The following is a 144,179-nucleotide window of genomic DNA, read 5'->3' as shown; positions in this document are numbered from 1 at the left end:
GAGCATTTCCAGTGGCGTTGGAAAGCTAAGAGGACCTAGTAATTTGAAGCTCTTCCTTTGCTCGCCTAGCTATATTACTTCTTTGCACATCTCAAAATAGTAGTCTTCAGGCTCCGACTCAAATCATCTCGTAAATGCATGCATAGGGACATGTTTTAAGCTTGATTTTGCTCCTTTCTGGTTCATACCTGCAAATAATACAAGACAAACCAAAGTAGCCTATTCAGGGGACATTTGTAGCTAAACACTACACAAAATGCATAGAGATGCGTGTAAATATTATTCAAAAAGCGTATCTAAAATGCACGCATCAAATCTCCCCAAACCAAACTTTTGCTTGTCCCCAATAAAACTATATGCAAAACTAATGGAACAGAAAAGAAAACTCAGAGCTAGCTACAAATTGTCTACTTAAACCGATTTAATGCAAGCACTAATACTTATAGCAAAACAGTCAAGTGTAAACGAGTTATGAGATGTCTATAATAAAGCTGAACCGTCGACCTTGCAAGACCATTAAAATTGGACTCTCACCGGTCACTCTTCTCTCATGAAGCAAAGGGTGAAAGTATATGTGTAAGAGAAGAAGGGGAAACAGTCACTCACCTAAACTGCGACCCACATAAACATGCATGCAGTTAATATGATAGACAATTCTAACTATCGTACATACATTCCAACCAATCAAGGTCTGTCACATCCGAGGGCTTACAAAAGTATGGTAAAGTGAGGCAATGAATAAGAAAAGGCAAAACATTTTTGTAAATGTGAGGGTATAGGCGGCCAAGCTAGTACCTAAACAGAGCCAAACTGACAACATCCATTTCTCATCCATCGAAATTAGGCACAATGCTCTTGATTTGGCATTCAAACTCACCAAACCGAACCGAACATACTCCTCAATAGATATGAATAAAGCATAGGAGTGAAACCGTCAACAACCAAACATCTTTTTTTTTCTTCTCGTTTTTTTTTTTGCTTTTGATTCACGTTTTTTTTTTTTTTCATTTTTGAGTTCTTTTTTTTTTCTCATCCTCCTTCTTTCTTTCGTAAATCACCAACTCTAAGTAATGCAATACAAACCAAACTTGGCACAATAAATTATGTAACACAAAACATACACTAATTAGCTTGACGAGGCAGGCTAAATCTGGATGTAGTTAAGGGTCAAAAGGCAAATTTGGCTAATGTGGAGTTAAATGGGTAAAAATGAGACAAAGGGAATATGTTAGCGCCTCCGTGCATGTGACACCAACCACTAACCCGAATGTATGCAGGCAAAAAGCAATTGAATTTCATATTTGTGCAAATTAATGATACATGTTATGCAAGGAGTATACTACTTACAATCCTACATGAAACCGGTCATAAATGACACCAGTTTATAAGCCTCTAATCCTTAGAACTTTACGTAGGTTGCCAAAATTTCAGGTCAAGTCTATTCGTTCAGCTAAATTTCAACATTAACTCGTAGATATGCAGAAGACAAAGCTAAAGATAATTAGTTTATACAAGGATTAAGCAAAAGGACAAATTATAGAGCAATTTCATCATTGAAATCCACCGTTTTGACTCAACCTAAATGCAAAGAATAAACATGAAATTTTCGAAATTTTCATAATTTTCAATTTTTATGAGTTTTTTTTTATTTTTATAAAAATAAACAGCAATGCATACAGAAATTAAACGTGATAAAAAAAAATGCAGTAAAGACAACATGCAGACATAGATATGGATGTATAAACTCCCCAAACCAAACCGTACAATGCCCTCATTGTACCCAAAAATAGGGAAAGGAAATGCAAACTAGAAATAAGGGAGCGAAGCTGCGGAAAACTTACAAGATAATGCGAAGTAGTGTGGACGTCGGCCCACCTGCAAGCCTAGTCGATCTGTGGACATACAACGGTCTTTTGAAAGCCACGCTCAGCGGCGTAAAAATGCTTTCGACCGGATCATTTTAGATCGGTCGGTTTCGTCTCGGTAAGGATCTCGAAACGATTAGAGATGTTCGGAGTCGCCACCAAGCATTTGTGGGATGCTTGGAACCCGTTCGAATCCACTTTATACCTCGGTCAAACGAAGCACAAAGCAGGGTTTGACATAGGTACTAAAGATAAGGAATCATTCCTCTTTAGCATCCTATCTCTAGAATGACTCTCGTACGCCCTGGATAAGGTCGTCCACTATCCAAAGTTTCTGAGTAAGAGGTGAAGGTACTTATTGGAAAGCCCTTTAATCATACACCCAATCCCGCCCGCGGTAGCGGCCTCTACTGATCGATCTTGGTTGGTTGAATGCAAAAGTTGATAAAACGGTTTAAATGCATGAATGCGCATCCAATAATTTAAACCTAACATGTGAGAGCTTTCTAAGTCGATTGATTTAATCCAAGTATCAAGTATAAGATGTCGGTTTGGATTTATGATTCATTCGCATGCAAGACGAAAATTAAACATCCATTTACCGTATTAGGTTTATGGTGCATAACGTGACCCATTTGCCTTAGTAAAGTATTTTGAAAATATGATTTTTAAATGAGCAAATTAGTCATCTGACCCGTCCTATATCCGGGTTAGCCGGAGTCGGGATCGTCCTAGACTAATGCTGGAAAGGTGACAGACCCTCCACCAGGCGGCCACATGAGGCGCGAGCCTGTTAGCGGTGCAAGGGGGGCCTCCCCTGGTTTGAAAATAAGAAAGGAGAGGCCTGTTTAGGCGCGGGTCAGTCATTGGTTATATGACGTATTCTGACCATTTGAAAAACGTTTATAAAACGTGCTGAAAAAATGGGTATTTGAACCCGATTTGGTCTGAAAGGGTCGTTTAGACCATATTTGTTGATTTGAGGAACGAGACTTGAATAATCATCATTATTTTGATGATACTCGATGTCGGGTTCGACTTGAAATAAATAGTTTTGAGAATGATCATGAACTAATTGTTTTAAGTTCATTTGAATATGATTAGTCGGTACTCGTCATCGTACCCGGGTTAAAATCCGGCATGGTATGTAGAACCAAGGATGACTTTGTGTTGGTGACTGGTATGTTGGTTTTGAAAATGTAAAGAAATGAAATAAAAGGTTTTAAAATACCTTTTAAATGTTATTAACCAAATATTATCACCGAAACACGGATTAAACCGTCATGGTATTAAGAACCAAGGGTGAAAAATGCTTTATGGTTAAAACTTGTAAAATGAAAGATAAAAAAAGGTTTGAAAATATTTGAAATGGTAAAAACCGATTAAAAAATATGAAAATAGGTTAAAGGGGAAAGACGAGAACAAACACGGTTGAGTTCTGACCTGGACACCCCATTGAGGCGCGAGCCTATGTGCAGAATAAGGGGCTTCTGTCTCAGGCCAAAACTCAGTTTTGGCTCGTTTATCCCATGTTTTGGATCGTGTTATGCATGATTTAGCATGTTATAGTCATGAAATAAGTAAAGACATGATAAAAGAAGGATTTTTACACCCTCATACTTACATGTTTGGTTATGGCGAGAAACCGACGTAAGTGTAACAACTTGTTTGGTCAGAAAAAGACTCGGTTTAAAACCGTTTTGGTAAGTAAAAAGAGTGTTTTATTAAGTTTAGTGACGGTGTAGTGGTCGAAGTGGTCGGTCAAGTGATTTAATGCACGATGACGGTACCAAACAATGTGTAAGGCTTGTATTTACGATCGGTAGGTCGTAAATATGCGTCGGATTGTGACTTAGGAAGTCGAGTCGAGAATTTTAAGGGAGAAAAGAGGGGGTGGACACTCGTGTAAGTTCTCAGATGGGGGCATTTGAGGGGTATTTATAGGAAAATGAGTGGTTGTGTGAGTTTTGAGCGATGTGGCCACCTGGGCTGATCAAAGAGGCGCGAGCCACGTCGCGGTTCTTCGAGTTGTCCTGTCACTTTCACACAAGTGCAATCATGATTTGTTCTATCCTAGGATTTGTAGTCACATGTTTGGTACTTGACCATTCATGAATCCGGGAAATCTTAGTATAGAAGGCTTTGAATGTTTTGTTTTTGGTGGTTAACTCGGTTTGACTCGTTGTTGGAGTCGGGATTTGAATTTTTGAGTCGGTTTTTGGTCTAGTGTCGGTTTTGACTCTAGTTAGTGTCATTGCGACCCCGTCGTTATGCATTAAACACTCCAGGTACTTTTAAAACGTTTTGAAATGTTTTATTTTCGAAATCTTTTTAAGTTTTCCGACGTAAAGTTGTACACAAACTGTCGATCAAACGCCGCGATTCCAAAGCATGTTATAGTCCGATAATCATCGGGTGTTTGTTGGAGTCTCAAAGGATCTGGGTATCTGAGCCCCCACATTGACTGAGGCTTGGTCAGGGCGAAAGTCAAAGTAGAGCCCCCAGGTCAATCGAAGATTACAACCTGGAGACCCAAGCGACGTCGAGGCGGCTCGAAAGGATTCGGGCCAAGGACTTGCCGTCGAGAAGGGTGACGCCAAGGCGACTCGAGGGTACGAGCCAAGGTCCTGTCGTCGGGAACAGTTTAGAGTCTGTCGACTATCCGTGCGGGTCGTTTAAAGTCCGTTAGACTACGTACAAAGGCTCGCCAGCCATAAGAAGGAGTCATACTTGAGGCATCTTCGGATATGTCCTTGCACGTTTGCGGATAAAGGCTCGCCAGCTGTGGTGCGTACATGAGGAGGGCTCGCCAGCCGCGATGCGTAGTAAGGCTCGCCAGCCATGGTGCGTACCTGAGGAGGGCTCGCCAGCCGCGATGCGTAGTAAGGCTCGCCAGCTATGGTGCGTATATGAGGAGGGCTCGCCAGCCGCGATGCGTAGTAAGGCTCGCCAGCCATGGTGCGTACCTGAGGAGGGCTCGCCAGCCGAGATGCGTAGTAAGGCTCTCCAGCCATGGGGCGGTCGGTTAATTGACCGTGAGAATAGTGTAGGAAATCATATTTTACATATCACATATTTTAGTTTAAAGTTTTAGTCATAAAAACTTAAGGATCTTATGTATGTAAAACAAAAAAGAGAAAAAGGAAAACCGGTTCCTTACGTTGGATATTTCGGCTATTAGAGCACTAGTAAGGTCTCCTACCTTACTTAGTTCTTGAGCTTTCCAAATGGATGAACAAGATTCAATTTAGAATCTCTCCTCAAGGATTGTACCAAGAAAATCACTCTTAATACAAATATTAATTTGATTACTAGAATTAATATTTGTTCCCTTAAAAATATTACTAATATTATAAGTATACTACCTCTAGTATTTAGGGAATAATATTAGTGATTTAGTGAGAGTTTTAATTATTTTGTTCAACAACAAAAATAGAGAGAAGAACAAATTCAAGTGAATGAATAATGTTAGAATCAATTAATGTATTGTGAAAATGCACTACTTGAGTGTGAAGGGGAGGAGGCCGCCGGTTTTTGGGTGGGTAGGTGTTGGAGATTGTGTCCTCCACAAATTAGTGTGATAACATTTGTAAATCTTTTACAGGTTCACAAGGGTATACTTCGTATTTTATCAGTTGATTAACGATTACCTAATAACGGTTGGTTTGCTAGAAAGTTTGACGTTATTATCATACAGATGGCGGTGATCAACTGGTTCCTAAAGGTCACACCTATAGGATGTGTTTGAGAGATGTGGTTATGGAAATATAATCACATTGATGCCTTTTATTACTAAACAGTTAGTGAATGTGTTGATGAGACAATTATTTAATGAAAATTAAATAATATTAGTTGAGACGAATTAACTGTCAATTCGTAAATTGAATATAATAAGTTATATTTAATTAATGTATATAATGTTAGCTTGGACGAATTAATATGTTAATTCGTAAGTAAATGTAATCGATTATATTTAATCAACAAGATGAATGTGTCATAGTGGTAATAGTAAGGGTACTCAAACCAAGAGGTTATGGGTTCGATCCTCACTAGATGACAATTTATATTTAATACATTTTATACATTTTGTATACTACCAAAATAAGAAGATTTAATCTCCTTATTTTTGGGTAGGTAAAGAGAGAAAATAACTCTCTTATTTTCGGAATTTTTGGGCCGAGAAAATGGAAAGAATAATCCCTCCTTTTCTTTCTTATTTTCGGCTAATATAAGTAAATAAGGGGATTTATTTCTAACCTAATTTCTTTTTCCCATTCTTGCCTCTCATCTAAAACACAAAAACAAAACCCTAATTAATTTACTGAAATTTGGGGATCGATTCTAGCAACAAGTTAAAGTCATTTCTCATATCGTCTTGGGTGCAACTAATAGGCGAATATCATTGCGATATTGTTCTTTGGCCGAATTTGCTAGGACCGAAGGTTGATTCTTCATCTCTTTACCCTCTTTGTTTATGTAATTTAATTTTATGACTAGTATTCATCATTATAATTCGTTATAATACTTAAAATTAAAGGGATGCATACAGATAAATCCCACAAGTGGTATCAGAGCCAAGGCCACGAATTTATTTTGATGATTTTCATAAAAATTGGATGTAAACAATATTGGGGTTTCGAAAAAAAATTAGGGTTTCGGTTTAAAAAAAAAAAAAAATTGCCGATTTGATTTTTTTTCTGCCGAGATTTTGCTCTTGTTTTTGATGATTATTTCCATTTCGATTTTTCATATTGTTGTTTAATCAGTTAAAATATACATATGATAAATTGGTAGTTTTTGATTTAATGAAGATTAAGTTAAATTGTAAATGGAATCGTCATGTCGATGATATAAAAATTTGTTTTTTGCTATATAGTTTTTGGCATATACGATTAATCATGTTTTATTAATTCATATGCTAATCATGTTCTAATAGCAATTATAAACGATTTTCTTCATTGAATTTTTGTTTTAGGGCATTTTTGTCGTAAAAGAGGCATTAGGGTTCTTGTTTTAATTTGAGCCGTAAAAAAAAAAAAAATTCTCCTGTTTCGGGTACTGTTCACAGTGGCCAGATTATAAAAAAAAATTGTTTTAGTTTTTACAGAAAAACCGTGAAGAAAAAAAAAACCGGGCTGTTTTGTTTTCTTGGTTTTATGCCGAGAGCATTTTTGAAAAAGAAAAAATTTCTGTTTTTTTCCTTTGTTGTTTTTGGCCAATAATTATAATTATACATTTTAATGTATGATTAATTGTAGTGAAAAGGTTCACATATAAGGATACCTAATTATTTTAAAGCAGTTTAAAATATTAAAGGATTAAATTCATATTACAAGTTAAATTAATGTGATTAATTGAGGAATTGTCACTTAATTTGATAATTGATATAGGTGGTTTGGATAAAATTAATCAACATAATTAAAGAATTATGTCTTGCATGTTTAATTTTTTTAGTTGATGTTTTTCTTTTGTTGGATGAATCGTTGAATGAATTTATTTACGTTTTTTTTTTTGCAATCGGTTGTAATTTGTAATACTTAGTGTGGCCTTAGTTAATTATGTTTTTGTAATGAAGGAAACATAATTTTTATGTAATTATGAGATCTCGAATCTCCTTTATTTTTCTTTAGTATTTGGGTTTTGAAAATAGAATGTAATAAATAGGTTTATTATGTAAATTTATTTATTGTAATTTTCAAAGAAGACTAAAGATGGAGACTGGAGCTCACTCTCGCTACATGGATCAAGATGGAACATCGAGACAAGCTTCTCGGGTCCAAGGATGGATTCCAAATTTGTATTTAATGTTCATTTTGATAGGATAGGCCACACTAGGACTTTTTTATTGTTTTTACGTTTTTCATTCCTATTACTTTTCATTCACATGATAGTTTATGCATCATTTTCCGCCTAAAACCAAACCACCTACTACTAAAATGCATGAAAATTGACTCATATAGATTGTATGTTAGTTTTCATGGACATACAGATGTCACATTATTTATTAAGCCATCACTTTAGTTTATTCATTCTCGCATGCTAGATATTAGTTCACTTAAAATGAATTAAAATAAAGTTGATGGGATCTTCCTCTAAAACGGAAATTGAGATTAGTCTTTATAAGGGCAAACAACTATGAATCCCTTCTTCGTCGGTAGGCATAATATGACCCCTTCTACAATGGGTAAGTAGTTTGTGTTGACTTAGTTTATCTCAACATTATAGTCCGAAGAGTTTCTCGTGATTATAATGGACTAAAGATAGAATTTACAGAAATTTATCGACCAAGAATTCTAACAGTAGAATTAGCTAAAAGGTTGGCTTATCAATTTACAGATAATTGAGTCTTGGGATCATTTATATAATTCTTGAGGGAGGTCAATTGTATAAATGTTTTGAGTCTTCGCGTCATGACAGTAGTTCATTAGACTTAAAATTATAAACGATGCACATGCTTATTATTTTTATTCTTCTTCTCGCAGTGTAGAACACGTTTATTTTGATAATACTGTTACAACAAAATGTCTGGAAATAACGCAATCCAAATGCCTAGTGCCACACTTGGACGCGAGTCCTGGCTGAAAATATTCATGGACCAAATGAATCGCCTCACACGTCCGAAAACGACGGTCCAACTTTTGACGGGAGGAGGCAAAGACTACGAATGCCGCCATTGCGACGGTAAGCTCAGGTACTTAACTGAGCCAATACCGGTAAACCCAGGCCCCAATGCAGGAGTCAACGAGTCACTCGCTTATAGTGACTTCGTTATGGAAGCGGGTGCGATAAAGAACGTACTCATCTTTGCAATGGAAACCAATTTGCAGAGACGCTTCATTGCCCAAGGTGCGAACAAGATTTTCAGCACGCTCACTAACGAGTTCTCAAAAGCACTGAGAATCGTTACATATGAGCATACCTGTCACTTCTTTGATGCGAAACTCCAGAAGGGCCAAGCGGTTAGCCCACACATTCTTCACATGATTGAGAATGTCGAGAAGCTGGAGGCACTTGATTGCAAAATCAGTGAGAGCATTGTCATTGACCGAATGCTTCATTCTCTTCATGATGGTTTTGCCCTTTTCAGGGCGAACTACTATATGAATGACTTGAAAAAGAGTCCTCATGAGCTACACTCCCTTCTCGTACAAACCGAGAAGGATATGAAATTGAGTGGGAGCATGAAGCAGGATGTTCTCATGATTTCCAACAAGGGTAAAGGTAAGGGCAAGGCTCATGGCGACCTAGCTGTAGGTAAGCCAAAGTTTAAAAAGGCAGGAAACGGTAAGAGTGGGCCTGGTGAGACTAGTGGCTCACAGGGCAAGGCAAAGAGTAAGGGCAGTGACATAGAGTGCCACCATTATCACAAGACTGGACATTGGAGGAGGAATTGTCCCGTCTACCGTGAGGAAATCAAAGCAGGCCGCGTCGTTCCGGTTGGTATGTCATCTTATATTCATATGATTGAGATTAACCATGCAAGTTTCGGAACTTGGGTACTTGATACTGGTTATGGTTGTCATCTGTGTAATCATTTGCAGGGCCTAAAGACCATCATACCTCTCAAAAAAGGTGATGTGGACCTGCGAGTCGGGAATGGAGCACGAGTTGCTGCTGCTCGAAGGGAACATATGTAATCCAACTCCCTAGTGGTTTTGAGTTATTTCTAAATAATCACATTACTATGTACCCAGTTTGTCTAAGAACATTATTTCTGTTTCCGTACTTGCTAAAGACGGTTTTGCATTTTCAATAAAGGATAATAGCTGTATTTTCTCTTTCAATGAAATGATTTATGGCAAAGCAGTTTCCATGAATGGAATTTACATCTTAGATCAAACCACGGAAGTATTACACATGAATAATAAGAAATTAAAGATTGGTGACAAAGATCAAACCTATCTATGGCATTGTCGAATGGGACACATAAATGAGAAACGCGTAAAGAAACTCGTCGATAATGGGACTATTCCCGCATTCGATTTTTCTACATATGGCACGTGCGAATCATGTCTCATTGGCAAAATGACTCGAATTTCCTTCAAAGGTGTTGGTATGTGCACTAGTGACCTATTAGGACTCATACATACTGATGTTTGTGGACCTATGTCAATTACCGCTAGAGATGGCTATAGATATTTTATCACTTTCACGGATGATTTGAGTAGATACGGATATGTCTTCTTAATGAAGCATAAAAGTGAGTCCTTTGAGAATTTCAAGGAATACCAGAACAGGGTTGAGAACCAACTGGGTAGAAAGGTTAAAGCACTCCGTTCAGATCGGGGTGGCGAATATCTTTCAAATGAGTTTGATCAACACCTTAAAGACCGTGGAATCGTTCTACAGTTAACTCCACCTGGAACACCTCAATTAAATGGTGTGTCCGAACGGAGAAATCGAACCTTACTTGATATGGTTCGATCCATGATGAGTCACACGGTAGTGCATGATTCATTATGGGGTTTTGCTCTTTTGTCAGCTGCTCTTATACTTAACCGAAGTCCGACTAAAGCAGTCGACAAGACTCCATATGAAATGTGGAAGGGAACGGTCCCTAACTTGTCCTTTATTCGGGTTTGGGGCTGCGAGGCTTATGTCAAGTGGAGACACGAGGATAAGCTCGGCCCGCGATCGGTCAAGACATACTTTATAGGTTATCCAAAAGGAACATTTGGTCATTACTTCTATTCGCCTACCGAACATCGAGTTTTTGTTGCGGCTAGTGCGACGTTCTTAGAGAAAGAATTTCTCGAGAACAAGACAAGTAATAGAACCTTCGAGTATCGGAGATTCCAACCAACAACCGAGGAACAGATAGAGGAAGTTGTTCCTCCAACTGATGATACGGTTAATATTCCTGAGGAACCTAGGAGGTCGGGTAGAGTCTCTTATCCTCCGGACAGATACATTGGTATGGTCGAGGAGAATGACGTTTTACTCCTAGAGAGTAATGAACCCGCTACCTATAAAGGTGCCATGACCAGTTCCGACTCAAAGCTATGGCTCGAAGCCATGCAATCCGAGATGGACTCCATGTATGAGAATAACGTATGGGATCTAGTTAATTTACCTAATAAGGTAAAACGTCTATAGTGAAAATGGCTTTACAAGATAAAGCATTCTGTAGACGCGCAACCAGATACCTATAAGGCACGACTAGTGGCAAAAGGTTTCACTCAAGTGCACAGATTGCATTATGATGAAATTTTTGCACCTGTAGTTATGCTACATTCCATTCGGATAATCTTAGCAATTGCCGCATTTCATGACTATAAAATTTGGCAAATGGATGTGAAAACCGCCTTCTTAAACGGTTATTTGGAGGAAGAGTTGTACATGGTGCAACCCGAAGGTTTCATAGATCCTGAACATCCTAAGAAAGTATGCAAGCTTAAGCGTTCCATTTATGGACTTAAGCAAGCTTCTCGAAGTTGGAATCATCGTTTCGACCAAGTGATAAAAGAGTATGGTTTCACTCGATCGGTCGAGGAACCATGCTTATATATCAAGTCGAGTGGGAGCAAAATTGTATTTTTGATATTGTATGTCGATGACATACTCTTGATTGGGAATGACATTCCTCTCCTATCTTCGGTTAAAGGATGGTTGAAGAACCATTTCCAGATGAAAGATCTGGGTGAGGCACAACACATTTTGGGAATCCGTATCTACCGAGATAGATCACGACGGACGTTATCACTTAGTCAGGAGTCTTATTTGGATAAGATTCTTGAGAAATTCAGCATGACCAACTCCAAGAAGGGGAACCTTCCAATGACGATCGGGATGCGATTGAGCAAGTCTCGATCACCTCGGCGCTGAAGGGATTGAGCGCATGAGTCGTGTTCCTTATTCATCTGCAATAGGATCGATCATGTATGCCATGATATGCACACGTCCAGACGTGGCATATGCATTGAGTATGACGAGTCGGTACCAAAAGACTCCGGTGAAACACACGGATAGTCACAAAAAACATCCTCAAGTACCTACGGAGGAATAAGGATTGGGTATTGACTTATGGAGGCGATACTAAGCTATGCGCAATCGGTTACGCATATGCTAGCTTCCAAACGGATCGAGATGACTCAAAATCTCAGTCCGGGTTCGTCTTCACTCTTAATGGTGCTGCGGTCAGCTGGAAGAGTTCCAAACAGAGTGTGGTAGTAGATTCTACTACTGAATCCGAGTACTATGCCGCTTCAGAGGTAGCAAAGGAAGCGATATGGATGCGTCAATTCTTACAAGGACTTACGGTAGTTCCTAGTTTGAATGACCCGATCACCATCTATTGTGACAATAGAGGTGTCATCTTCCAGGCTAAGGAGCCAAAGTCTAGCAACAAATCTAGACATGTACATCGGAAAGCTCACCTGATCCGTGATTATGTGGAGCAAGAGGAGATAGTGATTGACAAGAGTGCGACGGATGATAACATCGCGGATCCTCTCACTAAACCGTTGAATTATGATAAGCATGTAGGGCACGTTATTTCCATGGGAATTAAACGTGTTCCTGAGTTGTAGTAGTTGATTATGGATTTGATACATTATCTTTTTCATATACTATTTATAACTTCATCGTTTTTATATAATATTTTGTTTTTCATGTGGATTGTACTGACAACATTGAACGCCACAAAATGAACTGAATTACATTATATTTGTTTTGGTCCGTAATCGCCTACATGAGCTGATAACTCTGGCTATTATATTGTGTAGTCGATTGATGATGGGTTCAACAAGCCATAAGTCAAATGGTTGACTGATCGATCACAGATGCGAGATTATAACGATACCTCGTAGGACAAATTTTTGTGACAACGTAATGGAGTCCTAAATGTTTAAAAACATTTGGTGCCAGGTCGTGGATAGGACATCCATTGTGTTCCTAGAGTCGATTCTTTTGACCATCGACTGTCTCTTGAGATTAAGGCAGTTTTTGGGTGACTTTGGTTTCTTTCTCACGATGCGTGAATCGGATGCTAAGTAGATTTTTTCTGGGTCATTTCATACTGTGCTTACATCTGCAGGATTTGAGTTGAGGAAAATATCCAACACTTATCAGGTATAGTTATTTCTCAGGGCCACTCGAGGAGTTGTAACTGAAATGCATGGCCATGCTCGAATGATGATTCGTTTATCAGTTAAGTTACTCTCTAGTCGGGGAAACCACTCTTGATGCAGATCACTTGTAAAATACGACCTTTGTGAATACGGAATTTACAAATTGTTTTACATTGAGTGGGAGAAATTTTAGGATATGAGAATCGGTTATTGCACATACACTTGTGAGGACAAGTGGGAGTTTGTTGGAGCTTGTGTCCTCCACAAATTAGTGTGATAACATTTGTAAATCTCTTACGGGTTCACAAGGGTATACTTCGTATTTTATCAGTTGATTAACGATTACCTAATAACGGTTGGCTTGCTAGAAAGTTTGACTTTATTATCATACAGATGGCGGTGATCAACTGGTCCCTAAAGGTCACACCTATAGGATGTGTTTGAGAGATGTGGTTATGGAAATGTAATCACATTGATGCCTTATATGACTAAACAGTTAGTGAATGTGTTGATGAGACAATTATTTAATGAAGATTAAATAATATTAGTTGAGACGAATTAACTGTCAATTCGTAAATTGAATATAATAAGTTTTTTTTTTTTTTTTTGCTAAAATGTAAGAATTCTCATTAATGATCAAATATCCGCATTACAAATTACTCAAGGATCACAAATTTTAGTGCTAATATTACATCAAGTGCACTCTAGACAACCAAAGTTTATCCTTAACAGAGATAAACTGAGGACTTAGAACACGAATTCTAGTATGAATAATACGCCAAATATGCTCAGCTATTAAATCAGGCCTTGAGACCTTATAGAACAGCCTAGCTTCATTGCGTTGATTCCAAATAAGGTACCATGCTGCCAAAAGAATAGCAGTGGTCACCTGTTTCCTCAATCTGCTCCATCTCTTCATCATAATACTCTGCAATTGGTTAGTAGCATCTAGCTTAGCACCCACCTTCACAGCTAGATAACTATAAAGTTCTTGACTGAATCTGCAATCTTGAAACAAATGGGCATGACTTTCAGTAGCAAGGCCACAGATACATCAACTGTCATCAGTAGAAATCTGCAACTTGAATAACTTCTCCTTCAACATTAAGGCCTGACTTGAAATGAGCCAGGCAATGAAGCAATGCTTAGGAGGAGACACAGCATTCCAAACAGATCTATGCCAGTCAACAACTGGTCTTTTATCTCTCAACCAAGAATAGCATGACTTCACAGAATATTCACCAACACCTATACTCCAAATTCCATCAGAAAACCCTTCCTTGATAGTGTCACGAACATGACAAACTTTCCTCCAATGCCAACTGGTATCAGAGGAGGGATTATAGGATTGCCAGGACTGTCCTTTTAAATAAACATGATGCACCCACTGGACCCATAGCTTATCAGGCTTCACTGAAAGCCACCAGACCAGTTTGCCAATGGTAGCTACATTCCAAATTGAACTGACTCTAAGACCAAGCCCCCTTCCTTCTGAGGGACACAAACCTTATGCCAGGCAAGTAAAGGAGCTTTATTATGCTCAGTACTCCCTTCCCATAAAAAATTCCTGCAAATGGCATCAACTCTATTCATAACTCCCTTAGGCAACACAAATAAAGAAGCTCAGTAGTTATACATGGTAGATAGCACTGATTTAACAAGGACAAGTCTCCCTGCAAAAGAAAGCTTATTAGCTCCAAGACACCTGATCCTCTCAACTATTTTATCAATGAGAACCCCACAATCACTCTTTTTTAGTCTACCTGCAGTAATAGGGACACCAAGGTATTTAAAAGGCAAGGAGCCTTCTTTAATACCAGAAACAGACAAGATCTCCTTCTTTAGCCCAGGTGGTACACCATTGAAGTAAGCACAAGACTTCTGTGGGTTCATCTTAAGTCCTGAAGCTCTGGAAAAGGATTCATAAGCCCTCAGCAAGACCATAATAGACTGTGCATCCCCTTTACAGAAAAGCAGCAGATCATCTGCAAACATTAGATGAGTAAGCCTCATAGGTTTGCAAAGGGGATGAAAGTGGAATGGCAGCTTCTCAGTAGAACAGTCAATGATTCTTGTAAAATATTCCATACATAGAGTGAATAGAAAAGGAGACATGGGGTCACCTTACCTCAGTCCTCTCTTGCCAGGAAAGAAACCAAAAGTATCCCCATTCAGACTGAGAGTATAAGTAGCACTACTCACACATTCCATGATAAGCCTTCTAATAGAAACTGGGAAATTAAAAGCTTCCAGGATATCAGCTAAAAAATCCCAGCTAACTGAGTCGTAGGCTTTCATCAAATCCATTTTAAACATACATCTAGCAGAGCAAGACTGTCTGTTGTATAGTCTCACCAGGTCTTGGCACACCATGATGTTTTCTAGTATACTTCTCCCTTTGATAAAACCTCCCTGATTCTTGCTAATCAACTCAGGTAAAACAAGAGATATTCTGTTGCACAAAATTTTTGAAATACACTTGTAGAGAACATTGCAGCAGGCAATGGGCCTGAATTGATGAACATAAGTAGGCATCTTGCATTTAGGTATCAGGGTAACAGTGGTAGCATTCAGCTGCTTGAGAAGCTTACCAGAATTGAAGACATCTTGAACTGCAGCACATACTTCATCACCAATAACAGTCCAAGAGTCCTTAAAAAAAGCACTGGAATAACCATCAAGTCCAGGAGCTTTATGATCAGGGATTGAAAAAATGGCTGTTTTAATCTCCTGATTGGTCACAGGAAGAACAAGAATATCCTGAAGACTAGCATCACACACCTGTCCTCTCTTGATGATCTGAAAATTAACTTTGTCAGTGGAGACAGCAGTCCCCAAGAGCTCCTTGTAGTAAGTTAAGAAAGCATCTTCAATAGCCTGGGGTGCAGAGTGCTCCTGACCCTTAGAATCTTTCACACAAAGGACCTGATTCCTTAGAACACGACTCCTTATGGCTCCATGGAAATACTTAGACTTGAAATCACCATCTTTACTCCATGCTAATTTAGCTTTCTGACCGAAAAGACATACGATCGACTTGCAATTTCTGTACTCCTCCACAAAGATGGGCTTCCATATTCAACATTTGCTGATTACTAGGATCATCAATGAGACTGATCTGGATGTCCTCAAGATTTCTTAAAGCTACAGCAGCTGCATTTTCAATATCAGCAAAATGATCTTTGTTGAACTGTCTTAGGTGAACCTTCAAATTCTTCAATTTCCTAACTACTTGAAACATTTTAGTACCCTGATAATGCACAGTCCACCAGGCAGTTAACTTTGGAATAAAACTCTTATCTTTACCCCACATATTGTAATATTTAAAAGGTCTTTTGAAACTATCAGACTGATCGAACTCTTAATTATACAGGAGTGTGATCAAAGGTTCCTTCAGAAGGAAATGAGCATACATGGAAGGCATCTTCCCGACTCCACTCACTATTGATAAGTACTCTGTCAAGTCTACTGAAAACTCTAAAGCTTGCATCCTGTTTGTTATTCCAGGTATAGTAGGCCCCTTGAGCAGGGCTATCAATAAGACCACAAGCATCCAAACAACTCTGAAACTCATCAATCTCTGCATCAGTGCTAGACCCACCAAGTCTCTCAGAGTGAGATAAAACACAATTAAAATCTCCAAAGAACCATCCAAGGTTCATTAATAATAGATGCAAACTTGATAAGTTGATTCCATAAACTTCTTCTATCCACCAGATCATTAAATGCATAAACCATAGAAACATAAAATTGAGTGGAAGAGGCAACTTCAGTAACTTTCATGTTGATGCATTGAGCAGAAAAATCATAGAAATCAATAATAAAAATAGCTGGATTCCAAAGTACCCAAACTCTACCACCTTTGTGCCAACTATTATTAGTAGCAATACTCCAACCAACAACTATTAATCCATTTATAATATTTAGAGACAAGGCCTTAACCTTTGTCTCAAGGATCCCAAACAAGCCTACTTTGTTCATATGCATGAACCATTTAACTTGCTTCTGTTTGGGAGGACTATTTAGGCCCCTAATATTCCAAAACCCTAGGTTATGCATTCCTCACCACAAGGTGAGGACCACTACCACTTATCCACATGCCTACCTTGGGTGTTGGAGTATTCAAGCTTTCCAAGAAAGTATGTTGCCCAAATCTGTGGACAGTATACCCTCCTTCACTAATATCTTGTCTACTAAGTCTCCCAATTGCAGTAGCCTTGGCAGGAGCAGGAGCAGGCCCCATAGAATATGTCCCAGATGAATGCCAAACTACAGGGGTTTGAAGCTGTGTCTCAGCAGGGGTAGCTGCTGCTACAAGCACTGCAGAGGGAGATTGGACAGGAGTCTTAACAGGCTTAGCTTTCTGAATATTCTCAGTAGCCTTGGTCTTAGGTTTCCAAACTTTGGTAGCAGGTTTCTGATTATTAGGCACCACTGCCCGTGTCTTCTTAGATCTCCTACACTCAGCAGCAGTATGCCCAATACCTTTACAACCAACACACACCACCGGTTTCCATTCAAACTCAACATCAATAATAACAAGGTCACCATGTTCATCTAAAAACTTAACTTTGTCAGGGAGAGGGTCACCAATCATTAACTCAATCATAACTCTCGCATACCCAATCCTGGTTTTATCCTTTGTAGCCAAATCACACTTAATAAACTTCCCAATAAGTCCAGAGATACGAGGAAGCCCTTTACCCCAGAATTTCAGAGGGAGTTTATGTAACTTGACCCATACAGGAACAGATTTAACTTCGTGCTTAACGAGTTCTACATCAGGGGTCCAAGGCTTAACTATGAGGGGTTTATTGTCAAAAAGAAAGTGACCTTGCCTTAAGACAGCATCTTTAGCAGCCTTGGAGAGAAAGCGAACCATGAAAACACCATTAGGCAAAAAGGAAAGTTTATCTACCTTATGGTTAATCCATAATCTCCTGATGTAGCCTTCAACAATATCCCAGGGAGGATTAGCTCCTAGAATAAAACAGTAGACAGAGTTCTTCCAGTAATCAAGCTCCACCTTCACCTCCTCAGCAGTAAATTGAAGGACTCCCGAAGGCTCCTCTTCAATAACTGGTAAAGCCGTGACATTGATACTAGATTCCGCCTCTTCTGTTTCATCCTCTTCCTCCTCTGTAACATCTTCTACCAAGACCTCAAGGTTCAATGGAGGAATTCCAACAACTTCATGAATGGCTTTCTCCTTAAGAACATCCGCACTTGTAGGTCCTTGGTTGGTTTTGGTTAGAGCAGGAAATTCTTCATTACTATTATGAGAAAGAAGATCAAATTTATTACGACAAACAGTTTCTGAATTTTTGTGATTTTTTGAATTTGTTGGTGAAGATTTCGAAGGAGATTTTGCAGCCGTCATTGCTGAAATCTAGGGTTCTATTTTTTGGGATTTTCGCAGCTTTTTCTCTCTCTATCTCTAACCTTTCATTTTTTCTCCGAATATAATAAGTTATATTTAATTAATGTATATAATGTTAGCTTGGACGGATTAATATGTTAATTCGTAATGAAATGTAATCGGTTATATTTAATCAACAAGATGAATGTGTCATAGTGTTAATCAATGTTGTCAGGATCGGGATTCTAGTTTGGATCGATGGAGCAGGTAGAATCGATTCGGTAGAATCGGATCGTAGGAGCGTAAGATTCTACAAATTAACTAAATATAGTTTTTTATTTGGTAAAAACATAAAGTTGAAGATCAAAATACATATTTATTACGGTTTTTTCCCATGGTACCCTCGAACTTTGCCAGATTACACATGGTACCCCTCGTTTTAAGTTTCTACATATGGTACCCCTGTGTTTACCTTTTTCCTTCCCAGAATACCCTTTGCCAAACTTCCGTCATCACTCCGTTACTTATCTGACTAATGACCCTTTTTTTTTGTTATTTAATACACTAATTCCTCATATTATACACTAAACTAACTTTAATATCTAATCCCAAAACCACTCATTATCAGCATCTTCTTCTTAACTGCCGTCACCTGCCCCGCCCTCGTTGACCACCACGCCGGTGCCACCATTCCTACGTCGCCAAACCAGTTCACAATACACCACTGCCGCCTCTCTCCTCTTTCCCACTCATCAATCCGTTAAACAAATAAAATCCGCCACCATTAAAACCACCACCATTTCCACCCTTATCAACCCTAAATCCCCAAATCGATTACAATAATCTACAATAAACATTCATCAATGGTGAAGTACGAGGTATCACCATACCTCATTAATCGACTCCAGATCGCAATTCGCAAAGCCGACATTTCTTCCTTCAATCCCTCTGATCATCTCCCACCATCATCGTCATCGTCGATTCTTTAAGACGCCATTGCTGTCGTCGGATCAAATGCGAAAGATGCACCATGCTGTGAGAGCTGTAATGGCGAGAGGCGGCTTATATCTAGCTCAATCATGGCGTGAAATCGATTATAAAGTTGATGTTTTCAATCAAGAGTAGTCTCATGACATCCTAATGTGTTTTTTGGGGGAGGTGGAGGGATGATTATGATGGAGGGAGAAAGCTAAGATGATGATGGTGGCTCATATGGTGCTGGGCGAAACACGGGGATGCGCGCATGACCTCTGTCGGGGCTCCGGTGTTGGCGACAAGTGGTGGTCGTTGGAGTTTGGTGTTGATGGTGTAGTGGTAGTAGGGGTGAGTGAGATTAAGCTTGAGGGGTGTTTATTTGTTAAATAAAATAAGGATTAGTGTATTTTATAACAAAAAAAAGTGTCCTAAGTAAGAGGTTTGACGGTGTTATGACGGAATTTCGTTAAAAGGGTATTCTGGGAAGGAAAAAGATAAACACGGGGGTACCATATGCAGAAACCTAAAACGAGGGGTACCATGTGTAATCTGCCAAAGTTCGAGGGTACCATGGGAAATTTCCCTATTTATTAATATTTATCCATAAATTATTGTTGATTAATAATTTCGGAAATTTCCCATGGTACCCTCGAATTTTGGCAGATTACACATGGTACCCCTCATTTTAAGTTTCTACATATGGTACCCCTGTATTTCCCTTTTTCTTTCCCAATATACCCTTTCTTAAACTTCCGTCATCACTTCGTTAGCCCTTTTAACTAATGACCCTTTTTTTGTTATTTAATACACTAATGCTCCTCATCTAATACATTAATCCTAATTTTATACAATAAACTAACTTTAATTCTAAATTATTAAACCACCCATTATCATCATCTTCTTCAAAATCACCCCAAAAAATCCTTCTTCCACCCACCACCATACTAACCATCATCATCTTCTTCTTAACTGCCGCTACCTGCCTCGCCCCCTCTAAATCCGCTCCCGATCCCAATACCGAGGTGGCTGGATAGGCTTAATCAGAATCATGGCTATACTCTTCTCGATCCACCACCGTACTCCGCCACCTCTCCTACACTATCTTGCCACCGTCCGTCACCATTTGTCGAAATCATTAGAACCGGTGGCTAAGCAGAAAGAAGCGGTACATAATGTAGTCATCAAGGTGGTTGCAGGTTTGGTTAAGGAGGAGATGGAGGTGGGAGAAATCGATGGTGGGTTTCTCCATGACAGCGTTAATCTCGTAAACGCCGGATGATGATGCAGATTGCGACGGCGGGATCGAGGATTGTTTCAGGTGATTGATTTGCTAAACCATGATGATGGTGGTTCGTATGGTGGTGGGTGGAAAAGGAGGTTTTTTGGATGTGATTTTGAAGAAGATGATGATAATGTGGTTTGGGGATTTAGATTTTAAAGTTAGTTTATTGTATAGAATTAGGATTAGTGTATTAGATATATATGAGGATTAGTGTATTAAATAACAAAAAAAAGGTCGTTAGTCAAAGTATTAACGGAGTTATGACGGAAGTCTACTGAAGGGTATTTTGGGAAAGAAAAAAGTAAACACAGGGGTACCATATGTAGAAACTTAAAATGAGGGGTACCATGTGTAATCTGGCAAAGTTTGAGGGTACCATGGGAAAAAACCGTAATAATTTTTATGTCGTCGTTATGAACACGTTTCTACAACTTATGCAAGATTCGAATTTTACAATGTCATTATATAAAATGTATATTTATTCTTTTATCATATAATCGGATCGTAGGATCGTAAAATCGTAAAATCGTAGGATCATATTGTGATCCTACCTCTAAAATTTTTCAACAGAATAGGATCTTAAGATTCTACAAACATAATAGAATCGTAAGATCTGGGATCGGTCAAGCGTTTTTGGATTGTAAAATCGTAGGATCGTAGGATCGAATCGGGATTCTGACAACAATGGTGGTAATAGTAAGGGTACTCAAACCAAGAGGTTATGGGTTCGATCCTCATTAGATGACAATTTATATTTTATACATTTTATACATTTTGTATACTACCAAAATAAGAAGATTTAATCTCCTTATTTTTGGGTAGGTAGTAAAACCAAAAAAGAGAGAAAATAACTCTCTTATTTTCGGAATTTTTGGGCCGAGAAAATGGAAAGAATAATCCCTCCTTTTCTTTCTTATTTTCGGCTAATATAAGTAAGTAAGGGGATTTATTTCTAACCTAATTTCTTTTTCCCATTCTTGCCTCTCATCTAAAACACAAAAACAAAACCCTAATTAATTTACTGAAATTTGGGGATCGATTCTAGCAACAAGTTAAGGGCATTTCTCATATCGTCTTGGGTGCAACTAATAGGCGAATATCATTGCGATATTGTTCTTAGGCCGAATTTGCTAGGACCGAAGGTTGATTCTTCATCTCTTTGTTTATGTAATTTAATTTTATGACTAGTATTCATCATTATAATTCGTTATAATCCTTAAAATTAAAGGGATGCATACAGATAAATCCCACAGTAGGGTGCCCAATATATTTTCTAGTTGCTCTTCACAAGAGACTAGCCATAATAGTCTATAATTAGTAGGTAATGATTACGTTACCCACTAATTAAAATAATCAAAGCACAAAAACTCCTTCCTTCTTCCATTTACACGGTCCATATGGTTAATATGGATCCATTTTAACTTTGCCAATTTGTTAATTTGTATTGTGTGACATATTGGACATGTTACTAGACATGTGCGTGGTTTAAATAATGCATTTTTAACACATTAAAAATCATTATATAAATAAAATAAATCACATACAAAATTAACTAGTAATTCACAATTACTATTACTTAAATGGGTCACATAATTATAAATCACAACTTCTTGTATTTATAATTAATCAATTAATTTTAATTTCAATTGTTTCATAAACAATAATCTTTAAGTAATAAAACAATTTAATTACTTAGAACGAATCTTATTTAATCGAATTATAATAAGATACGTATTATAACTCACAAAATCATCCGTTCAGTTTTAAGGAATTAATTAACTTGTATGATCATACAATTAATTAATTAATCAATTAAGAATGTTTCCCTAGAGGTATGACCTTAAGGGATCAACTGATCACCACTGTCGCACGACAGTAATGTCAAACTCTAGTCAGCCAATCATTACCGATTAATGTGGATCAGTTGACAATAAAATGTTACATTCCCTTATGTATTCTTAATATGAGATTTAAACATGTGATCGCATTATTGTCGAGGACACATACTCCAACAATCTCCCACTTATCCGCGACAAGTGTGCGTCACCAATTCTCTTGTCCTATTACTATCTCCCACTCAATGCAAGGTGTCTTGCAGGTCGTACTTGCATTTGATCATATCGTGAGTAGTTTTCTCGATCTGGAGAATAACTGTCTGACCGGAATTTATCTACCATAGATACCTTCCGAGCGTGGCCACGCATTTCCAGTTCATTACTCCTCGAGTGGCCTTGAGATATAAGATAACCCTGACGGGGATGGACAATTCCCATTGCACTCTTCCCTTCGATTAGCCACAGCTCATCATGACCCAAAACATGCCTATTAGACCCCAATTACGAAGGCCGCCGAACATAAATCAAAGTCACTCTGAAACTGTGCCATCTTAGGCGAACAGTCATTAGTCAAAGAATCGACTCATAAGAATACCATAGTAGCTCTCGCCACGACCAGGCTATAAAAATTGCCAGAACTCTATAAGCGGTCATAAGCCCGACAGAGTGTCCCATACAGTCTGCCTATGTGATCGACTAGTCATCTCTTATGACTCTATGGCACTTGAACTTGCCATCAATCGCATCACACTCTAGTCACTTCGAGACGTCACCTCATACAAGTGACTATGGGCGAATACTATGTTAATCCCCGTTCACTTTAATGGGGTTCATGATTGTCTCTACAACCCATTGGATATAACAAAGTACAAGATAAGTTAATGATAACTCAAATGATAAATGTGATTATCATATGAGTAGTCAATACCTGATTACTACTTCATATTCTATAATCCAACTTAGATCTTGTATGTAGTTGTTCATCTCAATCCAATTGAAATGACATGACTCATCATGTTAAGCCTATGAATAGGCATTGGTTAGTAGGTTTTAGCAACTCCTTGCACAACCTTGCTACACACTTGTTTTCCTTTCGTAATGCATACACTTGTATTACAAAAACTTACTGAGTACGTGTCTAGATCCAATCTAGACATAGGCTCTCTTGCCTTAGAATGGCTCCCACTGTTATCAAGGTGTGCGGGACTCATCCTTCTTGCACATCTCATGATTGCAAGTGTACTCAATTTCCGTTGTAAATATCTCTCATTGTTCATTATTGCCTAGAACGATTCTAGAAAATCTATTTCTTAAATAACATAGCCACAATGGTTTCTTAACCATCTTTATGTGTTTTGATGTACGGTTTTGTCGAAAACCTTGCGCAATCTCAACAGTCATTAGTGTAAGCCCTTACACAAATTAGTGAATTGTATCAAAAAAAACACTTAACTTTACATCCTTAATGCTTCCTCAAGCACTTAAGGATAATCTATATGGCTACTAGGTAACTATTACTTAAATTCGATTTGAAACAATTCATCATACTAAAGGTATATGAAGTGTCATACATCATTTCCTACTTAATTGATCCGGCAACGAAAGCAAATGGAATCAATCAAAATGTTCAACTCGATTGAACTAACCATGAATCTTATCAACATAAGACTTCTTATTTGGCGCTAATATCATGTGGATTTATCTCCATAAATCCGGATATTAAAGATGTATTATATTACTCCAAAAATCTTAAATCATTCCCAATGATCAATATGTCATCCACATATAAGATAAATCAAAATTTTCGTAACTCCCACTAAACTTCATGTATAAACACAACTTCTCGACTTATCGAAAAAAGTTTTATAACATGATCAAAACATTGATTCCAACTCATTGATGTCCTACTTAAGACCATCTCTTAAGTTGCACATTATCTTAGGATTGTAAGAATCTAAAAAACTCATAACATGTATTAAATACATTTCTTCTAATTGAAGAAGAGGGTTTTAGATTCACTCGCTATATATATATATATATATCATCATAATGAAACACAATCCCTAAGAAGATCCGAATAGTGCAAAACACTTTGCAACTAATCAAGCTTTGATATCTCTCTTTGATATCCAACAATTCCACTTGGAATTTATTTCGGATTTTCATGGCTCTAAGCCTTGTATTGAGTTGTGACTTAAACACTCTCATGTAAGTCATATGTTCATTCCTTTCCAGAAGTAATTTGAATCAAACAATTTCTTTGTAAGTTGCAAGCTCTTTACTTTCTAAAAGTAACACGAATTCATCATCTTCAACAAGTGATGAGTTCAACCTCCTAGGTTTCGAAGAAACAACATCATGTAGCTAAGAAAGACCAGTTTCTCGCGACATACAATTTATGACACAATTCTTTTGTAGCTCTTGAATATTTTCTCCCACTTTGTCTTCTAGAATTAAACTTGTATTCTAGAAAGACAGCTTCACGAGCCATAATCCCGTTGTACTCGTGATTATTGTAAGGAAAAATGAGCATTTGTTTCTTGTGAAAACTTAAAAGCATGATACCCTACCATTTCATATCTCATATGAATCGTTTAGATTTAGTGGAAAAATTATTTTAGACAAAATGATAAAATCCCCAAAAATAAGATCAAGTAACTTGATTAAAGTTCAAACCAATTCGAATAAGTTTTGATATTTTCATTTAACCACACCTTATCCCATAATGCGCGCTAAGAGAGATTAACTTGTGATACTATATAACATTTCCTTTGGCTTATATCAAAGTCTTCACTTAGATAATCCCATCACGACTAAATCGTGATTCCTGGAACTCTTTGAACTTCTTCAAAGATTTCTCCTTTTACCTTATTAAGTGAACACATTAGTGTCAACTTAAATCGTTGGTAAAAGAAAATGATCAACCTATTTTGGATCAATGATTTACGTCCTCGATCTTCTTTTCAACCAAAAAGCACGAGACATCTTGCTTTGAATACAAGATTTGCATATACCATAAGATTAACAATCTAATGGTTCCAAGAGTACTCGCTAACTCTTTGCGTTCATCATTCCAGAATTTAAAGTTTAATCTTGGGTTACCAATTTGAGTCTTACATCATCTACATGATGTATCATTCTAGTTTGGTTGAGAATATAATCACCTTGATAATGGGCTAGCCATACATCAATCGTGGTGTATAGGGTCACAAAAGTTAAACCACTTTTGTATCTTAACAAGATTATATTCTTATCTAGAGTTGATGCACTTAATAGTCATAATTAAGGTACAACTATAAACCCAAAACTAGATTGAGTACACAATGACTCTATCTCTCGACATCATTTGTTGCTAGTCGTCATATTCTAATCATCCTATGTATCAAATACAATGATGAAAACCACCATCGGTTTCTAATAATGACGAAGTAGTACTAGCAAAACTTATGTCAATCAAATAAACATTTAAAGAAGAAAGTCCCATTTAGATGTCCCACAACTAACTTGTTGATTCTTCAATAATTTGGGGTAGTTTCCTTTCAGTGTCTAACACTTCCAAAATGGAAACTTTATCGGTTGGGATTGATAGGTTTAGTATCGTTATTCTCAATAACTTTACTTTTATCATTACCTTGTATCAATTCCATTCTAATTTAACTTCTTTGAACCTCGTCCTTTTCTTAACGGTTAAGAGAATGCTCCCACTCATTTCAATGAGTCTTTGTTAAGAGAAGCAAAATTAAAATTCATGAAGACAACTCTTCAATTTATTCGTTTAGTCTTAAAACTTTTATTGAAGTGGTTGCGGTATTTTGTTTAATTACGATTTCTAACAAATCTAGTCACCAAAATGATTTAACGTTTCAAATTACTTAACTCAATTAAGCACATGCGAAACAATTCATTGTAAGTAGATATGTTAGTCAAAAATCAAAAACCCTTTTGATCGCGAATAACTTTTATCTATACTCTTCACAAGAGATCCTTACAATGGATAATACGAGGTTTTTGGAAGAAAATTCTAATTTGTCTTTAGTTACGTTGTTTTAATTGAGATTTGAACTAAAATCGAAATGATATCGTATATAATTGAGGTAAAGAAAAATGAACAATATGATAACGGAATAATGGAAAAATAAACATTCATCGTTAAAATAATACTTGTAAATATTTTAACAAGTAAAGCATTTACATAGTGACCTCTACCCAACTATGATAAATGATTCCGAGATCCAAATTCATATTAACTCGGGCACGGTGAGCCGATTCATCCCTTATCAATATAACTCGGTGGATTAACTCTTTAATCGTTTCTACTTCTAGAACTCTCGGTCGATAAAATTACTCTAATATTTATCTTTAGCCCGGAACACATGCGACTAGGGTCACAAATACTTCCGTTGAGCTCATTCCAAATTTCGATGTAATAACATTTTACTACCCCACTTCGCCAACGTAACAAGGTTTGTATTACGGTGAAGCCGGCTTAACTCCCTTATGAAATTGGTACTTCATGGGTTCTACTATTTGGTAAGGCTATATCTCAATTATTAATTTAGCGAGAGGTCATGTCAATTTATTATCTATCACGTTTTAAGTGAACTAAAGCGGTGAACTACGATAATTATAATTGACATGGTCGATGACTCGATTAAATAAAATGCATGTTTAGTTATGGCGATTTAGCGATGGATGCAAACATATAAAAAAAATGCTAAGCGTAAAAATAAAGTCCTAGTATGGCCTTCCTAAAATAGAAAATCTAATTAACTATAACAAATTCGGAAACCAACTCCATTGGTCCCTTGAACTTCACTTGGCACGCATTCTAAGGCAACACCGTCTTGTTGGAACGCCTTTCTTAATGGCACCGTCTTCAAGGATCTCCGGAATTACAAGTAATAATTTAAAAATTACATAATTTCCTATTATACATTTGTAATAAAAATTAAATCTATTAAATTACAAAACGGTGATACGAGATCACAATAATTATAATCGAATCGATATTCCCATGCATTTCGGGTAATATCAATTAAAAACTAAGGCCATACTAAGTAAAATTACATAATTCAAAAATTATATAAAATAAAAATATGACAATCATAAATAAAATGCAGCATTATAATATGTATGAACATGCTTAATTTTATGCTAAATCGCCTCATAAGAGCCAATATCGTATATTACATCGGTTTTTCTGGATTTGCGTGATTTAACTTATTAAAATCACAATAAAATTACATAAATTCATATTTATGTTCAAGTTAATTACCCTAACCATCTTAGGACTCAAAACTTAGTCTTCACTAACATTTTGACAATAATTCAACTTGATTTATTAATATTGTTCATGATGGACAAAAAAAAAATACAATATTATACTATAAACTCCAAATTAAATTATAAAAATTTCAAATAATTTCAAAATTTGAAATTCAAACTCATGAATATTCTGGAAAAATACCATGACACTCATAATGTTCAAAACTTAGGTTAAAAATTTTGAAATTTTTTCGAGAAAAACATCGTTGCGGTTTATCGGTAATATCAAATATGACCATTAAAATATGAGAAAATTAATTTTAATCAACTTTTCACTTTTAGATCTGAAAATTTAGGATAAAATGCAACATTGGATGTTTTTCTTAAGTCATGAAATATGTTTAGCATTATAGGCTAATTTAAGTCACTATTTATTGAATTTTTACTCAAAAATTCATAAATCATGCATAAGAAGTACAATACGTCTAATATTTTTACACACACTGAGTAAAAATGCATGTGACAACATATAAAATTTCCATGACCATATTCGAAAGTTAACTCATATTAACCTAACATACCCTTTAAATTCAATTTAAGCTTATAAGATCCATATTTCATGCAAAAAAAAACTTAGTTATTTACGAGATTTAACATGCAACCATTAGATTATATATGTGAAACCATATCCAAAAATCACTGAAAAATTCGAAGTTTAGCTATTTTTCGTCCAAAAATGACATTTTTCTCATAAAAATCACATTTTAATACCAATAATATATAAAATGAACAATAAAAATCCATAAATCGTCCCATATGACCTAAAATCCATTTAGGACCAGAAAATTTGAACATGAAAAATTATTTCATGATTTATCTTCATAAATCCTAAATAACAAGTTTTATTTGTTAACAAATTAACTCGGAAAAACTAACCCGATTTTGCATGCAACAACCGTGTTGCTCTGATACCACTTGTAGGAAATCATATTTTACATATCACATATTTTAGTTTAAAGTTTTAGTCATAAAAACTTAAGGATCTTATGCATGCAAAACAAAACAAAAAAAAAGAAAAAGGAAAATAGGTTCCTTACGTTGGATATTTCGGCTATTAGGGCACTAGTAAGGTCTCCTACCTTACTTAGTTCTTGAGCTTTCCAAATGGATGAACAAGATTCAGTTTAGAATCTCTCCTCAAGGATTGTACCAAGAAAATTACTCTTAATACAAATATTAATTTGATTACTAGAATTAATATTAGTTCCCTTAAAAATATTACTAATATTATAAGTATACTACCTCTAGTATTTTGGGAATAATATTAGTGATTTAGTGAGAGTTTTAATTGTTTTGTTCAACAACAAAAATAGAGAGAAGAACAAATTCAAGTGAATGAATAATGTTAGAATCAATTAGTGTATTGTGAAAATGCACTACTTGAGTGTGAAGGGGAGGAGGCCACCGGTTTTTGGGTGGGTAGGGTGCCCAATATATTTTCTAGTTGCTCATCACAAGAGACTAGCCATAATAGTCTATAATTAGTAGGTAATGATTATGTTACCCACTAATTAAAATAATCAAAGCACAAAAACTCCTTCCTTCTTCTATTTACACGGTCCATATGGTTAATATGGATCCATTTTAACTTTGCCAATTTGTTAATTTGTATTGTGTGACATATTGGACATGTTACTAGACATGTGGTTTAAATAATGCATTTTTAACACATTAAAAATCATTATATAAATAAAATAAATCACATACAAAATTAACTAGTAATTCACAATTACTATTACTTAAAATGGGTCACATAATTATAAATCACAACTTCTTGTATTTATAATTAATCAATTCATTCTAATTTCAATTGTTTCATAAACAATAATCTTTAAGTAATAAAACAATTTAATTACTTAGAACGAATCTTATTTAATCGAATTATAATAAGATACATATTATAACTCACAAAATCATCCGTTCAGTTTTAAGGAATTAATTAACTTGTATGATCATACAATTAATTAATTAATCAATTAAGAATGTTTCCCTAGAGGTATGACCTTAAGGGATCAAATGATCACCACCGTCGCACGACAGTAATGTCAAACTCTAGTCAGCCAATCATTACCGATTAATGTGGATCAGTTTACAATAAAATGTTACATTCCCTTATGTATTCTTAATATAAGATTTATACATGTGATCACATTATTGTCGAGGACACATACTCCAACAAATAGCCGCGTCGGATGGGCTTGTTTTGAACGTAGCGGACTCATGATGCCGCCGTGGAAATAGTGAATTTTGAGTTTTCACTACCGATGTTGTTGAACTAAGCGGGTCCCGCGAGAAAGCCCTCTATTTGGCATTTCGATGGAATATTGAATTTTGAATTTTCACTAGTCGTTTTTGAATTCGAAGTGGCGGTTTTAATCGCCGTTTGCTTGAATTTTTTGAAGAAAATAGCGAATTTTAAATTTCGCTATTACGTCTGAAGTGACGGTTTATGTGCTGTCGTTGACATGTGATGGAAATAGTGAATTTGGAATCTACACTATTATTTTTGAAGTGACGGTTTATGTTGCCGCCGTTGACATGTGCAGGAAATAGTGAAATTTGATTTTCAACTATTATTTTGAAAAAAAATGACGGTTTTAATTGCCGTCGTTTGAAATTTGAAGAAATAGTGAATTTGAATTTTCACTGTTATTTTGAAGTGAAAATGGCGGTTTTGATCGCCGCTTTTTTGAAATTTGTGAAAATAGCGAATTTGATTTTCACTATTTGTTTTTGTATTTGAAAAATGGGGCGGTTTTAATCGCCGTTTGTTTGAAATTTTGAAGGAAAATAGTGAATTTTGATTTCACTATTTGTTTTTGTATTTGAAAAATGACGGTCCTTAATGTCGTCATTGAAAATTTGAAGTTTGTTATGGGGAAATTAGGCCAAAGCTCAAAATTTCGCTGAAAGAGCAGGGAGCACCTTATTGAGGCGCGAGCAACCTGGCGAGTCAAGGGAACTTCCCTATTTTTCTGTAAAAGACGCGAGGATGGTCCGCATATCATTCTCATTTCGTCTTCAACCTTCGACACAAACAAACCAAAAAAACCGCCATTGTTGGTCTTTAGCTTGCTTCCATTTGCGCCGATATCAACAATGTCATCCCAAGGTATGTATTCCCTCTTGAATCCATTTGAATTAGTTGGTCTTTTTGATAGATTGAATTAGGGCAAAAATTTTACCCTAGAAAATTGATTTGGGCGTTTTTGATTGAGCCCATTTTGAGTGAAATTGATGATTGCATTAGGTTAGAAACCTGTTTAGGAGTATAGGGGTGCTTTTAGTTTGCATTTTGGTCCCCGTTCCCGCTCCCTATGCTCGAAAAACGTGAGTGAGGCGAAGAAACCGTCTCATTTCACAATGCCAAGTTTATTTGCTTGGGTAGTGGGTCCCATTAGGTTGCATTGTAGTTGGGAAAGACGTTATTCGCCAATATGGACCTTTGTTGGGTATTGTGGGCAAAATTGGAATTTTTGCCTTTTGTGACGGTCTTATGTCTGACAGAATAAGCGCCTGCTTGGGCTTGAATTGAGTCAGTTTGCCTTGAAATGGACCTCATTGGTAGTTTAGGTCGCTTTGAGGCGTGATAAAATCACGTTGCCTTTTCTGGTCGTATTTTGAAATTTTGACCGGTTTGCGCTCAAATTGGCGTAGGAATTGCCTTTTTGAGCTGTAGAAAAATATCCCATTGCATAGGGAATGTATTTTGGTTTTTTGGCGGACCTTGTATAGGTCTTGGGGTGCCTTTTTTGTTATGGTTGTTTTGACTCGTCTTTTGCTTGAAAAGAAGGGCGAGTCGTTTTTTGTGCGTTTTTTTGTGAATCATTTTTGTTTGGCTGGGTTTGGGCGGGATTGCCCTTGTTTTGCTTTGCAGGTTTTTTGGATTTGTCCATTTTACGCCGCCGTAATGCCGAAATCTCGGCTGACGTTCTTTGTTTGCATGAGAGTGTTCGGGACAGGCTGGGTCCCTTGCTGCGACTTTTGAGGAGTTGTTTGGGACAGGGCCGGTTAGCACTCCGGTTAGTGCACCCGCCGCGGTAGTAGAGAACGCTTCCGAGAAGGAGGGACCCCCTGAGGAGACTGTTGGGGCCGAGAGGGCCGTTGAGGATTGTGAGAATCCCGTTGTTGGGGCTACTGGTGTTGAGAGGGCTCAGACTGGGTCTGAGGCTGGTACCTCTGGGAGGAGGGTTTCTACGAGGAGACGTCGTCCTCGGCCGACCAGACGGACGTTGGGGAACGTTGCTAGGATCGTTGAGATGCCTCATGTCCATCACGTTGAGTCTCGTGGTCAGAAGAGATGGAGGGCAGAGACGGTTGAGGATGATGCTGACGTCGCGAGCTGGGAGGCTAGACGGGTTAGAGGCCCGCGGGGGCTGAACCTGCGGGAAGCGCCTGCCTGGGCCGAGGGTTTCGACGGCAGCCAGTTGTTGCTTCGACTGGAGAGGAACATCTCCTACCGTGCTCACGAGGGGTTTGGTGAGTCGTGTCACCTGATTGAACTTTCGTCACTTTTGAAGTATCAGACCTGAATAGGTGTTCTGACGTTGTTTGTTTTAGATTTCAGGAGATCGGCACCATGAGGACTTTGTCGGGCTTCACTACCTGCTTGGGCCTTTACGACGTTCTCCGAGCCGGGACGAGGGCGTTGATAGAGAGGTCGGCTTTTGGGCCGTTGGTGGCCGCTTGGCGGGATATTTACTGGTCTTCAATTACGTCGAACCTGTGTCTGATCCGTGCCATGTTGGATCGGTATTGGGACACGACGTTGTCATTTCACTTGGAGTTTGGGGAGGTCGGCGTGACCTTGGAGAATTTCGCCATGATATCTGGCCTCCCTTGTGGCGAGATGCCTGTTGGGTTTACAGAGACACCGGAGAAGGTGTCTTCTCCTGCGGTTACTCGTCTGATCGGTACCGCTTTACCTGAGCCTTCTGACATTACTCCGTACTTGATCGCGAGTTCGTATGTGAGAGACCACTTCAGAGAGAGAGTGGCGGGTGTTGCTCCGGCGCCGTTGGCGAGTCCAGAGGTTGAGGCTAGAGCTGAAGCGCAGGAGGCGCGATTGTGGTTGTGGTACTTCTTGGGTGCCACGTACTTTGGTTACAAGGGTGAGTGCTTGTCGACCAAGGTGCTTCCCCTCCTTGCTAACCTTGACACTTTGGGTCAGTTAGACTGGGTTACGCTGGCTTTGGCGAGTTTTACCCGGTATATGCACGCAGCGGTGCGTCCGGAGGCAGTGGGGGATGGTAGTGCCCTTGCTTTGGTTGGTTCCGGCCATATCTTGGAGGTACGAGCGTTTTTTGTAGTTTTTCTTTTGTTTTTTGAGTTTGATTTTGATTTTGGCAATTTTTTTGAGAGATTGGCTGATTTGTGTTTGCTTGGTTGTACGCTTACTTCACCCCTTCTGCGCCCGGGGACTACAGGCGGTGTCCTCTTGACCTACCCTACTGTGAGGGGTTGGACGGTGGCTCGGAAGAAGTTGATTAAGTCGACTTACGAGGACTGCAGGCGTCGCGTGAACAAGCTTCGAGTTACTGATGTAAGTTGTTGTTCCTTACTCCTTCTTCTTTATAGAAATAGATAGAGATAGGATGACTAGGTAGCTTAGGAAGCCCTCAGTCGCCTCAGTGACTTTTGTCTCGAATGCAGTTTGTCGGGTGGCCATGGGAGCACTACACGAATGTGCCGGCTGCTGTCAGGGAGCGTCTGCGGCCTCGCAGCTCCCATCGTTTGTACTTGGAGACGGCGATCGAGCCGGTTTGGTACCTGGGCGAGCGTTTAGCTCGTCAGTGCTTGACTGAGACTTTCGTGGTACCGGTCGATCCGCCTAGGGTGTTGTTCCAGGAGTCGACCCCCGACGAGGTTGAGGAGCACCTTCACGGTCAGGGAGGTGAGGAGCTGTTGCTACAGGACGTCGACTACGACACCTTCCGGTTGTCGAGGCTTGCCTGGTACCCGATCGAGGTACACTTTCCTCTGTTCTTTTGTTTTCATTGTCTCTTTTGATAGGAGGATTTGTCATTTTTGATGCGGATCCAAATTTCAGGGAGTCGACCTGCTGATGAGGACTCAGCCCCCAGTTTTCCCGGCGGAGACCACCTTTCAGGGGCCGGGTGGCGAGGAGCTGCAGGTGCGCTTACCAGAGCCTGCGGTTGCTGAGGTGACCAACGTCGGCATGGAGTGGAGGTTGGTCGTTCTGAGGGTGAGTTCCCGATCTCAATATTTTCCCCATTCGTGTTTTGCCTTGCATTGTATTGAAGGACCTTTTTGGATGTAGGTGACGACCGTTAGTCATCAGGCTCTGTGGCGGATGGCTAACCGCTGGAGGGCGCTTGCTGGTGACCTGGCTGCGAGGGAGGCTCGGCTTTCTCAGGTACTTTTTGTGTGTTGGTTTTGTGTATTTTGTGTTGCATTTCACGTTTCTTAGACCTTGACGATCTGTATTGTGTTTTGCAGGGTACTGCGGATCCGGTGGAGCTTGCTCGGGTCTGTGCTGAGTTGGAGATAGCCAGGTCGACGATCGAGGCCCTAGGGTTGGGGATCACCCGTCGAGACCAGGATTTGAGGCGTCGTGAGGACGAGCTACGAAGCCGAGATGCGGAGATTGCCTCTCTCAAGGCTCAGTTGGCTGCGGCGGAGGAGCTTCACGTCGTGATGGAGCAGGAGACGCTGGAGAGTTCTCCGGAGAGGGAGTCTGAGCAGATGGTAGTGTCTGCCTTGGCGGCGACTACTCGTGAGACCAAGACTAGTCCGACGGGAAGCGCTGAGTAGTTGTGGTAGTTTGTCCGTGTCTTAGACTCTCGTCTATACATATTTAAATTTTGCGTGAGGCGGTTTGTATATATGTGTCTTTGGATTGTGGTTCATTTTGTGATTTTTGGCTCTTTTTTGTGTTGTGTTTCGGAGGAGCGCTGTCGGCTGTCAATTCACCTTTTGCTTTGCACTAGTTCTTGCATCGTTAGTGTAGAAAACAGGCAACAGGTAGCATGTATGCATAAATGTAAACACGTAAAAGCATTTGATCGAAAACAAAATTTAACCGCGAAGACACGAAATTAAAATGGAATTTTGGAATTTGAAATGAATTTTGAGAATTTTTGCGACAAGTCATCACGTTTGGACTCCAAAAGGAATTAATTTGAAAATTGAGCAATTAACTCGTGTCGTGAATTAGATTGCGTCGAAATCGTTGAAACTAATTTGTGACTCGGAAAAATTCAAACTCAAACCGTCAGGGATATATTTTGGAAAAGATTTTTACGAGTATATTTGATTTGATTTTTTTGTGAGATCAAGAGTCGAGTTTGTGAGTGCTTGAATTTTGAGGAAAACTGACGTCGTGTTATCAATTTCCGATTTTATTTTTGGCAAAATCGCGAAAAAAAAGCGAAAAAATATCGGAATTTTGACTGACATGGAAACGATCCGTCGCGGATCGGGGCGACTAGCCCTTCCCCCCTTTTAAAAAAGAAAGAAAAATCCGTATGTTTAAAGCCGCGTCATGGAAACCGTGTCGGATTTCGTAAAACGCGAAAACAAGGAAATGTGATTGTGAGGAAACACAAAATGTCCTGGACCATCCCGAAGAGGCGCGAGCGTTCTGGCGGGAGGTTTGAGGTGTCAAGAGAAAACACAACTTGAAAGAGACAAGTCAAAGCGGGAATCCTGAGAGAAGGCCTAAAGAGGCGCGAGCGGCCTGGCGATAGGAGTCAGCTCTCCCCTTTTTCTGAAAAACGTGCTGATTGTTTTTGTATAAATAGGGACGTTTGGTGCTTCATTGTTTCATCATCCGATACACAAAAACATCTCTACAAAACTTCTTCTTCTTCCACAAAAATATTTCATGGATGCCTTTGAGAATGCGTTGCGACAATGGTGCCGTGATTTGTCGCCTTCCGAAAAGTATCAACTCATTTGCATGGGAGGTAGTCAATTGTTGGTGCTCCGTCAAGTCAAGGTGCAATCCTCATTTCTTGAAGCATGTTCTCTGTTTTGGGATTCGAAACACCATGTTTTTGTTTTCTCGAAAGGTGAAATTTGTTCTCTTGCCGAAGAAGTTAGAGCCATTGGTGGGTGGCCGGGTTGTGTTCCGGTGCTTCCTCCGACTCGATTGTGCTACAAGGAGAAATTCCGTTCAATGTTGGGCTTGTCGACAAGCCAAGTCAACTTCCTCTTTGCTCCTCATGGTGTGGATATGTTGGCTCTCATCAACATCTTTTCAAACCGATTAGATGCCAATGTTTCGGAGGTGGCTAGGAGAAGGGCTCTTGCCTTTTGCCTTATCCATGTATATCTCTTTGTTGATGCTTTGAAGAAGGAGGGTCCAAAATGCTATGGTAGCATGACCCTTATACATGTGGTTGAGAAAATGGAGCATGGTAGAGATCCATCATGGTTGGTGCTTGGCGAGATCATCCAAGCTTTGGACAAGGAAGGCTCTTATGGAGAAGTTCCCTCATTCAGATCCCCAAGGATCCTTCAAGTGTGGCTATTGGAGAGGCTAAGGTATGTAGAGCCTCCAGTTAATTCTTATTCTTATTCCTTCCATCACCTTACTATGAGGAAGAAGTTGTACCCGGATAGCTTTGCTTCCACCAAGGCTTATTGGGTCGCAAGGTTGGCGAAGAAGGGTGGTCCTCACATCCGTTGGGTGGTACCATGGTGGCACTTGAGGTCCTTCATGGGGTTGCCCGCTTCGGGTGCTAGTCCTCGTTCTTTGATGATGGTAGGTTTAAAGGTTGCTTCCTTCATCTATCCCGAAAGGCTCATGAGGCAAATGGGGCGTCAACAAAAGGTGCCCGCTCAAAATACCCTTGTCCAAGAGAATGTTTTCCGGAACTCCGAGCTTGTGGAGGTCTTCGAAAGATGGTGGGCCACTCGGCCGCTTTGAGAGGTACCAAACCCCGTTGCCACGACATGGGTGACTCCCGCTTATATATGTCAAATGGTGAAGAGCTTCGTCCTTGGAAGAGAGGTCCAAATTCCGTAAGGACGAGGTTGTTGACTTGAAGTATCGAGAGGTTGGCAAGGCCAACCGTGCCTTCTTTGAGGAGTATGTTGATGGAGCTAGCCCTGATGTGATGAGGCCACCAAAGAGGAGAAGCTCGGGTCCTAAGGATATGGTGGGCTGTGCGTTGGCTCGTTTCGGGTCGAACATCGGGTCTTGTGCTAGACCGGAGGCCGTCGCCGTCTTAGATCCGTTGAGGATCCGTTCCAAGGAGGAAATCCATGCTAGGCGGGCCAACAAGAAGAACAAGGGGAAGATGTACCCCGAGGGAAAAGGCAAGGGTAGAATGGAAGAGTGAAGACTTTCATTACCCATTTTATTATTATGTTGTATTATTGTTGTGAGTTTTTTATTATGTTGTACTAGCTGTTTTGTGTGTTTTGTGCTAGTTTTATTATGTGAGGTGTTTTAGTCGACACCTTAGCTTTGACAAGTTGTAGACTCGTCGAGCTTTATTTGTTGTTGAAATTGTAGACTCGTCGAGCTTTATTTGTTGTTGAAATTGTAATCCCTTCCATTATTAATTAAATAAGAGGATTACCCGTGTCAAAAATTGTGAACGCTTGTTTCTTCCATCCATTTTGTAAGGGCAATTCGGTTTGAATCGTCCTAAACATTTGCACTTAGGAAAGTGGGATTTTTGTGGAAAGGGAAAAGGGCTTATTTTGTATTTTTGTGGGAAAGGGAATGGTTTTCCCTTTCTTTTTTTTTGAAAGTAGATGCGGGTGATGTTTTTTTTTTTATTGTGGGGATGGTTGTATCCTTCTTGTGTAAGAGGGGACTGCCTACGTATCCACCTGAAGAGGTGAAATCAAACCATGATCGTAGTTCGAAGTGTTTTGTAAATTTGATTAGGTTTTGTGGTTGTATTCCTCATGCATAAGAGGGACTGCCTACGTATCCACCTGAAGAGGTGAAATCAAACCATGCTCGTAGTTCAGGGGTCTTTGTTTTAGTGCAAATGGACGTTGCCTTTGATAGACATTCGAAACGGGCAAGGTGCCGTAACTTAGACTCGATAAAACATGCAATTTCAAATCAGAACGCGTTGAGGAACTTGACTTGAAAAGGGTTAAAGTGGTTGCTAGTTGTAAAACTAGGCTAGGTCGTTGGTTGCTATGGTTCAATGGTAGTATTTCTTGAGTTGGTCTAGGTTGGTCGGGTTTGTAAAATCCTCCCCATCTAGGTTACTCAGTCTCATTGCGCCCCCCGAAAGTATTTTCTTGACCAGGTATGGCCCAGCCCAGTTGGGTTTGAATTTTCCCCTCGGATCGATGGGTAGTAGTGATCGGACCGACTTGAGGACCAAGTCGTCTTCCTGGATGTTCCTGGGTTTAACCTTCTTGTTGAATGCCCGTTGTATACGTCGTTGGTATAGCTGGACGTTGTGCAAGGCGTTTAGCCGCCGCTCGTCTAGAAGAGTGAGTTGCTCGTACCTTTGACGGGTCCATTCCGCCTCAGGGACTTGACTCTCCAGTAGGATGCATAGAGAAGGGGCCTCTAACTCTACCGGTTGAACTGCCTCCATACCGTATGCTAGATAGAAGGGTGTGGCGCCTGTCGGTGTTCGAATGGAGGTTTGGTATCCCAGAGTGCGAATGAGAGTTTGTTCAGCCAATCGCGGTAGTTATCTTGCATTTTCTTGATAATGGTGATAAGAGTTTTGTTAGCTGCCTCCACCGCTCCGTTGGTTTGGGGATAGTAAGGGGATGATCGATGTCGTCTGATCTTGTATTTGTCCAGCAAGGTCTGTGTTTCCCCCCCGGAAGTGAGAGCCTTGATCGCTGATGATTTCATGGGGTACCCCATATCGGCAGATGATGTTGTTTTGGATGAACTTGGCCACTTGTTTGACGGTCAAGATTGCATATGATTGTGCTTCCACCCATTTGGTGAAGTAGTCGATGGCGACGAGGACGAAGCAATGCCCCTTGGTGCCTACCGGATTAACTTTCCCGATGATGTGGATGCCCGAGGTTGAGAAAGGCCAGGGTGATGTCATGGTGTATAAAAGGGATGGTGGTATGTGTTGTATGTTGGCGAAGATTTGGCAATTGTGGCAATGTTTGACGTAGTTACGGCAATCAGCTTCCATGGTGGTCCAGTAGTAACCTAGCCGCATGATTTTTCGGGTAAGCATCATTGCGCTCATGTGAGGGCCACATTCTCCGTCGTAGACCTCTCCCGTGACTTTTTTGGCTTTGTGATGGTCAATGCAAAAGAGGAGAATCCCTTAGGGTGTTCTTTTGTATAGTTGATTTTGGTTTATCACGAATTGTGACGCAAGTAAACGGATGGCTCTTTGTCCTCTTGGGTCAGAGTTAGGAGGGAATTCGTTTTTGGTTTTGTAGTTGAGGATGGCTTGGTACCAAGGTTCATCATGGTTTTCCTCGTCGTTGTTGATGGCACAAATGTGAGCTGGCTCGCTCCTTCTCTCGACACATAGGGGCATCGATGTCATGTCGTCAGGTATGTTGACGAGTGCGGCAAGTTTTGCCAGGGCATCAGCAAATTGATTTTCCTCTCGCGGGAAGTGGAAGTAGTCGATTTGGTCGAAGAACTCGGCCTCTTGATTGATCTTCGCTCGGTAGGGAGCTAAGCTGTCACTTCGGATTTTCCATGATCCGGACACCTGATTGATGATGAGTGAGGAATCGCCGTGGACCCTCAGTCTCTTGATGCCTAGTGTGATGGCTGCTTGTAGGCCGATGAGACATGCTTCATATTCAGCGGCATTGTTGGTGACGGCGAAGTCTAGTTTGACTGAGATCGGAACATGTTCTCCCTCTGGTGATATTAGAAGGATTCCTGCCCCGAAGCCTCTCAGATTTGATGCACCGTCGAAGTATAGCTCCCATGCGTCGGAGTCGGCACAAAGGATGTCTTCGTCAAGAAGTGACCATGTGTCGGTCGTTGGATCCTCGTTGACGGGATTCTGTGCTAGGAAATCGGCAACTGCTCTTCCCTTAATAACCTTAAGGGGTACAAACTTGAGATCAAACTCGGACAACATTAGTGTCCACCTAGACAGCCTTCCGTTTAGTACGAGTTTTTCGAAGATGTATTTAACCGGGTCCATCTTGGAGTAGATGTGGAGGTAGTATGGTGTTTAAATTATGTTTAATAAATTGAGTGGAAACAACATGATTACACTACCAACACCTAGCCTTGCATGCCTACTTCTTGATTAGAGAATTAAGCCCATGCATTGGCTCCCCAATCCCTCCTTCCACTGGTTTTTGGAGGACCAAATAGAGAATTTTTCTCTATCATTTTCATTCATTCACAATTCATATGATTTCTAGTGTAAGAAATCAAAAACTCTTTAAGAAAACTAGAGAAATAAAACTCCAAATTTGTTCCTCTCTTAACCGAAATTAAGAGACCAAAATAAATATTTTGGGTCAACTTTATTTAAATTAATATTGTTCTAGTATTAATAATATTAATTTTATTAAGAGGTTACCTTGGGTATTATTCCTTGGGAGGGATTCTATACTTGAATCCTTTGTTCATCCATTTTAGGAGTGCTCAAGAACAAGTAAGAAGGAGATCTTACTTGTGCCCTTTGATCCGAAATATCAATGTAAGAATGATGATTTTTTCCTTAATATTTACTTATGTTTGCATGCATAAGATCTAATTAATTTTATGACTAAATTAAATTGGAACATATAAGAATATGTTGAGTATAATGATATATAGATTTCTAACAAGCGGTATCATGAGCCTTAGGTTGTTTGCATGCAAATCGGTTATAGTTTTTCCGAGTTATACGATTAACATATAAAATTTATAAATTTGTGTTTATTATGATATATCACGAAATCAATTATGCATGTTAAAGTTTCTGGTCCTAAAATGTATTTAGGATATTTTGGTTAATTTATGGATTTTTATTGTTCATTTTATATACGGAAATTTCCCATGGTACCCTCGAACTTTGGCAGATTACACATGGTACCCCTCATTTTAAGTTTCTACATATAGTACCCCTGTATTTACCTTTTTCTTTCCCAAAATACCCTTAACTGACTTTCCGTCAAAACACCGTTAGTTTTGCATCTTCTAAACACTTGCTTTTACCCAAAATACTTCTTCTAATCTCTAATCTTCATTTTCTTGCTTTACATCTTCAAGCCTTATCTCACTTATCCCCTCTACCACCACCACCACTACCACCACACCGCACCACCACCAGACTCCAAAATCCAGCAAGATTGTTGTTGAAAAGTCAATTGTTCCTGTCAAAACAGCCCAGGCTATTGAGAAGATTCAGACCCACAATAGCAAAGGCATTGTGGTAAATGAGATAACACAAAAGTGCCCTTTGGATCATGGAAGAACACGGTTCATGGAAACTGATGATGTTTCCTATTCCAAGATGTATAAAATGGTAGTATGATATTATTGGTGATTCAAAGGAAGGACGACATCGTTTACTGCTTTACAAATATTATTCTCTCTTTTGGTATGATAAACTAGATAACACAAAAGTGCCTTCAAACTAGAGGCATCACCATGCTTTGAATCAAGCATAGTTTGTATTGCAAGCCTCATTGCGATTCCAGCTTGTTCCTCGACAAAATTGCAAGAAATTAAGGATTAATAATCCCTAATTAAGCTTCTATCTGGCAATTACTAAAAGATGGACCCAGAAATGGAGTTGTAGATATCATCAAATTATCAACGTGCGAGTGTACCTGGTTACTTGTGTCTTTTTTGCCTGAACATTCGATCTTAAGGTAGATTTGGTGGGTATTGCTTCCAAAAGGATATTTTGAACTTGGTTTACATCTGTGAATGCAATGGACTTTCTGAGGTGCACATTACTGGAAACAGGTTATCCTGATGAACAATTACGGCTTGTTGCTTCCATGACCCATGGGTTAATTGAGATTTGAGTGGAGATTAAATTGGTGAAATGTTGATAATTGAAATTGGGATTTGTGTGGAGATTAAATTGGTGAAATGGGTTTGGTTATTTCACAATTATGAACCCAGAATTAGGAGGAAACACCGATGGTGGTAGTATGGTGCTGGATTAGGTGATGGTGCGGGTCCTGCTAATGGTGGAGATAATGGTGGCGGCTCCTGCTAATGGTGGAGATAATGGTGGCGGGTCCCACTCATGGTGATTGACTGATTGGGTAATGGTGGTGGTGCGGTGTGGTGGTAGTGGTGGTGGTGGTAGAGGGGATGAGTGAGATTAGGTTTGGTGTAAAGTAAGAAGATGAAGATTAGAGATTAGAAGATATGTTTTGGGTAAAAGCAAGAGGTGAAGTGAAACTAACGGTGTTATGACGGAAAGTCAGTTAAGGGTATTCTGGGAAAGAAAAAGGTAAATATAGGGGTACCATATGTAGAAACTTAAAATGAGGGGCACCATGTGTAATCTGCCAAAATTCGAGGGTACCATGGGAAATTTCCGTTTTATATAATAATGGCATTAAAATGTGATTTTATGATAAAAATGTCATTTTTGGACTAAAATTAGCTAAACTTTGTTTTTTCCAGTGGTTTTTGGATATATTTTCACATATATTATCTTTTGATAACCTGTAATTATTCATAATTTTATGAGTTCTTATACTCGAAATATGGATTTTTCAAGATAAAATCGAATTTAAATGGAAAAATAGGTTAATATGAGTAATATTTCGAATCTGGTCATAGAAATTTAGTATGTTGTCACATGAAATTTTATAAGATGTGTTTAAAATAATTGGCTATAATGAAGTCTTTATGCATGATTTATGGATTTTTGATGAAAAATCACATAAATAGTGACTTTAATTAGTAAAAATTGCTAAAACATACTTTATGACTAAGAAAAAACGTCACATGTTGCATTTTATCATATAATTCAGATCTAAAAGTGAAATGTAAATAAAAGTATTTTTCTCATATTTTTATGGTTTTTATTGAAAATCCGATAAATCGCAACATTGTTTTTCCTCGATAAATTTCGAAATTGTTTAACCTAAGTTTTTGAACATTATGAGTGTCATGGTATTTTTCCAGAATGTTTATGAGTTTAAATTTCAAATTTCAAATTTATTTGAAATTTTTATGATTTATTTGAAGTTTATGGCATTATATTGTAATTTTAAGTCCTTTTATGAACAATATTAAGAAATATAAGTTAATTATTATCAATATGTTAGTGGAGACTAATTTTGAGTCATAAGATGGTTAGGGTAATTAACTAGTACATAAATATGATTTTATGCAATTATTGTGATTTTTAAAAGGTTAAATCACGCAAATCCGTAAAAACCGATTAATATACGATATTGGCTCTTTAAAGGCGATTTAGCATAAAATTGGGCATGTTCATACATATTATAATGCTGCATATTATTTATGATTGTCATAATTTTATTTTATGTAATTTTTTGAATTATGTAATTTTACTTAGTATGGCCTTAGTTTTAATTGATATTACCCGAAATGTATGGGAATATCGATTCGGTTGTAATTTATTGTGATCTCGTATCACCGTTTTGTAATATAATAGATTTATTTTATTTTAATTACAAATGTATAATAGGAAATTATGTAATTTGTTATGTAATTTATTTATTCCGGAGATCCTTGAAGACGGTGCCACTCGAGAAGGCGATCCATTAAAGACGGTGTTGCCTTGATATGCTTGCCAAGACCGAAGTTCAAGGGACCAAAGAAGTTGGTTTCCAAATTTGTAATAGTTAAATTAGATTTACTATTTTAGGAAGGCCATACTAGGACTTTTATTTTATGCTTTGCATTTTATTTATATGTTGCATGCATCGCTAAATCGCCATAACTAAAACATGCATTTTATTTAATCGAGTTTATCGACCGTGTCAATTACAATTATCGTAGTTCACCGCTTTAGTTCACTTAAAACGTGATAGATAATAAATAGACATGACCTCTCGCTAAAATAAACAATTGAGACTTAGCCTTACCAAAAGGTAGAAACCATGAAAACCTATTTCGTGAGGGAGTGCGCTCGGCCACACCGGGGTACAAACCTTGTTACGTAGGGGAAGTGGGTGATAAATGTCTATCCACCGAATTCATGTTGATAAGGGATGAATCAGCTACACCGTGCCCAAGTTGATGTGGATTTGGATCATGGACACATTTATTCGAAATTTGGGTTGAACTCAACAAAAGTATTGATAAGGGATGAATCGGCCACACCGTGCCCTTGTCGGATGTGTTTTGGGCTAAAGATAAATGTTAATGTAATTTTATCGACCAAGAGTTCTAAAAGTAGAATCGATTAAAGAGTTAATCCACCGAGTTATATTGATAAGGGATAAATCGGCCACACCGTGCCCAAGTTATTATGAATTTGGATCTTAGAATCATTTATTAAGTTGGGTAGAGGTCACTAGATAAATGCTTTACTTGTTAAATTATTTACAAGTATTATTATAACGACAAATGTTCTGTTTTCATTATTCCGTTGTCATATTATTCTATTTCTTTACCTCAAATTATACGATATCATTTCGATTTTAGTTCAAATCTCAATTAAAACATCGTAACGGAAGACAAAATTAGAATTTTCTTCTAAAAACCTCGAATTGTCCATTGCAAGGATCTCTTATGAAGAGTATAGATGAAAGTTATTCGTGATCAAAAGGGTTTTTGATTCTTGACTAACATATCTACTTAAAATAAATTGTTTCTCATATGCTTAATTGAGTTAAGTACTTTGAAACGTTAAATCATTTTGGTAACTAGATTTGTTGGAAATCAAAATTGACCAAAATATCACAACCACTTCAATGAAAGTTTTAAGACTAAACGAACGAATGAAGAGTAGTCTTCATAAAATTAAATTTTGCTTCTCTAAGCAAAGACTCATTGAAATAAGTGGGAGCATTCTCTTAAACCGTTAAGAAAAAGGATAAGGTTTTAAAGAAGTAAAATTAGAATGGAATTGATACAAGTTATTGTTAAAAGTAACGTTATTGAGAATAACAATACTAAACCTATCAATCCCGACCGATAAAGTTCCCATTGTCTTGATTGTTGGACGCTAGAGAGGAAACTACCCCAAATTATTGAAGAATCAACAAGTTAGTTGTAGGACATCTAATGGGACCTTCTTCTTTAAATGTTTATTTGATTGACATAGATTTTGCTAGTACTACTTCGTCAATATTAGAAACCGATGGTGGTTTTCATCATTGTATTTGATGCATAGGATGATTAGAATATGACGACTAGCAACAATGATGTCGAGAGATAGAGTCATTGTGTACTCAAACTAGTTTTGGGTTTATATTTATACCTTAATTATGACTATTAAGTGAATAAACTCTAAATAAGAATATAAACTTGTTAAGATACAAAAGAAGTTTCACTTTTGTGACCCTATACACCACGATTTGATGTATGGCTAGCCCATTATCAAGGTGATTATATTCTAAACCAAACTAGAATGATATATCATAAAGATGATGCAAGACTCAAATTGGTAACCCAAGATTGAACCTTAGATTCTGGAATGATGAACGCAAAGAGTTATCGACTACTCTTGAAACCATTAGATCTTATGGTATATGCGTATCTTGTATTCAAAGCAAGATGTCTCGTGCCTTTTGGTCGAAAAGGAGATCGAGGTTGTAAATCATTGATCCATAATAGGTTGATCATTTTCTTTTACCAACGATTTAAGTTGACGCTAATGTGTTCACTTAATAAGGTAAATAGAGAAATCTTTGAAGAAGTTCAAAGAGTTCAAGGAATCACGATTTAGTCGTGATGGGATTATCAAAGTGAAGACTTTGATATAAGCCAAAGGAAATGTGATATAGTATCACAAATTAATCTCTCTTGCACGCATTATGGGATATGTGTGGTTGGATAATAAATCAAACGCTATTCGATATGGTTTGGACTTCAATCAAGTTACTTTGAGTTACTTGATCCTTTTTGGGGATTTTATCATTTTGTCTAAATTATTTTTCCACTAAATCTAAAACAAATCATATGAGATATGAAATGGTAGGGTACCATGTTTGTAAGTTTTCAAAAGAAACAAATGCTCATTTTTCCTTATTATAATCACGAGTACAACGGGTTTGTGGCTCGTGAAGCTGTCTTTCAAAAATGCAAGTTTATTTCTAGAAGACAGAGTGGGAGAAATTAATCAAGAGCCACAAAGAATCTTATGACTCAAGAAACTGGTCTTTCTTGGCTACATGAGACGTTTTGTGTAAAATATTGTTTCTTCAAAACCTAGGAGGTTAAAGTCATCACTTGTTGAAGATGATGAATTAGTGTTACTTTTAGAAAGTAAAAAGCTTACAACTTACAAAGAAATCGTTTGATTCAAGTTGATTAGTTCTAGAAAGTAATGAACATATGACTTATATGAGAATGTTTAAGTCACAATTCAATACAAAGCTTAGAGCCATGAAAATCCGAAATAAAAGGCTTGATTAGTGACAAAGGGTTTTGCACTAATAAAGAGAGATTTCAAAGCTTGATTGGTAGCAAAGAGTTTTGCACTAGTTGAAATGCTTAAGTATATTTGGATCTTCTTAGGGATTGTGTTTCATTACGATGATATACATATAGCAAGTAAATCTAAAACCCATTCCTTCAATTAGAAGGAATGTATTCAATACATGTCTTGAGTTTTGTAGATTCTTGCCATCCTAATATAATGTGAAACTTAAAAGAGGGTCTTAAGTAGGACATCAATGATTTGGAATCAATTATTTGATCATGGTATAAAATTTTCCCGATAAGTCGAGAAGTTATGTTTATACATGAAGTTTAGTGGGAGTTACGGAAATTTTAGTAGTCTTATATGTGGATGACATATTGATCATTGCGGATGATTTAAGACTTTGGAGAAATATAGTACATCTTTAATATCCGAATTTATGAAGATAAATCTACATGATATTAATGTCAAATAAGGAGTCTTATGTTGATAAGATTCATGACTAGTTCAATCAAGTTGAACATATTTGATTGATTCCATTTGCTTCATTTTTGAATCAATTAAATAGGAAATGATGTATAACACTTCATATACTTTGAGTATGATGAATTGTTTCAAATCGAATTTAAGTAATAGTTACCAAATAAGCCATAAAGATTACCCTTAAGTGCTTGCAGAAGCATTAAGGATGTAAAGCAAGGTGTTTTGATGCAATTTTGTGTAAGGGTGTTACACAAATGACAATTGACAATTGAGAGTGCGCATGGTTTCCGACAAAACCATAATCAAAATACATTAGGATGGTTAAGATACCATTGTGGCTATGTTATTTAAGAAATAGATTTTCTAGAATCATTCTAGGCAATAAAGAACAATGAGAAATATTTACAACGGAAATTGAGTACACTTGCTATCATGAGATGTGCAAAAAGGATGAGTCCCGCACACTGTGAAAACTGTGGGAGCCATTCTAAGGCTAGAGGGCCTATGTCTAGATTGGATCTAGACACGTACTCAGAAAGTTTTATAATGCAAATGTATACATTACAAGGAAAACGAGTATGTAGTAAGGTTAAGTAAGGTACAAGAAGTTGATAAAACCTACTAACCAAAGCCTTCTCATAGGCTTAACATGATGAGTCATGTCAATTCAATTAAATTGAGATGAACAACTACATTCAAGATCAAACTGGATTATAGAATATGAAGTAGTAATCAGGCATTGACTATTCATATGTGATAATCGCATTTGTCGTTCGAGTTTTACTTGAAAACTCTTTTATTATACTTTGTTACATCCAAGCGGGATGTATGACGATGTTGAACCCCGTTAAAGTGAACCCGGATTAACATAGTATTCGCCCATAGTCACTTGTATGAGGTGACGTCTCGAAGTGACTAGAGTGTGATGCGATTGATGGCAAGTTCAATGCCATACAGTCATGTGAGATGACTAGTCGATCACATAGGAAGATTATTAGGAACACTTTGTCGGGCCTTATGACCGCTTATAGAGTTCTGGAAAATTTATATAGCCTGGTCATGGCGAGAGCTACTATAGTATTCTAATGAGTCGATTCTTTTGACTAAAGACTGTTCGCCTAAGATGGCACAGTTTCAGATTAACTTTGAATTATGTTACTGCGACCTTCGTAAATGGGGTCAAATGGGCATATTTTGGGTTATGATGGCCGTGGCTAGTCGAAGGGAATGAGTGCGATAGAAATTGTCCACCCCTAGTCAGGGTTATAACAATATCTCAGGGCCACTCGAGGAGTAATGAACTGGAAATGCGTGGCCACGCTCGGAAGGTATCCATGGTGGATGATTCCGGTCAATCAGCTGTTCTCCAGAACGAGGAAACCACTCTCGATATGATCACTTGCAAGTACAACCTGAAAGACACCTTGCATTGAGTGGGAGATAGTAATAGGAGAAGAGAAATGGTGACGCACACTTGTCGAGGACAGGTGGGAGATTGTTGGAATATGTGTCCTCCGACAATAATGCGATCACAACTGTCGATCATGATGATCACATGTTTAAGTCTCATTTTAAGAATACAATTGGGAAGTAATATTTTACTGTCAACTGGTCCACACATATCGGTAATGATTGGCTGACTAGAGTTTGACATTACTGTCGTGCGACGGTGGTGATCAGTTGATCCCCTTAGGTCATACCTAAAGGGTAACACTCTTAATTGATTATTTAATTGATCGTATAACGATACGGGTTAATTAAATTGCTTAAAATTGACGGACGATTTTTGAAGTTATATTTACGTGTCACATTGTAATTTGATTAAATAAGATACGGTCTAAGTAATCGAATTGTTTTATTGCTTAGATGAAATTATTGTTTACGAAACAAATTGAACTGAATGAATAATTTATTATAAATACAAGATGTTGTAATTTATAATTGGTAAAGTGTTTTGGTACAAGTAATTGTGAATTACTAAGTCGATTTTGTACATGACGTATTTTTGTTAATGCGTTGATTTTTAATACGTTAAAAATACATGACAATTTTACATGACTTGTGACATGTGACAAATTGACAAAGATAAAATGGAATCCATTTTATCCCATATGGACCGAAATTTGGAGGTAGTATGGTGTTTAAATTATGTTTAATAAATTGAGTGGAAACAACATGATTACACTACCAACACCTAGCCTTGCATGCCTACTTCTTGATTAGAGAATTAAGCCCATGCATTGGCTCCCCAATCCCTCCTTCCACTGGTTTTTGGAGGACCAAATAGAGAATTTTTCTCTATCATTTTCATTCATTCACAATTCATATGATTTCTAGTGTAAGAAATCAAAAACTCTTTAAGAAAACTAGAGAAATAAAACTCCAAATTTCTTCCTCTCTTAACCGAAATTAAGAGACCAAAATAAATATTTTGGGTCAATTTTATTTAAATTAATATTGTTCTAGTATTAATAATATTAATTTTATTAAGAGGTTACCTTGGGTATTATTCCTTGGGAGGGATTCTATACTTGAATCCTTTGTTCATCCATTTTAGGAGTGCTCAAGAACAAGTAAGAAGGAGATCTTACTTGTGCCCTTTGATCCGAAATATCAATGTAAGAATGATGTTTTTTTCCTTAATATTTACTTATGTTTGCATGCATAAGATCTAATTAATTTTATGACTAAATTAAATTGGAACATATAAGAATATGTTGAGTATAATGAGATATAGATTTCTAACAGTTGTCACCTTTCATGGGAGTGGGGGTTGTTGGAATATGTGTCCTATGACAATAATGCGATCACAACTGTTGATCATGATGATCACATGTTTAAGTCTCATTATAAAGAATACAATTGGGAAGTAATTTTTTACTGTCAACTGGTCCACACATATCGGTGATGATTGGCTTACTAGAGTTTGACATTACTGTCGTGAGACGGTGGTGACCGTTGATCCCCTTAGGTCATACCTAAAGGGTAACACTCTTAATTGATCATTTAATTGATCGTATGACGATACGGGTCAATTAAATTACTTAAAATTGACGGACGATTTCGGAAGTAATATTTACGTGTCTTATTGAAATTCTATTAAATAAGATACTGTCTAAGTAATCGAATTGTTTCATTACTTAGATGAAATTATTGTTTAAGGAAACAATTACATTTGAATGAATAAATTATTATGAATACAAGTTATTGTTGGTAAAATATTTTGGTACAAGTAATTATGAATTACTAAGTCGATTTTTGTATATGACGTATTTTTATTAATACGTTGATTTTTAATATGTTAAAAATACATAACAATTTTATGTGACATATGACATGTGACATATTGACAAATTGACAAAAATAAAATGGATTTCATTTGATATGTGTGCCGAAATTAAGAGGAGGATTAGGCTAATATTGTGTTGATTATGTTAGTGGAAAACATAATCATTTCCCTAATAAACTAGCCATGCAAACTAGTTGTCATTGTGAAGACAAAGTAGTGCATGCATTGGTCCCTCCTCTTCCCCTTACCCGGTTTTTCATAGGAGCCAAACCAAGGGTTTTGCCTCATAATTTATTTTTTGCACTACATTATGTTTTAGTGCATTAGCTAATTCATTCATCATCTAAAAATAAGAACTTTTAGAAAGATAAAAACCTTCCTCTACCTTCTCTCTTAAACCGGTTTTAGGAGACCAAAACCAAATATTTTTGGGTCAATTTTTATGCTAAATTAATATTGTTCTCGTATTCATAATATTAATTTAATTAAGAGTTTGCCTTGGGTATTTTACTTTGGGAGGGATCCTATACTTGGATCCTAGTTCATCCATTAAGGAGAGCACAAGAACAAGAGAGAAGGAGAACTCTCTTGTGCCCATATAAACCGAAATACCAATGTAAGATGAAGTATTCTTCTTTATATTGTTTTATTGTTTGCATGCATAAGATCGCCATTTAATTTTATGACTAAATTAACGTAAAACATATATGAATATGTTAGTAAAGAGATCTAGATTTCTAACAAGCGGTATCATGAGCCTTGGTTGTTTGCATGCAAATCGGTTAAAAGTTTTTCCGAGTTATACGATTAACATATAAAACTTGTTTAATTTGTGTTATTATGATATATCACGAAAATCATTATGCATGTTAAAGTTTCTGGTCCTAAAATATTTTTAGGATATTTTGGTTCATTTATGGATTTTTATTCTTCATCTTACATAATAATGGCATTAAAAATATGATTTTATGAATAAAATGTCATTTCCGGACTAAAATTAGGTAAACTTCGAATTTTTTAGTGATGTTTGGGTACATTATCACATATATTATTTTGAGATAACCTGTAAATTTTCATAATTTTTGGACTTCTTATGCTCGAAAAATGGATTTTTCATGTTTAAAATCGGATTTAGATGAAAAATAGGTTAATATGAGATAAATTTCGAATCTGGTCATTGAAATTTAGTATGTTGTCACATGCAATTTTACAAGATGTGTGTAAAATCATAGGCTATATTGAAGTCTTCATGCATGATTTATGATTTTTTGATGAAAAATAGCATAAATAGTGACTTAATTAGTGAAATATTAATAAAACATACTCCATGACTAAGGAAAAACGTCAAATGTTACATTTTATTATCTTTTTCAGATCTAAAATTGAAAAGTTGATGAATATAATTTTTCTCATGTTTTTATGATTATTTTTGTTAAAACCGATAAACCGCAACATTGTTTTTCCGGATAAATTTCGAAATATTTAACCTAAGTTTTTGAACATTATGAGTGTCATGGTATTTTTCCAGAATGTTCATAAGTTTAAATTTCAAAGTTTGAATTTATTTGAAATTTTTGTGATTTATTTGAAGTTTATAGCATTTTATTATAATTTTAAGTCCATAAATGAACAATTTTAAGAAATATGAGTTAATTATAGTCAAATAGTTAGTGAAGACTAATTTTGAGTCCTAAGAAGTTAGGGTAATTAACTTGTGCATAAATATGAATTTATGAAATTTTTATGATTACAAAACGTTGAATCACGCAAATCCGTAAAAACCGTGTAATATACGATATTGGCTACTTAAAGGCGATTTAGCATAAAATTGAGCATGCTCATACATATAATAATGCTGCATTTTTATTTATGATTGTCATAATTTTATTTTATGTAATTTTATTTTATGTAATTTTACTTAGTATGGCCTTAGTTTTTAATTGGTATTACCCGAAATGTATGGGAATATCGATTCGGTTGTAATTTATTGTGATCTCGTATCACCGGTTTGTAATTTAATAGATTTATTTTATTTTAATTACAAATGTATAATAGGAAATTATGTAATTTATTATGTAATTTATTTTACCGGAGTTCCTTGAAGACGGTGTCATTCAAAAAGGCGATACATAAAGACGGTGTTACCTCGAGATGCGTGCCACAACCGAAGTTCAAGGGACCAATGGAGTTGGTTTCCGAATATGTAATAGTTAAATAGTTTTTATATTTTAGGAAGGCCATACTAGGATTTATTTTATGTTTTGCATTTTATTTATATGTCGCATGCATCGCTAAATCCCCATAACTAAAACATGCATTGTCATTTTATCGAGTTTATCGACCGTGTCAATTACAATTATCGTAGTTCACCGCTTAGTTCACTTAAAACGTGATAGATAATAAATTGACATGACCTCTCGCTAAAATAAACAATTGGGATATAACCTTACCAAAAATTAGAAACCCATGAAGTACCAGTTTCGCAAGGGAGTTGAGCCGGCTTTACCGTAAGACAAATCTTGTTACGTTGGTGAAGTGGGGTGATAAATGTCTACCCACCGAATTTATAAAGATGAGGGTTGTTTTCGGCTTTACCGATGCCCAAGTTGATGTAAGTTTGGATCATAGACACATTTATTCGAAATTTGGGTTGAACTCAACGAAAGTATTCTCGACGGTTGCCGGATGTGTTTCGGGCTATAGATAAATTTTAATGTAAATTTATCGACCAAGAGTTCTAAAAGTAGAATCGATTAAAAGGTTAATCCACCGAGTTATATTGATAAGGGTTGTTTTTCGGCTTTACCGATGTCTAAATTAATATGAATTTGGGTCTTGGAATCATTTATCAAGTTGGGTAGAGGTCACTAGATAAATGCAATAAATCTTGTTTAAACTTATTTTACGAGTATTATTATATTGAAAACGACATTTGTTTTACTCCTTCTATGTTGTTTTGTAGACCACTTCTTTTTCTCATAACAAATGGCTACACCAAACCCTAACGCCACGCCTCTCGCTAATTCATCATGGCTCCGATCCTTCATGGATCGATGTAAACTTGAAAAGAATGGGTCAAATTTCTCCGATTGGGACGCCCAACTCAAACTAGCCGCCCAAGGTGACGACAAACTTCGTTACCTTACCGAGGCCTCTCCACCCGAACCTACCACTAGGTCGACCGCCGCCACTAGGGAAGCATATGAGGCTTACCATAAGGAGTCCGCCGCAATGAAAAACGTATTGATCTTTGCGATGGAGGCGGATCTCCAAAGGAGAGCCTTTAAGATGGGCATCGCTAATGAGATTTACTCCAAGCTTGTGACAATGTTTTCACAAACTCCGCGGATCGTCCAATATGAGGCGGCCGCGGCATTCTTTGATCTCGACTTTAAAGAGGGCCAAAAGGTTAGCCCTCATGTGCTCAAACTTATGGAGCTAGTCGAGACCTTGAAGATTCAAAAGGTTGAAATCCCCAAAGAACTCATTGTAGATAGGATTCTACACTCCTTATCCAAAGTCAAGGCGTATGTTCAATTCCGGGTGAATTTTAACATGCAAGACAAGGATGTGTCTCTTGAAGAATTGCACAAGTTACTTGTGCAAGCCGAAAGGGACATGGGGTTAAATGTGAAACCACCCAAGGATGTGCTTAACATTAGCACCAAAAGCAAGGGGAAGTTTAAGAAGAATGGGAGGAAGGGTAAGAAACAAGCTCCCACTTTCACCAAAGCTAAGACTTATGAAGCTAGCACTTCAAAAATCATGAAGGGTCCTCTTGATAAATGCCATTATTGTAATGGTGTTGGACATTGGAAAAGAAATTGTTCCAAATACCTTGGTGATATTAAGGCTGGAAAGATTACTCCAGTAGGTAAATGACTATCCCTTCTTTTATGTTTCTATTTCAACTATGGTATTGTGATACAAAGTTGTGATAATGTATCTCCCTTTTTATTGTAAATAGGGCCTCCACCAAGCAAAGACAAAGGAAAAGAAAAGCAAGCTTGAGAAACCATCAAGAAGCTAGGAATAGCTTTCATGAAGCTTCGCTTTTTATTGTCTTATTTTAATTATGTTTCGGATTTTAGAACCTTTTAAGTTTCCGTGTTTGACATGGAAAGGTATTTTGGATAATTGGTTGTATTTTGGATAATGGTGGCTTGGTTTGCAACCCAAGTCACCCGTATTATCATTTTATCCTTGTTCTAAAATTCGTATTTACATGCTTGTTCTTAAAAACATATGATTATTCACTTAAAGTGATCTAATAGACAACTATAAATGATGGGATTCATTATATGTCCACATGCTTAAGGCTTGTGTATGATCATTTACAAAGTGTCATTGAGTTTATGAACTCTCTTAAAGGAATGTCAATCACCAAGTACACTTACAAAATCTAAAACTATTAGTCAACCTATGAGATAGTCCTCCTTATACTTCAAAATCATTTTTTATGTCTCATATGCTATCTTTGAATCTCTAGTGTATTTATTCTAAAGATAGAGTGGGAGAAAAATGAGGACACAACACACACCGAGATAAGTTTGTGTACTTGTGTAAATGAGATCTACGCAATGAAGAATGATTTAAATGAAGGTATATCTATTTATATAGCATACCCAATAGATGAGATCTATGGACTCGATGGTCTCAACTAGTTCTACATGACTAAAGAGACCAAGTGAAGTAATCAAAAGCACATATTCTTAAGATAACTACGTGAGGACACCAAAAGAAAATTTTGGAAGAAGAATGACTAATGTAAAGTCTTAATTGACTAGTTTATGATAAATTTTGACCAATAGTTTCAACTTTACTTAAGAGCCTAAATGAATCCAAGTTACATCCTAGAAAATAAACGAGATTTATGACTAGAAATTGAAAGGATTGATATACCGATATCCTCAATAGCTAAGTTAGGTATTAACCACGCAAATGTCATTACTTAACCACATTATGAAAATGAATTGGTTAAACCTCCTTCTGAAAAGGGTATTTCGAAGGACGTGTTCTAGATATTATTTATATTTGAATAATGACATTGCTACACATCATTATGATATGTATGAGTTAGAGATTAAAATCTCTTTCCATAAGGTTAAGATGAGACCACTTCAAAATAGGTATTTTGAAAGGATATGATGGGAACATATATGGTTTTATCTTAATAACTTGGCAATGCAATTTATGTTTCAATTCTTGAAATGTTTCAATTAAGAAGTCAATTTCGAAATATGTGGAATTGAGTGGGAGTTTAGAAATTATCATGTGAAGACATGGAATTTAGTGGGAGCAATCATCTTGTAAAAGTTTATAACTCATCACTCATTGAAGAATGACGAGCTAATACCTTCCTTCACAGAGGAAGATTTGAGTTTTCAATTCTGGATGAAAATGGACTATGATGAGTCCAATTACATCAAGAGATGTTGGATAAGTATTAAAAGATACACATCGAATCAACAAGAAACGTAGGTTATTCATTTAAATGAAAATGGAATTGCCATTAGCAGTCATGGTCGTTCCTTGAACTTAAATATAGTTGATGACATGATTAAAAGTTACTAATGTTTCCGCCATTATAATAATCATGCGCATGTCCAATTATGAATCATATGCATAAGAGCATGATGAATCATTGGTAAGCCATAATAGAAACGTCATGAATTCTCGAGAAGAATCCGATGAGCGATTTCGGTGTTTGACAGAATGCTCTGTTATGTGACAAGAGGTTGCACATATTAAAGAAAATCCGAGTACATGTAAGGATTTATGAGAATCCTAAGCCTTTCAAGCTAAAAGGAGAAATAAGAAGTTTGGAAAGATACTTAGTTGAATAAGAAGTTACTCAAAACTAATCTTTCCTAATATGCTAGGACTTGTGAGAAGTGCTAGGCTAATCATCTTGACAAATTGTTGCAAGACTCTACAAAACATATACCTAGTGCATTGTGTGTGGATGGAGTACTTGATCAGTACAAGTTATATCATTCACCACAAATTCGTTTGTTATGTGATAATCAACATGGAAGTTCTTTCAAGATAAAGAACCAAAACCTAGGTTGTGAACCTAGATGTGTACTTGGTAAGGTTCATGCTATGATAGATAACATGAACGTAAAGGAAATGCGATTATAAGAAGTTTGAACTCATGGACACATGACATGTTAAACTTCTATTGCAATCAAACAAGTGTTTACACACTTACGATATGCATCACAAGGTTGTAATATTGTATTGACTACCCGAGTGTGATGTCGACATTTGTCATTTGAGTTATTATTAACTCACCTTATACTTTGTTATATCCAAACGGGTTGTAGAGACAATTGAACCCCGTTAAAGTGAACACGGATTAGCATTGTATTTGCCCATAGTTACTTATAGGGGTGAGCAAATTTAGGTCCGGACCGGAAAAATGGACCGGACCGGACCATTTGGTCTGGACCAAACCCGGACCGAATTATTTTGGTCCGGTCCTCATTTTTTCAAGGTTTGGTCTTCGGTCCGGTCCGGTCCAAGACCGGTTAATTTAGGTCCGGACCGAATGGACCAAATTTCATGTTTTTAATGACGCAACATTAAAATATTAGGAATCAAATTAATATTTTATCTTTAAAAGACATTATAAATTAGTATTCTCAATGATTTTCATAAAAAGAGTCGACTAATTATTTAAATACATTTTCTTTAGCGGAATTAAAATGTAATTATCCTATACAAAATAGTGCAAAAACTAATTTTAGGTCCATTTCGGTCCAAGACCGGACCAGACCAAATATTTCGGGTTTGGTCCGGTCCAAGACCGAAAGTTTTACGTCCGGTCTTCGGTCCACTAAATTTTTATTGTCGGTCTTCGGTCCGGTCCGGTTTGGCCCGGTTCGGTCCGGTCTTGGACCGATTCCCAGCCCTAGTTACTTACATGAGGTGACGTCTCGAAGTGACTAGAATGTGATGCGATTGATGGCAAGTTCAAGTGCCATAGAGTCATATGAGAATGACTAGTCGATCACATAGACAGACTGTTAGGAACATTTTGTCGGGCCTTATGACCGCTTATAGAGTTCTGGCAAATTTATATAGCCTGGTCGTGGCGAGAGCTGCTATAGTATTCTAATGAGTCGATTCTTTTGACTAAAGACTATTCGCCTAAGATGGCACAGTTTCAGATTAACTTTGATTTGTGTTACTACAACCTTCGTAAATGGGGTCAAATGGGCATATTTTGGGTTATGATGGCTGTGGCTAATCGAAGGGAATGAGTGCGATAGGAATTATCCATCCCTAGTCAGGGTTATAACAATATCTCAGGGCCACTCGAGGAGTAATGAACTGGAAATGCGTGGCCACGCTCGGATTGTATCCATGGTGGATAAATCCGGTCAATCAGTTATTCTCCAGATCGAGGAAACCACTCTCGATATGATCACTTGCAAGTACGACCTGAAAGACACCTTGCATTGAGTGGGAGATAGTAATAGGACAAGAGAATTGGTGACACACACTTGTCGAGGACAAGTGGGAGATTGTTGGAATATGTGTCCTCTGACAATAATGCGATCACAACTGTTGATCATGATGATCACATGTTTAAGTCTCATTATAAAGAATACAATTGGGAAGTAATTTTTTACTGTCAACTGGTCCACACATATCGGTGATGATTGGCTGACTAGAGTTTGACATTACTGTCGTGAGACGGTGGTGACCAGTTGATCCCCTTAGGTCATACCTAAAGGGTAACACTCTTAATTGATCATTTAATTGATCGTATGACGATACGGGTCAATTAAATTACTTAAAATTGACGGACGATTTTGGAAGTAATATTTACGTGTCTTATTGAAATTTGATTAAATAAGATACGGTCTAAGTAATCGAATTGTTTCATTACTTAGATGAAATTATTGTTTAAGGAAACAATTACATTTGAATGAATAAATTATTATGAATACAAGTTATTGTTGGTAAAATATTTTGGTACAAGTAATTATGAATTACTAAGTCGATTTTTGTATATGACGTATTTTTATTAATACGTTGATTTTTAATATGTTAAAAATACATAACAATTTTATGTGACATATGACATGTGACATATTGACAAATTGACAAAAATAAAATGGATTCCATTTTATATGTGTGCCGAAATTAAGAGGAGGATTAGGCTAATATTGTGTTGATTATGTTAGTGGAAAACATAATCATTTCCCTAATAAACTAGCCATGCAAACTAGTTGTCATTGTGAAGACAAAGTAGTGCATGCATTGGTCCCTCCTCTTCCCCTTACCCGGTTTTTCATAGGAGCCAAACCAAGGGTTTTGCCTCATAATTTATTTTTTGCACTACATTATGTTTTAGTGCATTAGCTAATTCATTCATCATCTAAAAATAAGAACTTTTAGAAAGATAAAAACCTTCCTCTACCTTCTCTCTTAAACCGGTTTTAGGAGACCAAAATCAAATATTTTTGGGTCAATTTTTATGCTAAATTAATATTGTTCTAGTATTCATAATATTAATTTAATTAAGAGTTTGCCTTGGGTATTTTACTTTGGGAGGGATCCTATACTTGGATCCTAGTTCATCCATTAAGGAGAGCACAAGAACAAGAGAGAAGGAGAACTCCCTTGTGCCCATATAAACCGAAATACCAATGTAAGATGAAGATTTCTTCTTTATATTGTTTTATTGTTTGCATGCATAAGATCGTCATTTAATTTTATGACTAAATTAACGTAAAACATATATGAATATATTAGTAAAGAGATCTAGATTTCTAACAGGGGTGACCCTAGTAGACTCAGCCTCTGAATCAGCCACGACTTTGTGATAAAATAGTGGGAAGGGGACCTTGACTGGGACATCAGGAGTGTTAGGAGCTATGACAGACTCTGACTCCGACTCAGACTCAGATTCAGATTCTTCTTCACTTCCCTAACTGAACATAGGGCCTTCTCCAGTTGTGATCTATAGAATGCGGCCTTGGCGATCGGTCCACTTGACGGTCTTCCTCCAGCCTTGTGTAGCTTTCTCCGGGTCAGTGTCGGAGATTAAGGCGGTCAGGTCAAATTGGTTGTCCTTCTGGGCGATGTTGATGATGTCCTCATAGTCGAGGTCCATCGAGGCATGAGGACGGCTGAGACTCGGTTGATGCAGCTTCGGTGTTGTCGGGGATGAAGTAGCAGTCCTGGAAGACTTCTACACCTGGGTACCTGGCCTTGTCCACAGAGTCATAGATCGGCTCCAGAAAGCCATGGTAGAGCTCGGACTCTCCCTCGGGGACAAAGTATCCATTGAGGGTCAGATGATAGGGACGGGGGATAACTCCGTGCTTCTTGCGTTTTCGAACTAGGAGGTTCATCTCCTGGATATCTTCATTGGTGGGTTCATAGCCCAGTCCGAAGGGGATGTTAGGGACCTTAGCTTGTTTCAAGGGAGGTAAGGTACTCTTCAGTGGATTGAGGGGCAAACCCGGGAAGTAACCCTAGCGCATCATGATGCGGTTGACTGTGAGGTTGGCAAACGGGTCACAATCAAAGGGTGTTGATTCATCAGTTATGGCATTCACAGCTTGGAAACCCCACATTTCATTATCATCTTCCTCAATGGATTGGGAGGCTATTCTCTTTCTAATGACAGCTTTGATCGGGGAAGCAGGAATCGTGATTGTTTTCCCGTTGAAGGGGACCCTGATTTTCTAGTGGAGAGTTGAGGTAACTGCCTTGACGGCGTGAATCCAGGGACGTCTCAGGAGCATATTGAAGGAGGCGTCGATGTCGACCACCTGAAAACTGGTTTGCCTTTCCAGTGGTCCGGTTGCGACAGTTAGAGTGATGAGGCCTGTGACCTTGCGACGAGTGCCGTCGTAGGCGCGTACTCCTTGGTTCGTTAGGACCAAATCAGCTTCCTTAATACCCAGCTTGTGAGCAGTCTTGAGGGGAATGACATTCACAGCGGATTCGTCATCCACAAGGACCATGGGCACATTCTTCTTGAGGCATTGTACGGTAATGTACAGGGCAAGGTTATGATTGGCTCCGAAGGGAGGGATATCCTCGTTAGAGAAGACGACTGGGTTGTTGAAGTCAGGGGCATCCCTCGTCAAATGTGCCACTATTTCTTCAGGGGAAGAGGTGGAGGGTACAATTAATTTTTCCAAGGCCTATAGCAAAGCCTGTCGATGCTCAAAGGATGTTGCGATCAGTTGCCAGATTGAGATCTCGACTTTCGCCTTCTGAAGTTGCTTGAGGATTGAATTCTCAGGAGCTTTTGGTTGAGTGTCCATGTCCGGGACGACTTGGTCGTTCGTTGTTGGAGTGTGATAAGGTTAAAGTCGTATCACCTTAATCAAAGTAAACCTAAACTACTACTAACAAAATAGCTAGCGGTAAGTCAGGGTCGAATCCACAGGGAGGCGGTGATTATCTAGTTTGTTTATATTTAAATCTGTCTTAAAGTAACCAGTTGTGGGAGTTTTGATTGTTTGTATGCTAACAGCTAATTGCAAGTAATTAAAAGACAAATAACAATAATATTAAAGAGTCTAGGGATTCGGGTTCACTAGGTAGTCATCAAAGGGTAGAATTTAATTCATTGATTGAGCAATTTATATTGTTGAAAGTCATATGATCGATCGATTCTAATATTTCTTTTAAATCTAATTTAACATGCGGTCGCTATCATTAAATTATCTCTATTCAATTATCATGGCCTATACTAGTCTTAACCCGGTCGGTGATAATCCTAGTTTATGCAAGACTAATTAATCAATTCTGATCAGTAATTAACTAATTAGAAGTAATACGATAATTAAACAACAATTAAAAGCAATTTAACAATCAGTTCATAATAACCCCTTTTCTAACAACCTAGATCCCCTTTCTCCCTAGAATATAAATTAGCTACTCATAAATTGAAATAAACAAGTACAAATAATAATTGAATGCATAATTAAAACAAAGAGGAGAGAAAGAAAAACTTAGTCTTGTATTAGAACGGAATTAAAGAACATAGCACAAATCCAATCGAATGGCCGAAGCCGTTTTTGCGTACGTAAAACAAAGGACAGGCTCCAAGTAATTAACCTAAAGGCTAAAACTCAATAATACCTCCGTACGTCCCCCCCAAACCCAGCTGACAATCTACGTACATAATTATATAAGTAATTGTGGGCTCACAATTTCCTAGTCCACTATACTCCCTTTTATTCCAAGGACATATCATCTTTTCTCTATTTGGGCTTTTACCAAGATTTGTTCTTTTTTTTGTCATCTCCTTGCATATGGGCTTATGGCTCTTCAAGTTAGGTGCACCAAATCCACACTTCCATGACTTGATCCATAATTAGCTTGATTAACGCACCATTTTCTCGATTACTCAGCTAGTCCGTAATTTCTACCGTAAAAGTCTTCCTTCTGCAAATATTATTACAAAAACTCGTAGTGTACCGTAAAGGAGACAAATATAATGTAAAACATACCAAAAATGCAGGAATGATATATAATTTAGGGGGATTAATTATATAAAATACAGGTATAATAATGAGTTATCAGAGTGACCGTTGAATTGTTCGGGTTCTGATAGGGGCGTCTGGACCGGGTGAGGTGACCCATCTCTTTCGCCCGTTTCTCTTTCCCTGGGACGATATAGACGTCCTCAACATCATCTCTCCAGATGCCATTATTTTCAGAATTCCGAGGGTACCTTGGAGGGGTATTCCTCGGTGGGCAGTTTTTGTGAGGGACATTTTTGTGGGGGTGATTATTGTGAGGGTAGTTATTGTGGGGTGATCATTGTGAGGGTGATTATCGTGAGGTGCATGCCAGAATGGTCGCGGGAGCAATCCATCCTGGTGAGGGTAGTTTTAGGCTCTCGGGGGACTCTCCCTCGGGCGTGGTGGTGGAGGATTGAAAATAAGTCGGCGGTAAGCATCGTCAAGTCGGGTGATCCTTTCGGAGAGACTGGCTATGGCTTCCTCAACCTGTTGGAACATGGTGAGCATAGTGGCGGCACTAAACACAAATACCCCGTCCGAGGGATCTTTCTACAAGGCGTTCACCTCGTCATCAACTGGCAGGATGAGGTGAGAGCAGTCCAGATTTGGCTCATCATTGGAGATAGCGTGGATTCCGAGAGGGTTTGTTTTTTTTGTTTTTTTTTGATGACGAGGGGGTTGAATCCCCCCCGGGCCCATGCATTCCCGCTGTTGGAATATGTGTCCTCCGACAATAATGCGATCACGACTGTTGATCATGATGATCACATGTTTAAGTCTCATTAAAATGAATACAATTGGGAAGTAATATTGTTACTGTCAACTGGTCAACATATATCGGTAATGATTGGCTGACTAGATTTTGAATTACTTGTCGTGTGACGGTGGTGATCAGTTGACCCCCTAGGTCATACCTAAAGGGCAATACACTTAATTGATTATTTAATTAATCGTATAATGTTACGAGTTAATTAAATTTCTTGAAAAATTGACGGACAATTTTGGTAGTAAAATTTACGTATCAAATTGAAATATGATTAAATGAGATACGGTCTGAGTAATCGAATTGTATCATTACTCGGATGAAATTATTGTTTAAAGAAACGATTGGATTTGAATGAATTATTATAAATACAATCTGTTGTGATTTATAAATGGTAAAAATATTTTGGCACAAGTAATTATGAAATTACTAAGTCAATTTTTGTATATGACGTATTTTTGATAATACGTTGAATTTTTAATATATTAAAAATTACATAACAAATATATGTGACATGTGATATGTAACATGTAGACAATTGACAAAAATAATATGGACTCCATATTATGTAAATGCCGAAATAATGGAGGGGATTAGGCTTAAATTGTGTTTATATTTTAAATAAGAAAGCATAATGATTATAAAGTAATCTAGCCATGCAAGCCTATGAACATTGTTAAGAGCAACAATTTCATGCATTGGCTCTTTCCTTTTCCTCCACTCCCACCGGTTTTTGGGAAGAAAAACACTTGAGATTTTTCTCATTTTTGCCTAATATTCACTAAGAGGTAGTGGATGTTCATTCATTCTTTTACTCATCAAAATATAAGATTTCTAGAGAGACAAAACTCTCTCTTCTTCTTCTCTCCCATATAGCCGAAATTATTAAGTGTATATAATAATTTTGGGTCATTTTTTCTACTAGATTAATATTATACTAGTATTCATAATATTAATTAGATTAAGTGTTAAGCCTTGGGTATAAAGCTTGGGGAGAGATCTTATTCTTAGATCTTGTTCATCCATTGGAATAGCTCAAGAACAAGAAGAGAAAGGTGATCTCTCTTGTGCCCAATATAGCCGAAATATTGAATGTAAGGACATTATTTCTCTTCTTTTATATTATTGTTTGCATGCATAAAATCCGTTTTAATTTTATGACAAATTATTTTAGACATATATGAGTATGTTAAAGTGTATATAAATCTACATTTCCTTCAATCGGTATCATGAGCCACGGTTGTTTGCATGCAAATTGGTTAAAAGTTTTTCCGAGTTATATGAATAACAAAATAAAACTTGTAAAATTTGTGTTATTATGATATATCACGAAATTATTACATGCATGTTAATATTTCTGGTCCTAAAGTGTTTTAGGATATTTTGGTTAATTTTTCGGATTTTTATTGTTCATATTTTACAATAATGGCATTTAAATGTGATTTTATGAGTAAAAATGTCATTTTTGGTCTAAAAATAGCTATACTTCGAATTTTCACTTGGTTTTTGGATATGTTGTTACATATATTATTTTGAGATAACCTGCAAATTTTCATAATTTTTGGACTTGTTATGCTCGAAAAATGATTTTTTCATTATTAAATTCGGATTTAAGAGAAAAATAGGTTAATATGAGTTAAATTTCGAATCTGGTCATAGAAAATTAATATGTTGTCACATGCAATTTTACAAGATGTGTGTAAAATAATTGGCTATAAAGAAGTCTTTTTGCATGATTTATGGATTTTTGAAGAAAAATAGCATAAATAGTGACATTATTAGTGGAAAATTAATAAAACATAATCTATGACTTAGGAAAAACGTCTAATGTTGCATTTTATTATCTTTTTCAGATCTAAAATTGAAAAGTTAGTGAAAATAATTTTTCCATGTTTTTATGATTATTTTATTAAAATCGATAAACCGCAACATTGTTTTTCCGGAAAATTTTCGAAATTTTTAACCTAAGATTTTGAACATTATGAGTGTCATGGAAATTTTCCAGAATGTTCATGAGTTTAAATTTCAAATTTTGAATTTATTTGAAATTTTGTGATTTATTTGAAGTTTAATAGCTTATTTTTGTAATTTTGGTCCATTTATGAACAATTTTTATATAATATGGGTTAATTATGGTCAAATTATTAGTGAAGACTATATTTTGAGTCCTAAGAGGTTAGGGTAATTAACTTATACATAAATATGAGTTTATGTATTTTTGTGATTATAAAATGTTGAAATCACACAAATCCGTAAAAACCGAGTAATATATGATATTGGCTATTTAAAGGCGATTTAGCATAAAATTTGAGCATGTTCATACATATTATAATGCTGCATTTTCTTTATGATTGTCATAATTTTAATTTATGTAATTTTTGAATTATGTAATTTTACTTAGTATGGCCTTAGATTTAATTGGTATTTCCCGAAATGTATGGGAATATCGATTCGGTTGTAATTTTTATTGTGATCTCGTATCACCGTTTTGTAATTTAATAGATTATTTTATTTTAGTTACAAATGTATAATAGGAAATTATGTAATTTTATTCATTCCGGAGTTCCCAAAGACGGATTTCTTCAAGAATGGAGATACATAAAGACGGTGTTACCTCGAGATGCGTGCCACAACCGAAGTTCAAGGGACCAATGGAGTTGGTTTCCGAATATGTAATAGATTAATAGTTTTTCTATTTTAGGAAAGGCCATACTAGGATTTATTTATTTTTATGCTTGCATTTTATTTTATGTCACATGCATCGCTAAATCGCCATAACTAAACATGCATTGTCTTTATCGAGTTTATCGACCGTGTCAATTAAAATTATCGTAGTTCACCGCTTTAGTTCACTTAAAACGTGATAGATAATAAATTGACATGACCTCTCGCTAAAACTATCAATTGAGACATAGCCTTACCAAATAGTAGAAACCATGAAAACCTATTTCGTGAGGGAGTGCACTCGGCCACACCGGGGTACAAACCTTGTTACGTAGGGGAAGTGGGTGATGAATGTTAATCCACCGAATTCATGTTGATGAGGGATGTATCGGCCCCACCGTGCCCAAGTTAATGTGGGTTTGGATCATGGACACATTTATTCGAAATTTGGATTGAACTCAACAAAAGTATTTGATAAGGGATGTATCGGCCCCACCGTGCCCTTGTCGATGTGTTTTGGGCTAAAGATAAATGTTAATGTAATTTTATCGACCAAGAGTTCTAAAAGTAGAATCGATTAAAGAGTTAATCCACCGAGTTATATTGATAAGGGATGTATCGGCCCCACCGTGCCCAAGTTAATATGAATTTGGATCTTGGAATCATTTATCATAGTTGGGTAGAGGTCACTATGTAAATGCTATACTTGTTTACAAGTATTAATAAAACGATAAATGTTAAGTTTTCCACTATTCCGTTTTTATATTGTTCTATTTCTTTACCACAATTCATATACGATATCATTTCGATTTTGATACAAATCTCCATTAAAACATCGTAACTAAAGACAAATTTGAATTTGCTTCTAAAACCTCAAATGAACCATTGATAAGGATCTCTTGTAAAGAGTATAGATTAAAGTTATTCATTATCAAACAGGTTTTTGATTTTTGACTAACACATCTATTTGCAATGGATTGTTATTCATATACTTAATTGAATTAAGTACCTTGAAGCGATAAATTGTTTTGGTGATTAGATTTTCAGAATTCGTAATTAACCAAAATAACGCAACCACTTCAATGAAAGTTTTAAGACTAAAACGAACAAATGAAGAGTAATCTTCATGAATTCAATTTTGCTTCTCAAAGCAAAGACTCATTGAAATTAGTGGGAGCATTCTCTTAAACCGTTAAGATGAGGACGAGGTTCCAGAAGTAAAGATTATAATGGAATTGATACAAGGTAATGTTAAAGGTAAAGTTGTTGAGAATGACGATACTAAACCTATCAATCCCGACCGATAAAGTTTCCATTGTCTTAAATGTTGGACACGAGAAAGGAAACTACCCCAAATTATTGAAGAATCAACAAGTTAGTTGTGAGACATCTAATGAGAACTTCTTCTTTAAATGTTTATTTGATTAAACATAAATTTTGCTAGTACTACTTCGTCAATATTAGAAACCGGTGGTGGTTTACATCGTTGTACTTGATACATAAGATGATTAGAATATGACGACTAGCAACAATAATGTCGAGAGATAGAGTAATTGTGTACTCAATCTAGTTTTGGATTTAAAGTTGTACTTAATTATGACTATTAAGTGCATAAACTCTAAATAAGAATATAAACTTGTTAAGATACAAAAGAGGTTTCACTTTTGTGACCCTATACACCACAATTTGATGTATGGCTAGCCCATTATCAAGGTGATTATATTCTAAACCAAACTAGAATGATATATCATGAAGATGATGCAAGACTCAAATTGGTAAACCAAGATTAAACCTTAAATTTTGGAATGATGACCGCAAAGAGTTATCGAGTACTCTTGAAACCATTAGATTGTTAATGGTATATGCGTATCTTGTATTCAAAGCAAGATGTCTCGTGCCTTTTGGTTGAAAAGGAGATCGAGATTGTAAATCATTGATCCAAAATAGGTTGATCATTTTCTTTTACCAACGATTTAAGTTGACACTAATATGTTCACTTAATAAGGTAAATAGAGAAATCTTTGAAGAGGTTCAAGAGTTCAAGGAATCACGATTTAGTCGTGATAGGATTATCAAAGTGAAGACTTTGATAATAAGCCAATGGAAATGTGATCTAATATCACAAGTTAATCTCTCTTAACACACATTATGGGACAATGTGTGGTTGGATAAGAAATCAAACGCTATTCGATATGGTTTGGAATTCGATCAAGTTACTTTGAGTTACTTGATCCCTTGGGGATTTTATCATTTTGTCTAAATTATGTTCCACTAAATCATATGAGATATGAAATGGTAAGGGTACCATGTTTGTAAGTTTTCACAAGAAACAAATACTCATTTTTCCCTTTCAATTATCACGAGTACGACGGGTTTGTGGCTCGTGAAGCTGTCTTTCTAAAATACAAGTTTATTTTTAAAGACAGAGTGGGAGAAATTTTTCAAGAGCCACAAAGAATTTTATGTAGCAAGAAACTGGTCTTTCTTGGCTACATGAGACGTTTTGTGTAAGACGTTGTTTCTTCAAAACCTAGGAGGTTAAATTCGTCACTTGTTAAAAATGATGAATTCATGCTACTTTGAAGAAAGTAAAGAGCTTATAACTTACAAAAGAAATTGTTTAATTCAAATTGATTACTTCTAGAAAGTAATGAACATATGACTTGCATAAGAGTGTTTAAGTCACAACTCAATATAAGGCTTAGAGCCATGAAAATCCGAAATAAAAAGGCTTGATTAGTTGCAAAGGGTTTTGCACTAATAAAGAGAGATTTCAAAGTTTGATTGGTTGCAAAGGGTTTTGCACCAATTGAAATGCTTAAGCCTATTTGGATCTTCTTAGGGATTGTGTTTCATCATGAGGTTATGAAATACATAGCGAGTGAATCTAAAACCCACTTCTTCAATAGAAGGAATGTATTCAATACATGTCTTGAGTTTAGTAGATTCTTGCAATCCTAAGATAATGTGAAACTTAAGAGAGGGTCTTAAGTAGGACATCAATGAGTTGGAATCAACATTTTGGATCATGTGATAAAACATTTCTCGATAAGTCAAGAAGTTGTGTTTATACATGGAGTTTAGTGGGAGTTACGGAAATTTTAATTAGTCCGATATGTGGATGACATATTGATCATTGAGAATGATTTAAGACTTTTGGAGTATTATAATACATCTTGAATATCCGGATTTATGAGGATAAATCCACATGATATTAGCGTCAGTAAGAAGTCTTATGTTGATAAGATTCATGACTAGTTCAATTAAGTTGAACATATTTGATTGATTCCATTTGCTTCCGCTGCCGGATCAATTAAATGAGTAATGATGTATAACACTTCATATACTTTGAGTATGATGAATTGTTTTCAAAAATCGAATTTAAGTAATCTTTACCAAGTAAGCTGTAAAGATTACCCTTAAGTGCTTGCAGAAGCATTAAGGAAGTAAAGCAAAGTGTTTATGATGCAATGTTGTGTAAAGGTGTTACACAAGTGACAATTGACAATTGACAATTGAGATTGCGCATGGATTCCGACAAAACCATAATCAAAACACATTAGGATGGTTAAGATACCATTGTGGTTATGATAATTAAGAAGTAGATTTTCTAGAATCGTTCTAGGCAATAAAGAACAATGAGAGATATTTATAACGGAAATTGAGTACACTTGCAATCATGAGATGTGCAAGAGGATGAGTCCCGCACACTGTGAAAACAGTGGGAGCTACTCTTAGGCTAAGAGGGCCTATGTCTTGATTGGATCTTGACACGTACTCAGAAAGTTTTGTGATATAAATGTATACATTACAAAGGAAAACGAGTATGTAGTAAGGTTGAGTAAGGTACAAGAAATTGATAAAACCTACTAACCAAAGCCTTCTCAAAGGCTAAACATGATGAGTCATGTCATTTCAATTGAATTGAAATGAACAACTATGTACAAGATCAAATTAGATTATAGAACATGAAATAGTAATCAGGCATTGACTATTCATGTGTGATAATCGCATTTGTCGTTCGAGTTTTATTTTAAAACTCTTTTATTATACCTTGTTACATCCAAACGGGTTGTAGAGACAATTGAACCCCGTTAAAGTGAACACGGATTAGCATGGTATTCGCCCATAGTCACTTGTATGAGGTGACGTCTCGAAGTGACTAGAGTGTGATGCGATTGATGGCAAGTTCAAATGCCATAGAGTCATGTCAGATGACTAGTCGATCACATAGGCAGACTGTTAGGAACTTTTTGTCGGGCCTAATGACCGCTTATAGAGTTCTGGCAAATTTATATAGCCTGGTCGTGGCGAGACCTGCTATAGTATTCAAATGAGTCAATTCTTTTGACTAAAGACTATTCACCTAAGATAGCACAGTTTCAGATTAACTTTGATTTGTGTTACTACGACCTTCGTAAATGGGGTCAAATGGGCATATTTTGGGTTATGATGGCTGTGGCTAGTCGAAGGGAATGAGTGCGATAGGAATTGTCCACCCCCTTGTCAGGGTTAAAACAATATCTCAGGGCCACTCGAGGAGTAATGAACTGGAAATGCGTGGCCACGCTCGGAAAGTATCTATGATAGATAAGTCCGGTCAATCAGTTATTCTCCAGATCGAGGAAACCACTCTCGATATGATCACTTGCAAGTACGACCTGAAAGACACCTTGCATAGAGTGGGAGATAGTAATAGGACAAGAGAATTGGTGACGCACACTTGTCGAGGACAAGTGGGAGATTGTTGGAATATGTGTCCTCCGACAATAATGCGATCACGACTGTTGATCATGATGATCACATGTTTAAGTCTCATTAAAATGAATACAATTGGGAAGTAATATTGTTACTGTCAACTGGTCAACATATATCGGTAATGATTGGCTGACTAGAGTTTGACATTACTGTCGTGTGACGGTGGTGATCAGTTGACCCCCTAGGTCATACCTAAAGGGCAATACACTTAATTGATTATTTAATTAATCGTATAATGTTACGAGTTAATTAAATTTCTTGAAAAATTGACGGACAATTTTGGTAGTAAAATTTACGTATCACATTGAAATGTGATTAAATGAGATACGATCCGAGTAATCGAATTGTATCATTACTCGGATGAAATTATTGTTTAAAGAAACGATTGGATTTGAATGAATTATTATAAATACAATCTGTTGTGATTTATAAATGGTAAAAATATTTTGGCACAAGTAATTATGAAATTACTAAGTCAATTTTTGTATATGACGTATTTTTGATAATACGTTGAATTTTTAATATATTAAAAATTACATAACAAATATATGTGACATGTGACATGTAACATGTAGACAATTGACAAAAATAATATGGACTCCATATTATGTAAATGCCGAAATAATGGAGGGGATTAGGCTTAAATTGTGTTTATATTTTAAATAAGAAAGCATAATGATTATAAAGTAATCTAGCCATGCAAGCCTATGAACATTGTTAAGAGCAACAATTTCATGCATTGGCTCTTTCCTTTTCCTCCACTCCCACCGGTTTTTGGGAAGAAAAACACTTGAGATTTTTCTCATTTTTCCCTAATATTCACTAAGAGGTAGTGGATGTTCATTCATTCTTTTACTCATCAAAATATAAGATTTCTAGAGAGACAAAACTCTCTCTTCTTCTTCTCTCCCATATAGCCGAAATTATTAAGTGTATATAATAATTTTGGGTCATTTTTCTACTAGATTAATATTATACTAGTATTCATAATATTAATTAGATTAAGTGTTAAGCCTTGGGTATAAAGCTTGGGGAGAGATCTTATTCTTAGATCTTGTTCATCCATTGGAATATCTCAAGAACAAGAAGAGAAAGGTGATCTCTCTTGTGCCCAATATAGCCGAAATATTGAATGTAAGGACATTATTTCTCTTCTTTTATATTATTGTTTGCATGCATAAAATCCGTTTTAATTTTATGACAAATTATTTTAGACATATATGAGTATGTTAAAGTGTATATAAATCTACATTTCCTTCACCCGCACCACCACATGGCCCATGTAAGCCACCCCCTTCGGGGGCTGCAGTGGCCAAGTGATCATCGCCCCAGCTGGTAGTCGAACCCGGGACCTCTCAACTCCTGCATTTCTGCAAGCTTCAAGGTTTAACCCGGCTACCACTGGACTAACACCACTTGGTTAGGGTTTGTTTTGTTGTTTGGCTTAGACGGCGGGGGCAAAGGCAAATCCCCTTTCTCAATCATGTCTTGGATGATGTGTTTGAGTTTGAAGCAGGTTTCTGTGTCATGCCATTTCCCTTGATGGTACTGACAGTAGGCATTGGGGTTCCAGAAGCGGGATTTCTTAGCATCGGTCGGATCCGGGGTGGGTCCGATTGGTTGTAACTTCCCCTGGTCCATGATCCTCTTCAGGGCACTTGCATAAGTTGACCCTATATTAGTGAACACTCTCTGGGTGCGCTCAGCTCTCTTAGTGGATGGTTCAATGAGGTTGACTTCATCAATTTTGTTCGTTTGGCCGTAAGGGCGAGATCCGGTTGAGGTGGATCCTTGGTAGCCTCTGTCAGTGGTCTTGGACAAGACACCCATCCGGAGGTCATCTTCAATGCGTGTCCCGAGGATTTGCAGATCCTGGAAGGTCTTAATATTTTGGTACCTCAGTAAGTTGGCATACACTGGGCGGAGATTGTTGACAAACTTTTCCACCAAGGTTGATTCACTCGGCTTGCTGACCAGCTGAGTACTTACCCTCCTCCAACGGGTTAAGAACTCGGTGAATCTCTCCTTGTTGTTCTGGGTTAGGACCTCAAGAGTCCGGGTATTGGCTTGGATTTCAACATTGTCGGCATATTGTTTGGCGAATTCAACCGCGACCTCATCCCAAGTAGTAAGGTTTTTCGGATCAAGGGAGTAGTACCATTGATGAGGGATCGGTTCCAAAGAGGACGGAAAGATCCGGGTGAAAAGTTCCTGTTTGACTCCTTTTATGGCCATGTAGTCTTTGAAGGCACGGATATGATTGAGCGGGTCCTCCACTCCTTTGAACTTGGGCACATCAATTAGGGTAAAGTTGTCGGGTAATTGATCCCCAACAGGTTCGAACCTTCAGTTGTTCTCAAGATGGATATTGTTACCCCGAGCTAGGAGCTGTTCTTCCAAGAGCTTTAGCCTCTTCTCGGTTTCAGTCAAAGATGGAGAATTATGTTCTCCAGTTTCTTTGTTTTCCAGGGCGTCGATACGGGTCTCGACGCGGTCCAGGGTGACCTTAAGAGTGGTGAGCAGGCTGGCTAGCTGATCAGTCGTCATATCTCTGTTGTTATCATTGTTGTTGTTGTTGACAGACAAAGTTGAAGACAGGGCCATGGCTCTGAGGCAGAAAAATGGCTCACATTACAACTCAATCCGACAAGGTTCAAAGACTGAACGCAGAAAACACAAAGGACGAGACAAAGATCAAACTCAACAAGACGAGGGTGACCGTGTGTGGTTCCTCGGTGCTGACTAGATTTATGACGTGACTGTTGGAATATGTGTCCTCCGACAATAATGCGATCACAACTGTCGATCATAATGATCACATGTTTAAATCTCATTTTAAGAATACAAGAGGGATGTAATATTTTACAGTCAACTGGTCTACACATATCGGTAATGATTGGCTGACTAGAGTTTGACATTACTGTCGTGCGACGGTGGTGATCAGTTGATCCCCTTAGGTCATACCTATAGGGAAATACTCTTAATTGATTATTTAATTAATCGTATGCCGATACGAGTTAATTAAATTGCTTAAAATTGACGGATACTTTTGTGAGTAAAGTTAACGTGTCTTATTGTAATTCGATTAAATTAGATACGGTCTAAGTAATCAAATTGTTTTATTACTTGGATAAAATTATTGTTTACGAAACGATTGAAATTGAAATTAAATGAATAATTTATTATAAATACAAGACGTAATTTATAATTGATAAACCGTTTTGGTACAAGTAATTACGAATTACTAGTCGATTTTGTATATGACATATTTTATGAGTATGTTGATTTTTAATATGTTAAAAATACATTACAATTTCACATGTCAAGTAACATGTCACATTTGTCACAATTGACAAATGACAAAATAAAATGGACTACCCATTTTATTTAAGTGTGCTTAAAAATGGAGGGAGTATTAGGTTTATATTGTGTTTTTATTTTTAAGTGGAAAACACAATGATTAAACCTTACTTGTAGCCTTGCATGCCTATTTTTCTTGGGTAGAAAAACAAGCTCATGCATTGGGCACCCTTCCCACTCACCACCGGTTTTCCAAGAAAAAAGATAGAGTTTTTCCTCTATCATTTTTTCAATTCACAACTTTAACTCATATTTTTCTTGTGTAAGAAAATAATTATTCTCTCTACAATTGTGAAAACTTAGAGAAATAATAACCTCACAAATCCTTCCTCTCTTGGCCGAATAATACAAGAGAACAAAATTAATATTTTGTGTCAAATTTTAGTAAGACTTATATTATTACTAGATCATAATAATATTAGTTATTAAGAGTTTTCCTTGGGTATATGCTTTTGGGAGAGGTTCTAATTTGAACCTTGTTCATCCATTGTTGGAAAGCTCAAGAACTAACAAGAAGGAGATCTTGTTGGTGCCCAAATGACCGAAAATAAGATGGTGAGAAATTGATTTTTCCATCTCCTTTTATTAAGTTTGCATGCATAAGATCTAGTATTTATTTTATGACTAAATAAATAATCACATATATGAATATGTAAATTAATGAAATTATTGAATCCTAACAAGCGGTATTAAGAGCCTTAGGTTGTTTGCATGCAAATCGGTTTATAGTTTTTACGAGTTATAAGATTAACATACAAAACTAATTAATTTGGATTTATGAAGATAAACCTATAAATAACTTTTAATGTTAAAAGTTTCTGGTCCTAAGTGATTTTTAGGACATTTTGGTACATTTTCGTTCTTCCTTTTTGTTTTTCATCTTCCCTTTTTTTATTCGCATTTTGAGGCGTGCGTTCACCCATGGACGGTTCAAAAAAATGATTCATGTCAGCCGACCCCAAATCATTTTGGGATTAAGGCTCTGATGTTGTTGTTGTTGTATGGATTTAATTGTTCATTTTATATATTATTGGCATTAAAATGTGATTTTTATGATAAAAATGTCATTTTTGGACGAAAAATAGCTAAACTTCGAATTTTTCAGTGGTTTTTGGATATGTTTTCACATATATTATCTACGGATGGCCTGTAAATTTTCATGTTAAAATAAGTTATTTTGCTCGAAATATGAATTTTATAAGTTAAAATCGTATTTAAATGGGTATATAGGTTAATATGAGTTATATTTCGAATATGGTCATGGAAATTTAGTATGTTGTCACATGCAGTTTTAAAAGATGTGTGTAAAATATTTGGCTATAATGAAGTCTTTTTGCATGATTTATGAATTTTTGATGAAAAATCACATAAATAGTGACTATAATTAGTTATAATGCTAAAACATACTTCATGACCAAAGCAAAAACGTCACAAGTTGCATTTTATCATATATTTCAGATCTAAAAGTGAAAAGTTGATGAAAATAAATTTTCTCATATTTTAATGGTCATATTTGTTAAAACCGATAAACCGCAACGTTGTTGTTCTCGATAAATTCTCGAAATTTTTAACCAAATTTTGAACATTATGAGTGTCATGGTATTTTCCAGAATGTTCATGAGTTTAAATTTCAAATTTTGAAATTATTTGAAATTTTTATAATTTAATTTGAAGTTTATAGCATAATTTTGTATTTTGGGTCCATTTATGAACAATATTAAGAAATCAAGTTTAATTATTGTCAAAATGTTAGTGGAGACTAATTTTTGAGTCCTAAGATGGTTAGGGTAATTAAATTGTACATAAATATGAATTTATGTAATTATTGTGATTTTAACAAGTTATAATCACGAAATCCATAAAAACCGATAAATATATGATATTGGCTCTTTAAAGGCGATTTGGCATAAAATTTAGCATGTTCATACATATTATAATGCTGCATTTTATTTATGATTGTCATATTTTTATTTTATATAATTTTTGAATTATGTAATTTTTACTTAGTATGGCCTTAGAATTTAATTGGTATTACCCGAAATGTATGGGAATATCGATTCGGTTGTAATTATTGTGATCTCGTATCACCGCTTTGTAATTTAATAGATTTAATTTTATTACAAATGTATAATAGGAAATTATGTAATTTTTAATTATTACTTGTAATTCCGGAGATCCTTGAAGACGGTGCCATTAGGAAAGGCGTTCCGACAAGACGGTATTGTCTTGGAATGCGTGCCAAGTGAAGTTCAAGAGACCAATGGAGTTGGTTTCCGAATTTTTAATAGTTAATTAGATTTTCCTTTTTAGGAAGGCCATACTAGGATTTTATTTTTGTGCTTTGCATTTTATTTATATGTTGCATGCATCGCTAAATCGCCATAACTAAACATGCATTTTAAATCGAGTTTATCGACTGTGTCAATTACAACTATCGTAGTTCACCGCTTTAGTTCACTTAAAACGTGATAGATAATAAATTGACATGACCTCTCGCTAAAATAAACAATTGAGACTTAGCCTTACCAAAAAGTAGAAACCATGAAAACCTATTTCGTGAGGGAGTGCGCTTGCCACACCGGGGTACAAACCTTGTTACGTAGGGGAACTGGGTGATAAATGTCTATCCACCGAATTCATGCTGATAAGGGATGAATCGGCTACACCGTGCCCAAGTTGATGTGGATTTGGATCATGGACACATTTATTCGAAATTTGGGTTGAACTCAACAAAAGTATTCTCGACCATAGTCGGATGTGTTTTGGGCTAAAGATAAATATTAATGTAATTTTATCGACCAAGAGTTCTAAAAGTAGAATCGATTAAAGAGTTAATCCACCGAGTTATATTGATAAGGGATGAATCGGCCATACTGTGCCCAAGTTAATATGAATTTGGATCTTGGAATCATTTATCAAGTTGGGTAGAGGTCACTAGATAAATGCTTTACTTGTTAAATTATCTACAAGTATTATTATAACGACAAATGTTCTGTTTTTCATTATTCCGTTGTCATATTATTCTGTTTCTTTACCTCAAATTATACGATATCATTTCGATTTTAGTTCAAATCTCCATTAAAACAACGTAACTAAAGACAAATTAGAATTTTCTTCTAAAAACCTCGAATTATCCATTGCAAGGATCTCTTGTGAAGAGTATAGATAGAAGTTATTCGTGATCAAAAGGGTTTTTGATTCTTGACTAACATATCTACTTACAATTAATTGTTTCTCATGTGCTTAATTGAGTTAAGTACTTTAAAACGTTACATCATTTTGGTAACTAGATTTGTTGGAAATCAAAATTGACCAAAATACCGCAACCACTTCAATGAAAGTTTTAAGACTAAATGAACGAATGAAGAGTAATCTTCATAAGATTCAACTTTGCTTCTCTAAAGCAAAGATTCATTGAAATGAGTGGGAGCATTCTCTAAACCGTTAAGAAAAGGACGAGGTGCCAAGAAGTAAAATTAGAATGGAATTGATACAAGGTAATGGTAAAAGTTAAGTTATTGAGAATAACGATACTAAACCTATCAATCCCGACCAATAAACTTTCCATTGTCTTAATTGTTGGACGCTAGAAAGGAAACTACCTCAAATTATTGAAGAATCAACAAGTTAGTTGTGGGACATCTAATGAGACCTTCTTCTTTAAATGTTTATTTGATTGACATAAAATTTGCTAGTACTACTTCGTCAATATTAGAAATCGGTGGTGGTTTTCATCATTGTATTTGATACATAGGATGATTAGAATATGACGACTAGCAACAATGATGTCGAGAGATAGAGTCATTGTGTATTCAATCTAGTTTTTGGGTTTAAAGTTGTACTTAATTGTGACTTTTAAGTGCATAAACTCTAAATAAGAATATATACTTGTTAAGATACAAAATAGGTTTCACTTTTGTGACCCTATACACCATGATTTGATGTATGGTTAGCCCATTATCAAGATGATTATATTCTAAACCAAACTAGAATGATATATCATATAGATGATACAAGACTCAAAATTGGTCACCCAAGATTAAACTTTAAATTCTGGAATGATGAACGCAAAGAGTTAGCGAGTACTCTTGGAACCATTAGATTGTTAATCTTATGGTATATGCGTGTCTTGTATTCAAAGCAAGATGTCTCGTACCTTTGGTTGAAAAGGAGATCGATGTTATAAATCATTGATCTAGAGTAGGTTGATCATTTTCTTTTACCAACGATTTAAGTTGACACTAATGTGTTCACTTCATAAGGTAAAAAGAGAAATATTTGAAGAAGTTCAAAGTGTTCAAAGAATCACGATTTAGTCGTGATGGGATTATCAAAGTGATGACTTTGATATAAGCCAAAGGAAATGTGATATAGTATCACAAATTAATCTCTCTTAGCACGCATTATGGGATAATGTGTGGTTGGATAAAGAAATCAAACGCTATTCGATATGGTTTGGACTTCAATCAAGTTACTTTGAGTTACTTGATCCTTTTGGGGATTTTATCATTTTGTCTAAATTATTTTTCCACTAAATCTAAAACGAATCAGGTGAGATATGAAATGGTAGGGTACCATGGTTGTAAGTTTACACAAGAAACAAATGCTCATTTTTCCTTACAATAATCACGAGTACAACAGGATTGTGGCTCGTAAATGTGTCTTTCTAGAATACAAGTTTATTTCTAGAAGACAGAGTGGGAGAAAATATTCAAGGAGCCACAAAAGAATCGTGTCAAATTTGTACGTCGCAAGAAACTGGTCTTTCTTGGCTACATGACGTTGTTTCTTCGAAACCTAGGAGGTTAAACTCATCACTTGTTGAAGATGATGAATTCGTGTTACTTTTAAAAAGTAAAGAGCTTGCAACTTACAAAGAAATTTTTTGATTCAAGTTACTTCTTGAAAGTAATGAATATATGACTTACATGAGAGTGTTTAAGTCACAACTCAATACAAGGCTTAGAGCCATGAAAATCCGAAATAAATTCCAAGTGAATTGTTAGATATCAAAGCTTGATTGGTGGCAAAGGGTTTTACACTAGTTGAAATGCTTAAGTCTATTTGGATCTTCTTAGGGATTGTGTTTCATTATGAGATATATAGCGAGGGAATATAAAACCCACTTCTTCAATTAGAAGGAATGTATTCAATACATGTCTTGAGTTTTGTAGATTCTTGCAATCCTAAGATAATGTGAAACTTAAGAGAGGGTCTTAAGTAGGACATCAATGAGTTGGAATCAATGTTTTGATCATGTTATAAAACTTTTCTCGATAAGTCGAGAAGTTGTGTTTATACATGGGGTTTAGTGGGAGTTACGGAAATTTTAATTAGTCTAATATGTGGATGACATATTGATCATTGGGAATGATTTAAGACTAGGAGAAATAATAATACATCTATAATATCTGGTGATGGGGCATATTCTGCACCGCTGACCAAGTCAACATATTGAGCAAAGGTCAAAGATATCCACAGCAAGTCAACGACTTAGACAGCCTAGCCGATGCAGCCCATCGGCCTGTCACCAGGGTCTCGGCATGGCAACCAGCCAGCCGGGGCACACATCCGCGTACTCATATCCAAGACCCCTCGGCCGGCCTGCCACGGGTCCATCGGCCGAGGGCAGAACGGTCTTTCCACCTGCTAGCCACTTGGCCACTACGTGACAAAAGGTGAAAGTCTATAAATACTCCTCAACCCTCATTGAGGAGGGGATCCACAATTTAACCTAAGAATCACTATTCATCTGGTAATATCTTCCTTATCTCTCTACAATACATACTTAGCCAAGTAACAACAACTTATCCCTTTAAGTTCACTGACTTGAGCGTCGGAGTGAGTACGCTCGGCCAAAGCCGAGCCCTCAGTTTGTTCATCGTTTCAGGAGACCGAAAGGAAGAGACAAGCCAAAGACATCATTCTACGAGCCACGAGTGGTAACAATATATGCTCTGGAATTACACCCGGAACAATTGGCGCCGTCTGTGGGGAAGAGTACTAGAAGCTAGTCACATTCATTCCCGAACAAAAAGAAAATCAAAACAAAACCCACCCAAAAAGCTAAGAAGATGTCGAAACAACAAGAAGTAATGGTGACCGACGAAAGTGAATTCTACCACGACGATGCGGTCCCAAACTCTGAGATTAGGCAGACCCCCACCGGCCAAGTCACTGACATGGCGTACGGGATGCCAACAGAGCAAGCAACACCGCTGCCCACCAACCAAGTCACCATCATGGGACATGTGGTGGATACAGCTAAACTGAAGCTACTCCTGGACCTAATTGGCAGTACGCCGGCTCACACTGTCACAACGACAAGAGTGGCGGAACCCGTCCAGGAGACCAGGGCCCAAAATGTGACTCCGAAAAACTTAAACGGAGTCCTAGAAGAAGCAGGCCATACGAAGACGGCGGCGGCGCCCATAGTGCCAGTGGTAGACCTAAGTCCTTCCCGCACTCGTGGGAGGACAGCGTCGCCGCGGCACCCACGAGGCCTGCCCTAAAGGAGCCAAAGAAGTCCGACTCGCCAGAGTCGGAGAAGAAGCCCGACTCACCAGAGTCGGAGAAGAAGCCCTTCCCGCCACGGGGAGAGTAGCCGGACTAGGGGTACGAGGAGCCGATCGCCGCGTGTCGTTCGACACGTGGTCAGACAGCCCCTCAGTGCCTACGTCCTTGAAACCGCTGTGCCGACTAAGCTGAAGTTGCCAACATTCTCGTACGAGGGAGAAAGCGACCCCACCGACCACGCCGAGGCTTTCGAATCCTACATGTCGGTGTGGGAGCAACCTGATGAGATCTGGTGCCGAGTCTTCCCAACGACCTTGCATGGGATGGCTCAGAGTTGGTACAAGGGATTGCCCGACGGCTCGGTATACTGCTACGCCGACCTAAGGGACGCTTTTCTAGCCCAGTACTCTTGCAACAAGAGGAGAGTCGTGGAGACGTCGGACCTCCTAACTATCAGACAGGAGGGGGGCGAGTCTCTACGAAGTTATGTAAAGAGGTTCGAGGCTAAGGTTAAGCAAATTCGAGAGCTGAACCCCGAACTGGCAGCCTTCGCACTGATGAAAGGCCTCCCAAGGGGAAGCTTAAAAAATGAGCTCATCAAGTGCGGAGGTCTGGGTTTAGACGCCGCCAGGAAGATGGCCGACCAGGCCATCAGGGTGGAAGACTACCACAAGATCTGGGTAGGCCCCGGCGAGGCCGAGCACTCAGAAAAGAAGAGCCGCCGGGAGGACAACCCGGATGAAGGACCCCGTGACAATAATGGGTCACGGTCCGATGAAAGACGCCGTGACAGTAATAGGTCACGGTCTGATAAATCTACCAGGAAACAGGACCCGACGGGCGCCGGGGGGAGTTCGGGAACGTACTACCAAAAGCGGTACAAAGATAAAACCCCTCTGGTCGTATCGGCCGCCGAGGTCTTCACCTTGAGCAAAGGCGAAGGTCAGAAGTGGGAAAGGCCCCCCAAGCCGAAGGGAGACGGTGACACGAGCCAGTACTGTGAGTACCACGGCCACACCGGTCACCTTACTGACCACTGCCGGCATCTGAAGAATGCCATTGAAGAGCTGATCCGGAAGGGGAGCCTCGGCAAGTATGTTGCCAAAGGCCAAAAGACTGATGCCGGCGGTTCAGATAAGAAATCCGTCTTTGAACGGATAGGAGTGATCCATGTTTTCATCGGGGGCAACGAGAACGGTGGGTCCGCTCATGGGCAAAAACGGCACCTGAACGAGTTGTATCAGGCCATCAACTTTGTACCCAAAACAGCGGCCCCCACTTCCAACATCCCCGACATGACTATTGGGAAAAAGGACTACGAGGGAATCATCGCCCCTCACAGCGACCCACTCGTAGTCCACTTGGACATATCCAACCACCTGGTGAAGAGGTGCCTGATTGACACAGGCGCCTACGCGAACATCATGTTCAGGGAGTGCTTCCTCAACCTCGGTCTGAAAGTCGGGGACTTAAACCCCTGCACCAGTCCACTGTACAGTTTCTCCGGGGCAGGCCTGGTACCCCTGGGCTCAATCAGACTGCCGGTGATGTTCGGCGAAGGGAGTGCGGCTAAGAACGTCCTAGCTGAGTTCGTGGTCATTGACGGCTCATCCGCCTACAACGTTCTCATAGGCCGAGTCACCCTAAGCGAAGCCGACGCAGTGATGTCCATCCGGGCCCTGACCCTGATGTATGTCTCGGACCGGGGGGAAGCGCATAAGCTCGTCTCCAAGAACGAGAAGGACGAGGCGGTCAACGCACAGATATCTGCCAGAGGATGCAACATGCAATCCCTCAAAGTGGCAAAGAAGTCAGAAAAGGGGAAAAGCCCATCCTTACAGCAGGAGGGCGACCTCATGGATGCAACTGACGGCTAACCGGGAAGGTGTGCCTCTGATGAGCCATTAGGACACTGGTAATCTTGGGAAGAACTTTGTATGGCGGCGGAGGTGTCCAAGACAGCTGTGGGCACCCCGACGCATGTTTATATCTAATGAAAAACCGTCCCAAGTCTTCCATCAAAGTGTTCATTTCCCCCCCGTAGTCACTAACAAGAAACAGACGCCGGCTCACACTGTCACACCGACAAGAGCGGCAGTCACCCCAAGAAAAGAAGAAACGTATACTCAGTGCAGTTGAGACGCAAATCTAGCCACCTCGGCCAGCCGAGGGCCTGGCAGAGGAAGCGATCAATATGTCTACAGATACGCTAAGAAGAAACGTATACTCGGTGCGGTTGAGACGCAAATCTAGCCACCTCGGCCACCAAGGCACTGCGGAGAGAAGCGATCAATATGTCTACAGATACGCTAAGAAGAAACGTATACTCAGTGCAGTTGAGACGCAAATCTAGCCACCTCGGCCAGCCGAGGGCCTGGCAGAGGAAGCGATCAATATGTCTACAGATACGCTAAGAAGAAACGTATACTCAGTGCAGTTGAGACGCAAATCTAGCCACCTCGGCCAGCCGAGGGCCTGGCAGAGGAAGCGATCAATATGTCTACAGATACGCTAAGAAGAAACGTATACTCAGTGCAGTTGAGACGCAAATCTAGCCACCTCGGCCAGCCGAGGGCCTGGCAGAGAAGCGATCAATATGTCTACAGATACGCTAAGAAGAAACGTATACTCAGTGCGGTTGAGACGCAAATCTAGCCACCTCGGCCAGGTAGAGGGCACTGCGAAGGAAGCGATCAATATGTCTACAGATACGCTAAGAAGAAACGTATACTCGGTGCGGTTGAGACGCAAATCTAGCCACCTCGGCCAGCCAAGGGCCTGCGGAGAAGCGATCAATATGTCTACAGATACGCTAAGAAGAAACGTATACTCAGTGCAGTTGAGACGCAAATCTAGCCACCTCGGCCAGCCGAGGGTCCGCAGAGAGGAAGCGATCAATATGTCTACAGATACGCTAAGAAGAAACGTATACTCGGTGCGGTTGAGACGCAAATCTAGCCACCTCGGCACCGAGGGCCTGCGAGAGGAAGCGATCAATATGTCTACAGATACGCTAAGAAGAAACGTATACTCGGTGCGGTTGAGACGCAAATCTAGCCACCTCGGCCAGCCAAGGGCACAGCGGAGAGAAGCGATCAATATGTCTGAGATACGCTAAGAAGAAACGTATACTCGGTGCGGTTGAGACGCAAATCTAGCCACCTCGGCCCGGTGAGGGCCCAGGCGGAGAGGAAGCAATCAATATGTCTACGATCGCTAAGAAGAAACGTATACTCGGTGCGGTTGAGACGCAAATCCAGCCACCTCGGCCACCGAGGGCCAGCGAGGAAGCGATCAATATGTCTACAGATACGCTAAGAAGAAACGTATACTCGGTGCGGTTGAGACGCAAATCTAGCCACCTCGGCCACCGAGGGCCTGCGAGGAAGCGATCAATATGTCTACAGATACGCTAAGAAGAAACGTATACTCGGTGCGGTTGAGACGCAAATCTAGCCACCTCGGCCAGCCGAGGGCTTTGAGAGGAAGCGATCAATATGTCTACAGATACGCTAAGAAGAAACGTATACTCAGTGCAGTTGAGACGCAAATCTAGCCACCTCGGCCAGCCAAGGGCCTGGCAGAGGAAGCGATCAATATGTCTACAGATACGCTAAGAAGAAACGTATACTCAGTGCAGTTGAGACGCAAATCTAGCCACCTCGGCCAGCCGAGGGTCTGGCAGACGAAGCGATCAATATGTCTACAGATACGCTAAGAAGAAACGTATACTCGGTGCGGTTGAGACGCAAATCTAGCCACCTCGGCCACCGAGGGCCAGCGAGGAAGCGATCAATATGTCTACAGATACGCTAAGAAGAAACGTATACTCGGTGCGGTTGAGACGCAAATCTAGCCACCTCGGCCAGCCAAGGGCACCGGCGGAGGAAGCGATCAATATGTCTACAGATACGCTAAGAAGAAACGTATACTCGGTGCGGTTGAGACGCAAATCTAGCCACCTCGGCCACCGAGGGCCTGGCGAGAGGAAGCAATCAATATGTCTACGATACGCTAAGAAGAAACGTATACTCGGTGCGGTTGAGACGCAAATCCAGCCACCTCGGCCACCGAGGGCCTGCGAGAGGAAGCGATCAATATGTCTACGATACGCTAAGAAGAAACGTATACTCAGTGCAGTTGAGACGCAAATCTAGCCACCTCGGCCAGCCGAGGGCCTGGCAGAGGAAGCGATCAATATGTCTACAGATACGCTAAGAAGAAACGTATACTCAGTGCAGTTGAGACGCAAATCTAGCCACCTCGGCCAGCCGAGGGCCTGGCAGAGGAAGCGATCAATATGTCTACAGATACGCTAAGAAGAAACGTATACTCAGTGCGGTTGAGACGCAAATCTAGCCACCTCGGCCACCGAGGGGTCGCGAAGGAAGCGATCAATATGTCTACGATACGCTAAGAAGAAACGTATACTCGGTGCGGTTGAGACGCAAATCTAGCCACCTCGGCCAGCGAAGGGCACAGCGAGGAAGCGATCAATATGTCTACGACATCGCTAAGAAGAAACGTATACTCGGTGCGGTTGAGACGCAAATCTAGCCACCTCGGCCAGGTAGAGGGTCCGCGAGAGGAAGCGATCAATATGTCTACAGATACGCTAAGAAGAAACGTATACTCGGTGCGGTTGAGACGCAAATCTAGCCACCTCGGCCACCGAGGGCCCAGCAGAAGGAAGCGATCAATATGTCTACAGATACGCTAAGAAGAAACGTATACTCAGTGCAGTTGAGACGCAAATCTAGCCACCTCGGCCAGCCAAGGGCCTGGCAGCGGAGGAAGCGATCAATATGTCTGAGATACGCTAAGAAGAAACGTATACTCGGTGCGGTTGAGACGCAAATCTAGCCACCTCGGCCACCGAGGGCCTGCGGAGAGGAAGCAATCAATATGTCTACGATACGCTAAGAAGAAACGTATACTCGGTGCGGTTGAGGCAGAAAATCCAGCCACCTCGGCCAGCCGAGGGCTCAGCGAGGAAGCGATCAATATGTCTACGATACGCTAAGAAGAAACGTATACTCGGTGCGGTTGAGACGCAAATCTAGCCACCTCGGCCAGCCGAGGGTCTGGCGAAGGAAGCGATCAATATGTCTACGACACGCTAAGAAGAAACGTATACTCGGTGCGGTTGAGACGCAAATCTAGCCACCTCGGCCAGCCGAGGGCACTGCGAGGAAGCGATCAATATGTCTACAGATACGCTAAGAAGAAACGTATACTCAGTGCAGTTGAGACGCAAATCTAGCCACCTCGGCCAGCCAAGGGCCTGGCAGAGGAAGCGATCAATATGTCTACAGATACGCTAAGAAGAAACGTATACTCAGTGCAGTTGAGACGCAAATCTAGCCACCTCGGCCAGCCGAGGGCCTGGCAGAGGAAGCGATCAATATGTCTACAGATACGCTAAGTAGAAACGTATACTCAGTGCAGTTGAGACGCAAATCTAGCCACCTCGGCCAGCCGAGGGCCTGGCAGAGGAAGCGATCAATATGTCTACAGATACGCTAAGAAGAAACGTATACTCAGTGCAGTTGAGACGCAAATCTAGCCACCTCGGCCAGCCGAGGGCCCAGCGTAAAAGCGATCGATCAATATGTCTACAGATACGCTAAGAAGAAACGTATACTCAGTGCAGTTGAGACGCAAATCTAGCCACCTCGGCCAGCCGAGGGCCTGGCAGAGGAAGCGATCAATATGTCTACAGATACGCTAACATGTTCACAACGGCGGTTGGGAATCGCAAATCGGACGCCTCGGCAAGACCGAGAGTGAAAGAGGAAGCGACCAACATGCCAACATGTATAAAGATGTTAAACACAGTTGAGATACGCACTCTAACTGCCTCGGCCAAGCCGAAGGTGGAAACAGAAAAAGCGCTCAATTAATAACGCAAAAAGACAAGTGAGGAACTGTGATCAAAATCCCGGCTACGCCAGGGGCAAACAAGGCAAACTCTTATTAAAAATGATAACAGGTTACAAGCAAGGAGAATATAGACGACGGCCGTCCCCTTAGGGATAAGCCAAAACACAGCCTACCAAAGTTGTACGAGATACAAGGAAAAGAAAAGCAAAAGGTCAGACATATCATTTGAAGCGCCAAAAGATGGCAGGGAGGAAAGGCTTAATAATTGGCTCCCGAACAGCTGAAGCTATCCGAGACGCCGGGTGAGCCTGGTGACGACCGCCCGTCTCCCTATGCCTGTTGCTGCTTGCCACCAGCAGCGGTAGTAGCGTCATCTTTGATGGGCGACCCAGCAGTTTTCTTAGCAGCCTCAGCTTCAGCGGCCTCAGCCTCAGCTTTCTTAGCAGCCTCAGCCTCAGCAGCCTCAGCTGCCCTCATCCTCTCGGCTTCCTCCCTGGCCGCCCTAGTTTTCTCAGCAAGGGCCGCCTTCTCCGCGGCCGCCTCTTCCTCTATCTTCACCCTTACCTCCTCCTTGGCCTTCTCCTCCGCGGCCTTCTCTTTAGCTTCGAGCTTGTCGTCAAACAGCTCGTCAAATTTGTCCCACGGAAAGGAGCCATCAAGGGGGAAGAGCTCCCCAATCACTTCCCTGGCAGCTTCTTCGGCCAGGTCCCGGTATTGGGCGCACATGTTGGGGAGCATAACGGTTTGGAGCGTCTCAATGTCCTCCACCTTCTGGGCGATGATTGCCTCCTTGCTCCGGATCACCTTACCCTGGGCCTGAAATAGGCCCCTGAATTCATTCCTCTGCTGGAAATAAAGGTCGGCGTGCCTCTGAACAAGATCGCACTTCTCCAAAGCGACTTAGCGGCTCGGCCGCGCGGCCTCGGCCTTGGCTCTCTCAGCAAGGACCTCCTTTTCAACGTCCTCCCCGAGCTTTCTCTCAGCCAAGAGCGCCTTCTCAGCATCTCCCCTAAGCCTCTGCTCATTGAGGAGATCCAGCTTCACCTTCACGGCCACCCTCTTGGTGGCAGTAAGCTCAAGAACGGATTGAGCCGCGGCCTTCTCCTGCTCTATAATATGAGCACCGGTCAGCTCGTTCCACCTCGCCAGCCTCTTGATCAACCTCGCGCTTTCCGCTACAAGCTGGGAGGGGGAAGCCTTCTGGGATGAAGAGTCAATGATGACGTTCTGATCACCAGCCTGCAGTTGGGAGGGGGAAGCCTTCTGGGATGAAGAGTCAATGGTGACGTTTTGATCACCAGCCTGCACGGGGTTCTCCTCCACTTGCTGCTCAATAAGAGCGACGGCCGACAGCGGTTGATCTACAAAAATTCAATTAAAGCATCAGTGTCCACATGCATAGACATACTGGAGAGCCTGTCATCAGGAACGCCTAATGAACCAGCTAAACCTAAGCCACAGGATAGATCCATACCATGCTTGGCCTTCTTGGTCGGAGGACGCATTTCCTTGCCGGCATCAGTGTCGGCAGTAGCAGCGGAAGCATGAGCGGCAGGAGCAGACCCTTTCCTCTTACGGACAAGGGGAGATCCCTCCGCATCGGAGTCCCCCCCCATCGGTGATATCAACGATCTCCACCGTCTCCTTCTAGATTGGAGGGATGGGGGGTGGAACTGACGTCGACGCCGTCGCCGCCGAAGACTTTGTTTTCCGCGTGCGGCGCGGCATGTTACTATCAACCTTCGCCTAGGCCGCCACAACATTCAAGCCTTTCAGCTGCTGATCCATGAGATCATTCGGCGGCGTCCTGCGGTCATGGGCCAAAGCCTTAGGATGCAAAACCGCAACGGTCTTATCCTTGTGCAGCCCCATTCTCCGGAGTGTATCCTCAGACAGGTCCGAACCAAAATGATCTGCAAAGGAAACAGGACTCGAGTTAAGCTAGAAATAAATCAAAGTTCAAAACATAAAACATTGAGATGAGATGGGCCTCACACCGACCCCACTCACCCTGCGCTAGGGCCAGTATGAGGCAGACATCGCAGAGCAGCTCATCCTGAAGAATGATCTGCGTTGGGGGAATCCATCTTTTCGGCACCCCACCCTTGTCCGCCTCAAAGAGCCTCATCGCCAGCTTTTCATCCGCAGTAAGAGGGACCTTGCTAACGTCAATCTTAAGCTTTTTCCGGGAGACCCATTTGTCATGCTCCGCCTTAGTCTCGCACCGCAAATTAACTTGGTGCTGGGAGGAGCGGGGCAGCGGATAGTCATCCGGCACCTCAACGTACACCCACCGATCTTTTCAGTCTTTGCAGGAAGAAAGTTTGTCAACGGAGACGTAACCCTGCTCCATTTGCACACTGTACCATCCGACGCGACCAGCAAACGACGGCCGAAGGTGGTGAAGCCGACGGAATAAATTAACCGTTGGCACCTCCCCCTTGAAGAGACAAAGCCAGACAAAGCCGACTATGGTCCTAATAGCCAACGGGTGCAGATGGGCCGCGGCGACGTTCATGGCTCTAATAATGGCCATAACGTAATCATTCAGCGAAAACCGGAGCCCGTACTCCAGGTGCCGGAGGTATACGCCGGTGCAACGCTCTGGAGGGCAGCAAACGGCCTGACCCTCCTCAGGGATAACAATTTTGTATCCCCTGCCAAAGTAGAAATGGCCCCCGAATAGCGTCTCGCCGGAGCAACTGGCGAACTTATGGGTCCAAGTACGGTCAGGGCCGACCTTGCAAAGGTCGTCGTGATCCATGACATACTGCCTCCCCTTATCAGGGCGAGCCCTTTCAGCATCATCGTCATCATCATCGTCCTCCCACTCCTCCAAAACCTTTGGGTCAACTTCGGGAGAAGAAGACCTAGGGCCCCCGGACCTTATCGGGACGGCGTCTAGTATCTCCTCCTCGTCGAAACGCAACAGGGAACTCCCCGGCGCAGATTTACTGGGACCGGCGTCAGTAGAAGACATGTTTACAACAAAACTTACAAGTTTAAAAGATTGAGAAAAATTTGTTTGTTTACCTTGAAGAAAAGCACTAGCCGACGTAACGACTCTGAAGATTAGAAAAGAAGCCCTTGAAAGTTTAGAGAGAAGAAAATTTTGGAGAACGAAATTGGTGGCCAATTTCACGGAATAACTGCCCTATTTATAGGGGAAAGCCCATGAAGAGGGACCAATCAAGGCACAGCCCATGAAGCGTCAGCCAATCAGCGAACAGACACGTGTCGAGCATGCAACCACGGAATGTCAATCGTTGTAACAGTTGAACGTCAATCAATGCAACAGTGACCAAGCGTCTTCAACATGCCCATTCATATCTCCTTGCCTATTCATCTTCCTCAGCAAATTCCTAAGTATCTGTTCCCCGCCGGCCACATGATCAACCAAGCCAGATAGCACCGGCCAGGGGGCAATCAGAAACAACCGACACTACTCACCCTGGTCTCAGCCAGCGTCACTCTCTTTCCCACATCGGATGCCCTTTGAACATCCATGTGGAGGGGGGATATGGTACGGCCTAAGTAGAACCAGGCCGAGGTAGAAGAAGCCGAAGCAGCAGAAGAAGCCGATGCAGAAAATTTTTTGCAAATTACTTGCGCAGAATATACGCTCAACATACATCGGAGCCCATACCACGGCATAGACTACGCTGGGGGCAAATTGATGGGGCATATTCTGCACCGCTGACCAAGTCAACATATTGAGCAAAGGTCAAATATATCCACAGCAAGTCAACGACTTAGACAGCCTAGCCGATGCAGCCCATCGGCCTGTCACCAGGGTCTCGGCATGGCAACCAGCCAGCCGGGGCACACATGTGCGTACTCATATCCAAGACCCCTCGGCCGGCCTGCCACGGGTCCATCGGCCGAGGGCAGAACGGTCTTTCCACCTGCTAGCCACTTGGCCACTTGGCCACTACGTGACAAAAGGTGAAAGTCTATAAATACTCCTCAACCCTCATTGAGGAGGGGATCCACAATTTAACCTAAGAATCACTATTCATCTGGTAATATCTTCCTTATCTCTCTACAATACATACTTAGCCAAGTAACAACAACTTATCCCTTTAAGTTCACTGACTTGAGCGTCGGAGTGAGTACGCTCGGCCAAAGCCAAGCCCTCAGTTTGTTCATCGTTTCAGGAGACCGAAAGGAAGAGACAAGCCAAAGACATCATTCTACGAGCCACGAGTGGTAACAATATATGCTCTGGAATTACACCCGGAACATCTGGATTTATGGAGATAAATCTATATGATGTTAGCGTCAAAGAAGAAGTCTTATGTTGATAAGATTCATGATTAGTTCAATCGAGTTGAACATATTTGATTGATTCCATTTGCTTCCGTTGCCGGATTAATTAAATAAGTAATGATGTATAACACTTCATATACTTTGAGTATGATGAATTGTTTCAAATCGAATTTTGTAATAGTTACCATATAGCCATATTGATTACTCTTAAGTGCTTGAAGAAGCATTAAAGATGTAAAGCAAAGTGTTTTTGATGCAATTCACCAATTTGTGTAAGGGTGTTACACAAATGACAATTAACAATTGAGATTGCGCATGGTTTCCAACAAAACCACATTCAAAACACATAAAGATGGTTAAGGAACCATTGTGGCTATGTTATTTAAGAAATGGATTTGTTAGAATTGTTCTAGGCAATAAAGAACAATGAGAGATGCTTACAACGGAAATTGAGTACACTTGCAATCATGAGATGTGCGAGAGGGATAGGTCCCGCACACTGTGTAAACAGTGGGAGCTATTCTATGACTGGAGAGCTTATGTCTAGATTGGATCTAGACACGTACTCAGAAAGTTTTGTAATGCAAATGTATACATTACAAAGGAAAACGAGTATGTAGTAAGGTTGAGTAAGGTACAAGAAGTTGATAAAACCTACTAACCAAAGCCTTCTCATAGGCTTAACATGATGAGTCGTGCCATATGTCATTTCAATTGTATTGAGATGAACAACTACATATATGATGAAAATGGATTATAAAAATATGAAGTAGTAATCAAGTATTGCATATTCATATGTGATAATCACATTTGTCGTTCGAGTTTTTAATCTAAAAACTCCTTTTATACTTTGTTACATCCAAACGGGTTGTAGAGACAATATTGAACCCCGTCAAAGTGAACCCGGATTAACATTGTATTCGCCCATAGTCACTTGTATGAGGTGACGTCTCGAAGTGACTAGAGTGTGATGCGATTGATGGCAAGTTAAAGTCCCATAGAGTCATGTGAGATGACTAGTCGATCCTATAGGCAGACTGATAGGAACACTTTGTCGGGCCTTATGACCGCTTATAGAGTTCTGGCAAATTTATACAGCCTGGTCGTGGCGAGAGCTACTATAGTATTCTAATGAGTCGATTCTTTTGACTAAAGACTGTTCGCCTAAGGTGGCACAGTTTCAGATTAACTTTGATTTATGTTACTACGAGCTTCGTAAATGGGGTCAAATGGGCATATTTTGGGTTATGATGGTTGTGGCTAGTCGAAGGGAATAGTGCGATAGGAATTGTCCACCCCCTTGTCAGGGTTAAAACAATATCTCAGGGCCACTCGAGGAGTAATGAACTGGAAATGCGTGGCCACGCTCGGAAGGTATCTATGGTAGATAACTCCGGTCAATCAGTTATTCTCCATATCGAGGAAACCACTCTCGATATGATCACTTGCAAGTACGACCTGAAAGACACCTTGTATTGAGTGGGAGATAGTAATAGGACAAGAGAATGGGTGACGCACACTTGTCGAGGACAAGTGGGAGATTGTTGGAATATGTGTCCTCTGACAATAATGCGATCACAACTGTCGATCATAATGATCACGTGTTTAAATCTCATTTTAAGAATACAAGAGGGATGTAATATTTTACAGTCAACTGATCCACACATATCGGTAATGATTGGCTGACTAGAGTTTGACATTACTGTCGTGCGACGATGGTGATCAGTTGATCCCCTTAGGTCATACCTATAGGGAAATACTCTTAATTGATTATTTAATTAATCGTATGCCGATACGAGTTAATTAAATTGCTTAAAATTGACGGATGATTTTGTGAGTAAAGTTAACGTGTCTTATTGTAATTCGATTAAATCAGATACGGTCTAAGTAATCGAATTGTTTTATTACTTGGATAAAATTATTGTTTACAAAACGATTGAAATTGGAATTGAATGAATAATTTATTATAAATACAAGACGTTTTAATTTATAATTGATAAACCATTTTGGTATAAGTAATTACGAATTACTAGTCGATTTTGTATATGACATATTTTATGAGTATGTTGATTTTTAATATGTTAAAAATACATTACAATTTCACATGTCAAGTAACATGTCACATTTGTCACAATTGACAAATGACAAAATAAAATGGACTACCCATTTTATTTAAGTGTGCCGAAAATGGAGGGAGTATTAGGTTTATATTGTGTTTTTATTTTTAAGTGGAAAACACAATGATTAAACCTTACTTGTAGCCTTGCATGCCTATTTTTCTTGGGTAGAAAAACAAGCTCATGCATTGGGCACCCTTCCCACTCACCACCGGTTTTTCAAGAGGAAAAGATAGAGTTTTTCCTCTATCATTTTTTCAATTCACAACTTTAACTCATATTTTTCTAGTGTAAGAAAATAATTATTCTCCCTACAATTGTGAAAACTTAGAGAAATAATAACCTCACAAATCCTTCCTCTCTTGGCCGAATAATACAAGAGAACAAAATTAATATTTTGTGTCAAATTTTAGTAAGACTTATATTATTACTAGATCATAATAATATTAGTTATTATGAGTTTTCCTTGGGTATATGCTTTTGGGAGAGGTTCTAATTTGAACCTTGTTCATCCATTGTTGGAAAGCTCAAGAACTAACAAGAAGGAGATCTTGTTGGTGCCCAAATGGCCGAAAATAAGATGGTGAGAAATTGATTTTTCCATCTCCTTTTATTAAGTTTGCATGCATAAGATCTAGTATTTATTTTATGACTAAATAAATAATCACATATATGAATATATAAATTAATGAAATTATTGAATCCTAACAGTGACGGTGTTGACCGAACTTTTAACACGCGTCCAATGTAGCGGTGTGACGCCATTGGACGAGTCTCGTGGTGAGACGACTCATAAGTAAAGACCCATAAGTACGTTTGCTTTGACTCGATAGACACGAGGCGGAATTGGAATGGTAGACTGAAATTTTCGAAAATAGAAATTTTCAAAAAGATTCATTTGTCGCTTTATGGACGGCTTCCGAAGATAGAGATCTCCGCCAGTCGGTCAGTTGAAAGGGTTGTCTTAAGTTTGTTTGTAAAAGACGGTTTTGAGTTTGAGTCGGCTCGGAAAACAATGTACTGTCTCCCAAGACGGTTTTTGAAATTCAAAATTGTATGTTTTGAAAATCGAGTTTGAAATGTTTGAAGAGGTCTCGGGGAAAGTGTATGGTCCTCGGGATCTCGAAAGTATCTCGAGAAAAGGGTGTGTGTTTTTCTCGGGTTTTGAAAGAGCCATTGTCGTCGCGAAACAGGTTAAAATCCGTGTCTAGACACGACGATTATAACGGCGTAAAAAGGTGATTTTAAAATGATTTTAAAAATCGAGTTTTAAAATTGTCATTACGACGGCCTAAAAAGGCGTGTTGAAATGGTTATAAAAACCGGGTTTGAAAATCGTCATTACGACGGCCTAGAAGGGCATGTTGAAATGGTTATAAAAACCGGGTTTGAAAATCGTCATTACGACGGCCTAGAAAGGCATGTTGAAATAGTTATAAAAACAGGGTTTGAAAATCGTCATTACGACGGTCTAGAAAGGCGTGCAACGATCGGCGAAAGATCGAGGTTTAAAACGGCCATTATAACGGCGCAAAAAGGTATTTTTGAAAGTTTGAAAATGACACGGAAGGACTTATGATCAAGTAGCACATAAGCACTCACAGTTTCATTATATTATGCATAATGCTGACACAGGTTTTGGCTTAAAAGCGTGGGTTACACACCAAGCAATCAAACCCCGATTTGCGAGAGGGATACCAATCCAAACAAAATGTGTAAGGAGGGTGCCCTAGCCTCGTGCCCGAAAGTGATGAAAGATTTTTGACGAAACAGAAATGTGTATCGTCAATGGTATGCTTGACGCAATCGGGATTCGAAACGCGGGGATGAGAAAACTCACGCCGACGAGACGAGCCAATTGGTCAAAAAGGGTTAGGTGGTGGGCCCGGACAAGGAACCCGACCGTGACCGTAATATTAATTAATGCATTCCAACCAAGACCTCGTTCGAGTCTCACCATCTAGGGATCACAAAGACATAAGTGTCCTAGTTTTCCCCAGCAGAGTCGCCAATCTGTGGACGTCGGCCCACCTGCAAGCCCAGTCGATCTGTGGACATACAACGGTCTTTTGAAAGCCACGCTCGACGGCGTAAAAATGCTTTCGACTGGATCGTTTTAGATCGGTCGGTTTCGTCTCTGTAAGGGTCTCGAAACGATTAGAGATGTTCGGAGTCGCCACCAAGCATTTGTGGGATGCTTGGAACCCATTCGAATCCACTTTATACCTCGGTCAAACGAAGCACAAAGCAGGGTTTGACATAGGTACTAAAGATAAGGAATCGTTCCTCTTTAGCATCCTATCTCTAGAATGACTCTCGTAGTCCCTGGATAAGGTCGTCCACTATCCAAAGTTTCTGAGTAAGAGGTGAAGGTACGTATTGGGAAGCCCTTTAATCAGACACCCAATCCCGCCCGCGGTAGCGGCTTCTACTGATCGATCTTGGTTGGTTGAATGCAAAAGTATATAAAACGGTTTAAATGCATGAATGCGCTCCAATAATTTAAACCTAACATGTGAGAGCTTTCTAAGTTGGTTGATTTAATCCAAGTATCAAGTATAAGATGTCGGTTTGGATTTATGATTGATTCGCATGCAAGACGGAAATTAAACATCCATTTACCGTATTAGGTTTATGGTGCATAACGTGACCCATTTGCCTTAGTAAAGTATTTTGCAAATATGATTTTTGAATGAGAAAATTAGTCATCTGACCCGTCCTATATCCGGGTTAGCCGGAGTCGGGATCGTCCTAGACTAATGCTGGAAAGGGGACAGACCCTGCACCTGGCGGCCACATGAGGCGCGAGCCTGTTGGCGGTGCAAGGGGGGCCTCCCCTGGTTTGAAAATAAGAAAGGAGAGGCCTGTTTAGGCGCGGGTCAGTCAACGGTTATATGACGTATTCTGACCACTTGAAAAACGTTTATAAAACGTGCTCAAAAATGGGTATTTGAACCCGATTTGGTTTGAAAGGGTCGTTTAGACCATATTTGTTGATTTGAGGAACGAGACTTGAATAATCGTTATTATTTTGATGATACTCGATGTCGGGTTTGACTTGACATAGATAGTTTTGATAATGATCATGAACTAATTGTTTTAAGTTCATTTGAATATGATTAGTCAGTACTCATCATCGTACCCGGGTTAAAATCCGCATGGTATGTAGAACCAAGGATGACTTTGTGTTGGTGACTAATATGTTGGTTTTGAAAATGTAAAGAAATGAAATAAAAGGTTTTAAAATACTTTTTAAATGTTATTAACCAAATATTATCACCGAAACACGGATTAAACCGTCATGGTATTAAGAACCAAGGGTGAAAAATGCTTTATGGTTAAAACTTGTAAAATGAAAGATAAAAAAAGGTTTGAAAATATTTGAAATGGTAAAAACCGATTACAAATATGAAAATAGGTTAAAGGGGAAAGACGAGAACAAACACGGTTTAGTTCTGACCTGGACACCCCATTGAGGCGCGAGCCTATGTGCAGAATAAGGAGCTTCTGTCTCAGGCCAAAACTCAGTTTTGGCTCGTTTATCCCATGTTTTGGATCGTGTTTTGCATGATTTAGCATGTTATAGTCATGAAATAAGTAAAGACATGATAAAAGAAGGATTTTTACACCCTCATACTTACATGTTTGGTTATGGCGAGAAACCGACGTAAGTGTAACAACTTCTTTGGTCGGAAAAAGACTCGGTTTAAAACCGTTTTGGTAAGTAAAAAGAGTGTTTTATTATGTTTAGTGACGGTGTAGTGGTCGAAGTGGTCGGTCAAGTGATTTAATGCACGATGACGGTACCAAACAATGTGTAAGGCTTGTATTTACGATCGGTAGGTCGTAAATACGCGTCGGATTGTGACTTAGGAAGTCGAGTCGAGAATTTTAAGGGAGAAAAGAGGGGGCGGACACTCGCGTAAGTTTTCAAATGGGGGAATTTGAGGGGTATTTATAGGAAAATGAGTGGTTGTGTGAGTTTCGAGCGACGTGGCCACCTGGGCTGCTCAAAGAGGTGCGAGCCATGTCGCGGGTCTTCGAGTTGTCCTGTCACTTTCACACAAGTGCAATCATGATTTGTTCTATCCTAGGATTTGTAGTCACATGTTTGGTACTTGACCATTCATGAATCCGGGAAATCTTAGTATAGAAGGATTGAAATGGTTTGTTTTTTGTGGCTGACTCGGTTTGACTCGTTGTAGGATTCGGGATTTGAATATTCGAGTCGGTTTTTGGTCCGGTGTCGGTTTTGACTCTAGTTAGTGTCATTGCGACCCCGTCATCATGCATTAAACACTCAAGGTACTTTTGAAAAGTTTTGAAATGTTTTATTTTCGAAACCGTTTTATGTTTTCCGACGTAAAGTTGTACACAAACTGTCGATCAAACGCCGCGATTCCAAAGCATGTTATAGTCCGATAATCATCGGGTGTTTGTTGGAGTCTCAGCAGATATTGGGTATCTACAAGTAGGGACCTCCCCAAACCAGCCAGCAACATGGGAGGTCGCTAAATAGCCCCAGAACAGCATCACGGGAAGTGAATCAAAGCAAGCCAACTCGATCGAGAGAGTGGACTACTCGATCGAGTGAAACGGGCTGTGGAAGTGCTCGATCGAGAAAAGGAAAATGCTCGATCGAAATGGTCGTGTCGGTGGATGCTCGATCGAAGATGGAAAGCATTCGATCAAGGGAGTAAGTCAGTCGATCGGGTAGAAGATTGCTCGATCGAGAACTCCTTAACAAGGGAGTAAGTCACTCGATCGGGTAGAAGATTGCTCGATCGAGAACTCCTTATTGCGCAACTCTTAGGCTTCAATGGAACACCTGCAAAGACGCAAATAGCAACTACAAATACGACCAAAAACCAAGCCTAGAGTTCAGAGTCTATGGTTGAAAAAACCATTTATTACACACACAAAACTGAAATGTAAAACAGCTAAAAATTAAACTCCGGGTTGCCTCCCGGGTAGCGCTAGTTTCAGACAGGTCCCAGCTCGACCTTCTTTTCTTCATCCAGCTGCTCCAGTTGGTCACAATCAAAGCAACTCAAAGCTCTTAGCAGAAGATCATAAATCTGCGCATGTGCTACACAAAACTTTAAGTAGCACCATAATATAATAATAATATAGGAAATTAAAATGTGCATCCGTTTAAGCCTAACGAATTTCCTATAACAGCTCCCAAATTTATCTATAAAATAGTTCTGCCCACCAGCTACAGGCATAATATAAAAGCTCAACTTAACCGCGAGTGGAAAATAAGAGAGCTCATGAGCATTTGACTCAAAAATAACGCGAGTATAATCCAGATGCACTGACGGGTTTGTATTGTGAGGTGGAGGAATCTGATCTGCTAAAGGTGAAGGTGGGTATTCATCCCAAATGCAAGGGACGGTAAAGTCAATTGGGTCAATTGGGTCCTCAATAATAGGTTCATCCATAATATCGTCATAAATATCCCATTTAACCTCAAGACTGTCAAAACTTTTCTCCTCACTCTCCTTATAGCTAGACTCGTCAGTAGGGAAGTTATCAAAGAGACCTTCCCAGTCGTCCTCACTATATGTACAAGAATCATATAGGGGTTCTAAATTATCCTTATAAAAGGGATTATCAACCATGCTAATAGTCTCCTCTATTTCTCCGTCAGTATTTCCTAAAACGGTTTCTAAGGTCTCACCTACCCCCTCATCCGAGTCAACATGAAGAGAGAAATTGGGTTTAAGAGTTTCAGTAGCAAACCATTCAAAAAATTCTAATACCTCTTTTACGGGAATTCCTTCGAAATCCCACTTACCATTAGCCTCTAGGTATGCTCGCGTAGGGGCATTAATTCCCCAGATGATATACATGCATATTTGGAGTCCCGAAAGCATTCCTCGTCTTTGTTCGAGCCACTCCTCCTACCTGTCTATATAAGAACCAAAAAATTCGTTCTCTCTCTGCGGAAAGTCAAGAATGAGAGACATGAGAATGGTCTCGAGGAACCGAGGTTCCTGGAGATAAGAAATAGACTAAATAAAAACAGATAAAACTACGCTGCCTCCCCGGCAACGGCGCCAAAATTTGATACTGTCGTTTTAGTATCAAAAATAAATACCTAAGTACCACTAACAGAAGTTAGCGGTAAGTAAGTAGGGTCGATCTCCATAGGGAGGCAAAAATGAGATTTATCTCTTTTAAATTAGTTTAAGAGTAACGGGGGTAAAAAGATTTTTAACTAAACTAAAACTAAACTAAAGTAGAGGGAAGAAGAGAATACGAAATTAACTAAAGAGAGAAGATAAAGAGAAAGAGCTAGGATTGTCTGGTCATCTATGAATGTCAGATAATTGCAGCTAAGGTCACTGTTCGGTCACTTGTATCGGTCTAAGGGGCAACGAATATCTCCTTCCGGTCTCAATTCACCCTAAAACACTATTAGCTTAGCTTCCGCCCTCACTAAAGTATCCTAATGTTCACTGCAGGTCTTACGCATTCCAACCTTCCGGTCTAGGTCAAGGCTTACCAAATCAATTAGCTTAATGTGTCGACTCAAGCAGCTAATTACAGTTAATTGCAGTGATTAACAACAAAGACATGATTTTAGCAACAGATCTGCAAACCTAATTAGCAACTAACATCAACTAATTGGATCCCCTAAATCCTAGCTGTAATACCCGAGCAAATTTTCTATTTTCTAGAAGATTTAAGAAAATTCTTTATTTGACAAAGTAAAGAATTTTTATCAAATAGAGTCGAAAAAGGTGCACAAATGAAATGAATCCATCCTAGAGATAGATATTGACCTAATAAAATTCGAAAGACATAGTAACCTAGTATAGGTAAGACCCAAGAATAAGAATAAAATAGTTCGGTTGAAATCTGACTCAATAATAACTTTACCCGTAAAATTTTACTAGACCTATCTCAAAGAAAATAACCCGTTAAGAAAAATATCTAGATATTTACTAAAATTTAAGGAATTTTGTCACATGGCCTAAAAGAATAAATAAAAAAATAAACTAGATATTATGGTGATATTGATGCCACGTGAAGAATGCTACTTTAGCAAGCCTATGCACAAGTTTTCATTTAGTGGAAAATGTCAACACGTAGCACACATAAACCGACATACAAAAGCTATAAATAGGCAATCATCCATCTCATTTGAGACAAGCATTCAAGCAAGAGCAAGAAAAAATGTAGATAATTATTACTAAGTACATAAAATATATGGTAGTAAATATTTGGTGAGGTGATCCATATATAAGGTATATTTCCTACCCCTTCATCTTAAGTCAATGTAATGAGTAAGTATGTTATCGTCATATTTACTTACCAGATATTATAATGTACGTGAATGATTGTTTATGTGATAAAGTTATGTTATACTTGTATAATTTATGTAATGTGATTTACGTGAGATATGACTGTGGTAATGTTTGTGTTAATAATTGACGTTATAATACTCACATGATAATGTTAATGTTAAAATAACATTGCTAAGATGTACATTTGGCCAATGTATCATCCGAGGACATTATTATTGAAAGGGACCGGACCACATTATTATTATTTTATCCCGTGTACATGGATGTGAGCTCTAAAGTGGGCTCGGTAGGGGGCTCGGCAATTGGCTCCGCCCCGTTATATCCGGATAAAAAGAAAGAAAGAAAAAGAAAAAAAGAAAAAGAAAAAAAGAGAAAAAGATGGTTATCCTATGTACACGGAGGAGGGCATTGCCTAAGGGAGTCTCGGCTCCGTAATGTGGCCCTGTTCAATAATAATGACCCGAATTATATTAATTTGAGTTGGAGGTTATGGGAAATATACTTAACCTGTGGTTGGTTGACCCTTTATTTTATTAATCTTTTTCAGGTACAGGAAACAGGGAAGGGCATGAGTGAGGTTGACGCAAGAAAATAGAATGAGAATAATGTATCATAATAATATAATCTTATCAATAAGACTTGTTACTAGTTATTTGGTTGTACTAAAGAATAATGTAAGCCTTGTATTTCTCTGTATGGGGAAATACGGCGGTAACGCTCTGTAATTTCCGCTGCTATTAATAAAATATACCATTTTGTACTCCTGTTGTTTAAGGGGCGTTACAAAAGTGGTATCAGAGCTTAGGCTAAAGAATGAAAAAAAAATATGATCAATAAAAAAATAAAATAGAGAGAGATGGGTAGACGTCCTAGGAATCATGGGTACCTTATAGGATTTTATCTTGTTTATTTGCTTGTTAACTTATGTGATTACCTTATTTGACTTAATGATATTGTTTGTGTCTTTTTAGTATTTATCGTTAGTGCACTATTTGATACAATCCTTAGGGACATATCATTCTATATATGTGCATACTTTTACCATCTTAACTTACATAAGAAAAAAAGAAGAATAAAGAACTACTAGGCTCAGTCTTACTGTCATGTGGTTAGAGACATTAGAGGATGCGTGAGAAACAGAGTCTAGTTCCATAAATGCTGAGTGAAATAGAAGTACTATACCTTAGTCATTTAGACTCCCGAACCATGAAAAATACAATATTGTAGAGGCTAATAAATTTATTTTAGTGTCGAGTATTAATGGATATAGTCCAAAGTAGAGTGCACTAGATTCACTTAACGACGGCGATGTAGGAAATGTCGATGTTATTCAATAGAGGTATGGTGAATATTATGTCCGAGAGAGTTCGAGAAGATGATGGTTTTTGTAGTTTATATTAACTAAGAAGGTGTGATATATGTAGGATAGATAAACTGAGTTAAGTGACTGTCACCATTTTCGAAATCCTGACTTGTAAAGGAAAAGAAAAGAGTTTGTCGTATTTGTTATGGAAGAAGAAGGTTGTGCCTAACTTTGTGGAGGAATGAGAGGCAAAAGTTAGGAGTATAGCAATGAATTGAATAACGCGTTTTTTATTTGATAGGAAAAGAGAGAGAACAAAAAAAAGAATTGAGTAGGATGGACTCAATGTAAGTACATGTATGGAGTTCAAATTTTAAAAGCATTTATATGGTACACATAAGGAGGAAGACTTTTATAGTTTGGATCAGAAATATTTTGGCTTCAAGCCAATATATTGAGGATGTTAGAAAAAAAATATTTGGAGGTTTGAAGGTATAAAGTTTTGGGACTTGTAAACGTTAAATCAGATAATTATTTCAGTTATGGAGAATGTTGGATTAATTCTTTTGGAGGTCATTAGTGAGCATCACAAAGTCTTATTAGAGTTTTGAAGATTTCGTGGATTGAGGACTTGGATGATATTATTAAGGGATTTATGGCTAATAGAGATGTACTTAAGTAGTTTGGATTATGCTAATGAGATCGACATTGGGTTACTTAGAGGTAAAAGAAAAGGATAAAAATATTTTCATGTTTTAATTTGTATTTTGAGAATGACTGTGATTTTGGGGATTGAAATTTGGAAGTTGTTTGTTTTTTATAGTAATTAGGTAATATGCTGGTGATAGTGAAATTTGTGATAAAATGACAAGATCATGATATCAGGTGATTACATTAATTATTTCATGGATTTATAGATCGAATAGCAGACGTGAGTGAAGGTGTATTGAACATAATTAATGTGGATTACTAAGTAATAATTGTGGATTAGTGGAGTATTGAGGATTAGAGTTATGATGTTTTTATTGGGGAACATTTGAATATTTCATGAAGCCCAAATTGAAAGAGCCTAGTTAAGATGATATGGTCATTTACTGTTTTGAAGTATCGATGTTGAAACGGTATTAGCATAAGACAATATCGTAATATTTTGTAGTTGAGATGTCAACTTGGGAATGGAGCCTGAGTGGTCCGAGAATCTTAGATCGTTTAAGAAATCTGAGGTTCGATTTCTAATAAAAGCAAAAAAAAAAAAATCCAATTTTTTTATCTTTTTAAACATGATGATTCACATGTGTAGTTTATTTATTAACAAGTTATTAAGGCGATAATAAAACTTCTAAGAATATATAAATCACTAGATTAGTAACATAACAAAGAGAGGATTACAAGCAATAGTTATTCATTTCGTAAGATAAACTATAATTATTGCAAATACCGCTACTAATACACATATTAGTATCATTAGAAAGCTAATGAGTGTCTTCAATTCATTAAGGGACTTTGTAACGGAATTATAAAGCTCATCGGAGGAGATATCGGGTGATTTATTGTATGAATTACCGGATGATTTATCCATAATTTAGAGAGAAGATTATATATGAGATTATGGATAAGAAGTAAATGAATTGGGTGGATAAAATGGTTAATTTTTGTGGTTTTTATAGAAAAAAAAATATATTAAAAAAAAAGAGTGTCGGTGGGTACTGTACTACTGTAGCGTCAGTGGGTACTGTTGCGTCAGTGAACAGTAAGTGTCGGTGGAACCGTAAATAAGTAGACATCCATTTATACAGTCAATAAAATAAGTTATTTAGAGTGATAAGGTATAAAGGAAAAAGGAGAGGAAATTGGTTTGAACTTATTATTAAGTACGCCTATTCTTAGGCATTGAAGCTAAGCTATAAAGTGACGCTTCTACACATAAGTACGTTGTGTCTAGAACAAACTAGGAAAGGCTAATGGATTTTAATCTAGATAAAAGAAAAAGGGAGGTTCACATGAGACAAGGTAAAATAGTCAAAGTTTTTCATGGATTGTAATATAGGTATTCAATAGCCCCTTCATAAGACTTATGTGGTAGTAGAGACACTTAGTGGTAAACGTTTTATTGTTTATCTAACCATAGTTAGGCAATTCGGGATATGATGATAAAAGAAATTAGATTTAGTTAACTAGTATTGCATATTTTGAAGATTTTAAAAGATATGAGAATAGAAAAAAAAATAGTTTGACTTATTATGTATGGTGATGGATATTATGATTGTGAGAATGATGAGTACAGCCTTATATTAGTACACCTTTTAAGGGAATTAGTTGTATAAAAACATTTGACATATGTGATGACATCATAGGAAGGTACGAGATGTTAGACTTTGTCACAAAATGTCTAACCTGTCAGCAAGTGAAAATGAACATTAAAGGTCAGGAGGAAGTTTACAGCCTTTGGACATTCCATCAAGGAAATGGGAGTCGATAAGAGTGAACTTTGTGACAATGTCGCCTTTGACACCAAAAAGAATGAACGAGATATGGGTGATTTAGACCAACTAACCAAGAAGGCACGCTTTTTAGCAATAAAAACCACGTGAAAATCTAAACAGTTAGCAAAGAAATACCTAAAAGAAATTGTCATATTACACGGAGTTCCCAAAACCATTGTGTCAGATCGTGATACAAACTTTTTAGCAAAATTTTGGAGAAGTTTTAAAAATGCCCTAGGAACTCATTTGAACTTTAGCACTGCTTTTCACCCATAAACCGTTGGACAAACAGAGATGTTGGGACCCAATTTGATTAGTTAAGTGTTGATGATGCCCTAAGACAAATTAATCTCATTGTTTATTTAATTGTGTGCCTCTTAAGTTTGAATTTTATAGCTCAAGAGCTCTAACTGTCAAAGAAGATTGCACAAGGATGATCAAAGATGAAGAATGTCATAGATCGAGTCATGGTGTTATAAGAGATCATTAAATTTGGGTTATTGTCTATGTACAAAAAAAAAAACAACAGTGTAGTCCACTGCGACTTAAGAAGACTCGTCTTTGAAAGAAACATTTCGAAAATATTTTAACTCTTGAAAATGGCTCTCCAAATTTTCAACAAACCTTATACACTTCAAAAAAAAAAAAAAAAAAACTGGTTTGCTCATTTAAATTGAGAATGAAGCTTTTAATTTCTTTGGAAAAGGGTTTGCTTGCACAAAAAGACACTTACCAAAAATGGGATGTTTATTTTTACATATTTGGCAATGTTTATGGTTCCTATGAATACCACCAAATAAGCTCTTCCTAAAACAAAAACTTAACCCATATTTGTTAATGTGTAAGCAACAAGATTACTTGGAGAAGTAACCTATAAATGTTAGGAGCATGTGTTCTGAAATTCCAGGGGTCCTGAGAACAACGTTTGCCCATGATCGAGTTTCATATAATAGTTATCATGCTAGTAGTGAAATGACTCATTTTGAGGCTTTGTATGGGAGAAACTGTAGATCTAGAAAATGTTGGAGTGATATTGATAAATTAAGGGTCATTGCACCATATTTTGATTCAATAACTCATGGATAAAAGTGAAAACCATGCCATAGAAAATGAGACTTGCTCAAAGTTGTCAAAAGAGTTATGATTTACTTAAGAGACGACTAGTGGAATTTCAAGTAGGTGATTTGGTTTTCCTTGAGATCTCACCTACAAAGGGGTGTAGTAGATTCGAGAAATAGAGAAAATTGAGTCTAAGATATATAGGACCATTTGAGATAGTTGAGAGAGCTGGAAATATTGCCTATATATTATCCCTTCCAATAGAACTTTTTAGAATTCATGACGTTTTTCATTTGTCACTCTTAAGAAAGTATATCTCCGACCCTAGCCATGTCATTAACTTACCTCCAGTGCAAGTTAGAGAGGGCCTAACCTACAAAGAGAAACCTATTCAAATTTTAGATCGCAAGGAAAAAGCTCTTCGGAACAAGTTTATTCCACTAGTAAAGGTTTTGTGGTCACATCACGATGACACAGAGAGGCAACTTGGGAAATAGAACAAGAAATGCGAAGCCGATATCCTTATTTGTTCCAATAAGGTAATACTCCAAGTTTCGAGGACGAAACTTATTTTAAGGAGGGTAGAATGTAATACCCGAGCAAATTTTCTATTTTCTAGAAGATTTAAGAAAATTCTTTATTTGAAAAGGTAAAGAATTTTTATCAAATAGAGTCGAAAAAGGTGCACAAATGAAATGAATCCATCATAGAGATAGATATTGACCTAATAAAATTCGAAAGACATAGTAACCTAGTATAGGTAAGACCCAAGAATAAGAATAAAATAGTTCGGTTGAAATCTGACTCAATAATAACTTTACCCGTAAAATTTTACTAGACCTATCTCAAAGAAAATAACCCGTTAAGAAAAATATCTAGATATTTACTAAACTTTAAGGAATTTTGTCACATGGCCTAAAAGAATAAATAAAAAAATAAACTAGATATTATGGTGATATTGATGCCACGTGAAGAATGCTACTCTAGCAAGCCTATGCACAAGTTTTCATTTAGTGGAAAATGTCAACACGTAGCACACATAAACCGACATACAAAAGCTATAAATAGGCAACCATCCATCTCATTTGAGACAAGCATTCGGGCAAGAGCAAGAAAAAATGTAGATAATTATTACTTAGTACATAAAATATATGGTAGCAAATATTTGGTGAGGTGATCCATATATAAGGTATATTTCCTACCCCTTCATCTTAAGTTAATGTAATGAGTAAGTATGTTATCGTCATATTTACTTACCAGATATTATAATGTACGTGAATGATTGTTTATGTGATAAAGTTATGTTATACTTATATAATTTACGTAATGTGATTTACGTGAGATATGACCGTGGTACTATTTGTGTTAATAATTGACGTTATAATACTCACATGATAATATTAATGTTAAAATAACATTGCTAAGATATACATTTGGCCAATGTATCATCCGAGGACATTATTATTGAAAGGGACCGGACCACATTATTATTATTTTATCCCGTGTACATGGATGTGAGCTATGAAGTGGGCTCGGCAGGGGGCTCGGCAATTGGCTCCGCCCCGTTATATCCGGATAAAAAGAAAGAAAGAAAAAGAGAAAAAGAAAAAGAAAAAAAAGAGAAAAAGAGACAAAGATGGTTATCCTGTGTACACGGAGGAGGGCATAGCCTAAGGGAGTCTCGGCTCCGTAATGTGGCCCTGTTCAATAATAATGACCCGAATTATATTAATTTGAGTTGGAGGTTATGGGAAATATACTCAACCTATGGTTGGTTGACCCTTTATTTTATTAATCTTTTTCAGGTACAGGAAACAGGGAAGGGCATGAGTGAGGTTGACGCAAGAAAATAGAATGAGAATAATGTATCATAATAATATAATCTTATCAATAAGACTTGTTACTAGTTATTTGGTTGTACTAAAGAATAATGTAAGCCTTGTATTTCTCTGTATGGGGAAATACGGTGGTAACGCACTGTAATTTCCGCTGCTATTAATAAAATATACCATTTTGTACTCCTGTTGTTTACGAGGCGTTACAGTAGCGGAGAATTAACTAAACATAATAATGAATAAAGCAAAAGAGAAGGAAGAAGCAATAACAAACATAATGAAAGATACAAACTAAAGAGAGGAAAGATTAAATAGAGAGAGCAAAAGAAACATTACAAAGTAGCGAATCCGAAAAAGAGAAGCAAAGCAAAGTTCCCAGCAGTAATTAAGAGTAAAACAGCGATTAAGAGTATATGAGTTGTTTTTAACCTAATCCCAACTTCCTTTATATAGGGAAGTGATTATTAACATAAAATAAACCTAACACGGAATAAAAATCTCGAGTATATAAGCTAGTCACTCGATCGAGTAACTTTATATCACTTGATCGAACAAATCCAAGCTAAAACCTCTCGATCGAACAAATCCAAGCTAAAACCTCTCGATCGAAGACTTTAGGTACTCGATCGAACACTTATCAAAAAGGCACATTCGATCGAGTAGAAAAAATACTCAATCGAACAAGATAGTACTCGATCGAGTACTTTCCAGCGCACAATTCCTGCTTCGCGCACTGAACTTCAAACGGCCTATTTCTTCGTTACTTGGGAAAACAGAGCGTTTCCGGTGGCGTTGGAAAGCTAAAAGGACAAGATTTCATCTACAATTTGAATCACCTGAAAATCAGTTGTAGAACTCGAGATATGGCTCTTCAAAGTAGACACTAGTAATTTGAAGCTCTTCCTTTGCTCGCCTAGCTATCTTACTTCTTTGCGCATATCAAAATAGTAGTCTTCACGCTCCGACTCTATCATCTCGTAAATGCATGCATAGGGACATGTTTTAAGCTTGATTTTTCTACTTTCCGGTTAATACCTGCAAATAATACAAGACAAACCAAAGTAGCCTATTCGGGGGACATTTGTAGCTCAACACTACACAAAATGCATAGAGATGCGTGCAAATTGATTCAAAAAGCCTATATAAAATGCACGCATCACAGAGCACGATCGGCCTTCTGCGTCCTGGCCAACTGGTCCCTAGCCACCTCCTTCTCCTTCTTGGCCGTATAAAGTTGCTCCCTTAAATTTGTGCAAGTAGCTGTCAGTTCCTTGTTCTTCCCCACTGAATCCAGGCATTCAGTTTTGGCCCCCTTCAGCATCTTGCGGAGGTAAAGAGAAGATGTTAGAGCCTGTAATGCATAGAGATAGTTGTCAGAGAAACATCGGAATAAAAGAGCAAGGAGCGAGGAAGGCAGAAAACAGACTCACAAGGAAGCATTGTTCAGCAACCAGGTCAGTCATCTCCTGAGGGTCAGTCTCATCAAAGACCTTGGTGCAAGCCGAGTCAGGAGGTGCTTTAAGTAGGGCCAGTAATTGACATGCTCTGCGTCCCCAAAGCCAGCGGGGAGACGAATCAGGTGATCCTTAGCATGAGATGGAGAGATGGGGGTGCGAGAGATATGAGTAACTTCAATTGGCTCAGGAGTAGGCCTAGGGGCAGATCTTCTCTTGGAGGAGGCAGGGGAGGAGCTAGATTCAGCAACCCTCTTCCTGGCTTGATGCATCAGGATCTCAGAGGCAGTAAGGCGGGTACTTCATGTAAAGACGCCAGAGGACAGATGAAAGGTTTTAGGGACAAGTGGCCGCAAAAATAACTTGGAGCCAGAGGATAGGAACTCACCATAAGACATGGTTTCTTCAGCAGCAAAGTTGTCAAGGCCAGAGAGCAGCACAGAGAATGTCCTTTATTCTTTGGGGATGGAAAAGAGCTTGGCAACCGAGGTGTCCTCGTCCTCAGACTTCTCAGGTTTCTTGAGTTCTGCAATAAAGCACAGGGTAAGGGAGATAAGTAGTAGAAAGAATCAGGAAAGAGACATGCAACCATACTTACTCTTGGTCTGGATCCAGCGTTCGAAGAGGTATTCAGCAGGCTGGGGAATAGAATCAAGCTTGACGTAAAAGAAAGCCTCATACCATCCGTCGTCTTTGCTTTTGGCCGCAGACTGAAGGAAATTTTCAGTCTTCTCCACGGCCTAAAAGTGTATTGGCCATTCCCAAGTGACCGGCACTTAAATCTGTGTGCCAGATCTGATAGCCCAATCTCAGCCCCCAAACTATTGTTCAGGGCGACGGTGGAAAGGAGGATTATCCACGCATATGGAGCGATTTGAGCCACAGGAAGAGAGTTCAAATAAATAAACTCTTGAGTCATTGGAGGAAAGGGAAACTTAAGGCCAAGGACAAAAGGGTATATATACAGACAGATCCACCCCTTGCGAAAAGCATCAGCATCTTGGCCAGGGCCTGGGATGTGGATTATCACGTCATCACCCAGACCCAATAAATCTCTGATTCTGGGGATGTCGCTTTGGGTCAAGCAAGAGTCACAGAAATGAGGTTTCTTAAGGATACCCTGGGAAGGAAAAACGTCGTCCTCAACGAGATCGGCGGTGATAGAAGAGGAAGAAGCTAGGCGAGTCTTGGCCATAGTAATGTTGAAGATAAGGGAGGAGTAAAATACCTGTAAAATGGGGCAGAAATACGGCGCTGATGACGAAGAGGAGGCAGGGAGATATGTCTAGGGAATCGAAGGGTTGAGGGTTTTGAGGAGATGAAATGATTGTGGACAGAGAGAAGGAAAGGACGGATGAGAATAAGTAGTGGGGTTGGTTGGAGTTTAAATGAGGGAATCTAGGGATTGGAGAGGAGTATGTGGGAAGTCATTCAACGGCACATTGCAATTTCCCGCTCAACTACTAGAAAATGATTTTCGCGAGAAATTGGGGGCAAACTGTTAGGCCCAAATTCTGGATATGGGCTGAGCCAGAAAGGAAGACCTGGAGGCATGGTGATCTGGAGCCACAAGCAGGAAGATGCGCATGGAAGAATTTGGCAAGGGTTCGGATACTAATAAGATAGCAAATAAGATAAGGAAATCCTAGTTATTGCTATATTCTGAATAAGGAAAGTCCAACTTATCATCCAACTCTGAAGACTTGGGGAATAAGCAAGGAACCCTAGATGCCTGAGCTCCACTATATAAGGGGCACATCTCAAGGCCAAAAGGTCATTGGAACATATACACAGAAAGCCCTAGCTCCCTGAATCTCGCCGTTTAGCCTCGTCCTTCATTGTATTCTACAACTAAATTATAGTGAAAGTCTTGGTGGGATTCCGTCTCCCCCCGCGGTTGTTTCCCACATCAGGTTTTCCGCGTAACCAAAATTCCTTGTGTTCTTTATTCATATTCGCATTAATTATGTACTAAAACACATAAGATAACGTGCAACATGAACCCAAGGTACTGATTAGGCACTAAGACCACTTTAACCCTAAATTTGTAGAAAAATACCAAAACACTTGGCCCTGATTTGGGCGGCTGTTTACAGCCCTTTCTGGGCAGCCGCATGTAGTGTTCTGGGTGTCTTCGCGGTCTATGTAGAGGCGGCCTTGGGCTGGATTATGAGTAGTAAAGGTTGGTTAGTTTGTATGGGGAAATAAGTATATATATATATATATATATATATATATATATATATATATATATATATATATATATAGTGAAGTTCAAATGAGTCCCTTCATATGCTTTGAGTCCATGAGTCCTTTCCACAACCCTTGGATCATGCATGGTGGAAGGTTGAGATTGAAAGCAAGAAACACACTTAACACTAATTAATTCACTTCTCTCTCTAGTTTTAGTAATACATTCACTAATTTATTATCATACACAATTAACACCACCTTTTGTCTTATACTTCAAAGTTTATGAAAATTTTGTTAACATTTTTCCTGTTTCGGTTTTTTTCATTTTTTTTTCGAGACAAGTTTTAGACATTTTAGGATTTTACGAATGTATTTCTAACAGCAAAAAGTGTAATTTTAAGGAATGTTTACGAGAATTTTGCGTTTTACAAGTTTAACTTCAGTCTTTTTCGAGTGATTTTGACGAATAATATTTTGAATTTTTGTAATTTTATCACAAGTTATTGTAATTTTAGCATTTTACGAGTGTTATTTTAACGACAAAAAGTGTTATTTTAGTCCAGGTAAGTGTAATTTCAGTCCAATGAAATTGTTATTTTAGTCCAGGAGAATGTAATTTTAGTCCAGGAAAGTGTAATTTTAGTCCAGAAAAGTATAATTTCAGTCCACTGAGAATGTAATTTTAGTCCATTGAGAGTGTAACATTAGTCCAATGAGAATATGACCAAGTCCATTGAGAGTGTAACATTAGTCCAATAGAAGTAAGTATAATTCTAGCAGAAAAAGTGTAATTTTAGCAGAAAAAAGAGTTATTCTAGCAGAAAAAAGTATAATTTTAATAGAAAAAAGTGTAATTTTAAAAGAGAAAAGTGTAACTTTAATAATAGAGAAAAAAGTAACTTTAACATAAAAAAGTGTAATGTTAATAGAAAAAAAGTGTGATTTTATTAAATAAAAGTGTAATTTTAATGAAGAAAAATGTGTAATTTTAACAGAAAAAATGTAACTTTAGTAGAAAAAAGTGTAATTTTAATAGATAAAAGTGTAATTTTAATGGAGAAAAGTGTCATTTTAACTAAATCTAAAAGCTAAATAAAAACTAGAAACAAAAACAAAACACAGGAAATAAAAACACAAAAAAAGGAAAAGAAAAATAAAAACAAAACAAATCCCACGACATTTAACATCAGCACCATCAAAACCAAAAACAAAAAAGAAGTCGATCTTAAAAAAAACGCCAACGACGCCAACAAAACAAACAAACACCACACTAATGCTTTGAAACGCCAACAACGACCACCACCAACGCTCTTCCTTTTCCTCCTTCTCCATCGGCGCTGCAAATCCCCCACCAAAGCCGAGATCTGCGACAAAACACAGATCTGATATTAGGTTGTCGTGGGCTGTGGTCGGAGAGAAAAGGAGTCGGTGGTGATGATGTTGCCGTCGTGAGGTGTTGTGAGGCGGTATTTCAGATCTGAAAATAAGAGATTAAAAGGACGTTGGTGTTGGTGGTGGGAGGTGGCGAGGGTGGTGCGAGGCAGTGAGGCGGAGAGGTTGAGGGAGGATGGCAGCAGGCGGCAGCTCTAGGATGGGGAAGGGTGGTAGGGTGGTTTCGGTGGTGGTGGGTGGGATGGTGTTGTCGATCGTGGCGGTGCTGGGGGTTGTATGCGGTTGGGTCGTGTGTTGTCGATCGGCGTGAAGGAGGAGCATGGTGGACGGTGGTTAGGCAAAGGCGAAGGCAGGGGAGAAGAGGAGGTAGTAGTTGAGTGTACGGTGGTGGCTGTGCGGGGTGGGAGAGGCGATTGTGGGTGGGTGGAGGCGATCTGGGGTGGAGGCAATCTGGGGGTTGTGGGGTCGTGTGGTGTGGTGTGGTGTCGGGTGTGTTAGGGTGGTGGTGGCGTTGATGTCGGGTGTATTGTTAGAGTGGTGGTGGCGGCAGTGGGTGGTGGTGGCAGTAGGTGGTGGGAGGATTTCTTGAGTGATTTATTTTGGATTTTTTGGGTGAATTAATTGGGGGAATTATTTGAGATATTTGAATTAATTGGGTTTTAGAGAGAGGGGGGACTGAAATTGTGAGAGTTGAGTGAGAAATTAGTGGAAGAAAAAATGTTATATAGTAAATTAGTGTTAGATTAAGGTGGATTAGAAAAGTAGAGAGGGAAAGGGTTTAATTAGGCCATAATCCCTTATTTTTTGCTTCCAATCTCAGCCCTCCAACCTTCCCATCCAATGGTCCTAAAGAGGATTTATGGACTCACATGTAAGAGGAGGACTTACTTGATCCTAATACTATATATATATATATAGGGGCGGGTTCAGGTACGAACTGCCTTAACGTACGAACCGTACGAACTAGCTTAAACCCAGATTTTTTTTTTCCAGATACATTTCATTATCTTTTCAGATACACTTCTTATTCAAATACATTTATAACACAACTAGATACACTTTTTACACACTAAAATTTTGGATACACTTTTACAACTTTTTAACACTAACTAATACTTGCAGATACACGTATTAATAATTCCCAGATACGCATGTTAATACTTCCAGATACACATATTAATATTTCCAGATACGCATGTTAATACTTCCATGTACACGTATTAATACTTCCAGATACGCATGTCAATACTTCCAGATACACATATTGTATGTGTATCCAGTAGTATTCAAATACGTATCTAGTATTATTCATACACGTATCCACCCCAACACTACTTCCCACTACTACCACCACCACCACCAATCACCACCAGCACAGACTGCCGCCACTACCACCCCATCGCTGCCACAACCCCACCGCCACCACCACCACCGTTGATGCGGTCGTTTCTACACCAAAAATAAAATACCTAAGTACTACTAACAGAAGTCAGCGGTAAGTAGGGTCGATCTCCACAGGGAGGCGGTTTACTATCTATTTGTCGATTTATCTGTCTAATGTCACTATTGGGGTTGAATTGATTGTGTTAACTAAACTAGAGATTAAAGCAAAGGGAAATGAATAAGAGAAATTAACAGAGGAAAAGGGAGTATGCTAGGAGTCGGTCCACCGTGGCAGCTATCAAATCTTATACTATCGGGAATACTGAGGCGATTAAACTATTGATAAGAAGAGCTATGGTCGTCACCTTTCGGTCCTTAAACCGCCCTAGAGCGTAAACAGCTTAACTTTCGCCCTCACTGCAATACCCTATTGTAATTAAGCAAGCCTTCCCAGCCAATCTTTCGATCTAGGTCGGGGTTAACTATATTTATGGTCTCCTGCATGCATTCATTCGACCGGATAACAATTAAATTGCCTAATACAATTCTTATCGCAAGACTAACCTATTTAAGTCAATTAAAACATTGCTACCACGGCTTCCTTAATCCTAACATACTAGGGGGAATTAGCTATGCATAATTAAAGGGAGAAGCAAAAATAAAGGGAGAACAATAAATAACATTAAGAAATTAAGGAGAAAAAGGGAGAGAAATTACTGAATTAAATAGTCCGGAAATGGAAGAACAAAGTAACAGTGTAAAAGTAACAGTCTGAGAGAGAAGAGAAGAGAGGAAGAGTGTGAGAGAGTTTACATCGACATACTGACTCCCTATTTATAAGAAAATAGGGCTTATTAAACCTAATGACGGAATTAAACCTAAAAAGCCCAGCCCGAAGCAAAATCCACTCGATCGAGTGGATAAAACCACTCGATCGAGCAACTCAGGCTCAAAACTGCTCGATCGACTAAGGAAAGTGCTCGATCGAGTAAAGGCATATAAGGAACTGGTCGATCGAGTGATTAAACTGCTCGATCGACTGATTATTGACTCCTAAACCACTCGATCGACTAGAAAAGCACTCGATCGAGTGGATCTTGACTTCAGCAGCTTACAATTGTCGTTAGTTGACTTTGACTTGTCCTTTTAGCACCCAAAATAGCTTCACGCATCCCAAGACAACAATATTTCCCGCTCCAAATCATCTCTTCCTCCAAATGCATGCAAAACGGACGGTAAATGACTTGATTTCACTACTTTCTGGTTCATTCCTGTAAATAAGACAAAATAACCCAAAGTAGCATATGCGGGGCATTTCGTAGCATAAAACTACGATAAAAACACAGAAATACGTGCATAAAATAGGCTAAAAAGACTATATAAAATGCACGTATCAAATCTCCCCAAACCAAACCTTTACTCGTCCCCGAGTAAACTAAAATGCAACTAAGGAACGGAAAAAGATAACTCAGAGCTAGCTACAAATGCCCACTTAAGCCAATTTAATGCAAGCAAACTAACACTTCAAGCAAGACAGTCAAATGCAAACGAGTTATAAGATGTTTATAAATGAAGCTGAACCGTCGACCTTGCAAGACCTTTAATGATGGATTCTCACGGGTCACTCTTTCTCTCATGAAGCAAAGGGTGAACATATATATGTAAGAGAGAAAGAAAAATAGTCGCTCACCTAAACTACGACCCACATAACATGCATGCAACTAATATGATAGACAATTCTAGCTACCGTACATACATTCCAACCAAACAAGGTCCTGTCACAGCCGAGGGCTTACAAAATATGGTAAAGTGAGGCAATGGGTAAGAAAAGGCAAAACATTTATGGGAATGCGGAGGTATAGGTGATCAAGCTAGTACCTAAACAGAACCATATGAAAACATCCATTTCCAACTCAATTATGAAATTAAGCACATGCCCTTCATTTGGCATAAAATTCACCAAACCAAACCAAACATACTCCTCATATGATGTAAGATAGAACATAGGAGCAGAAACCGTCAACAACCAAACAACATTTTTTTCTTTCTTTTCTATTTCTTTTTTTCTTCGGTTTCTTCTTTTTTCACATCATTTTTTTTCGATTTCTTTTTCTTTCATTTTTTCAAATTCTTTTTTTTTTCTTCTTTTCACGTCTTATGTTTTTTCATCCTCCTCCTTTTCTTCATAAATTACCAACTCCGAATCAACAGATACAAGCCAAAATTTGATACATTGAAATATATACCGCAAAATATACACTAAACTAGCTTCACAAGGCAGGCTAAATTTGGATTGTAGCTAAGGGTCAACTGGCAAATTTGGCTAATGTGGAGTTAATTGGGTAAAAATGAAAGAAAAGGAAATTGTAAGCACCTCCCTGCATGTGACACCAACCACTAACCCGAATGTATGACAGCAAAAAGCAATTGAATTTCATATACGTGCAAATTGATGATACATGTTATGCAAGGAGTAACTACTCACAATCCTACATGAAACCGGTCATAAATTACACCAGTTTATAAGGCTCTAAATCTTAGAAATTATAAGTAGGTTGCCAAAATTTCAGGTCAAGTCTATATGTTCAGCTAAATTAAACATTAACTCGTAGATTATGCGATAAGACAATGCTAAAAGATAACAGTTCAATGCAAGGCTTAAGCAAAAGACAATTGCAGAGCAATATCATCATTGAAATCTACCGTTCCGACTCAACCTATATGCTAAAATAAACGTGAATATTTTTGAATTTTTAACAAAATTTTTTTTCAATTTTTATGGGACTTTTGAATTTTATGGAAATAAACAGCAATGCATACAGAAAATAAACGTGATAACTGAAATGCAGTAAAAACAATATGCAGACACAGATATGGATGCATAACCTCCCCAAACCAAACTGTACAATGCCCCCATTATACCAAAACATGGAAAGGAAATGCAAACTGAAAGGAGAAAGAGAGTAAATGCGGAAAACTCACAGGATACGCGAAATAAGGGACCTCCCCAAACCGACCAAGAAATGGGAGGTTGCTAAGGGCCCGGAAAACCGTCTCAGGAAGCTAATCCAAGTCAAAAACACTCGATCAAGAGGGATAGTAGCTGATCGAGTAACATGGCCATCTAAAACTGCTCGATCGACAGGAATAATAGTCGATCGAGTGGTTTCTCATCCTGCAGGTGGTCGATCGAGTAACATCTTCACTCGATCGAGTGAATCCTTCAGCTACAGTGCTCGATCGAGTAGGAAAACTACTCGGTCGAGTGGATCTCAGCGTGTTCCTGCAAAATGCAATGAAAAATAGCCCGTAAACTAACAAGACAAGCATACTGAGATAGTCTATGGTATAAAAACCATTTATTACAACTGAAATTAAATAAAATGCAAAATAAAATCTCCGGGTTGCCTCCCGGGTAGCGCTAGCTTCAGTCAGGTCCCAGCTCGACCTTCTTTTCTTCGAGCCTCTCTAATTAAATACAATCAAAACAGCTCAAAGCGCGCAGCAACCTGTCAACAAGCTGCGCATGTGCTACACAAAAGAGTAAGTAGCACCAAAGTGGAATAGAGAAATAGGAAATAAAATTAAACAACCGTTTGAGTCTAACAAATTTCCTATGTGAGCTCCTAAATTTATCCACATAATAAAGGAGCGCGGAAGCAATTGTCAATATAGTAGGGTATCTATTCAGTTTAACGAAATTAAAATGATAAGGACGGTGAAAAATCGTTAAATTATACGACCTACTGGGAAGGGGTAAAGCATTGGAATGCGCAGCAAAAGTCAACTGAGGCAATTTACTATTAAAACAAACAATAAATAAATTATCGTTTACTACCTCGGGTCGGTCACTCTCAATGACGGAATCATTGACAAAGGAAGATATTACCTCTTCCGTGCTAGGAGCAATTACCGACTCAGCTGCCTCTTTGACACCCTCCTTAGTAGAATTCAGCCCGTAAATCGCAGCCTCGAGTGCATCCAACTCGGCCTTGAATAGGGGAGACTCACCGTATCCATTATCATCATCAAAAGCGTCATCCAAAATAACCCCAAGTGACGAATCAAAGCTCCCAATGGCCAAACCAGTCGATCGAGCAGAGTAATCACTCGATCGACCAACTTCCTCCTGAATTCCACTCGATCGAGCAGCAATTTCACTCGATCGAGCAGTTTCTCCTGGCAAATCACTCGATCGACTAATATAAGTCACTCGATCGAGTGATTCCTCCTGTACAGCGCTGAAATCCTCGCGTGGGGCAATGAAATAAGATAGAAACTCGTCATCCGAGTCATAGAGGTCATCCTCAGCATTGGGCAACACGGTTTCCTCAGGGGAAAAACCGCTCTCAGCAAGGTATACCTCTTCTTCTTGCATCTCAGCTGCTAACTGAGCAACTACAGACTCGAGCTCAAGGAATCGAGCGTCCATATTTTTATTTCTCTCTTGCATTTGTGATACAAGCGTCACCATTGAATATGTCCACTCCGCGATCTCTTCTAGCTCCATCTCAGCTGCTATCTGAGCAACTACGGACTCGAGCTCAAGGAATCGAGCGTGGAATTGTCTATTAAAATCTTGCTGAGCTTGCACTTGAGATGCAAGTGTCTCCAAATAAGATTTCAGCTCCACAATTTCTTCTTCTTGCATCTCAGGAGGATCTTGTTGCGGTGGCCATTGATAGGATGGATGTGGCGGCACAACTACAGCTGCTTGACTAGCTTGACTATGATGTTGGAATGCGTAAGCTTCGTCATTATCTGCCAAACAGAAAACTGCATCATGCCCAGCAGCACCACATCTCCCGCAGTAAATCACCGGCTGTTCCATATAATAGAACATTAGTGATGGGTCAAAGGTACTCAAGCCTTCCCTTTGACTGTCCTTCACCTAGAACTGTCTAGGTAGTACCTGTAAGGCCTATCAAAACAGCACTCAAGGAAAAAGATTAAAACGGCCACAAGGGAAAAATCCCCTGAGGCTAAAAACAGATAAAACTAAACAAATAAATAAATAGATTGCCTCTCCGACAACGGCGCCAAAATTTGATGCGGTCGTTTCTACACCAAAAATAAAATACCTAAGTACTACTAACAGAAGTCAGCGGTAAGTAGGGTCGATCTCCACAGGGAGGCGGTTTACTATCTATTTGTCGATTTATCTGTCTAATGTCACTATTGGGGTTGAATTGATTGTGTTAACTAAACTAGAGATTAAAGCAAAGGGAAATGAATAAGAGAAATTAACAGAGGAAAAGGGAGTATGCTAGGAGTCGGTCCACCGTGGCAGCTATCAAATCTTATACTATCGGGAATACTGAGGCGATTAAACTATTGATAAGAAGAGCTATGGTCGTCACCTTTCGGTCCTTAAACCGCCCTAGAGCGTAAAACGACTTAACTTTCGCCCTCACTGCAATACCCTATTGTAATTAAGCAAGCCTTCCCTTCCAATCTTTCGATCTAGGTCGGGGTTAACTATATTTATGGTCTCCTGCATGCATTCATTCGACCGGATAACAATTAAAATCCCTAATACAATTCTTATCGCAAGACTAACCTATTTAAGTCAATTAAAACATTGCTACCACGGCTTCCCTAATCCTAACATACTAGGGGGAATTAGCTATGCATAATTAAAGGGAGAAGCAAAAATAAAGGGAGAACAATAAATAACATTAAGAAATTAAGGAGAAAAAGGGAGAGAAATTACTGAATTAAATAGTCCGGAAATGGAAGAACAAAGTAACAGTGTAAAAGTAACAGTCTGAGAGAGAAGAGAAGAGAGGAAGAGTGTGAGAGAGTTTACATCGACATACTGACTCCCTATTTATAAGAAAATAGGGCTTATTAAACCTAATGACGGAATTAAACCTAAAAAGCCCAAAATTTAAGCAAAATCCACTCGATCGAGTGGATAAAACCACTCGATCGAGCAACTCAGGCTCAAAACTGCTCGATCGACTAAGGAAAGTGCTCGATCGAGTAAAGGCATATAAGGAACTGGTCGATCGAGTGATTAAACTCGCCGATCGATCGATTATTGACTCCTAAACCACTCGATCGACTAGAAAAGCACTCGATCGAGTGGATCTTGACTTCAGCAGCTTACAATTGTCGTTAGTTGACTTTGACTTGTCCTTTTAGCACCCAAAATAGCTTCACGCATCCCAAGACAACAATATTTCCCGCTCCAAATCATCTCTCCCTCCAAATGCATGCAAAACGGACGGTAAATGACTTGATTTCACTACTTTCTGGTTCATTCCTGTAAATAAGACAAAATAACCCAAAGTAGCATATTCGGGGCATTTCGTAGCATAAAACTACGATAAAAAACACAGTAATACGTGCATAAAATAGGCTAAAAAGACTACATAAAATGCACGTATCAACCGTCACCACCGCCTCCCCCACCATTGTCACCGACATTACCATGCGTATACGATGGTAATATCGACGTATCCGGATTTTATTTTGTGTATCCACCAAACTCATCACCACTCAATGACACCAGAACCCATTACCACTACCGCCGCCACCACCGCCACGAAGACCACCAGTAGCCTCACCACCACCAACGTCATCATCATCATCAAACACCTTCTGTCACCGCTGACTGCCCCTGACCTACGCCGACGATATTCCTGACAGCCATTAAAAAACGATGGCAACATCACCTGCCACCTCACACAAAGCCCTCACCGACGCACACCAGAACAACAAATCAAAACCTCAATTTGCGCAATCTTTTCGCACTACTTCCTACCACCAACCACCACCACCACCAACCACCACCACCACCACCGACTGCCACCACTACCACCCCACCGCCGCCATAACCCCACTGCCACAGCAGCACCGTCATCGCCATCACTACACCCCACCATGAGCTCGTACACTAGCAGCCACCTCGCTCACCCGCTCCTCAGACCTCGAATCACCACCATCAATTGGAATCGGAGATAGCTCGCTGGAACAAGCAGCCCACCATGAACAATCCATAAGAGACTAAATCGAAATTCAAGTTGACTTGCAGCCTCCATATACTTCCACCATTTCCACCTTAATCAACCTGTTTGTCAACAAATACCCATCCCACAATGAACTCACATCAACACCATTGTCGTCGTCGGCCAACCAGACCATCGCCGGCGACTTTTTCGACCGAGCAATACCTTTTTCGATTTAAAATGTTCCAACAAGATCTATAATGTCCTTATTTTTCATCAATTATACACCATTTTTGGTAGATCTAGAAATTGAGAATCGATTTTTTTTTTCAAAATACGATTTAGTTGTTAGATCTACCAAAAACGAAGTGAAATTTCATAAAACTAAGATTACCATCGTCGACAACTCAACCATCATCCAAATTTCACAAGGATTTCAATTATATAATTTGTTTTTCGAAATGATTTGTATTTATTAGCAGATGTAACATTTGGAAAAACAAAAACCAGATGAAACTGACTAAAAATGGGGAAGGCATGGTTAAGGCAGGGTTGCCGTCGTCGGAGCTCCGTCGAGATCATCGGCGTTGGTGATTAGGATAAGTTGGGAGAGTAGTAGGTGGAAAAGGATGGAAGATAAGGTTGCCATTAAAGGTGTAAATGATTGAATGTCAGGGGGGATGGGTTTGTTAGGGAGAGTGCTTTTTATCTTAGCCGTTGATTACATGAATCCAGTGGTTCTTATTGAGTTCGTGCGATTAAATACTTAATTTAGTTCGTACGAGATCCTGATTATATATATATATATATATATATATATATATATATATATATATATATATATATATATATATATATATATATATATATATATATATATGTATAAATATATACCCGTCTTAAGCATGTTCATATGTCCGTCTTTTGGTTACATGTTTGTTGATTCAGGGAGTTTTGGTCGTCTTGTGTGGGCTGATAATGGGTTGTCCGTGGGCTGGCAGCACGGCCACGGCCTAGCCACGGCTCGTGGTGAGCTCCAGTGGTAGTCGACTTGTATGTTATATGGGTAATTTGCTTGTTTGGTAATTTGTCATGTTTGTTTTAAAATTTGGACTCATCACACTTTAGTAATTGGGCTCACCACAATTTAATTGTTGGGCTCACCACAATTTAATTGTTGGGCTCACCATATCTCTTTGGCTGGGTTTGTTATGTTTCGTCTACCGGGCTTACCATGTCTCATGTATTGGGTTTGTATGCTCTTCTTGGTTGGATTTGTATGTTTTTGCTTGGTTGGGCCAACCCATAATCATGGGAATGTTTAAAAATGATCTACTTGTGTCGGTTCCAGTTCATTCCGTAAATTTCACATAATGTAAATTATTCATTACCGCTTGTTATATTTTATTTAACCGGCATGTTTAATTATGAAATGAAATAATTACTTAATATGTTACAAGTATGAAAAGATTATTATAGATAATTACTTGTAAGAGTCGTATTCTTGTAGAAATGCCAAAATACTACTATATATGCTTGATAATTGATATGCTTTTATGCCTACTTGTGCCGTTCTGCCAAGTATGGGTTTAGCTCATTTATTCCGCCTCTTTCGGACTGTTCTGCCGATTGTGGGTTCCTGATAAGTGGTAATTTAGCGTCATTTTACCCATGCTTTTATCTTATATTTGACTCGATTTTGTGTGCCTTAAATGTTAAAAAGCTTATTTTATTAATTAATTAGAAGTAATTAGTTTTATTGCACTTATCGCGAATTGTTTTGGTAAATTTCTACCAATTTAGGGTTAAAGCGACCGCTCTTTTTAGCCTCGTAACGAGAGGTTAAATTATATGTGATTTGTGACGGAATATGTATGCAATTAAGACGGAGTAACGGTATGATCAAAGTAAAGGACGGAATAAGGAAATAATGACACAAGAGATTTTGGTGACGCGGAAAACCCGATGTGGGAAACAACCGCGGGGGGAGTCGGAATCCCGCCAATATTCCACTATATAATAATCGGAGTACAAGTATAATATTCAATGGACCCGGATCTGATTACGAATAACTAGTCCGGCGCGTGTACGGGGCTGACGGTATACAAATCAGACGATAAGGGCTATTTGTGGGTTCATAGTGATGTACGTGGGATTTGCACCATGGCTTTAATGTGATAATGGTAAAGTAATCATTACTTTATGGAGTAATGATTGGATAATTATGGGAGGCATGATGATGATGAAATAATGGTGATTATATGGCCATAGCCTGTGTGCGTAAGTTTGGTTGTAAGTAGAAAGGGGAGGTTTGGTATTGTACGCCGTTGTATTTGTTCTTGTGCGGATGAATCGTGGATCCCTTCTCTTGTTTGTCTTCCTTGTATTTATAGTGATTAAACCCTAGTAGGTTTATTAGGTTTCCCACTTAATTGCCTTGTTCCTCAAGGTAGAGTTTGGACTTTCCTTATTCAGAATATGGCAATAATTAGGATTTCCTTGCCTTACCCGGGATCTTATTAATATCTTAGTCCAAGCCGAACTCTTCTTAACCTGCTGTCCTTCCCCGAATTATTCTTCCTGACTGCCTCCTCGGCTCGGTCCATGGGCCCGACTCCCCATGTATGTCATGGGTCCATTGCTCATTAATTACCCACTTATCTCGTGCCACGTAGCCCAGGCAAAATACGGTAATTTTGCCCCTAACAATTGCCCCCAATTTCGCATCTCAGCTTTGTTGAGGAGGGAAATTGATTCTTCAAGCTCTGCCTACTTTCGCTATTCTGCTACTGATAAACCGTTGCTATCCTTCTGGATTATGCTTTGCTTATTCTCGCTGAAGGAGTTGCGACCAAGCTCTGTGATGATCAATAAACTTTGCCGAACAGACTCAAGCTCGATGGAGAAGTCTGCTGGAATTCTCGCCGAGCAAGTCAGGTGGTCGCTTGATGGATCGACTCTGCTAGATATACTTGAGATAATTCTCGCATCCCTACTTTGTACCTGCACTGCACCGGCCCGCTTGATTCTGCTGAATCGTACTCTGTTGTCCTTGCAGACTGATTTCTGGCTCTCCTTGGTTCTGGTGATCGGAAAGTAGATGTAAGTTGATTTTTTTACTGATGTAGACTCGTGGACTCCTGTTAACAGACTTTTCAACAAGCGGACTCCAGGCGGATTTCTGCTGGAGGATGCTCAGAACAATTGGTGGACTCTAGGATACTGATCGCTGACGTTGGGGGTCCTGATGGCTGGTGCAGGGAATCAGACGGCTTCTGGAGTCAGGCAGATGGCTTTGGGAACCAGACGGCTGATGCTGGGAGCCTGATGGCTGAATTTGGGAACCAGACGGCTGACGCTGGGGACCAGGTGGCAGATGTTGGGATTCAGACGACTGGCTCTGGGAACTGGATGACTGGCTCTGGGAACCATAAATATGATGCTGGGAGCTAGACGACTGAGTCTGGAAACTGGACGGCTGACACTGGGGACCAGAAAGCTGATGCTGGGAGCCAGACGGCTGAATCTTGGGAAGCACTTCCCACCTGTCCTTACCATTCTGTTATCTGGTCACCAAGGGCAAATCTGGTGGTTGGAGTATTTGGCATAAGTTTGCTATACACTTGTTATGTAGGTGATACCTGCAACATGTTAGTAGCAATGCGTGTGCATGCATGGACTCTCTAATGTATGATGGAGACTATATGATGATTAGATATGATGTAGACTATCATATGTCGTGAATGCAGTGTTAACCATGACTATATGCTGTGTCTCTGTCATTTCGTTTGTCTTTGTCTGGAGTTTAGTTCCCACTTTTGATTTGCCAGGAGGCTGACCTGGTTCCGGGTGCACAACCTCTTCCCCTGGTGGCAGATGTTTGATAACATATTTTACCCATGACGTAAAATATCTTATCAGTAGGATAGCTAGTTAAAGCGTACCTCTCATTGAATGTTTCTGACTAACAAGGAATGTTGCGTTCCCTGTGGTTCCAGACGTTTGAAATTTCGTGCGTGCACCTTTTGCTCTACGTCATAGCTATGGATTTACTGAGATTAACGTTAAGGTATGGGTGGTCTTAGTATGTCGTACCATGCGCCCTACCTTGGCGTATGCTCCCTATGTTGCTTGACTTAAGTTAAACGCCTCGCAGCCTCACATGGCAGGGGCTGGACCCTCAAAGTGTCCCTTACCTGACAAGCAACCAACATTAGTGTCAAAGCCTTTTTTCCTAGAAGCGTGAAAGATAACCAAATATTACAAATACCTTGTGCTATCTCATGGTGTTCCAGGGCAACACCTGGATCCAGGAAGCCACATCACGTACCACTTGGGTTTTTAGAAAATATTTTGTTTTAAATAAAGAGGAATAAATAAAAACACAAAAACAAATTTTGAAACTAAAAAAGGACTCGATAAAAAGATATTAGTAAAAAGGTTTTTGCTTCATGGACTGTTGAAAGGTACTCTGTACACTAAGGTTTCGGCACTTTGTCAGACAAAGTACTATCGGGGATTATACAGGATTTGACCTTGCATGGCCATCAATCTATACACCCTATTACCTGGTGCTTTCAGCCTTCTGATTTTCGGTATTTTCAAATACCCTTTATAGCACTAGGTCCTCTACCGCGAGAGTCCTGATTCTGACGTTGTTATCATATGCCCTTGCTTTTGATTGCTTGTACGATGTCATGCGTATGTGAGCACTTCTTAGTTCAGCTGTTGTGGCTCTTTCTTTTTGCTATCGTTTCAGGTTATCAACATTGAGTTTGTTGTTTGATCAAGCTTGCTTGATGGACTATTGACTTCTAGCTGCCGCGTGGGGAACGTAGTCTCTGCCCCCTGCATGCCTTTCACGGCTTTGCTGAGATTATGAGGCCCACACTTGCTTTTTACTTTCTTGCTGAGAGTAGTGTCATTTCTTCTTGTCATTTGTTATTTCATGTTCTGGTGTCCAGGGAACCAGGCTGAAGCACGTGGTGTTGTGATTTTTCACTTTGGAAAGCTGATGCAAGGATGTGTTCTGCAGCATTCTGGCTGCTTCCTGTCTTCCATATATTTAGGGTGTTAGGAGTTTTTATGTAACAGCGGTATGTTGATTGAATTGCCCCATTCCATTGATTCATGTCATGCAAGCCGCTGGCGGAGCTATCTGGCCCGCTGGCCCGACCTGTGCGCGGGGAGGCTGTTTCTGCAGGCCAAAAATTTGTTGTAGGAAGTGCTCTGCATTCTGCGTCCTACGTCCTGCATTCTGCGCTCTGCATTCTGCGTCCTGCATTCTGCGTTCTGCGTCCTGCATCATATGCTGCAGGAGGAGCGATTTTATATGGGGAAGGAGTGGCAGGTTCTGGAGCCTGAGTAACCACTCCTGCTGGTAGGGAGATCTCCTGCAAGAAATTATTCTAATAGGGCCAGCAGATGGCATAGCCAACGACCTTCCAACGCTCAAGACAATAGTTATTCAAAATATAACAGGGGAAGCAAGATCACGAAGTTTATGAATTACTTTAAGAGCGATATATGGACATGAATCTCCCTGTTGTTTGTTTACCGATGGTTTTAGCACATGAATGAAAAGCATAAGTGATAAAATACTTTAGCTTGAATGCCACCCCCAAGTTGTAAGGACGTCTGCCTCCAGGTTCTTGGTTCTGGCCTCCGGCTGGGGACCTGCCTGGTTTCAGATATTTTCAAGTGCCTGACTCTCAGGGTCGCTGCAGGCTCGGATGACCAAGTTCCCTCCTAGTCCCTTCGCGGGAACCTGGGTACCAGGCCTGCTCCTGTCCCTTTTATTGAAAATTCCACTAGTGTGACATGTACAACTCTGGTTCCTATTTCCCATTTAGGTCGCTGATGTTTTCATTAACCTAGGTCTGGGGTGCAGGACTAAAGTCAGGTGCTAGTCTACCATGGTTGTGACTTAACGGTCATTCGAGGTTCGAACGTCAGGGTGTGAGCACTTAGGCCTATGTTTTAATTGGTCATTGTTCATTTATCCTAATAGCTCTAGTTTTCTAATATAGGCTTTCAGGGATAGTCAATTACCACATGGATATGATGAGACTAAAAATAAGAAATCAATTTACAGAAAGCTATAACAGGTGCAAGAACCAGTTTTTCAAGTGATGTGTACCTGGTATCTGCAGGATGCAGAGACTTATTGAGATAATATTCTGGGTGTCAGTATGACGCTAACTGAAGCCTTAGTTACCGATAGGTTAGGACCAGGTGCTGGGACCAGGCACGGTGATTCAGATACAGGGACCTGGTGTGAGATCAGGTACATGGACTAGGTACGGTAACCAGGGTCTTCTGGTTCCGGGATGGACAACAGTGGTGGTACCAAGGTTCTTCTGGTTCTGGCTCGGACAACAGAGGTAGTACTAGGGTTTCCCTGGCTCTGCTTCATTTGCTGATGGCTCCTGCAAATGGGCTACGCAGAAGTCTGGCTCACTCTGGGTCCTGCCTTTCATCTGGTCATGTTTCCTGCCTCCTCAGGTTTTCTGCTTCATGTTTCCCGCCTCCTCGGGTTTCGCCTCGCTTCTCCCCCGCATCCCGCTTCCGACTTCCCGCTCCCGGGATTTCCGTTTACGGTTCCTCCCGCTTCCTTTGGAACCCGGAAGTTAAGAGGAGACAATGGTCGAGACTTCTTTATTCTACTAGATCTCGGCGTGTTGGAGACTCCGGGTGGTGATAAGGTCAGCTCCCCGAAAATGATGCTTATTGGGTCAGCCACTCGAAAATGTTGTTGGTCGGTCACCAAAAATATCACAGTGAGGTCGGCTCCCTAAAATGCTTTTGAGGCCGCGATGTTCCCCGAGCGAGCTAGTTCTGCAAGAGAAGATCAAACACAGCAAGGTAGAAAAGCTTGTGTAGCTGCTGCCGAGGAGAGAATCTTGTTAGGAGGACCTCTCCTCCAGCCCGTTTGTACTCTTGTTTATGAGTGCCTGGCGACTTGGCCTTTTTGTATTTTGCTTTATTTCGGGATTGTTCCCTAGATGCAGACTGGGTATGAAACTCGTTGTAGAAGCTTCTTATGAGCAGTTACCCTACAAGGGTGACAATTTGCTTTGAATCAAAGATCCAAACGACCGTGGATCGCGTGTTGATTGCTGTTGTTGGTTCTTATATTCCGATTGCTTCTTTGCAAGCTTTGATAGTTCCTGTAGGACGCCCATTCTGGTTTGCCACTTGCTAGATTTGATCTGCTTCCTGTGTACTCTGAATCTTTAGCACTGTTTGTTCCGGGTTCAGCTTACCCACGTTCTATGGCATGCCTTTTTCGCCTTTGAGTATTTTAGGTTGTAGAGTTTTGATCCACCTGTTATCACGTAAATTATTCTACCACAAATAGAGGTGTAAATGGTAGAACCTGACTCGTGGAGCTTATTTTATTGGACCTGCCCCCACGTGATAACAGGTGGTGGCTCCTCCAGGTTTTCTGGTCCTGTAAGAGGGTTAGAGACATGCAAAATAGTACCAAATATGTTACAACCGAACAACACTTCTGCAGAGGTCTGCCCCCAGGGTCGCTAGCTAGCGGAATTGTAGTGACCCTGGTTCAGGTTGTCAATCTGGTTCCTGTTGGGTGAAAGTTCCTGCAACAGGGAGGAATTTAGCTCCAACAGAACAGAACTACGAGATACGGTGATACCTGATGTTGTCTCCATTCTGATCAGCATGGGAGAGCAGCAGGATGCTAGGCATCCAGGGTACAACCTAGCGTCTCTACTTACTGCGGGCTCCAGACTGTCTCTCTGCAACTTGCTTCTAAATTTCCATCTGGAGCACCAGCACGACGTCTAGGGATCTATGGTTTAGAGATTTTGGAGGTCCTGCTCTGCCCCCATCCTGGTACCTTCGAGTTTGCACCTCTGTACTGAACATTCATGCTGGTTCATCTTCTGATGGTACACTTGTTTCTGGGACGCTGCTGGCGGTTTCTGGTGCATTGACCATTCCTGCTCTGGCAGCTAGAGGTCGGAGGGACTCTGGCATCCAGATCTGCTATAGGACTCTAGAGGAACTCTGGGGAGCAGTTCTGCTACCGGCATCTGGATGAATTCTGGGACCAGATCTGCTGGAGGACCCTGGTGAACTCCATGGACCAGATCTACTGAAGGACTCTTGGGAACAACAGGGACCAGATCTTCGGCTTCGGGGAGCAGATTTACGGCTCCCGGTAGCAAATCTACTGCAGAATTCCGGAGGAATTTTGGGAACCAGACCTGCTGTCGGACTCAGGCTTCTGAAGGAACTTTGGGGACCAGATCTGCTGCCGGACTCTGGGACCTGATCTGCTGCAGCTCTCTAGTGGGGACTTCAGTGAGTAGATTTGATGCAGAACTTCTGGAGGAACTTCGAGGACCAGATCTGCTGCGGACTCTGGGACCAGATCTGCTGCGGGACTTTTTTAGGAACTCTGGAAGTAGATCTACTGCCGGCTTCCGAGGAGGGTCCTAGGAAGCAAATCTACGGTTGACTTCTAGGAGAGGATCCCAGGAAGCAGATCTGCCGCTGGCTTCTTGGGAGGGTCCCGAGCGCATCTACTACCGACTGGGAGGATCCCGGAGCGATCTCACCGCCGACTTCGGGGAGGGTCCCGGAAGCGAGATCTGCGCCGCCTCCGGGGTCCTGGGCGGATCTACCGCTGACTTCTGGCGGAGGATCCAAGGAAGCAGATCTGCTGCTGGCTTCCGGGGAGGGTCCTAGGAAGCTGATCTGCTGCTGACTTCTGGCGGAGGATCCCAGGAAGCAGATCTGCTGCTGTCTTTCGGATGACTTCATGGATAGTGATGAGATCTTGCTCGCTAGAAGACATGGCACCGGAGACTGACTTGATGGCAACTTAGCTGTAGAGATCGATCACCATGTCCCACGGTGGGCGCCAAACTGTTTTGGTAAATTTCTACCAATTTAGGGTTAAAGTGACCGCTCTTTTTAGCCTCGTAACGGGGGGTTAAATTATATGTGATTTGTGACGGAATATGTATGCAATTAAGTTGGAGTAACGATATGATCAAAGTAAAGGACGGAATAAGGAAATAATGACACAAGAGATTTTGGTGACGCGGAAAACCCGATGTGGGAAACAACCGCGGGGGGAGTCGGAATCCCGCCAATATTCCACTATATGATAATCGGAGTACAAGTATAATATTCAATGGACCCGGATCTGATGATGAATAACTAGTCCGGCGCGTGTACGGGGCTGACGGTATACAAATCAGACGATAAGGGCTATTTGTGGGTTCATAGTGATGTACGTGGGATTTGCACCATGGCTTTAATGTGATAATGGTAAAGTAATCATTACTTTATGGAGTAATGATTGGATAATTATGGGAGGCATGATGATGATGAAATAATGGTGATTATATGCCCATAGCCTGTGTGCGTAAGTTTGGTTGTAAGTACAAAGGGGAGGTTTGGTATTGTACGCTGTTGTATTTGTTCTTGTGCGTATGAATCGTGGATCATTTCTCTTGTTTGTCTTCCTTGTATTTATAGTGAATAAACCCTAGTAGGTTTATTAGGTTTCCCACTTAATTGCCTTGTTCCTCAAGGTAGAGTTTGGACTTTCCTTATTCAGAATATGGCAATAATTAGGATTTCCTTGCCTTACCCGGGATCTTATTAATATCTTAGTCCAACCCGAACTCTTCTTAACCTGCTGTCCTTCCCCGAATTATTCTGCTTCCAGACCTGCCTCCCTGGCTCGGTCCATGGGCCCGACTCCCCATATATGTCATGGGTCCATTGCTCATTAATTACCCACTTATCTCGTGCCACGTAGCCCAGGCAAAATACGGTAATTTTGGCCCTAACACGAATAATTAATTTATGTCGAGTATTTAGTATTGCTTCCGTCTTTTGTTTATCTTGTAGGTAATAAGTGGAGCGAAATCTGATTGGCACGACAAGACGGGACAAAGGCGAGTTCGAGACGGGTCACATGGCAACCAATTGAAGGCTTTAAGTAGAAGAGGTCAAGTTGAATCATTGACCTTGACCAATCAACCCATCCAAATTGCAAATCCAAACAAACCCCCTGCTTCCCTTTTCGTCCTCCTGCAACTACAACTCCCCAATCATCATTTTCTAATAACAATGGCAAAATCTCCATTTTATAGCCAAGCTCCCTCCATTTACCACAACCATATCATCTCCTTCATCCTCCATTTAATAAACACGTCACCATCATTCCATGAACCCAATTCAACCATTCATCCCCAATCCAACCACCTTTTCCGTCACCTAACCCCTTCTCCTTCATCAATTCAATCATCAAATTCGAACACCATGGTCGATAACTCACAACCACCCGTCTTCTTCAGCCTCAACCGACTTGACTCGTGCCATCAGACCGTCGCAGCTGCTCAGTCCAATTCGCAACCGCACCTCTCTTGCTTCTTCTTGTCGGAATTAAAACCCGAGTTTCGTCTAAGCCACAAATCCCATATGAACAAGCATCAGGTGTATCAAGATCAGGAGTGGTGTAAATCGACTTCATCGGGCGCAATTTCAATGTTGTTTGGCGTAATGCTTACTGTTTTAGCAGGATTTTCCCTGAATGGGTCCGGCTTGATTTAAAAAGTAATTTGGGTATCTAGTTCTATGAGTTTGGAATATTGTGAATGAATAATAAGGGAAGATTAAGGGGTTGTTTGGTTGCCCTCTTAAATCATGGGAAGTAGAAATTCCCATGAATTGCTTAAATATAATGTTGTTTGGTTGCCCATTTCATGGGAATTAGAACTTCCCAAGGAACTTCAATTCCTCCATTATGTAGGAAGTTGCTTACCTAGCCCCCCCTTGGTAAGTGCAACTTCCCACATGAATTCATTTCTCACATGACAACCAAACAACATTTTTACAATTTACATGAATTACAAATTCACATGAACTTAACTTCCTAGGAACTTTATTTTCCCATAGTGAACCAAACAACCCCTAAGTATAAAGAATATCGCTTGTCTTATTTTGATAAGCTGAATACAAATTTGTATAAGTAATTGAATACTCGGGAATGAAAGGTAAATCGTGAAGTAGCTCAAATAAAACCAATGAATAATGAATGAATTTACAAATGCCAGATTACAATATTTATAGTCTACAAATGTTAACGTTGTATTGATCTTCAACGTCCCTCTCTTTTGTCAGAGTTGTTACCAGATTAATAGGGCACACTCCCTATTAATCCGGTTTGACTCGTTCTATTCTTTAACTAATCTTTAACTCTCCTTCTTTTATGCGTCTTGATTCACTGATGATATAGTCTTATAGTTAGACTTGGTCTTCCTTGAGAATAGGACGTGATTATTAGCTCATACAACTGCCTCTCTCGTTTATCTTCTTAATCCAGCCTGTTTGAATGTCCTGCCAGGCTATTCTGCACCTATCACTGTGGCTCCTCTTCCAGGATTTAGTAGCCTCGCTTATCCCGTAGTACTCTTCAATAGCCAAATAGTAGTTAGATTTGTCCGGTCCCTGGTTGTCTTTATCGCCCTAGTAAGGTCGAGGCCAGGTTAGAGTCAGTCAGGCAAAATCAGCCTAACAATTGCCCCTTGACATTTTGCCCGTGCTGGATCAGGCCAGGGGTGACATATCAATTTTACCGGGTTAAACAATAAAAAGAATTATATTTGCTCAATGACTCTTAGACTCCTAGTTACCGTTAAACACTGCAACGGCTAAGTTGTGTGATGTCACGCTGACAGTTTTGTATTTTCTAGGGTTTTTGCACCGTTACTCCCCTTCTATAAATATGGTATTTGCGATGAGTTTGTTTTTCACAAAATTTCTTCCACTTTCCTTGCTAAACTTTCTCTAAAAATTATCCCCTATTTCCCAGGAGTCTCATTCTGCTAACTTATAATTTTTCAATAAATAAAATTCATCACAATAAACTAAATAATAAAGGATATGGGAGCCAAAAAGCGTCCTGCACCCCGAAAGTCACTGCTGAACTCGAACCCAAAGACGTCCAGGAGGAGGAGGTGATTGAAGTTGATCCACCTGCTCGTGCTATAGCTTTTAAATATCAGGATTCTATTTTTTCTGCTCTTCAATCTCTGGATCCTTACTTCCCAGAAGAAAACTTATTGAAGACGAACTATGATAGGGTTTTAAGGGAGAAGAAATTAATTCCTGATTCGACTGAGGTATGGATTCCTGAGTCTTGTCCAGTCAGAGCTAACTGGGTGTCACCTGGTTAGTTCTGTATTTTTGAATGGGCGTTCAAAGCAGGTTGTAAGTTACCTTTTACTCCTTTAATGATTGACACCATTCGTGCTATGGAAGTATCACCTTTTCAAATTATGCCAATGGTTTGGAAACTTGTTCATTCTATTGAAAATTTATGTGCTAAACATAATCTTGTAATTACTATTAATGATATCAAGGCAATATATCATATGAAAAATCCTGTTGACGGTCGTTTTAATTTGAGAATTAAGTCAAAGATGTCTCCATTAATTACTAACCTGGACTCTGGAGATGATAAAAGCTGGGCGAAGACTTTTCTGTTTATCCGGACTGAGAGTCTGGGCTCAGGTTTTGACTATTTGAGATATCCTCCTTTGGAGAGTGGTAGGTTTCCTGTACTCTTAATTTGCAATTTATATTGAATGAAAGTAGGATATATAAGTCTTACATGTGCATTTTTGTTTTTGTAATATTTGTAGCTCCTGATTGGAACTTTGATCCTCTTGACGAGGAGGCTGTTGCAAGGATAGAGGCTTTCCTTTCTATTCCTGAGGAAGAGAGGACCTAGCCTGCCAGTCTGGGCAGGGATTTATTGCCCCGGTATATAAAGACCAAGCTGAGTGGGGTCAAAGTACCCAAAGGCAAGCCTAGCTCCACTGCTCTTTCCTGTACGTCTTCTATATGTCTTTATGTTAATTGCTATCTTCTTCTCATCTGATATTTATGTATATTCTTTATGTATTCAGTATTCAGATCTTCTGCTAGGTTGGCTAGCTTTACTGCAAAAGATTTAAAGGTTGGGGTGGCTAGAATTGCTGAACAGTCCAAGAGACAGGAGGCTAGTGGTAGTGACAAGATGCTTGACATTCTGATTTCTGATGTCCAGCCTCCTCAGGATCCACCCAGGCTTGTATCACCGGAGGTTGTCCAGGGTTCAAAAAGGAGGAGGGAAGATGTTATCCATGAAGAGGAGGAGAGAGAGAAAGAGCCTATTCAAGCTCAACCAATCAGGAGTATAAGGCAAGTGCCTGCTAGGATTGACGATATGGGTGCTGCCCGGGCATGGATAAATGAATTTTCTGCTAAAATGGGCGGCCAGCTTTTATCTGCTAATACCCTTGAGTCTTCTACTAAAGTGGTTTCTATCCTGACTTCTCTTGTGACAAAGGCTGCTGAACTTGCTTCTCAAGCTAAGGAGGTTAGTTGTAAAGGGATGTTTTAATTGTTTATGTGCTTGTTGTGTTGCTTTATATTTGGCTGATTGATTTTGTTTCTTGTAGGGATTGGATGTCGGGTTGGCTACTGCTTGTCAGCTCATAGATGCCCAGGCCAGGGTTTCTAGCTTGGAAGAAAAGCTGGATAAGGTTAACTGTGAGCTGCACACATCCAGGGGTAATGAAGTAGTACTTCAATCTCAGCTGGGGACAGCTAGAGAGGCATCCAGGGCTGCTATAGTTTGTGAGGTGGCTGCAAAAAATGCTGAGAAGGTCGTCAGGCAAGAGTTGGAGGCTGTCAAGGGAGAGCTAGCTGCTGAGAAGCAGGCAATGCAGGATCAGCTGAGGAAAAATGAAGAGCTTGGTGCTGAAAAGGAATTAGTGGAGGCGCGGCTTGCTGATGCTGCTCAATATTTATTTGGGAAAGGCCGGGTTGATGTTATGAGGGATCCGGAATTTGACCGGGCTAATTGGGATCCGGATCGGGATGAGACAGCTCTGGACACTCAGTATCCTGATTTGGCCAACATGGGTCAAGAAGAAGAAGTGGACTCTCCTCCTTCCAAGGAGAAATCTGGTGATCAGGAAATGGTGGATGGTTGTGGTCGGTTACTGGCTCGAAACTTGCTTAGATTTTATGTCTTTTCCTTTTCGTATTGGCCCATCCAGGGGGGATGTTCCTGAAATAAATATTTAGGTATTTTTTGGCCCATCCAGGGGGGATGTTCCTGGAATGGATAATTATTAGGTATTTAGTAAGGCCGGCTGTTTTGGATGAATAAATATTTGGTCTTTGTTTGTTTCTTTTTGTGTTTTGATAAGGTACTTTTGTAGTGTTGGATGTGTACTTGTTCTGACCAGTTGTTTGACTGGATCGGGCCAGTTTTTGCGCTAGATCTGGCCAGCTAATCGTGTTATGGGTGGGGTTATTGCCTGTCTGGAGGGCTTACGTCCCCTGCCTGTCTGGAGGGCTTATGACCCATCTATGTTTATACAAGCCAGGAATAGATTTTCCAAGTTTGTATGTTAAGTTGAGCTCAGTATTTTAAGGCCTGTTTTGCAACTGAAAGTTGGGTATCAGTTGGATATTAGTGGGGGTGGCCCCCAATCTTTAAGATTTGTTTTAAGTAAAGTGCAGTATATAAAACAAGTATTGAAGATTCTACTTGGTAAAAAGAAATATGAGAATATTGACAAGTACTTGGGCACATCATGGAAGAAATTATATAAGGCATTTATTCATATAATGGCAAGTATCATACATTTAGTTTCATATCAAGCCAGGCAAGAAAATGTGAACACGAAAATTATACCTGGACCGGGAGATATATTCTATATGTGAAATAGTTTTTGGTGTGCAATATTCCAGGCTCTTGGGATCATTTCGCCGTCCGGTCTCAATCTATAAGCTCCCCGGCCGACTATCGAGTCAATCGTAGGACCTTCCCAGTTGGGGCCAATTTGCCAAGATTCTTCTCTTTTGTGTTTTGAAAGACTTTCCCGAGGACAAGGTCTCCTACCCTGAATACCCTGGCTTTGACAGTCTTGTTGTAGCTTTTTGCAACTCTTTCTTGCGATATCTTTGCCAATCTAATGTTTGGCTGCATCTCTTAGCTCTTCCGTTAAGTCCAGGTTGTCCTCCATTAGAGGTATATTGCTTGTTATTGTGTTCAGGCTGCATCTGGCTGATGGAATGTCGACCTCAGCTGGGATTACTGCTTCACATCCATAGACCAAGGAGTAGGGGGTTTGGCCTGTGGATGTTTTAGGCATAGTTCTGTCAGCCCAGAGAACCAAGGGGAGCTCTTCAGCCCATCTGCCTTTCCTTCTTTCTAGCTTTTTCTTTATGCAGCTGATTATTACTTTGTTACTGGATTATGCCTGGCCATTAGCTTTTGGATATCCTGGCGTGGAGGTTACCCGGTTGATGTTCCATTGAGCGCAGAAGGCTGCTGTTCTTATTCCCACGAATTGTGTGCCATTGTCGCATACTATTTCAGAGGGGATGCCATATCTACATATGATGTTCTGTTTGATGAATGCTATGACATCCTTTTCTTTGACTTGCCTGTATGAATCAGCTTCTATCCACTTGGAGAAGTAGCCAGTCATTGCTAGCATGAAAACTTTTTGTCCGGGTGCTTGAGGTAGTTTCCCTACTATATCCATGCCCCATTTCATAAATGGCCAGGGTGCGGATATGGAATGTAGTTCCTCAGATGGCTGATGGATATATGGTCCGTGAATCTGGCAAGCTTCACATTTAGAGCTAAATTCCAGGCAATCGGCCCTCAAGGTGGGCCAATAATAACTGTTTCGAGTACCTTGCTTGCCAGGCTCCTTCCGCCTTTATGATTTCCACAAGTATCCTTCATGGATTTCGATAATATCTGTTCAGCTTCTTGTGGTTCCAGGCATCTGAGGTATGGCCCTGCCTGCGATTTCTTAAAAAGCACGTTGTTAATAATAGTATATGAGGCAGCTTTTATTTTTAGTGCCCTGGCATCTTGCTTATTTAGTGGAAGAATTCCCTGTTGTAGCCAATCATAGTAAGGTTTTGTCCAGGAATTGGCAACATATATTGGGAAACTTTCATCTTGTTTATTTATTGCAGGTTCTAATAAATGTACGATGGGTATTTTGTCAAAGTCAAGGGGACTGAAGTTGGATCCTAGGCCGGCTAAGGCATCGGCCTGGGTATTCAGGTCCCTGGGAATTTGGTCAATATTAAAATTGCGGAATTTTGATTTCAAGTTTTGAACAACTTCCAAATAAAGCATCATTTTTGAGTCTTTTGCAGTATATATTCCATTTACTTGGTTTGAAATAAGAAGGGAATCAGTACGTACCTTTAGGTTTTGTACACCAAGGTCAATACATACCTTTAATCCAGCTATTAGGGCTTCATATTCTGCTTCATTGTTGGTAGCTTCAAATGCACAGCTTATAGCCTATACTATCTTATCCCCCTGTGGCGATTTTAGTACTACCCCCAGGCATGTGCCCCTCATGTTAGCTGCATCATCGACAAATAGGGTCCATTCTAGGTCTGTTTGGTCGTTGGTCAGTTTATTTACTTCTTTTATTAGGTCGGGTTCTAGGGTCGGACTAAAATCAGCCACAAAGTTATGTTGTACGTCCTTGGTTCAAATGTTATGTTGTACGTGCTTAACTGGACTGACCATTTGCACATTCGTCCGGACAATTCTGGCTTCCTAAGTACAGACTTGATAGGAAGATTGGTTTTGACTATTATAGGGTGGATTTCAAAGTATGGTCTTAATTTTGTGCAACTCATAATTAAAGCTAAAACATATTTTTCAAGTAGGCCATACCTGATCTCTGCATCCAGTAGACTTTTACTTACGTAATAGACAGGGTGTTGTTGTCCGTCTGCTTCTTTTGACCAGGACTGCACCGATGAGTTTCTGTGGATCGATGTATACTTGTCAGGGGTTCGTCTTTGACTGGTTTTGCCAGCAAGGGAGGAGAGGATAGATATGTTTTCAGGTCCTCGAAGGCAGCCTGATGATCAGGGGTCCATTGAAAGTCTTTGTTTTTCCTTAGCAGATTATAGAATGATTTGCACCTCTCTGACGATCTTGAAATGAACCTGTTCAGGGCCGCTATTCTTCCAGTCAGCTTTTGTATATCTTTGACTGTCTTTGGTGGTTCTAGCTCCAGGATGGCTTTGATCTGTTCAGGGCTGGCTTCTATTCCTCTTTTTGTCACCATATAGCCCAAGAACTTGCCTGCCGAGACTCCTAAATGGCATTTCTGTGGATTGAGCTTCATATTGAATTTCTCCAGTATTTGGAAGGCTACTTCCAGGTCTTTGACGTGGTCTTCTGCCTTTTTTGACTTGACTACCATGTCATCTATGTAGACTTCCATGGTATCTCCTATTTGGTCTTTGAACATCATGTTGACTAGCCTTTGATAGGTTGCACCTGCATTCTTTAATCCAAAGGGCATAGCAGTATAACAGTATATACCTCTTTCAGTGATGAAAGTTGTACTTTCCTGATCTGCAGAGTACATCTTTATCTGGTTGAATCCACTGGAGGCATCCATGAATGTTAATATCTCGTGGCCTGCAGTGGCATCCACCATTGCATCGATGTGTGGCAGCGGAAATGGGTCTTTGGGGCAGGCTTTGTTTAGGTCGGTGTAGTCTACACAGACTCTCCATTTGCCGTTTTTCTTTTGGACAACTACTACATTCGCAAGCCGGTCCAGGGGTACATTACTTCCCCGATCATTCCCATGTCCAATAGCTTGTCAACTTCTTGGTTGATGATTTCATGTCTCTCTGCAGCAAATTTTCTTCTCTTTTCTTTGTACAGCTTAAAGGATTTGTCAATATTCAACTTATGAGTTATAGTATCAGCATCTATACCAGTCATATCAAAATGTGACCAAGCAAAACAAGACATTTTAGTTTTGAGAAAGCTGGCTAGATTGGGTCTGACCGAGTCTGGTGCATCTGACCCTACAAGTACTTTCCTGTCAGGGAATTCTGGGTCCAACATGACTCTCCTGTTTCCATCTGTGATTGTGCGATATATTCTTCCCTGACATGTGACTTTAATTGCTATGCAAGGGACTTACCTGACTTTGAGGGTTTCAAAGCCTGAGTGTAACATTCCTGAGCCGTCCTCTGTTCTCCCCTGATGGTGGTTATCCCCCATTCTGTTGGAATTTTCACACATTGATGGTATGTTGATGGGATTGCTTTAACATTGTGGATCCATGGTCTGCCCAGGATTACATTATATGAGGATAGGCAATCCATTACTCCGAATCTTTCATATGAAGGCCTTCCACATAGGTTGGCAGGCTAATTTCTCCCAGGGTGTTCTTTGTTTCTCCACTGAACCCAACCAGGACGCTGGATTTCTTGATGATCTTTCCTTCATCTATCTTCATAGCTTTGAGGACGTCAAGCATCACCAAATTGATTGATCTGCCTCTGTCTATCAGGATTCTTGATACCTTAGTTGTGCCAATTTGCATGGTAATTACTAAGCTGTCATGGTGTAGATCTGATATACCCTGCAAGTCCGAGTCATCAAAAGAAATAGCAGGCAATGACTTAGATCTAAGAGGGGGCTGGAGTCTAGACTCCCTGGATATTCTTTTGGCAGCCGAGCTGGTCAGACCATAGATTTATGATCCTCCATTTATGAACTTGACTTCATAGATGGGGGGAGGAGGAGGAGGATCTCTGCCGTTCCCTAAATCTCTCTTATTTTGTCCTTCATCTTTGTTCTTTGGTTGTTGGATTAAGTCCTTCAGATAGCCTTTCTTTAGGAGATATGCCACTTGTTTCCTGAGTTGAATGCATTCTTTTGTGGTGTGCCCGATGTCCTGATGGAAGTCACACCATCTTGTTGGATCTTTCCTGGGGTTGTCAGATTTTTTGGGCCATCTGACCGTATCTCCCAAGCTTTCCAGGCGTTTGATTAATCCTGCAGTATTTATAGAGAAGTTATATTTAGGAATAATTGGTAGGCTAGAAAGGTTACCTTTGTGTTCTTGTGTCATGTTGACTTCAGATCGTTCAGGCCTGGAATAGGGTGCTGATCTGGGATTGCCTCCTTTCTGGTAGGAGCTTTTCCTGTTAGTGTGTCCATAACCTTGCTTCCCTCCGGATGAGTTTGTCCTGAAGTTGAGATCTTCCTCCAATCTGACATGCTCTAAGGCGATGGATTGAACAGTGGCAAAGGTTGGGCATGCTTTCCGGTCAAGTCTGCATAGATGTCACCGTCAGCAGACTCCTTGCCGCTCGAAGGCTTCTACCGCTTTTCTTCGTCACACCTGGGAATGGCTACCTTCTCTTTGACAAATCTTGCCAGAATTCTTTGAGAGATTCTTCGTAAGTTGTTTTACCCCAACAGTTCTTGGGTCTCTTGGCCATGTCTCTCTTTGCTTGAATTGTTGATTGAAGGCATTGATCAATTCTGCAAAATTCTTGATACCTCCATTTGGGAGATTAATGAACCATTGTAATGTTTGCTCCGGTCGGGGTTGTACCAAAGCCTTTACACATGCAGACCGCCCGAGTTCACTGGGTATTGAGGCAACCAACATCTTCTGTTTGAATATGGCAACGTGATTTTGTGAATCAGAGCGAGGTTCCATCATAAGTTCTCATGGATGGGACGGTAAATTTCTTTGGGAGATCAATCTTTGCAATTTCATCTGCAAAGGGTGAATCTGCAAAGCTGTCAACTTCTACTTCAGCCATAGGGTCCGCACTCCGGCATATTTTCTATTTTGTTGTGGAGTTTTTGGATTTCCCAAGCATAGCCATCATTATTGCTTGAGCTTTTGTTTGTTTCATCATTGGAAATGATTTGGGTACCGGATAATGTATCCTTCTCCGGAGTTCAAAAATTGGAAAAGTCAATGTTTTTGATAATGGATGAGAATGGGGTTCCTGGTTCGAATCTGGTCTTGCAGCCCGAAGCCTGATTTTCCAATTTTTTCCTCAGGCTAGACTCGCATTCTTTCACCTTACTCGATTTCCGTCATTTGGTCGCTTTTTCTTGAATTGTCTCCAATTCTTTGATTTTGGCTAGGGCAGCCGCTAATTGTTGTTCAGAGGTGAGTTCCACCATTTTTGTATGTGAGTATTAAATGGAGAATGGTAAAAGGGATTTTTTTTTGATTAAAGAACTAGATGCCCCACGGTGGGCGCCAATTGTTTTAGCAGGATTTTCCCTGAATGGGTCCGGCTTGATTTAAAGAGTAATTTGGGTATCTAGTTCTATGAGTTTGGAATATTGTGAATGAATAATAAGGGAAGATTAAGTATAAAGAATATCGCTTGTCTTATTTTGATAAGCTGAATACAAATTTGTATAAGTAATTGAATACTCGGGAATGAAAGGTAAATCGTGAAGTAGCTCAAATAAAACCAATGAATAATGAATGAATTTACAAATGCCAGATTACAATATTTATAGTCTACAAATGTTAACGTTGTATTGATCTTCAACGTCCCTCTCTTTTGTCGGAGTTGTTACCAGATTAATAGGGCACACTCCCTATTAATCCGGTTTGACTCGTTCTATTCTTTAACTAATCTTTAACTCTCCTTCTTTTATGCGTCTTGATTCATTGATGATATAGTCTTATAGTTAGACTTGGTCTTCCTTGAGAATAGGACGTGATTATTAGCTCATACAACTGCCTCTCTCGTTTATCTTCTTAATCCAGCCTATTTGAATGTCCTGCCAGGCTATTCTGCACCTATCATCAGGCTCCTCTTCCAGGATTTAGTAGCCTGCTTATCCTGTAGTACTCTTCAATAGCCAAATAGTAGTTACATTTGTCCGGTCCCTGGTTGTCTTTATCAGCCTAGTAAGGTCAGGCCAAGTTAGAGTCAGACCAAGCTAAACTGGGCCTAACACTTGCTCCATGTGACCTGCTCCTTCATATAGTTCGAAACGATGCGTTTTGTTTAAGTGTCCCAACTTGCTTTGCTGGACTAAATTACAATAAAGGTAAATTACAAAATTACCCACCCTTATTTTGACGCATGTTCTTTTTTTTTAGGTAAGAAAACTAGGTTGATCCTCTAGGGTAGGACCAACTTATCTCATCCTTTCGAATAAGGGAGGTAAGTTGAAGCCACCAGCTATCAAACCACCTCGAAAGAGTTGGACATGAATGTCCAACTGAAGCCATGAAGTCACCAACCTTGTTGGCTTCACGGAAGCAATGTTTAATTATCACTTCATCGCAAAAATGAAGGTCTAATTTCACATCCTTGATAATACTAGAAATTTCCCACGGAATTTGCCAAGTACCTCGAATCGAGTTAATAACACATAAGTTATCACCCTCCACAATTAACTTTGAGATTCCTAAGTATTTAGCTGCTAAAATACCTTCTTTTAAAAGCAAGTGCTTCCGCAACAAGGATACTATTGGATCCGCACTTTTTTGCTCCCAACAAAACGACTTTACCATTGTGATCTTTTAAAGAATATCCTAAAGCAGCTTTATTACAATCTATTCTCGATCCGTCAAAATTTAGCTTTAGGAAATTGTTTGTAGGTTTTTCCCACCAAATCTCTTCCTTACTAGAATTGTTTCTAGCTGACTCTTCTACCTCGGGATTGTTGAGATCCTTAAATCTAGTCACATTCTATGTCTTAGTGCTATTATTACATAAAGTAATAAGTTTGCTGATACTTAAATTAACATTATTAAAGATAATATCATTTCTATGGAACCATGCATTCCACCAAATAAAGATAATCTTTATAAAGTCATCTTTTGAAATTAAATCCTTGAGATAATTAAGTTTCGTTAGAAAACTTTGACTTATAATAGTATCATAATTTGACAAAAACTCGTTGAAACTAATAATGTTCAGGTCTTGGATGACAGACCCAATCAAGGGACATTCGTAAAAGAAATGATCTTTGTTTTCAATAGGGTTGTTGCACAGAACACAATGAGGTGGGACATCAATATGACTCTTGAGAAGTCTACTTTTCGTTGGAAGGTCACAACACAGCTTTCCAAAGAAAAAATTTTAATTTAGGAGGAATATTCAATTTCCAAATCCACTTAAATTCACATTTGTCAAGAGCTTGATCGAACAAACCTTGCGCTAACCAAGTTGCTGTTTTGGTAGAGAAATTTCCATCTACGGACAACCCCAAATTAGGTATCCGGAATATCATTATGTGGCACGAATGTTAGTAATCGATTAACAATATCGTTATTAACTAAACTGGATAATTTACAAACATCCCATTGCTTGTCTGAGGTTATGAAATCTTTAACCAAAAGATTAAGATCACGGTTACTATCATCATCAACCATACTGCTTGTAAGTGGGTGTGAAAAAACCCAATTATCAGACCAAAACTTAATGTTGCTACCATTACCTACCTGCCATCTCAGTCCTTTTCTAAATAGAGTCCGAAGACTCATTAGTTTACGCCATTGCCAACAAGAGGCTGAATTAGGCTTATGATCAAATAGTGAACAATTTCTCAAGTATTTTTTAGATACCACTTTGACCCATATACTTTCCTTATCCATAAGAATTTTCCATAAAAGTTTCATTTGAAGAGCTTTATTAGCTGCTTCAGAAGATTTAATTCGTAAACCACCAACCGACTTTGGTAAACAAACTTTATGCCAACCAACCAAATTAGAAGAACGCTGGGAAGGATTCTTATTCCAAAGAAAGTCTCTATTAATCTTATCTAATCTATTATGGATCGATGAAGGGAGGAGGAAGATTTGCATCTGAAAAGTTCCCTTCGCGGCTAAATTAGCATTGACAAGAACTAGTCTACCTGCTTGAGATAGAGAATTCGCTTTCCATTTCGATAATTGAGTGCAAGAAGATTGAATAATGTTCTCGAAAGTATTTTTAGTCACTCTGCTATCAATTATAGAACATCCTAAATACTTACCCAAATGAGCTTCCTCGTTCATATGAAGAATGCCTCTAAAGGATTCACGAAGAGAACGCTCAATATTTCTAGTGCATTGAAAAGTGGATTTGTCAAAATTAACAAATTGTCCGGAAATCGTGCAAAATTTATCTAAAATAGACTTAATAGTTCTACAACTCTGGTTAGAGGCTTTAGCGAAAATGATAGTGTCATCCGCAAAAGTGAGAAAAGGAATTTTCTCCACCCCTGACCCAATTCTAATACCAATGTCACTAGAGCTAACATCACTATTTTTTTGTAGAGATCTTGCTAAAATCTCAGCGCACATAATAAATATATATGGCGAAAGTGGGTCTCCTTGTCGAATACCTCGAGTGGGTTTAAAAACGTCTCCCGGTGTTCCATTTACTAACACTGAGTAAGAAACAGTGTTTATACATGCCATAATCCATGAAATCCACTTAGCATTAAAACCCATTTGAGGGTTAATATCCGTATACTACCCTTAAATTGCAGGACTATAACGTAAATTTAAACATGCAATTTATAGTCATAAAACGATAAAGGTAATAGAAACGATAAGTGTATAGAAATCAACCTCGGGTCCTTTAAATTGCGGCGTAAAGAACAGAAATCTAAGCAGATTTCCTCCTAACCGTTGCACCCAAGACTTTGTCCGAGATATGCCCTTGTGCTAGAACAGTGTTCTCCGATTGCCTTGCAATATAGGGAGAACTGATGTGTGTTTTGCTTGAGATGTGAGATCTCGGTTTCTACAGAGAAGAATGCTCTTCGAAACCCTAAATTTTTTAGCAAGAATGAATTAGGTTAGACAAGAGGAGAAAGCTCTCCTTTTGTCTTGGTGATTCTCGGCCAAACCGAGTGAGAGGAGCCCGTATGGGCTTTTCAATTTCTCTTCACTTAAACTCGCGGTCCGGTCCATCACTCGCTAAGTGTATATGACGTGGTCTCGATTATAAATCACATTATCGGTTATCGGAAATTAAGGCATCAGCTAATAATTCGGGTTAGCTCAATTATTAATACGTGTCCGACAAAACAAAAGATTGTATAATTATTTTAATATACATTTAATTAAATATAAATCACGTATATTTAATTTTACGAATTAACAGGTTAATTCGCTTTAGCCCATGATATTTAATCCGTATTAAATATAATATCTCAACATCACATATTTGACTAATTACTTAGTCAAATAACTCGGACTAATCTGGTTAGTCAATTTTGGCATCTACATGACAAGAGTTTTTCATACCGTCACATCTCTCGAACGTATCCTATAGGTGTGACTTTTAGGACCAGCTTGATCACCGCCATCTGTATGACAATAACGTCAAACTTATCTAGCAAGCCAACCGTTATTGATAAACGTGGATCAACGGATAATAATACCAAAGTATGCCCTTTGATCCTTTTAGAGGTTTATAAGTCCTTGCACTAATTGTTAAGGACACCAACCCCAACAAGCTCCCACTTGTCCGTACAAGTGTATGTGCAATGACGTTATCCGCACTAACCGGAGGACACAAGCTCCAACAAACTCCCACTTGTCCGTACAAGTGTATGTGCGATAACCGATTCTCATATTCATTTAAAATCTCTCCCACTCAATGTAAAACAATTTGCAGATCTGGATCCACAAAGGTCGTATTTTACAATCGATCTGTATCTAGAGTGGTTTCCCCGACTAGAGAGTAACTTAACTGATAAAACGAATCCGTATCCGAGCATGGCCATGCATTTCGCCATGCTCCTCGAGTGGCCCTGAGAAATATCGAGTAACTGATAAAGGCTGAATATTTCCTTCAACTCGACTCCTTCCGATCTAAGCACAAAGATGAAATGACCTAAACAATCTACTTGGCCCCCGTTACGGATGACCGTGAGAAAGAAACCAAAGTCACCCAAAATCGCCGTAGTCTCAAGAGACAACGATAGTCAAGAGATTCGACTCTTAGAATCACTATGGAGGTCCTATCCACGACCTGGCAACGAATGTTATAAAACATTTAGGACTCCACGTCGATGTCACAATAGTGTCCTACGAAATATCCGTATAAATCGCCTCGTGATTGGTCACCAACCGGTTGACTTATGGCTCGTTGAACCCACCATCAACCAACGTCACAGAATAATTGCCAGAGTT

At 39.3% G+C, this 144,179-nt stretch overlaps 1 protein-coding gene across 1 annotated transcript; it reads right to left on the bottom strand.

Moving 5' to 3' along the window:
* Positions 1-13,622: 13,622 nt before the first annotated feature.
* Positions 13,623-16,596, bottom strand: LOC141588810 (uncharacterized). Its single transcript, XM_074410234.1, has 6 exons — positions 16,306-16,596; positions 15,972-16,184; positions 15,063-15,859; positions 14,698-15,005; positions 14,017-14,347; positions 13,623-13,935 (listed from the first exon to the last, which is right to left on the bottom strand). Exons 1-6 carry the CDS (start codon positions 16,594-16,596, stop codon positions 13,623-13,625), a joined length of 2,253 nt encoding a protein of 750 aa, XP_074266335.1.
* Positions 16,597-144,179: the final 127,583 nt, after the last annotated feature.

This window comes from Silene latifolia, chromosome 6, assembly GCF_048544455.1.
Source record: "Silene latifolia isolate original U9 population chromosome 6, ASM4854445v1, whole genome shotgun sequence".
NCBI lineage: Eukaryota > Viridiplantae > Streptophyta > Magnoliopsida > Caryophyllales > Caryophyllaceae > Silene > Silene latifolia.
The sequence above is the reverse complement of the archived record's forward strand: the minus strand, read 5'-3'. Positions and strand labels throughout refer to the sequence as shown.

Coding starts and splice junctions, on each gene's coding strand:
- LOC141588810 (XM_074410234.1), bottom strand. CDS start 16,596: ATGAACCTTGGATGGTTCTTTGGAGATTTTAATTGTGTTTTATCTCAC. Junction 15,860..15,971: donor GAGGAGTACAGAAATTGCAA/GTCGATCGTATG, acceptor CTAAGGAATCAG/GTCCTTTGTGTGAAAGATTC. Junction 14,348..14,697: donor TGGTGTCCCTATTACTGCAG/GTAGACTAAAAA, acceptor GGTGGCTTTCAG/TGAAGCCTGATAAGCTATGG.